Raw genomic sequence first — 144,179 nt, forward strand, 5'->3', positions numbered from 1 at the left:
TCACGATCTCGCGGTTCGTGAGTTCGAGCCCCGCGTCAGGCTCTGGGCTGATGGCTCGGAGCCTGGAGCCTGTTTCCGATTCTGTGTCTCCCTCTCTCTCTGCCCCTCCCCCGTTCATGCTCTGTCTCTCTCTGTCCCAAAAATAAATAAAAAACGTTGAAAAAAAATTAAAAAAAAATAAAATGGATTTATCTGTGGGAATATTAAGATATTAGCCCACACATCGGCTTATGTAAGATGTTATTTAAGTCAGATTTACTGTCTGAAATGATTATATTTCTTATGGTGTGTCAAGTTAGAATTTTTAAATATTCTATATTCTAGTCTTCTACATCTGATAAAAGATGTCTGGATAATAATTGAATCTCAAATGCTTCAGAAGTGTTTAAGATATAATATTACAGATAGTTCTAAGGCTAAAACTATCTCCTAACGTTTACATACTAAATTGTTAAAGGTATGACACATTTCACTCATCTTTATAAGAAAAAATGCTACTGATAAACTCAGATAGTGTGTGAACTAAATTGAAAAGACAGCAGATTCATAGTATAAGCTGCCAAGAACAAGGTTTTCCAGGATGGCGATAGACATCTCCACCACCAATTTAAACTGGAAACCAGTCAGGGAAAGGGAATGCAGCCACAGGAGTCAATCATTGAGGTAGAGGGAAGGAATAAAGACCAGCTCAGAGCTGCCAGTGAGCTGTGCTATGGACCCCTCTGGTCCCTGCCGTGTGCTAAATGGAGGTGGGCCAAATGGTGAGCTCCTCCAAGGCTGCCGTGGTTACACGGAGAATACGTCTAGACTTGTGCAAACACATCAGTATTGGTAGACTATTTTTGAGTTGTTATTTCCTTCCATCAGCTCTGTTATTTACTTCCATAGAGTTTTTATTCTTTTGATCTCATTACAAGCCTTTTTAAAATCGTACTAGGAGGATTTGAGGTAGCAACCTTGAATGAAGCTTTTGTAGGAGCCACAGTGGGGGAAGACCCAGGATTTCTTACTTGAGTCTTGAATAGAAGTAACAGCATCAGAAAGCATGTGGAGATGACCGAGTTCAGTGGACTAAGACTCTCGTGAAGGTATTGGGAAGAGAATACGTGACCTGATGGCTTGAGTAAGGATGTCATAGAAGCCACAGAGAGCCTATCCCTAGACCGTGAAAAAGCACCCTGGATAGCAAAATAGGATAATTCAAAGGAAGTCTTATTTACTTGTGTTTTGAGAAAAATCCTTACCATATATGTACGCATTGATTGCATTCTAATGATTGTATTACAGATGAATAAAATATGATCTCTATTTGAAGTTCATATTGTAGACACAAACCCTAAAACTCCACACACTTGTCACGTCAAATTTGGAGTATTTGTCGTGCACACAGCACAAAACTTCATTCTTTCAAAGTCTGTTATTGAAATTTGTGCATTTTTTTTTCAAAGCGCTGTGTCAGTCTCCACCTTAATTTATGTCAAGTTTCAGTTTTCCTCACTCCAGTTCATTCGTGTGAGGAGAATCCACATCCTACATGTGTTTTTCTCTATTTTACTCATTTTCATATCAAATGAATTAAATCCAAAATATCCTGATTTTTTTGGTAGGGCTTAATTATCAGTCAGATTTAGCACATGTTACTTTCTTCAGGTACAATAATGGAAGGGTGGTACAGAGAAAAAATAGTTTTCGGTCACTTCTGTTTCCCAGAATGACACTTAAACATTACCCTCCACTATAAATACTATACTTCGAAAGTAATTTAAGTAAATTAACATATTCAGAGGAAATTGAAAAGATTTGTAAGAAAGTTTAAAATGTTCCCATATGAGGAATAAATGAAGGAATCAGACAGTAAACTGAAAAAAAAAAAGGAATTCCCAAGGTGAATTCTTTCTTTTCTTTCGTAAAAGAAAGCACCAAATATATAAAAACATATTTATCTTTCTGTCTTTTCTTCATGGTTCCAACATAACAATATCTGTGAGACAAACTGTTAAACTTCACTGTGACAGAGTTAGTCACCTAATTTCATAATTGCCTTTGACAGTTTGCACATAAATCTGTAGTACTGGATTTTTGTATTTATTTGACCGTGTGTGTGTGTGTATGATCCATTATGATGAATTATGACTTTACTGAGGTTGGGAACTTCATCTTGCACAGATATATAAAAGAATCAGTGCTGGAGATTGATATGGCATCCTCCTCCTTGTCTTCCAGACCATCATTATCATAATCGTCAACATCATTATCATCATCATTATCATAAACACTAATAACACACTCCTTGTATGATGGGTACGTGGTAGTCCTTCACATGCAGCACCTCGGAAGCTTATACAATCCTGCAAGGAAACACCACTATGACTATAAAGACATTGAGCTTAGGTATGTTTAATCTAAGTTCCCAAAAGCTACATAACCATAGTGAGTATAGGGCAGTGACAAAGTCCAGGGTTAAGTAAAGTCCAACCCAAATTTGGTCTACAAAGCCGGATGGTCAGTAAGGGTATATTATTAAAAACTAATGAGTGAAATATTTAATAGATTTAAAAAATGCACATTGTTTCAATTGTGTGCTTTGGGGCACCTGGGTGACTCAGTCAGTTAGACATCCAACTCCGGATTTTGGCTCAGGTCATGATCTCACAGTTCATGAGTTCGAGCCCTGCATCAGGCTCTGCACTGACAACGCAGAGCTTGCTTGGGATTCTCTCTCTCCTCTCTCTCTGACCCTCCTCTGTTCCCTCTCTCTCTCCCTCCACCTTTGTCTCTCTCTGTCTTCAAATAAATAAAACTTAAAAAAAAAATGTGTGCTTTAACCAATGAGACTTGCACTCAATGATGATATATTATCACCACTATTTCCTTCTTTATGATTTCTCTTATCCCTTATGTGAATCTGTGTACTTCATTTCTCTATATTGCCCTTCCATTTGTGTTGATGTTGGTAATATATTCCTCCTTTTTATACAACCTCAATATAAATGAATTGAACACATGTAGAACCAATAAATTTGCTGATTTAATATTTTCAAACTACTAGAGTTAACTTGCACTTCCTCCAAAGACCTAGCTGTATGCAGGACTTAATATATGTAGGTTTAGAACACAAAACGTGGCAACAGAGTGACTTTTCCTGGATATGTCATGGCACACCTTTCTTCTTTGTCTCTTTCTGTCCATTTTAGAGTCAAACGTGTGCTGAAATTATAAATCTTTTGTAATTACAAATTATATATATGTGTCTCTCTCCTTCCCCTCCTCTCAATGTCTAGACAGATAAGAAAGTTCAAATACTTTGCCTAAATTAACTCAGATGGATTACTGAGATATAGTCTGTGTTCCCAAAGATCCTCAAGGCTACATTTTTTTCTTTACATTATAGTATGTTAAGAGTTTATAAACAGACAATAAAAATTGACCATTTCATGGTTCTCATTATTCACAGAAAACATTATTTTGTTTAATTCTAAATCCTATTAATTTTTACTCAGTTGTTGGTCTTTAAGACAGCCCTGCGGGGTATGTACTAACCTTATTTATTCTCCTTTCAAGCCAATATTCTCCTCAACTTATGAAATCTATGAATTTTTAGCATGTTATCAATATCAACAAGATAAGGAACATTTTTTTCCATATCTCTGTTCTTCAACTTTGTCACTGTCTTTGTAAGACATTCCTTGGAACGATTATACAAATAAATTTAGGAGAATTTTGTTTTGTTTTGTTTTATATGTTGAAGATAAGCTTCAAAATTTCATGTGTATTTAATAAGATTAGAATAAAAAACAATGGCAGACACCTTGTTTTAGTCATAGTTATAAACCATTGCTTCTATCTTAATGTGAGGATAATTTCATATGGGATTTGTCTCTTTCAAATATTAGGTCCAACTTTTTTTTTTTTCCTCTCTGGATAACACACAGCATTTATATTTTTATTTCCTAGGAGAGATATAATGAAAAGTCAAAAAAAAATACGGTCTTATTTGAACAATAAGTACACACTGTGCCAGCTGGGACCGTCTGCAGGGAGACAAAGTGGGTCAGCCTATTGTCCCATCAGCGCCTCTGTTCTCCAGCAAACCCACCTGGCTCGCCAGCCATGGAAACAGACTAGATGGGCTTTTGGTAACAAACTCCATTACTAGACAGACAACTGTTCCTTTCTGAGGCCTTGTTAAGTTTTAGTTTCAAATGTAATATCACCGCCTTCAGCAAACCTCTTTTAGAGGACTCTTTCGCTGATGAGATACTTAATCAGGGGGCAGGATTGTACAGTGGGGAGATAATGGGATCTAGAATTAGGCGGGCTTGGTTGTAAGTCCTGATTGGTACACTTATATTCTCAGGGTAGCTACCACGCTAATTTACAACCGTCGTCACTTAATGAATGGTAGGCATCTGGCGTGCACTCTGTAAAGGCTTGACATGAATTACCTCATGTATTTTATATACATAATGCAATAAAAGCTGTAGTATCTCTCCCATTTTACACGTGAAACAAACAAACGGAAAACTGAGTGGTTGATACGATTGTCCAAAAACCAATTGCTCTCAAAGACCTAAGGAGGGATTTAAACTCTGACACCCAGACTCTAGTTTCATCTTTAATAGAAATACCATTAGCATATATACAACTTCACTGGTTTAACCGAAGCACAAACAAAAATTGGCTTGCCACGATTGCGTGGACAGCTAGATACATGGATAAATACATAGATGGATGTGATTTAAACATTTTACATCTTTCTTTCCCTTAAGATAATTTAGAACTAATAGTAAAGCCCATGACAAAAGTATTATCTCCATTGAAATAACCTTATCTTGTGACCTTCATAAAAATAGTAGTTAATTTCAGTTCAATTAGACCCTTTTATCAGTATTACAAATTAAGACATATATTAATCAACTATAAGAGAATATTTGAAAACATTTTTCAAGGGGCATCTATTCTACATCTTTATATCAAAATGATAAAATAATAATCAAGCCAATGAAAATTATAAAATATTTTCTAATCTCTAACATAATAAAGTAGACAATAAAATATTCACAGAAGTGAAAGAGAAATATCCATAGAAGTCTGAAATTCAAAACTTAGTTTGCTAGACTATACTGCTGGATTGGCCTATAAGCATAGTTCCTGATGGTAAAAAGGCTAATTCAAGTTCCATGTCTCATGAAATTAATCAACATATTCATATTCCAAAAAGTTATACCAGGAATGATGTTAGCTGTTCATAATTTTATGAGAATACTTATTAGTGATTCTTAGGAAATCAGTTTTCCATTGAAACAATATCCTGTTTAAATTTTCATGAACAAATTTGTATCTATTGAAATAGTTCCAGTCTTTAAAAAAAGTTATGATTTTTACTTGCAGTTGGATTTGTATTTTGAAAATGCATGCTGATTGATATTATTAAGATTCATCATTCCGGAACTCTTTTCAAAATAAGTATGTTCAACTACAATTCTATATAATTTTTGGCTGGGTAACAAATTTATGTCATTGAGTTTTTTTCCAAATTTATACTATTATGTGCTTGGCTTCATTGCTGACATTTTTGGCAATGGAAATGATTATTCTTCCTTTAGTATTTTATGAAAAAGTGAAAATAATTGTCTTCATTTTTGTGCTCAAAGTATGATGCAGATTTATTTCCTAAAAGCACCTGACTTGCTTTTATCTATGGAATAGCTCTAGGAGGAGAATGGAGAATTGAGATAAATATTTTTGACTAAAATGACAAAGAGTCCATGTACCTGAAATTTCAAATTATTAGAAGCTTTGTTTTTTCTGACTATGCATAATACTACCAATTATATAATTATTTGCCTTTATAAAATGCCTTCTCATTTTTATAGTTTATGCAAAATATAACTCATGAATTATGTTTTAAAACATAAATACTACTTAAATCCTTGAGAGCAGGTGGTTTAATATTCTCATTCATCACATTTTATAAATCTTTTATTGTGAGTTACATAACTTCTTCTTTAAGTTCTCAAGACCAATGAATGGTTCATTAGTTAATTTAATATATATTTATGATTTATATATTTAAAAGTAATTTACATGATGATATAATTTATGAAGAACACTAATAGGTTTAATAATACAATAATATGGCCCTGATATTCTAAGGTCTCCACTCGTTTACTAATATTTTGATGGTAAAAGAAAAAAAAAAGGCAGATAACAATTTATCTGTATAGCAATTGGCCTTAGCAAACACAGTCTCTTAAAAATGTTTCATCATAATTTTGATTGCCGTAACCACCTGAAAGTATTATTGTTAATTCCATCTTCTTAAGTGTCTGTTTTCCTTGAGCTCTTCCCTTGCTCAAATGTCTTAATTCAGTAGATTTTCATGTCTATGACACTGGTTTACAAGGTGTTCTTGTAGGGCCAGAGACATCCTAGCACTTTACTTGGGTATGGGTCTAAAGACCAACCCTCTCTAGATACATTTAAATACCTATGCCAGAAAGAATGTCTCTTTCTGCTAAGACAAATCAATTGGAGATAAATCAACTATTAGAAAAATATTTAGAGATTCATGATATAAGAAAAGAGCTAAGGAAAGATGAAATTTGAAAACATTTTGAACCTATACACACATTGTCTGTGCAGAGGAATGGGATACAGCTTCAGTAATATAGATAAATTCTAGAAATATATTTAAAGTAGAATGGCCACTGTGTGTGATGCTAAAACCAGATGTGATTTTCCTAAATCTGAAGGCTCCTGTAAACCCTTTGCTGAATTTTAGTTATTCAGCAAATTGCCAAGGTTAGGTAACTTGGACAGCTCCAGTTGATGATTATTGTCGCTTTAGTGAATTAGTATCATTCAACAGATGTCTCTGTCATCTGGAGGGCTCTAGCTTTCCTTTCATTTCCAGATGCTCTCCTCATCCCCCATCTATTCTTTGGTTCCAGCGACTCAGCATAAATATTACCTCACACAGAGGCTACCTTAACTACATTGGCTCCCTAGAATTAGATTCTGTTTCCATGTGTCACTTACTTATTGGTATAGATTGTATTCTTTGCCCCCGTTAAAGTGCCTTATTGAAATCAGACTCATTTTAACTTGCTTTGGTCATTGAAATAGGAATGGAAATGACACATATCAGATTTAAGAGCTACTTCTGATTTTTATCTCTGGTTTTTCCCCCTTATGCATTGTTGCTGGCAACATTTCAGATAAGATTTGCTGCTTTAGCCTAGGTCCTGGAACAAAGGATACGTGGGAGCAAAACCGTAGCTTCCCCACAGTGACATATGATATGAGTGAATTAAACTGTTAGGGCTATAACCCTCTGAGATTCTAGGACTGTTACAGCAATGTAATTTAACTAAAGCTGAATGACATCCGTTGTCTCAATTTATTAATTCTCACTGGATTTTTATTGCTACAAAGAAACCCACACCATTTAACCCATAATTTTAGCTGTACTTTGTTTGTGATTGTTGAGTTTTATGTACTATTTGTCACAACAATGTGATTTGTTTTATATATTCAACATTAAGTCTAGGTGAACCATGTGATACTCCAAAGGTCACCAAATTACAATTTTATAGAGCTGGGACTTGAATCTAAATCTTGGTAATGCTAACATTGTGAGATTTGCTCTGTCATACATATAGAAGATGTTCAAGTGTTAATTGAATGAAGGAATGAAGGAATTAACAAAAGAATGAGTGATTATATCATTTAAAGACTATTGCACTAGAAACACAGAAAAGAAGAATGTACTACCTGTATTCCTAATTACAATTAAATACCTTGGGACGCCTGGATGGCTGAGTTGGTTAAGCGCAACTCCTGATTTCAGCTCAGGTCATGATATCACGGTTTATGGACATGGTTCACACTGACAGCAAGGGGACTGCTTGGGATTCTCTCTCTCTTCTTTTTGCCCCTCTCCTGCTCATGCATGCTTTCTCTCTCTCAAAATAAATAAGTTAATAAAAATTAAAAAAAAATAAATTCCTCATAATCTATGAGGGGGCAGACAGAACATAAAATTGCATTTACAATAAAATTCTCGGAGGACAATGATAGGAATATGAGCAGCGTTCTAAGGGAAACCTGTTCCAATGGCTAGATGATTTCACACATTATCTCATTTTTTTTAGTCTTCCCAATAATTTCAAGGAGCCAGGTATACACCACTTTTCCTTAGGAGTTCAAAATGATAAATGTTTTGTTTGCTAGTAATTTTTTTTAAAGAGTTCAGCTGTAAATATGTCCAAATCTAAATTTAATTTACTGAAGGAAATCATGTTCAGTTTTTCACTACATATAGCCTGCTAGAGTCCTTTGATGAATAGATTCTGAGGTTTGGGTAATTCAAAATGTTTTATATACTCAATTCATTTTTCCATGGTAACTTTCAACATAGTCTCAGGCACACTGGGCGAACTGCTTTGTTCTCTGCCCTGGCAACTTGCATTCTGAGTCAATTCAAGGTGAAGGCCAGCCACGAACACGAGTCTACTCCAAATAGATGAAAAAGTACTTTGCAAATGGTTGAGTGTTATTCTAAAGTCACTTTGTATTTTTATTAGTCTTGGTCTGAGAGCCCAGAATTATGAACAAGTCATGATATGGTAGAAGGCAGAGTAGAATAAAACAGATTTGCCTCTCTTACAAGATCTAACCAGTCCCAGTTATTTAGATTCTTAAATCTCAGTTAGCCATCATAATTTTAAGGGCAAAATATGACAAAGACATAGTGTTCTTCTGTATTTTTATGTACCTTAATGGAATTATGTTAATATTAAATAGTATTTTTTTATAAATGTGGTATAAAAACTATGCTCTTATTTGCATACATAATGAAATTTCACTAACGTAGCCAATAGAATAATTTATCGTGTCCTTAATTTATTTCAGTGAGTGAATGACAACCTTGTCCCCTTAGGACAACTCAAGTAGCAAATTGATGGTGTGCAATGCATTTCATGGATCAAGAGATAGTATGAGTCATATAACCACTACTGTCAGGAAACCTTCCCTGGAGAGTTAATTTATATTCACTGCACCAATGTTCCTATTGCTTTGAGTTGGCAAGAGTAGACTTACATTTTTTTCCTCCAATATATTCTCCCTCCGTGAATTCAAAGTCAAAACTGTTCCTAAGTATGTGCAGATATTTGTTCCTGAAAAGGTTCATTTAGAAAAAAAAAATGGTAGCAGGCAATACAAATTCAATAAAATTAAAATATTGTTTCTATATTTGAAGTTACGCCATTTCAAGTCAACAATACATTGGGAACTTATTGGATTTTTTAGAAAAGGACTATCTCTTAAAACGATAGATTACATAAATTCAAGTAATTTTTTCAGGTTTATAAATTACTCCTAGGAAATAAAATATATGCTTTTTTGAAAAGACACTAACTGTTAAAGTTTTCTATTAGGCTGCAAAGGATGTTTGCTAACTTGAATACGAATTGCAATGCTTGTACAAGAGCCTGGTATTATTAGTAATCATCTCTCATATTTACATAAAACTTTATAAAGATCTTATCCCTATATTACTTGAGTTCACCTTAACTGAAACTTTGTGTATGGGTACGTGTTAAACATGTATTTCAACATGAAGTGAACTCTTCTTTTTTCATAAAGAGAAAACTATTGGTCTGTTTGTCTAGTTTCTCAGAGTTTGAAAATGATCTCACTATTAATTCCTGGTCTATTTTCAGGAGTCTCAGTTCATTTATTTGATTTTCCAATACATAAAAACTGTGGGAAATAGGAAATAATAATGGCAATAATAATAATAACAATATGATGTTTGGGGCACCTGGGTGGCTCAGTAGGTTAAGCATCCAACTCTTGGTTCCAGCTGAGGCCATGATTTCTTGGTTTTGTGAGTTCAAACCCCACATCGGGCTCTGCGAGGGCAGCACAGAGCCTGTTTGGGATTCTCTATCTCCCTCTTTCTCTCTCTCTCTCTCTGTCTCTCTGCCCCTCCCCAACTCGTGCTGTCTCTGTCTCTCTCAAAATAAATAAATAAACTTAAAAAAATAATATGATGTTTACTACAGGTGCAATGTTAAGAAGTACTATACATATTAAAAATGTGTGAGATACAGCTAAGTACCGTTATTTATCCATTCAATGAATGAGGACTCTGAAACTAGGAGGTCACAAACTGTTCAAATCTCATAGCTAACAAAAGCAGAAATGCGATTAGAATTCCTTTCCTCCTATCACTATATGATAAAATTGTTACATGCTTCTCTGTAAATTAATAAAAATGAAAAGAAAAAAAATAAAATGATAATCAAGATATCCTAAAAACCCCACAGTATATTTGTTAGAGGCATTTTCTTTTAGGATAGCTAAGGAGCACATTAGATTTTTCCTGAAATCAGGATGTTTATACTTGAGATCATCATTCTTAGTCAGTTCTTTTGACTTCTGTACAATCTAGGACTCGTTCCTTATCAGATTTAAATGGCTTTAATGGGCCTACTGTGGCAGTGTTACAATCTTAATGGTGTTAAGAGTTCAGGGAGAGCTTTCCAGGCAAGTTAGACTGGGCTCAATTATTCATAAAGCTTTTCAAGGAAAAACATTAAGTTTAAATGACTTCAAAGAAACAAATATTTTATGGAAGTTAGTATTTCTTGTGTTTATAATATTTTGTCAGAATATTGTAGAGAAGAGATCTTCCTATGCAATTAATAGTTTAGTTCACCTATAACTAGATTGCTTTCTGGAGCGTAAAGCAAAACCAAGGCGATAAAAACATAAGAGACTGACGTGCCATTCGGGTTATACAAATATTAAAAGTCCCAAGAATATTTTTTTCAACGAATTACTGGTTTCTTATGATAAAAACAATACCTACTGCAAAGAATTTAGAAATGTTAGAAAGGTAGAATAAATTATTCAAAATGTCAGTCCTGAAATACAAATAGTTATGAACACATGGTTGGTTGCCTCCAGTTTTTGTCCTTGCCATTTAAACAAAATGGTTAGTATAAAATAAATAATAATCTGTCTTATATTTTTCATTGTGAGTTTTAATACCAGCGTCTCCTACTTTATTAAATGTTGTTTTAAAAATATATCGATGGTTTCATGCTAGTGTATTCCATGGATAAAGTATCATATATTTACTACAGTTTCTTACTATTGGACATTTCAGTTGTTCTCAAACAACTGTACCCTTAAAATTTTGTTTATTTTTATTTTCTAATATTTTACAGTCCACTTCTGAAGCTAAAATCTATGCACTTTTCAGCCTCCTGATTCATAGTAGAAAATAGCTCTCCCGAAAGGTGGCATTTATTTACAAATAACATTAATCTTTTAAGTAATACTATCCATATTACATAAAACCTTTTAACTCCTGGCAACCTTCTGAGAGATATAACCTTCTTCCTTTCAGCCAATCCAACACCAACCTACAAAATCTATGACCTCCATTAACTTTAGTATTGCTTATCCAGATCTGGATTTTACCGTGTTCTCACTTGCACAGCCATGAACATATACTCCTCACAATCAGATGGAAGATGATTAGCCTGATTGTTGTCATTAGAGAAACTGAGGTTCTGAGTTTAACTTTTCCTAAGCTCGCATGGTAGTATATAGAGGTAAAACTGTATTGATGACTTTGCCCAGCCCCCCTCTCCCCCATGATATTTGGGCTGTCTCAAACTGCATCTTCCAACAACTATGGTTCACATACAAAGACTACTGAAAATGTATTCCTGTGTGGCTCTGTATCATTCTTGTTAAGAATACCATTTGTCACCACTCTGTTGGTAATCTCATCCAGTCCCCTGTAATGAGACGCAAAAGCATCTAAACAGTCTCTACTCCCTAGCCTTTCTTATAAACCTCATAACTGTTATATCTTAATTAGCCTACCTACTTTGATATATCTTATAGTCATTTTAAACTTCATGTGTCCAAAACCAAATACCTGATCTTCTGTTAAGAAACCTCTTTTTCTTCTCTTCTTTATTTTAGTTAATAACTATTTTATCCTTTTGGCTGTTCGGGCCAAAAGCTAGTCAAGAGCTTTTGACTCTTTTTTTTCCCTCCACACTGAATAGCCAATTTATCACTCAATTATGTCGGCATTATCTTCAAAATATATCCATAATCCAGCCTTCCATCCTATCATCCTGGTCCAAAACTCCATTGGTTCTTACACAGATTTCTACCCCTGAGCGGTATTTCTTTATTGAGCTATCGTTAGTGTATTCTCAGTAGTCTGAGTGATTTTTATAAAAAAGAAGAAAACATTCTGTGGCACAAAACCTTATAGGACTTCTGGGAAGTCTATGCGTGACCATAAACGCTGACTCTTCTTACCCGTCCTCTCTCCTGTGACTCATCCTCATCATCTTGTGTTAAAGCCAAATGGGCCTCTTTTCTCTTTTCATATAAAGAGCATGAGACTTTCAAGGGATCTGAGTAAATATCTAAAGTGTTCTCTTCCCTTTATTCTCCAATTGCCCTTTTTTATTTCCTTCAAAGAACATGTAAGTCTGTGTAATTACCATGTTTATTCATTCATCTGTTCACTTTTCTATCCACCTTGGACAGCCAAGATTAAGTCCAAGTGTGTGGCATTTTTCCTTATTAGTATAAGGTAAAGGGAGGGCAGTGCAGTCAGCAGGCTTCCATAACAGTTAGAATTCTGATCCACCTCTCTAATCCAAATGATCTCCAATCCTCAAATTTAGGCACGTGCAAAAGCCAATGGGAGAAGTTGAGGTAATATGAGTCTTTTGATTTATATTCATTTTCAGTGGCCATAAGTGCCGGAAAAATTATATACAGGTGTACTTAGGTTCAGTTTTACTTATTTATACAAACTATGGAATTAGATTTCTACCGGGCACTTCCATCGAACATTTTACAATGCTACCTTCTCAAGGGGCTGTTTTAGGTCATCCTTATCATGCCATTTTATTATTAGGAAATTATATATATATACATACACATACACATACATTCATACACACATTCTTTTCCCATAATGACTTGCTGATGTTTGGCAAGTTTAATCAGACCTACCTGTTATTAAACTGCTCCTACTTTTTGTTTTGTTTTGGAGCAGAGACTTGTTTTTCTTAGGTTTCTTTCACTGATATCTACCCGTTTATATAGTACTGCAAGAATATTAGTTTCCCTGACCTATATTCCTAACTAAAATGTAAGTTGAAATGACATATATTTGTCTGTGTGGTTCACTGATTTATTGCCAATGTATAACACATTATCTGGCACATTGTAGGTACTCGTTAATTTCATCTATTCAACAAATATTTAGTGAATGTCGACTCTGTGACAGGAACTGCCTCAGGTTTTGGGGACACAACGGTCAGTAAACCAGAAAAAGCAGTTTCACATAATGGACCTTAAGTTCTGGTAGGGGAGATGGAAAACAAGCAAAAATAAAAATAAAATAAAAATAAAGATATGACACATTAGATTATGAGACATGCTAAGGGGAAAAACATAGCAGGAATGAGCATAAAGAATGTTGGAGGAGGGGTTCAATTTCAAATAAGGTCTTATTTTCCCTGAGAAAGTGAAGCGTAAGTAAAGACCTGAAAAGTAAAGACCTTGAACAAGCCAAAACAAACTTGGGGTGGGCTGGGGTGAGAAGGAAATGTGGCAAGAGAAGATGAAAACAAGAGGTCCAGCCAGATATCCAAGAGCAGATATCCCTCTTGCATGCTTCTGTCTCCGGTAATCTTGTTGGCCTCCTGCATCTGTCAACTGCCCGTGTAGCACAATTGATAAATGCCTCCCCTTTTTTCTTCCTTAAGCCCCTACAATCCCACCCGTAAAAGAAGGTCAGAGCTAGGGTTCAGGACTCAGCCTCTGGAGATGAATCCGCTGGGTCGGGACTGGTACAGAATTAACAGTCTTTTCTGATTCCCCGAGTGAGTGTCGCTTGTCTCTTCCTGGGCACCTAGCATTTGCTGTAACAGGGGAGAGTACAGCAAATGTACTGAGTATGGCGGATGTGCACAATCCATACCCAAGAAGTGGATATGACCGGGTGTATTCTAAGATTAGCAATGAGGCACTAAGGCTGGGGCATACATAGTTAGCAAGGAACGGAGCAGGGAGTGTCATTTACAAAATTTGGCTTTTATTCTAGAAGTGATGGGAAACCGTTGGAGAGTTTGAGCAGGGATAACAGGACTGGACTACATATACATTTGCATTGACTGGATAAATAGATCAAATCACATAATTTCAACTGCATAATAAAGGACTAGTTAAGGATAATTGATTAATAACAAACCAGCACTAGAACCTAAGTCTGATTCCCATTGTGATCCTTATGCCACTTTGACTAGTATTTTCCTTTATCTTCTTTTAATACACACCACATCCCCAAATCTCCAGGGACAAAACAAATTAATTTATATTTTATTGTTGTATAAATGTCACATGCTTTCAAAGCATGAGCATTTACAGACAGAGATTTTATCTTTTAAAAATATCTCAATGTCTTCTTCAAGTAAATAATCTTCCTAAATATTGCTATTTGCCCTTTAAAAATAGATTTACTTTTATGTAAGAAAGATTTCAGAAATATGTACAGTATGAATAAGAAGACAGTGTAATAGAATTCAAAGCAAGGACAATTCTCTTTCTTAAGGCTGCCAGAAAACCCCAGTCCATGTTAGGCTACAAAACTAGCCTTTGGAGACTAAGAATTATTGACCCCTATTTCTGAGAAGTAGCATTTAATTGGACTCTCCTTACTAACTCCATTTCCTGGAATGAACAGAGGCCCTTGTCCTCAGCTCTAAACCATTGAACATTATCAAAATGAAATGTTATTACTTAGGCACCTCTTGCAAGCATTCTGTTCGCCTTTATTGGTGCTGTAGTTCATATTTAAATCTTTTTATCTGTCATTTTCATTTCTCGGACAGGGCAATCTAATGTGTTTGCTCTTAACTCTACAAGCAGCATAAAGGAAGTTTAGTAAGCAGTAAAACTATATTTGCCAAGGAAGATAGTGGATGAGGATGTTGAGTCGTATTCGCATGCACTATGCATGCCAGGACATATGGTTGAGAAGATAAAAGTAAATTCTATTGTACCTTAATCATTAAATCCCACATTTGTCACTGAGCACACAGGGCAAAATGCACTGAAAACCCTTGGGTCATTGCAAATGGAAGGATTCCTAAAACCATAATTCTACCTTTTTGAACAATATAATCATGAGTTTTAGCATCTCTTTAAGTGGATTTATAAACCAAGGTCTTTTCAGTCTGGTCTACTTGCTTTCCTGATTACCAACTGATGTGGCCTGAATATTTGTTTTCCTCTCAATTCGTATGTTGAAAACCTAATCCCTAAGGTGATAGTATCAGGAAATGGGGTCTTTCAGAAGTAATTATATGATGAGGGTCGATACCTTAATGATGGAATTGGTGCTCCTGTGAAAGAGACTCCAGAGTGCTCCTTGCCCTTTCTGAACCGTGAGGACATAAGATGGTGGTCTATGAGCCAGGAAGTTGGCTCTTACCAGACAATAAATCTGCCAGGACCTTGATCTTGAACTTCCTAGCTTTCACAACCATGAGAACTAAATGTCTGTTGTCTCGTATCAACTTTTTGTTCATTTATTCAATCATTCTTTCATTCAAAAGTGTTTATAGAACACGATCATATAATCATTAGGATATTGAATTGATTATACTACATATATTCCTTATTTTGTTAATGTGTAAATTGTTTGGGTGTTCAAATTTTAAACCAAACTTATATATTATCTTTTTGCTTTTTTGATCATCTCTGTTTGCCTGTATGCATTCTGTTTTATTAACTACCCTCCTAATTCTACACTGCCGTTATTATTTTAACATAATTCTAAACTTGATTTGTGAATGTTTAAGATTTTTGCACCTATCTTCTTTAAGGATACTGACAGTTAATTACTTTTTTTTTTCTTTTTTGTATTTTCCCCAGAAAGATTATGGCAGCTTCCCAAAAAGAGATACAGCATATACATTCTTTTTATTTTTTCTGGAATTGTTTATGTAATATTAGAATTGTTTTTCTCTTTTTATGTTTGGTAAAATTTTGAATTGGAGTTTTTTTCATAGAATATTTGTATTTCTTTATTTCTTTACTTGTTTATTTATTTAAAGTATTTTTTTAAGTTTATTTATTTATTTATTTATTTATTTATTTAGAGAGAGAAAGCACACAAGCAGGAGAGGGGAAGAGAGAAGGAAAGACAGAATCCCAAGCAGGCTCAGCACCATCAGTGGAGAGCCTGATGTGGGGCTCAAACTCACCAAACTTGATTTCATGACCTGAGCAGAAATAGGGTCAGATGCCTAATCAACAGTGCCACCCACATCCCTAGAATGCTTTTAACTTAAGGTTAAACTACTCTATAAGATCTACATATGTTGAATTTGAATGTCACTATATATGTCAGACTTGGTAAATGTAATTTGTCTATTTCATTTAAAGATTTCAAAATTGTTGTCATAAGCATTTAAAAATATATTTTATTTTATTTTCAATGTCTAAAACATCTTAGATGATGCTGTCTATTGTATTCCTGGTATTGAGTTTTAAAAGTTTTCTTTATTTTCTTTGATCAGTTTTGTGAGAACTCTTTCAGCCTCTTGGTTCTCTCATCTGGAAAGTGAGGTAAAATAGTAATCATTTCATGGGAATGGTACCATGATTAAATATTATTTCACATGGAAACACCAAAGTTCTGGAACTTACCAAGTTTTCAGTATAGGTTAGCTGATGACTACTATTCTGTTATTATTAATTCTTCATATTTTTATAATCTTACTAGGACCTGCTACAGGGTAAGACAAAGACCACACATTAAAAGAATGCAGACAGGTGACTGGGTGGCTCAGTTGGTTGAGAGTCTGACTCTTGATTTTGGCTCAGGTCACGATCCCAGGGACATGGGATTGAACCCTGTGTAGTGCTCTGTGCTGAGTATGGAGCCTGCTTAAGATTCTTTCACCCGCCCTCTCTGTCTGTGTCTTTCCCCTTCCCCATCCTCTCTCTCACATTCACATCCATCCCTCTCTCACATTCACACCCTTTCTCCCTAGGGTGGGGAAAAAACACAAAAAACACAAAAAAACAAAACACAAAATGTTGGTTGCAAATCAGAAAGAAGGTGTAGACAATTCACAGGAGCTCCAGTGCCTTAGACAGTTGTTTGTTAGAAAGCTCTTCAGCTACTGGACAACTATTCCATATTGAGCCCAAAGTAACTGAGATGAGGCAGCAGAGTTTTGATGAGCCGAAGGGGTACAAAACCCCACTGTAGGCAGTTAGTGATGAAGAGTATCTGCCTTCCCTCTACCTCTTTCCTACTACAGAGAGGTAGGGAGCAGAAAATGCTTCGGTGGTCTAGTCGGTTAAGGGTCTGACTCTTGATTTAAGCTCAGGTCATGATCTCACGGGCGCGAGATTGAGCCTCACATCAGGCTCCACAAGTATGCATGCTCTCTCTCCCTTAGATAAATAAATAAATAAATAATAAAATAATATAAAGTAAAATAAATATAATTTAGTCTCATAACCCACCCAAATACAGAGAACAGGACTCTTGCCCTTAATAAAAAGTAAGTAAAGAGTTATAGAATCTGATTAAGACTTACTGTATGCGAAATGTATATTTCTAATATAATACGTATGTTAGCTGTGCAATTAATTAGATAGCTAAATAGATGATAAATAGATACAGATAAGTACACACAAATAATACACATTTACACATACATATTTGGGGAGGTTAGGGCAATTGCATGAGCAGAAGGGATAAATGTATTAATGTTGGTTATTGTACCTAAACCTTAAAATAATAATGAAGGATTATCATCATTCAATTTCAAAATGGGTGTTTCTGTCTTCTAAGTAGTGATTGAAATTCCAAGTATCTTCCATATAATAGCTCCCCCAGATCCTAGAAAACAATTTTTTCTTCTGGTTACTAAATACTGATTTTATTCATCTATATTAAAAACACCTTGGTGTCAATCCAAGTCTAATGCAATCATGGCCTTCAGCTCAAAGTCCTAAATTACCATGTGGCAGAGGGACCTTTCCTCTTCTAAATGTTTATATCCTAAAATTACTGAATTCTATTTCTTTTTTTTTTTTTTTTTTCTGTTTGCAAATTTTCTAATTCTGGTCTGCGTACATAGATTTCTTGTAATACCTGTCGAAAAGTAAAAGTAAAAGCCAATGGCCGCTAACTAACTACCTCTCTTAGAGCTATATGTTCTGTGTAGCATCTTCCAAGTCATGGCAGTTAACAGTTTTAATAAATATTGTTATCACTGCATATAACGGTTTTCCATCTCTTGAGTCTCCAATATATTTCCTTGCTGTCTTCTACTCTATTACAAAGCCAAGATCACCTATGTTAGAAGTAATTTTTATAGCCTCACATTGCCTATTTCTGTATTAAAGTGGCATCAGAGCAGTAAAACATAAGCCCTGTAATCTCTGTGGCTTAAGTCAATAGAAGTGCATTTTCTACTCACCTAAAGAGCCAAAGAGTGTTTCTGGTCAGTAGGTTACTTTCTTCTGAGCAGTGATTCAGGATCTTTGGTTACTCTCCTATCAAGTCCCTGTACTTTCATAGGTATAGTGATTTTCTGAGAAAGAGCAGGTGAGAGGAAACTATACATGGGAAGTAACTGGCCATACTAGATGTAGTACACATTACTTCCACTCACATTCCATTGGCTAGAACTCAGTGGTGGGACCATTCAGCTCCAGGACCATATTTAAAAATAAAGGAGGGTGCTGAGAAGAGCAGATTCGTTATTTGTGCAAGGCAAAGACAAGGCATCTTTAGTGAACCACTGGCTGGTCCCTTCCACAATAAGCTAATAAGTCCTAGACATTTATTTTGACAAGTATAAGTTTATCCTGATATCACCTAGAATGTAATACCTATAAAGGAAGGAATCATACCTGACTTTTACATCATTATAATCCTCGCATTTGGCTTAGGCTATAAATGTGATAAAAACCATTTAATTAATGATAATCCAGTAGGTAGTTGGAAATAGATTTTTTAAAATAGCCCTTAGTGAGGAAACTTAAGAAAAATGGTTATTATTTGAAGTAATTGCCTGAGAGGAAGAGGGTGAGTACTAAGGCTTTGTGAAAATATACAAGTTCATGAGACTAAAGCCATCATTAAGAGTATGGTGATAGATCACTGATATGGAATTAAGAATTTATCTATATTGGGGCGCCTGGGTGGCGCAGTCGGTTAAGCGTCCGACTTCAGCCAGGTCACGATCTCGCGGTCCGTGAGTTCGAGCCCCGCGTCGGGCTCTGGGCTGATGGCTCAGAGCCTGGAGTGTGTTTCCGATTCTGTGTCTCCCTCTCTCTCTGTCCCTCCCCCGTTCATGCTCTGTCTCTCTCTGTCCCAAAAATAAACGTTGAAAAAAAAAAATTAAAAAAAAAAAAAAAAAAAGAATTTATCTATATTAGGAGAGATGTTCATAAGAAGAGGGGAGGAGGGGAATGAACAGTAATCAATGTTAAAGGAAACCACAATCAATGTATTTACTTCCACATAGAGTTCTGTGTGCATACTAAAAACTAATCACACTCATGATTCATTCATTTTACTTATTTTCATTGTTTTACATACTTTCTTCCAATACATTATTAACATCTTCAAAAGTTATGACAGTCCTTTACTCTCTCTCTTTCTCTAAAAATAAATAAATTAAAAAAAGGGGGTGCTTGGGTGGTTCACTCGGTTGAGCATCTGACTCTTGATTTCAGCTCAGGTCATAATCTCACTTTTTGTGATTTTGAGCCCTGCATCAGTCTCCTTGCATTGATGGTGCAGAGCCTGCTTAGGATTCTCTCTCTCTCCCTCTCTCTCTCTGCCTTTCTCCTGCTCATTCTCTCTCTTTCTCTCTTCCTCTCTCTCTGGCTCTCTCCTGCTCGTGCTCTCTCTCTCTCTCTCTTTCCCTCTCTCTCTCTCCCTTTCAAAATAAGTAAATAAACTTAAAAAAATATGACAATCCTTTAAAAACATCACCGCCTCATAATGGCTATTTCAGATCTTCGTATATAGTGTATATCTAGGGAACAATTTAAATTGAGTGAGGGTTTTTAAAATATCTCTTTAAAATGGAAAAGAAATTTAATGCAAATGTAGAATTCACATTTTGTGGGAACCAATACTTAAAGGATGAGCAAGTATTAGTTTAATTGCCGTTAATGCTATAATTTTATCACATTTTGGAGAAAGCAATTTTTAAATACTAAAAGATGAAAAATAACTGACATGATACAACACGAACTTGACATTTTTCCACATTCCAAGGTTCAGAAAATAAGTCTCACTGGGAAGCACAAAAGACAACACATGGCATACTGTAAAGCATGACAATGAACAAGGATATTATAACGCACTGATTAAGCATCAGTCCCCTTATTAACGTGAGAGGGAGCAGTAATTTCAGAGCCTTAGGAATGTTTATCACAGGGAGAGTTTGGTGTGACATTTTTGTCATATATATTTTAGTGCTTCTTGGCAGAAAACACATTGTTTTATATAGCAAATTCTTTAGAAGATGACTTCAACTTGAGGTGAAATGAAAAATGTACCTGGAGTTCATAATGTCGGCCATGTAATTAGTTCCCTGCTTCTGGCATTGTAGGATGTGAAATTATGGCTCCTATATCCGCTGAATCAGCCTTTCTAGCCCAATCTTAGTATTATTATTACTAATCCTTTTCTCTTTCCTTGGCGGGTCACAGTCCCATGAGGCTTCTCAATCAAGAGTCTCAATAAAAGGCTGAACAGCTCCATATGGCTGTGCGGTGGTGAATATAGAATGGGCTATTGGTAAGAACATTCAGGGAGAGGAACACTAATAGATTCTATGCCTTCAAAGGTATAATTTCAAGTGATAATTAGAAGGAACTACAAGAGAGAGTATGGAAACACATTCTATTTGCAATCTCTCCTAAAATAGAAAAATATCATCCAGGTTTTTGGGGAAAGGAAATAAAACACCAAAAATCATCTTGACTTTATTTGCATCTTAATATCAAAATCTTGCCAGCAACTAAAATCAGGTTCTTAATATAGATGTTTCAAAAGTCAAAACCAAAAATTGTTCTAATAGTGTTAAGTTTTATTGCACCCTGTCCCAGTGAAAAGTTTATAGCTATGAAATCAAACAGACGTAGGTTTGAATTTTGTTACTTACTTGGCACATAAACATGAACAAAATCCTTGCTATTTATATCTTTACTTTTCTTACCTGTAAAATAGAAGTGTAATAAATAATTTGCAGTATTTTAAATTAATATAATATTTATACTACTCAGGATGTTTAGCGGCTAAACATTTTGGAACTAGAGTTTTTTTTTTGGAGATTTTAAAATTCAAATGGGACTGGAAATTATTCAGTAAATCTTAGATGCCATAAGATATGTTTTTATCATTTGTGAATGAGACGGTTTCTTGTCAGCTCCTTTGCTCCTAAGAACACCTAATAGGAATCTCTTTTTGCGGGCAGTGATCCCTGCATTGAGTGTTTGCATTTTGATCCACACATTTGAAATGACTATTTGATACAGACCCAATTTCTTGAATCTTAGTAGGAAAAAAAAAAAAAAAGTTCAAGTTTGAAATCCTCCAGTTCTCTTAATTGTAATTAGGAAAAGGAGGTGTTTGAAGAGACAATCTTTTAAAATTTGCCTAAAACAAGCTAAATGAAAGAAGAAATAAATTATGAAACCACCATGACAAAAAGAACCAAAAAAAAAGGCAAAAAAAAAAACCTACCGACCCCACAGTAAATATGTACATGCAGCATATCTCAATGCATATTAATAAGCTAGAACGGTATCTTTAAAAAATCTAAACCAATATTTTTGAGTTATATCCATCCCTGCAAATTTCTGGGTTTGTTTGTTTGTTTGTTTGTTTTTGATTTTGTTTTGTTTTTTTATTGTTTATGTTGTTGTTCTTCTTCTAACCCAAGTCTTTCTTGTAAACACACATCTGCTTTTTTTCTTTTCTCTAATTTTAGTGTATCTGTTCAATTTTGTCTTCTTAATTTATTAAGGGGAACCACCTTTTTCTCATTTGTACTAAGTCACTAATGGTGTGATACGGGTCGAAAAGATCACTTGAATGATTTTCTAGAATCTCATGCTTTAGATAAGCCAGTATATTTTTCTGCATTAAAAAAGTATGTATGTATTACCATGATTTTTCCTATGGTCCTAAGTTCGATGGTGAGATTAGAAATACAAATCTAGAAGAAGAAAAAAAGTTGGGGCCCCTGGGTGGCTCAGTTGGTTAAGCCTCTGACTTCGGCTCAAGTCATGATCTCACAGCTTGTGAGTTCATGACCCATGTCAGGCTCTGTGCTGAGAGCTCAGAGCCTGGAACCTGCTTTGGATATTTTGTCTCCCTCTTTCTCTGCCCCTCTCCCACTCACACTCTGTCTCTCTCGCTCAAAAATAAATAAACGTTAACAAAAGTAAATGAAGGAAGGAAAAAAAAAGTTGTCTTAACATAAATATATGCCAAATACGTGGCAATGTTCATATAAAATTGTACTATTGGCAGGTAGGAAGAAAGTAGATGGTTAAACAGGAGTTTTGCATTTTTAGTCTTGCAAAGAGAACCTCTCTCTGGCCAAAAAATATCGGACCCTGACTGTATTTATAATTTTAAGTGACATTCAGAAATATTTGGATAGTGTCTCTCAATGTTTCACCAAAATATCAAAAGAAAAAAAAATGATGGAAATTAAAAAAACATCTTTATTATAAACATTAGTGTGTAACCCATCACCAGTTTAATTTTGAAGAAATTGAGAAAAATGTATAAGGAGATAAAATGAGCTACACCTGTAGTACACTTCCCTCACCAAACAAAATAGTTCCTCCTGCATTGTAGACTGTATAATAATATTCAGACCTTATTCCATTGTCTAGCTCATCTTTTGAAATACAGTTTTTCTTTTGCTTATATGAAAATGCTTTTATTTTTTATTTTTTTTTAATTTTTTTTTCAACGTTTATTTATTTTTGGGACAGAGAGAGACAGAGCATGAACGGGGGAGGGGCAGAGAGAGGGAGACACAGAATCGGAAACAGGCTCCAGGCTCTGAGCCATCAGCCCAGAGCCTGACGTGGGGCTCGAACTCACAGACCGCGAGATCGTGACCTGGCTGAAGTCGGACGCTTAACCGACTGCGCCACCCAGGCGCCCCTGAAAATGCTTTTAAAATGAACAGAATTCTGATTCTTCTTCCTATTTTAATTCAAGTCTTTTCCCCCGATACTATTCTATACTTATTGGAGACTACTGGCAAACACGAACCATCTCAAAAAATAATAAAAAATCCTGATGAGGGAGCATAAGGCAAGCTGAGGGCAATAGCAGGCTAATAGCACCCACCCCACCCCACCCTCACCCCAGGTGGGATATGTGTGATACTCCTCAGACACTCCTGGCTGCCCAAAGACAGGGGAAAGGAAAGAAAGAAAATGGTTGACTGATAGAGATCACAGTCATGGAGGACAGGAGTCTCCTTCAGATAACAGATAGTTTAGTAAACTGCAAGGAAAAGGCAATCTTATCTATAGCCTAATCTCCAGAAAGCTATAGACTCCATTTCCTGGAGCCCTAATATCACCCTTGTCAAGATGTAAGGGGGTTTAAGTGCTTGGCATGGTGGTGTGAAAAACTAAGGCAAATGAAAACTTAAATCCCCTTACTGCCCACAGCCCATTGACAAAAGTCCTTGAAACAGCCAGAGTGACCTCCCTCTAGGAGCTCACCTGCTTTGATGATGACACTTTTCTAGGGAGTCTTGGCTTAACATTATCCTGACCCCCAGGAACCTATAAGTCTACTTTAACATACAAAAATTCCTTTGGAAACTTCCAGTTCACCCAAGATATATGCTGGCCATCATACTCCAAGCTTATGGCCCTTTGATATACATCTGAAGGGTCTCGTGACTGAAGTTTTACTAAATGGTAATAAATGAAATTTTCCTACAACAGCTAGCTCCTCAAGTCCTGGAAATCTTGCTTCCAAAATTCCTTAGAGACTTATACTGTCCCTAGCCCTCTCCCCAACCTGAGGTTATATAATCAGTTATCCGTCACAACCCCACAGTGCAGCTGTGCAGTTTCTACCCATGGTTCCTGTCCCCATGCTTGAATAAAATCATCTTTTTGCACCAAAGATGTCTTCAAGAATTCTTTCTTGGCTGTTGGCTCTGAATCCCCATCACCCCCAAACCCCATCAAACTTTTCGAAAAGGCAAAGCTGAGTTTATAAGACTTAGTGAAGGAAGGGAGAACTATCTTGACATTTTTAGTCATGTTTCATAACAGAGAAATTAGGGAAGGATGTTTGTTGCATTTTTGAGCCAGGGTAGTCTTACAAATTGGGGAATTAGTTGAGCAACAAGACAGTTTATGACATAATAGTTTTGGATTAGTCATTTCAGTGAGTCAAAGGTCTTGAACTGAACCATCATGACCTAGCTATTAGTACTGAGAAGAAGGCTATTTTAGTTATTTCACTATTTTAACTTCTACAAGCAGTATTATCTGGGGATTTAGCTCAGTTGTTTTTTTCTCGGTCCTGTATTGTTTAGCATGTAAACAGGAAAACTCATTTGGTCCTTGTTTTAGTCTGTTTGGATTGCTAAAATAGAATACCATAAACTGGGTACCTTCTAAACAAGAAACATTTATTTTGCATAGTTCAGCAGGCTGGGAAGTTCAAGACAATGGCTTCCACAGATTTTGGGTCTGGTGAGAACCCACTTCCTAGATGGCTTTTCAAATATGTCTTTGGTTGAATAACCGAGAACCAAAGAAATGGAATAATTTCTGTAAGCAAAATGTTTTATAGAGTGAGAATTGGGGGAAACATTTATTCAGGGTTGTTTTGTTTTGAAAGGTGAGTGAACGTCTACCCAGTTAGCTCATTATGATGGTTAATTTTAAGTGTCAGCTTGACTGGGCTATGGGGTGGGAGGCCAAGATATTTTGTTTAAACTCAGGGTGTGTCTGTGAGGGTGTTTCTGGATGAGATTAACATGTGAATCAATACACTGTACTCCCCTACCTGGGTAGACCTCATCCCATCCCCAGAAGGACAGAATAAAACAAAAAGGCTAAATAAGGGAGAATTCAACCTCTGCCTGATTGTATTTGTGTTCTGACATCAGTCTTTTCCTGCCTTCAAACTCAAATTCAGACTAAAACTTAACACCATTGGTTCTTCTGTTTCTCAGATATTTGGACTCAGACTGGAAATATATCATTAATTCATTTGGGTCTCCAGTTTTTCAACTGCTGATCTTGGGACTTCCTAGCCTCCATAATTGCATGAACCAATTCCTAATAGTAGATCTCTCTCTCTCTCTCTCTCTCTCTCTCTCTCTGTTTAGACAGACAGATATAGACAGGTGTAGAAGTTAATAAGATGTCCGTATATCTATCTCTATCTCTATCTCTATCTCTATCTCTATATCTATATCTATATCTATATCTATCTATATCTATATCTATATCTATCTATATATATGATACCTTATATCTATAGTTTGCTCTATATAACCTATTGGTTCTATTTTTCTGGAGAACCTAGACTAATATAAATTTGGTTCCAAAAATGGGGTGAAATCTGTTTTAGTCAGCTTAGGCTTCCATAAACACACACACACACACACACACACACACACACACACACACATACACACACACACACACACACAAGCAAACAAATTAAACTCCCATAGAGTGAGTAGCTTAAATGACAGAAATTTGTTTCTCTCAATTCTGGAAGCTGGGAAGTCCAAGATCAAGGTATTGACAGATTCAATTCCAGGTGATGACTCTCTTCAGTGACTTACAGAAAGCCATCTTTCTGAGTACTTTGTGCTCACATAAAAGAGGGAAGGAGGAAGAGACAGAGAGACCTTCTTCTTCTTCTTCTTCTTCTTCTTCTTCTTCTTCTTCTTCTTCTTCTTCTTCTTAATGCTTCTTCTTGAGAGAGAGACAGAGCATGAGCAGAGGAGGAGCAGAGAGAGAGAGGGAGACACAGAATCTGAAGCAGGTTCTGAGCTCTCAGCACAGATTCCGAGGGGCTCAAACCTATGAGATCATGAGATAATGACCTAAGCCAAAGTCAGATGCCTAATCAACTGAGCCACCCAGGGGCCCCTGTGTTTCTTCCCATCATGAGGGCTCCACCTTCATGATCTCATCTAAAGTTAATTACCTCTGAGAGACCTCATCTCCAAATACCATCACACTGAGAAATAGGGCTTCAACATAGAATTTGGGAAGGACACAATTACATCTATAGCACTCATATAAGGAACTTTATAGTATGTATACTAAATATATATAGAAGTTATATAGAAAGTAAAGACACAAAATATTTTCATAGTGTCTGAAGAAAGTCAATTAAGCAGACATGCTTCATTTAAATCTAAAAGCTACATTACCTGGTTGACTCAGTTGATTAAGTGTCCAACTCTTGATTTCAGCTCAGGTCGTGATCTCCTGGTCATGAGATAGAGCCCCATGTTGGGCTCTGCACTGACAGTGCAGAACCTGCTTGGGATCCTCTCTCTCCCTCTCTCTCTGCCGTCCCCCACTCACATTCTGTCTCTCTCAAAATCAATAAATAAACATTAAAAAATTTATATATATATATATATATATATATATATATATATATACCTGAAAGCTATGAGAAAGAAAGATCTCCTCTTATCTCATAGGCACTCTGGTCTCTTCACCTCCTCTCCTTTTACCTTTTCCATCACCTTCTTCCTCAACATCATTTTCTTTTCTTTTCTGTGACAGCTTGCATATGACTCCCAAGAGATTTAATCCATGAAAAATATTTTTGACTTGTTTAATTACCAGAGGAATGAAATTGATTTCTCAAATTAATCTTTGACATCCAAGCTACAAGTTTTAAGTAGCTAGGCATCCCTCAGACAGAATGCATTTAGATTTAGTGGCATCCTTAGTCAAATCACCAGTGGTTGTGGATATGAAGTCAGATATGCCACTTAGACAAAAGAATATAAGATCTAAGAAATTAATAATATATATGCCTCATATAAGGTGCACATTAACTTTCCTTCTAGTTGTAGATGTGAGAATAAATTCTAATAGCAGAAGATTATAGATTTCAAAGTTCTTGGCAGTGCTCAGGGCCAGGGCCACACAAGGCATGAGCAAACTACAAAAACGGAGTCAAAACCTTCAAAAGAGTTGAATTCCTATCTAGTAAGTTCTTACATTTCTTAGATGCAATCCTGTCAAATTAACTCATTTCACAACTGAAGTAGCAGACCAGAGATATAAAGTGACTTAAAGTGTAACAACAAAGTAGTGAATAAAATGAGATTAAAATCGAGGTCAAAAGGATCAGAGATAATAAATCTCATTCTAGTACACCATACGTGATGCTTAACATGTTTCTAACCAAAGCACATATATGTGTGTAGTCACTTGCATGTTAATGATATATATATGTGTGTGTATATATATATATATATATATGCATATATATATATATATATATATATATATATATATATAAAAGATTCAGATGGATTAGGGATTTAAATGTTAAAAAAATTCAAACTAAACAAAATTTAGAAACTTATCCTGTAATTGGGAGAGTGTTCTACTCATAGAAATATTGGAACCATTTATGATTTGATGAATTAAACCATATTTTAAAGCTTTTAGGTAATAAAATAAAATAAATATAAATAAGAATTCAGAAATATTTAAATAAATATAACAAAAGTAATTGGGGAAAAAAAGAGTTTGTAAATAGTTGCAGAAGGGAAGGTTAATAATTACACAAGAATTGCAGGGGCACCTGGGTGGCTCAGTTGGTTAAGTGTCCGACCTGGCTCAGGTCACGATTTCATAATTTATGAGATTTAGCCCTGGGTCGGGCTCTGTGCTGACAGCTAGGAGCCTAGAATCTGCTTCAGATTCTGTGTCTCCCTCTTTCTCTGCAGCTCCCTGGCTTCCACTCTGTCTATTTCTCTCTTTCTCTCAAAAGTAAATAAACATTTAAAAATTAAAAAAAAAATGATTCTACAAAATTCTGATAATAACAACAACAACAGAAGCATACAAACACCATTTTTAAAACTGGGCAAATGGGGTTTCCTGGTTGGTTCTGTCGGTTAAACATCTGACTTCGGCTCAGGTCTTTATCTCATGGTTAGGGAGTTCAAGCCCTACACTGGGATCTCTGTTGTTAACGCATATCTTGCTTCAGATCCCTGTGTCCCCCTCTTTCTCTTCCCCTCCCTCAATGGTTTTCTCTCTCTCTCTCTCTCAAAAATAAACTTAAAAAAATAAAAATAAATAAAAACTGGGCAAATGATATTACTATTCAATTGTCATAGAATGTCAAATGGTCAGTAACCATATGAAAAAGTGTTCTCAGTTGATAATATTTTTGGAAAAGCCAAAAAATGATATCAAAAAATGACTCATCAGATTGGCACAAAATATATTCAAAATATTCGGTATTGAAAACATCACAACTTCATCATTTCTTTCCAATAACAAGTACTATTCTGATTTTTAACAAGAAGTGTTTGGTCTTTTGCCTGTATTTAATCTTCATATAAATGAAGCCTTCTTTTTTGTATACTTATTTTGCTAAATATTGTTAACTAAATGTATTCATGTTGGTGCATGTGCTATATATTCTTTTGAATTTTTTAATTCTATTTTAATTATTGACCTATTTTAATAATGCTAGTTATTTGGGTTACTTCCAATTTTTTGTTCTAAGTATAATTGCTATAAACTTTCTTATACTTGTCTTTTTGTGCAAAAATGCATAGATTTCTGCTGGACGTATTCATGTGAATGAATCCATGAGTCATAGATCATGCATATATTGAGTTTTAATGTTTTCTAAAGTAATTGTAACAATTTTCACTCTCAAGAACTGCATATGAATTACCTTAATGTGTCATCATGTCCTTTCCAACACTTGAAATTTAAAAAATAATTAGCAATTCTGTTATGTATGTGAGGGTACTTAATTTTCATTTTAATTAACATTTTACTGATTACTAGAGAAACTGATCATGGTTTCATAATTTATTGTTCATTTGGTTAGATTCTCTTATAAAAATGCTTGATCAAGTCTCTTAGTGAACTTTCTATTGAATTGCCTTCTTATCTGTTCTATGTATTTATATCCCTATCTACCTACTTACCTACCAATCTATATATTTCTATGTTTATATATATAGATATATAGATATAGTGTTTAATATTCTTGCATTTTATTTTTCTTGTATGTGTATTTGCATTGTATCTTTAAATACTTGTATTTACTTATATTTGACTCTCTACAATAAGTTGTTTAATGAGTAGAAGTTTGTATTTGTAAAGTGTCACAACCCCAATGGATCCTTCGGTCCACTTTCCCTTACTTGGAAGCAAAGCATGCCTGCAGCCTAACTCTAGCCAAGACAAGGAATCATGTTACAGGAAAGTTGCAGCAGGAAGAGGTAACAGTCATAATCTGTTTTCATGAAAATGGCTTAATTTGCAAACTTTACAAAGTGATATGACCATATGAAATATTGCTAGTGCCTTTCTCATGACTTGGAGTGGGTTCATATGAAGGGTCTTGATGTTTGTGCTCATTAGTTCCTGATTAATCTGTCTCTTCTACACAATGAATGTATTTTGTTATTGTCTGTCGCCTCTAACAAAGTATACTCCAGAGGAGGATAAATATTCACTTTCTTTTTTCTACCATTGCATCCTCAAAGTCTAGAACAGTATCAGGCACAGAAGAAGCCTTCTTAAATGTTGGTTGGAAGAATAAGGAAATGTAATAAACAAGAAAAATATGTACCAAAAACAGAACCCGATGGAGGCAGAAATTAACAACATGAAGGATTTTATATCTAAGATTGATCAAGGAGAAACTGGTTACACTTTAAGGTTTTTGATAATTTTATTTTTATTTATTAAAGATATTTATTTCATTATTTTTCTCCTCAGTAAAAATGAGTGAATATCTCTGAAAGCTAAGCTCTTTTTTAATGCCATATTTCATTTTTCAATTCTTTGTCCCACAACCTAGAAGCTATGATATCCTGATTCTCCATCTCTTCCACTGGTAAAATATTTTAAGAATACCTGAAATCTTTTACAGGGCATTGCAATGGAAATTAAAAGACTTGCTTATAAGCAAGTATATCTTAAAAAGTTGCAATAAGTGCCTGGTATATGTTGAGTCTTCAATACATGGTGTTTAATTGGATATGTTAACTGGACAAATGGGCCAAATACATTCAAGTGGAGATAGATGCTCATCTCAAAATAAAGTTTAAAGTCAATGGTAGAGTTTAAAGCTCTTCCATCTGAAATACTATTGCAAGAAGATTTTCCTTAAGGATATTAAGAAAAGAAGAGGAAAAAAAGTAAGGTAACTTCAGGTTTGATAATTTATTTCCTGAAGCAGCCAGAAATAAAATACCACAAGTTAATTTAATACACTCTCTGATCTATTTTCAGGCAGCTAGAGTCAGGTCACAAGAGAGTGAGGCAGAAAGAGAAAAAATCATTCAGACCAACTTGTCTTTCTGTCCGAGGGATGGATTTGAGGAAATCAGCTGAGCATAGTTTTCTTCTTGTAATCCTTTGGAGAAGAAATGGGAATGAAAAAAGGCAGGGATTGTGTAATGGGGGTTTTATTGCAACATGGTACTTGCCCTAACTGCAAATTAAGTACCATTTGGAGCTGACATATTGCCCTATTGATCCAGAAGTGGGGGGAAAATCATATGCTTCATGGGAAAATAAATTATGGATTTAAACTATCAGAAATGAATATTGTTCAGGCATTCAGTTTCAAATAATGCTAACTCTTTAGGAGTTGTCTTTATGGGGAGGAATAAACATTTCTATAATGAATTCAATAGTTTTTATTGAATTCATTTAAATAACAATGTGATTTACTTTAAAAGCTCTCCTGAATAAAGTTGAGATACGCTTTCTTATTGAGATGATATTTCTTATACCTAGCGCATGGATTTGTCAATATCTTCTTTTTAGATTCCAGAAAGATGCTGTTAATAGGCAAGATATTAGCATAAAAATAGAGACTACATGAAAGACTATAATGACCAGATAAACTGTTTTACAGCAAAACTACACGCAGAGCCTTTTATGAACCTATCTCTGACCCTCAGTTAACTTCCTATAGTACCCATGATTATTCTGAAACATTGAGTATGATAATATTTTGTTTTGTTTTGTTTTAAAATATGTTTTTAATAATCAAAGAACTATATATGTCTTTGAATCACTCATTAATAAAATAATATTTAACAAATATTTGTTGAATGGCAATCTACTGCATATCTTTTCCACTTCATTCATTCATTCAACATATAATTTTTAAATGTCTACCACTTTCAAGCTTTGGTCTAGGACCCCAGTTCTACGCATGTTATACTGTTTTATTCTATCTTCTGCGTCTCTTAGCCTTACTTCCCACCCTCATTCTTTTGTCTCTCCTTTCTTCATTTTACCTACCTTTTCCACAACTCAAATTCATACTTTAGTTAAGTTTGAGTTGCAGAAAAATCTAACAACGGAGACCTTAAATGTGCACACTGATTGAGTCTAGCTTTTCTATTTTGTATCTTTGGGTACTTTGAGTTTCCACAGATATTCTCAGATCTTATTATTTTCCTCAATAAACTGAAGTTTTAAAAAATTACAGCCTAGCATTGGTATGTTGAGCTACAGGAGAACAGAAGCTGAGTAAATGTTATAAAATTTGTCTCTTTTGTTTTCCAGGCTTCTACAGCCATGCAGACCACAGTATGATTTAATATGTCAACAGATTACTGTGTCATGCTCTTTTATTGATGGACAATGGGGCATGGGGAAAAAAATGACCTCCATTCCAATGTCTATATCACTATGTTATCTCCTAACCATGGAGTAGGCCTGTGCCTAATTATCCAGGTCTTTATTTTGAGCCAGATTTTCTCCAAGACAATTAATTTTCACATGAAAGCTGACAGAGCTGTGGGAATGACAGTCTCAGAAGGATATCTAAGGGCAGTATACATAAAAAATAATTTCACTTCCTTTTTATAAGAGAGTTTCACTTGGAAAGTTTCCTTATTCAGAAATACTTTCTTAAAACCCAGAATGTTTAGCCTAGGAGGAAACAATTTTTAACTCCGGAGAAGTGTTTAGTTGGCATTAAACAATTTGAAGAACAAAGATCTTTGGCTTAATGTCAACTAAATAAATACACATTCTTGCTAGATCATTCTCTGTCCCAAAATTTCATATACGTTTTTCTCATCCTTGAGGTCACCCAACTAATCATGACCTCAGGAACAAGGAACTCAGAGAGCAGAAGGCAGTCACCATTTCTGTTGTCATTGCCTGTCTTTTTTCTTCCCTTCTAGGATCCTGATTGTTGCAGGAAAAGAAGGAAATAGAATCTGAGCCCCGTTTCTTTTGGGACCAGAGTTGGCTTCATTTCTTTTGCTTGCTTTGATTTTCCAAGGCTCACTCTCAGTTATTTTAGGGTCTCTGTAAGGTTACGCTATTATAAAATCCAGATATTTTTAAAAGGCAAAACAGGTCTTTGTCTCCCACTAGTCATCGCTGTGATGCTTTATGTGTAAATTTCATTGCAGACAGCAGTTCTATTGGACACATGTCCAGTTTGGATGTAAGTATTTTTGTCTTCAATGGGAGACACTACACCAAGTTCTCAGCCTCCAGAGGTGGCATCATGGATTTCCACTATTTCAGGGGCCTGCAGAAATCTAATCTTTCTTCCTGGCCTTCAGGAACAACTGAAATTTATCCTCCAAAATTTCTGCCAGTAAGCACCTTGTACCCATCCCTCTTTACAAACAAGCATCTGAAGATCTAGCACTTCTCCTTCCCAGCATAATTCCCTTCAAAGAGCCTAGAATTCACTATCTAGGAACAACAGTGTCCTGAGGCAAAGGAACTAAGGTGTATGAGGACAAAAAAAGCTGCCCTTCATTTTGTCTTTCTCTAGTGTATCCAGGATGGAAATACAACTTTTTAGCAGATTTTACCATTTTCTCAATATATTGGATTCATACAAAGTTGTTTGCAGTTCAGCTTAGTGCTATCCCTACTTACTGACAAGGGAACATAAGACAAGCTGAGGGCAGTGCAAGCTAACAATCCCCCAACCCATCTGCCCCCCTACCACCGCACAAGTGGGATATGTGTGATACCTTGGCTGCCCAAGAACAAAGGAAAGGACAGAAAACAAATGGGTAAACTGATAGAGTCTCCATCAGTTTACAAACATTTTAGGAATTTTACAAGAAAAGGGCAATCTTATCAATAGCCTAATCTCTAAGAACTCCCTAATATCTTAATGATAATGCTTTGCTAGAGGAAAAACAACCTTAGGTTGACAATAAGTAGGCTTCCAGTAATCTGTGAGTCTTTAGCATATGGAAAGCCCTTTAAGAAACTTCTTGACTTTGTCTCTCCCAATTCCATAGTATATAACCAGTCACTCTTTACAACCCCAGGATAACTCTTTCTGCCCAAGGATCCTGTCCCAGTGCTTTAATAAAATCACTTTTTTTTTTTTTTTTTTTTTTTTGCACCAAAAATGTCTCAACAATTCTTTCTTGGCCTTCAGCTCTGGACCCCCATGACTCCAAAACCCCATCACTTACCACTTTCAGCATTACTTATCATTTAAATGCTTATCATTACCATTAATAGAATGTCTGCTCTGTACCCACCTGACTAAGCACTTTTTATTATGTATTTTAATCTTCATAACAACTCTATGAAATAAATATGATTATTATTTTCATTTCAAAGATAAACTAAAAAGAAGGGATTTTTAGTAGTTTATCTAAGATTACATAACTAACAATTGATGGAGATGGGAACCTGTGCCCTTGTCCATTGAACTAGACTGCATTACTTTACCCTAATTTTTATCAACTTGTTGAGTTTTGAACTAAATTCTGAATCAAAGAACAAGACAAATCACACTCATTGTTGAACTTTCGAATGAATATGCATATTCATTTTGTTACTGAATCATGACTGAAACACCCAGTGCAACAGTCCAAGCCAGACACAGACTATATACTTCCTAAATTAATAGAGCTAGAACAAGCAACATCCTATTAAACCAACCTTATTTGGACTGTTCCTTTGCAAACAAGTCTTAAGAGAAAGATGATTCTTAGCTGTATTCACAGCAACATGATGCTCTAGGAACTTGCTGATTTTAAAGCCAATTGGGGGGTGGGGGTAGGGGGGCAAGAGAATCACAAAAGTAGGTTGTTCATCCCTCCTTACCTGGGAGCCTACCTTGTTGTCCCCTGTTATAACCAGAAATGCAAGTTCATTAAACCCCTTCTTATTTTTGTTTCCTTCGATATAAGGATTTATGAAAAGTTTTAAAACCTTTGGACACCAACTCAGAAGGCTTTCATGTAAACGTTCTATTATCAAGCTTCCCAGCTGCATATTAAAACCTTTGGGTCCACAGAGGTGTATTTGTACTCCAGCTGCACTAAGTAACATCACTGGCAAATTTTGAGGTTTAATTAAAGAATACTTATCATAGCTGCATGGCACGGGAATGTTGCATGACAAAACCCTGGTGTTGTGAAATTAATTACATCACCGTAGTGGACTCTGTGCATGTGGAAAACTTGAACCCACAGAAACAACTCATTAATCTTCACAAGCTTTTCTAAGTGAGGAGAATTATTTTGTGTGGGTGCGTTCACAACAAGCCTTCAAGAGGTAAGCCCTGAGGGATTTTTTTCTTCCTTATAACAATTGTTTATGTTGCAGAAATGAAACCTAAGAAATACTAAATGTTAACAAATGCAAATAATTTTGGTAAGCGCCATTTTTTAAATCCTTGCAAAAAGCTCTTTTAAACAGTCTTAGGGATAACTTTTAGCTACTATTCGACACTTACTATGCACCTTCACACACTGAGTCTTACTTATCGTTTTTAATAGCAAAACATTTCTAATGTTTGCTGCCAGTATCCCTATTTTGTAGATGGAGAAACTTAAAGCATATATTGGTCAAGCAACTACTTAAAGTTACTAAATTGGTCATGGTGAGTCAGATTATGAATCCAACCTCCATTCATTAAAACCCACTGCCTACATTATGAAGCAAAGTCAACAAGCAAACAAACCAGCAAAGTTTTCAAAAAAGACATGATGCAAGAGAAACTTGATGAAGTATTAATGAGTAGAGATTTAAAATGCTTGTGTTTCAGGGCACCTGGATGGCTCGGTCAGTTGAGCATCTGACTTTGGTTCTGGTCATGATTTCATGGTTCATGGGTTCAAGCCCCACGTTGGGCTCTGTGCTGACAGCTCAGAACCTAGAACCTGCTTCGGATTCTGTGTCTCCCTCTCTCTCTGCACGCCCTCCCCTTGCTTGCTCTCTCTCAAAAATAAATAAACCTAAAATAAAATAAAAATAAAATGCTTGTGTTTCAAGTGATTGGCTTACGGTTGAAATTATTTCATATTTATTCCCTTGAAAATCCTCAGTAATATTTACTTTAGACTATAGACATAACAAAATCACATTTATTGAAAAAGTTATGCACTGGGAATATATAATTCAAGTTTGAGGATTCTTTTAAGTAATAATATTATGTCACGAAAGCGGTGAGCCAGTATATTTTGGCAATGAGTTATGCTTTTTCACTAGCATATTGAATTACGGGAGTTTAAACGCAATGGGATCCTCACGTCCGCACAATTTTGAAGACACTGCTACTTGCTGGAGTCAGTATCGTCAATTTATACCTAATATTCACAGCTGATGGATATTTGCCTCTCATCTTCTTTGTGCTCAGCATTTCCTTTAGTTACACTATATAGAATAGTTACCGTATTCCCCACTATTGATCTTAAAACCTTACTCTTTCGGACAAAAAGTTATTATGGTAGCCCACGACTTACAGTCGGTGTTGACATGCATCAGGCTTGCCCCAGGGTGTCCTCAGGAATTGTCTGATTTGTCAGTGTCTATACCTTACCTGTTATCAAATATCCATACTACTACTTCTGCTTTTATTTGTAATAAATTAGAAAATACTATGCATGCAATCAAGACTCTCCATGACAGCATCCTCTCTAGACCTCTATCATAACATATAACATACTGTTAGAAACTTTGGGTGTACTTTTTACCCTCCCATAATGCTTTGAGCTCTTTGAGAACAGCTAAAGTGTCTCATCAATGTTGTGTTCTTAGAGACGTACACAGGGCTTGTCATACCACACGTATTCCTTCAATTAGAAATTAAACTCCACAAAATTTAAGTCTCCTATAACCTGGGCTATACAGATAATGATAATTCCAATTCCATATTTTTCTGAAAGCCAGCATTTTCAAAGAAGATTACAATATTTCTTAGTGGTAGTCTGCCATTATTTATATTTATTTTTTATGCAAATGTGTTTTGAGAATATTACAAGCTTAAGGGAAAGTTCATCTTAAGAAATATCAGCCTGATGATCAGTTTCCAACCAGCGATGGCCCGTTAGTATGCTCTAATAAATGTTTACAAAGAGACTGCCATTGATCCCAAATTCTAATCTGTCCTTTACCATTCATTTCTATTGTTTTTTTTTTCCTTTTCTTTGGTCAATTATAGTTCCAATAAACATTTCACTTATAACTTGTCAGAATCCCATTCTACTTATGGAATTTATACATGAGAATATAGAATCCTAAAGGATAGGGCCTTTGTCTTCTTCATTGCTGCATGACTGAGCGTTTAAGGAACACACAGCACGTGTAAAATACTCAATTTAGTGCAGACTGTTTGGTCTTTTACTAGGTTTTTGCATTAAGATATTTCTGATATTCCCAACAAAACAGTAACTTATTTCAAAAATTCAAATTTCGTCATTCTGGTCAGGAAGGTTGTTCTATACTTCCTACAGCTACTGTTCACTTCCTTTGTGACCTTATGCCATTTTGAGACTGACATCCTTCAACGTCACACTACTGGACCTCTTTTTTCCCAAACATGGGCATAGATAACTTTTTCAAACCTGTTTCCTAGATACAAACAACCTCAAGTTGCTACAAGCCTTTGAAATTGCCTTTTTAGTCTTTGCACCTTAAATACAATTTATTGAGTTGTTTCTGTGTGTTTACTCAGGACAGGGCATACAACCTTTATAATAAGAACTCGACACTTTTAAAATTGCTGATTCATTAAATATACTGCTCTTGCACCATGGAACTAACGTGTACCACAAAAATACCAAGCCATAGTGAAGCCAAAAGTAATTAAATTTCATGTGTGTATGTTGTGTGACCATATACTATGACGATGCCTCTTGAGTTGGAGGACTAATCTCCCTAGAATTCTTTCTCTTGACGCTTAAGGTACTTCAAAATGTCCTGACGAAAAAGAAACAGAATTTGCATAGCTGATGTAGCACTGCTTGCTTGGACCTATCACGGATGATTTGAAGCTAGAAGCTTGGTACACATGCATAGCATTTAGTAGTTCAAAGTACAGGTTGAGAGCCAGGCAAAGAACACAGAAACGGGGGCACATATTTGTTCATTTCTCATGTCTAAAAGGCTGTACGTGAAGAAACAAGGTTTTCAATGTAGCAGAATCATTGCCACAAACCGGGGAAGATAAGCCTACAAAGTGCAAATTCAAACTGCAGCACCCTGCCCCATCATCATCAGGATGGTACCTTTCCTGAATCCCTTCAGAAATGTGTGTCTGTCTCCAAGGTGGACTCTACCAGCCTGGCCAGCATCTTCCTTGCTGGGGTCAAATTGCAACAGCCGACATCCAGAGTCCCACTTTTGCTAAGCCCCTACGTTTTATTGAAACGTGTCTATTTTTTGTGGCCCATGCATTTGCTTCAGGTCCATGGTCAAACAGACAGCAGCCCATAAGTAATGGTTTTGTAATTAGTAGCAAGTTGGCAAGATCAGACTCCATGCAATTTTAGTTGTAGTGCCACATGCCAGAGCCTCGGAACTTAAAAATAATAATCGTATTGTATGACACAGAAACCTGCAGAATACACAGATCAAAGATGCTTAAAGACTGTACTCACTATGGGACCAATAATTCCTAAGTTACCTGTCCTGGCAACAACAGAAAGAAGCTTCAATCCTTCCATCTATATATTATCCCTTCAATTATTTGTAACAATTCACAACTAATGTAACAGATGTTAGGACAAAACTTGATTCAATTAACAGCATGCCCTTCCTTGTTTTGAATAATAACAATTCACTATAGCCACACTTTCAGTTTGTGGAGGAAACTTTATTCATTATAAGGGAAAGGGAATATAAGGAATTAAACAATTTTAGTAAACATACAGAGGGAGAGAGATAGAGAAGAGCCAAGAAGCCTTAATACATCAAATCGGGCAGTTACATCCAACCTTCTGGCTGGGGAAACCCAGCAGTGAATAGCAGGCTGGAGTCCCCATTGAGGCTCCTAGGCAGACTGTCCTCCCCTCAGGTGACACTTTGAACTAGTTATTCTCACCAGGAAAATATATATACTACCCTTGTGTTAGTCATGAAGTTTGCCTAAGTGCACTCCCAAGCCAGTTGGTTTTTCTGTTTCTCTTAGGGAATCACACAATCTTGGGAACCTGGGCCTCTGCATATTCCTCTTTCCTTCCCCATCCATTGTAGAGGGCCAGCCAGGTCTGGCTCAAGGAGGTGAGGCAAGTTAATTCCTGTTGGCATCAGGAACAGAGAGGCCAGTTCTGATCCCAAGGCTAGATATGCAGTACAAGCCAACTAAGCTCCCTATGGTTTTGTATGTGCAACTCTGGGCAGAAATGCATGACAAGTCACATAAACGACTTCTATACAAAACATTCCTTCTAAATTCTTAACCAAATGAGAGATAAGCAGAAGCCAAGCTGACAAATCTCCAAATATCACCTTTGTTTATCTACAGACTTATCAAAGATTCAACAAATTTGGTGACTAAGCGTGAGAAAGAGTTACTTACTTTGAAAGGGTGAGAGATGAAAATTCCAGGAACAAGTTTCACAAGTAATTAAAACAGGAGACCAGAAGAATCACAGAAGGAACCTACAAAAAAAAAGAAACCAAGGCCCAGAAAAATCGAAGCACTTTCCATGTTATTGCTTTAAGAAACCTAGTGATTGCTTATTTGTATCATTTTATATAGAACTATTTTGCTTTTTTAAATTTTGTTTTCCACAAGGACACAGAAAATCATTTCATTTTAATTATTTAAGGAAAGCTTAGCACCGTCCACTAGATACTAATGAAATTTAGTCATATGTCGCAGGCATTTAGATATTTTAAGGATTTCAGAAGAACCTGTTTTTAGGGGAGGGTGGGTTGATGGGTTTATCTTTTTCTTCTTGAATAATAGCTAAGTCCTATTTCAACATGTCAAGGATAGTTTTCCATTTCACTGAATGATCTACTCTTTCTTATAGTTTCATGTAATTTTATTTTATAGACATACCATATATTTTATCTAAATTATCTGGTGTATATTTTTGGATGTATACAAAAACAAAGACAGGGGGAGAAAAAAGATGAGCAGGTAATTTACCATAGAAGAAATACAAATGTTAACACATGTGAGATAATATACAACCTACCTAGAATTGAACAAAATATAAATTAAAACAATGAATATTATTTTCACTTATTTGAACAACTATTTTTTAAAGCCATAAAATCCATTGTTAAGAAGAAGAGGAAAATATGTGTTCTCATAAGCTGATGCTAGCAATATCAAATTTTATGACCTTTCTGGAGGGTAGGGTTGTGAATTTTGTGATGCATATCAAAAACGTTGAGATATACACAGCATTCATCAGCCTACTACATAATCCCTCAACAAATATGTGTTACTACACAATGACTATATAATAAATGTAAAAAACGATATTATTACTGCCCTAATGGATTTCAAAGTCCTATGTAAAAAGAGCATGCACATACATAACTATGAAAGTCTTAGAAAGTATTTTCACAAGAGGAGACACTTACGGCAAAGTCTCCAGTCTAGAAAAGAGCTTCCATTTCTTATGAAAATTTTAAAACAAAACAAAACAGAGTGATTGTCAACAGCTTAGCTACGTGGAAAATGAAACACGAGCTCAGAAAAAGAGGTGAAAGTGAAAGCAAGTACAGTTTAAGGTGAAAAGTTTGGATTTTATTCTAAATGCTGTGCGTAGCTGAGGTCTTTCTTCTACTGGCCTCTTCTTGACTCTGAGTTATGACTGCCTCCTTCTAGGAATGAAAATAGTCTCTGACTTTGCTAAGGATCACTGACAGACACTGGCCTTTCCATATTAGATCCCATGACAGGAAGATCATGCAGGAATTTTCTGCTTTATTCCTGCCCATATAGCAAATTCTCTGTTGAAGTCATGGTCAGACCACAATGTACCAACAGCCATTTCCATCTAGTACCTGTTTGCATTGAATCTTGGGAGATTTATTTTCTCTTTCGAATTCATGTAGAGAGAAAAACTGAAGTGTACGCAAATAGATGATTCTGAACAGATCGAAACAAGTCTGCAACATATCCGATTTATGATGTTCTGGTCTGGCACTCATGGAGGTACATCACTGAGGATGCCCTTTGTGAGAATCTTCTACTCCCTTCAAAAGGTCTCCAGCTCGTGCACTGTTAGATCTGCCATAGCCCACATGTCAAAATCATGCCCAGTCTGCTTCCGGCAGATGACTGAGAGCCATGGGTGTACTACGGTGTGAGCAATCCTGCCAAAAGTGGGACCCATCTCATGAGTTATCTTGGCTCTGCAGTCCCATCAGCCTGGATGAGACTTCCTCAGAGCTGCCCTGCAGACCAAGGCTTCTCCTCCACAATCTCCCTTATTTCCCATGATCCTTTCACAGGGAGCAGACCTGACTTGGAAAACTCCCTGTCTAAATCTGCTCCTTTTCCCCTTTTGCCTTCACTGGCATTTTCCCCCAAGAAGTAGTTTGCCAAGTACTTTCTTCTTGGCATCTGCTTCTCAGAGGACCCAAACAGAAAACCTAGCTAACTTCTAGTGTAGACAATAATATCCAAGGTAAATGCTAAAAACAAGAGCGAGTCAGTCTTTCCTGGTTTTTTGACTACTCATGTTACCACAGATGTTCACATGTGCATATAACATGTTTTCCAATTAAATCTCATCACATTTACTTAAGGTAAATAGAATTTAAATATTCTTTTTTTCAACGTTTATTTATTTTTGGGACAGAGAGAGACAGAGCATGAACAGGGGAGGGGCAGAGAGAGAGGGAGACACAGAATCGGAAACAGGCTCCAGGCTCTGAGCCATCAGCCCAGAGCCCGACGCGGGGCTCGAACTCACGGACCGCGAGATCGTGACCTGGCTGAAGTCTGACGCTTAACCGACTGCGCCACCCAGGCGCCCCAATTTAAATATTCTTAATCCTAACTCTCCTAACTCTCATTCTTTCCTCTTCTCAACTGTACATATGGAAACTATGAGTGAAAGTTGGGAGAGTTTATGTTAGCCAAACAGCTATCATTTTTATAATTAAGGAAATACACTCATTTCTGCTAATTGATACACCTTTCTGACCATGCATGTACTTTACAAATCTATGCTACCCTTTTTATGTTGAGCCAATCGTTTCCTTTTTATTTGCCGATATGCATGCAGCCAGGTATTTCTTTGATCCTTTGTATATTAACTAAAATACTCTTCAGTAAAAGCTGAACTATATAGTCCCAGAATATCACAGAGTTGGTGATCTCTAATATAATGGCCATTTTACATTTGTTCCAAACAATCAGAATGTTAGCAAATTGGAATGAAACAGATTTGTTGTGTAAAGAACCTATTTATTATATAAACAAAAGAGCATTTTTGTTATTATTAGGGCTCTGCATGTACCACTCAAGCTCAATTGTCCAAAGAGTAAGACCCAAAGAGTCCAAAAGCGATGCCACTTGAACAAATAATTATTAATCCACTTTCATGTGCCAGCACCTTTTGTGGGAAGTGTGGGAGTGAGAAAGTAATCAAAGCTGTAGTCAAAGCTACTTACAATATGATAGTGAACATGTAAAGAAAAGAATAGGGTGTAATAAAAGCAATTATTGAATTTAAAAATCACCTTTGAAGCCCAGATTAAAGATCATTTGAGGATACTAGGGAAAGTTTCCCAGAATGCTATGAAAAATATAGTTGCAGTCAAGTGGACTAATTCACACTGCAAGGTATGAGGGAGAAATGAAAAAAACCAGAAAATGCCCTGATAAAGGTTAGACAATTCTCTAGTAAGGGGTGGGAAAGAATAACTATAAAATGGCGTGTCAACTTGTGAGGAGTAAAAATTGGTAATTGTTTTGAGCGTTAGATCCCAGAATTTGTCCAATCCTTCCCTGACTTCGTTTTATGATATAGTTATAGCCCATGAAGATTAAGTGACTTTCCCAGGTCATATAGTCTGTGTAAGGTTACGTTGATAATGGGACGTGTTTCTCCCATTTTATCCTGGGGCTTTTTCTATCATTACCACGTGTAAGGGCCTAAAATGGCACTGTGTTTGCAAGTTATCGTTTCCATAAGGATAATTTGTATGGCCTTGGAATAACATAGAGTGTATTCTTGGTTTATCAGATGAGCATCTAGAATTCAACGATAGATATTCCAAAACGAAACAATTCAGCTCCTTCTCATTGGGTAATATACAAGCTTTGCTCCTCCTTTAGCATTGCCTTTTCTCATTTCCCTGTTTGACTTGTCACTTGAGTTGATCCTCAATATTCCCCGGAGAAGCTAGGCATGAGAGAGGAGTCCATGTGCCACGATGTCTGTAAATCCAGATGCTAAAATATATAAAATTCCAATGTAAAAAAAAAGAGGGAGAGGCACCAAAATTAAGGACAGAAAAAAAACATAAAAAGGTGATTTTTCATGTCCTTCCAAATGATGTTCCCTTCATCTTCAGTTTACTCAGTGCAGTCACAATGGAAAGGGGATATAACTGAGAGAGTCAATTTGGCTTCTAAAATCTTTGTGAAATTTTCTAACTTTGAGTGGAATTTTGCATGATTCATACCACATTGGGAAGGTAGTGTAGCAATGAAATTTCCCAACTTTCCGCCTTCAATAGTTATTGTCGTTATTTAAGCTATCCCTGGGGTCACAGAAGCTTCTGTGCCTGTTTCCCAGAATATATAATGCATTGGATTGAAAAAAACGGAGTCACTTTTCTCTCTCTCCCTCTATAAATTGATAGGAAAAAAGCAGAGAGGAGCAATCTGGGAATAGGGATAAGAATATAAAGTAAGTTTTGCTAACTTTTAGCCAAGTACTCCAGCACTGGTCAAAATGAGTCATCTGAGCATTTGAAACAAATTGGTAACCTAGCTAATAGGTCATCTGTTTAAGATATAATTTATCTGACTTCAAGGTAGGACTTTTTAGCTTATTTCTTTAATGCTCTTTAAGGTTTGAACACACATTTTTGAAAGACTGAGTTATGTAAAAAATATTTAATGTGCATTATTAAAAAGAATTGGATAGTTTTTGTAGAGAAATTCATTGTGGAATTTTATAACTGAGAATTCTACTTCATCCTACTGGCCTGTGTTCTTTTAAATTACAGATGCATTCTACATACAAGGAGAGTCATCATAATTTGTCTGTTTGACCAAGGAGTAAGCACTGAAAGAATATAGCTATCACTGGCCAACAGCACAGTCTTCAATGATGCAAATAAATATCTTTTTTTAAAGTTTTTATTTAAATTCCAGTTAGCTAACATATAGTGTAATATATTTTCAGGTGTACAATATAGTGATTCAACACTTCTATACAATACCCAGTGCTCATCACAAGTGCCCTCCTTGATCCCCATCACCTATTTCACCCTTCCCCCACCCCCACCTTCTCCCCTCTTATAACCATCAGTTTGTTCTATAGTTAAGAGTCTATTTCTGGGGGCGCCTGGGTGGCTCCGTCGATTAAGCTTCAGCTTAAGACTTAAGACTTTGGCCCAGGTCGTGATCTCACTGTTCATGAGTTGAAACCCCACATCGGGCTCTGTGCTGACAGCTTGGAGCCTGGAGGCTGCTTCGGATTCTGTGTCTGCCTCTCTCTCTGCCCCTCCCCTGCTCTCACTCTCTCTCTCAAAATAAATAAATAAACATTAAAAAGAAATTTAAAAAGATTCTATTTCTTAGTTTGCCTCTCTCTCTCTCTCTCTCTCTCTCTTTTTCCCCTTCCCCTATGTTCATCTGTTTTGTTTCTTAAATTCCACATATAAGTAAAATTATGTGGTATTTTTTTTCCTGACTGACTTACTCCACTTAGCATATTACTCTGTCCACGTAGCTCCACCCATGTTGTTGCAAATGGCAAGATCTCTTTTCATTCATGGCTGAGTAATACTCTATTTTTATAAATAAAAACTACAATGAGATATCACCTCACATATGTCAAAATGGCCCAAATCAACAATGCAAGAAATAACAGGTGTTGGTAAGGATATGGAGAAGGGAGAACCCTCTTGCACTGTTGGTGGGTATGCAAACTGGTGCAGCCACTCTGAAAAAACAGCATGAAGATTCTTCAAAAAGTGAAAAATAGAGGGGTTCCTGGTGGATCAGTCAGTTAAGCATCCGGCTCTTGATTTCGGCTCAGGTCATGATCTCCCAGTGTGTGGGTTCAGGCCTCACCTTGGGCTTTGCACTAACAGTGTGGAGCTTGCTTGGAATATTCTCTCTCTCTCTCTCTGCCCCTCCCCTGCTTGCAATTTCTCTCTCTCAAAAATAAGTAAACACTAAAAAAAACCTTAAAAATAGAACTACCGTATGATACAACAATTGTACTCTTAGATATTTCCCCAGAGAATACAAAAATACCAACTGAAAAATATTTATTCTTGCACCTTGATGTTTATAGTAACATCATCGTATAATAGCCAAATTATGGAAACAATCCAAGTGTCCAACAACTACATAGCTTAGTTTTTCCTTTTTCATTTTGACATATAATAAATATCTATATCTACATCACTTATGAATAGACATTAGTAGATTTAAATTCAAAAGATACGTCAGTCCAGTTACTACTGCAATTTTTGTTACAACATAAAATACTGAATTCTTACATTCATGTCATAGACATAATGAAATGGTAATAAAAGGGTATCTTCAGAGATTTGGCAATCCATTAAGCCTCTCAAAATTTTAATATCAATATCTGAAAACAGTAATAATGGTACAAACATAGGAGGGTTAATCTACTGAGTGATTGGATACAGTGTAATTCTTTTATTTCCCCATTAACCAATCCAGTCGCAGTCAATTATGACAAGAGTGGAATTTGCTTTTAGCAGCCATACTCCTATAGGAAGAGACATGCCCTGATACTAAAAGTTAGTAACCTTGCTGCTATACGGCTTTATAGTTGGCAAGGCACAATTTAACAAAAGTGATTTCTTCTGATCCTTTTAATAGCAGTATGTTTTAGCGATGAGCAAACGGAGTTAGCTGTTGGTAGAACCAGGATGTAAACTTGTGTATTCTGAATCTGTGACCAGTATTATTTTCACTATAGCATGATGAAGGAAATAGAAATAAGTTGTGATGACAAATAGAAAGAAGATATATAGATTCACCGGGGCGTCTGGGTGGCTCAGTAGGTTGAGCGTCCAGCTTTGGCTCCGGTCATGATCTCACAGTTGGTGAGTTCCAGCCACATTGCTTTTATGCTAACAGCTCAGAGCCTGGAGCCTGTTTCAGATTCTGTGTGTGTGTGTGTGTGTGTGTGTGTGTGTGTGTGTGTGTGTCTGACCCTTCCCTGCTCACACTATGTGTCTCTGTCTCTCTCAAAAATAAATAAACATTAAAAACTTTTAAAAATATATATATAGATTCACCAAACATAATTTAAATCATGAAAAAAATTATGACCACAGAACAAAAAGGAAGTGCCAATTAGAAAAGATATATAAAATCTGATTTTGAGGTCCAGAAGAGAATGCCTACTTCAATCCATAAAGCTTATAAAATAATCACTAGAAGTTCACGTTGAGTAGATTAAAAATTTTACTGATTCCACATCAAGATTCATATCTCATTGCCAGCACAGAAGAAAACATGAATGTAGGCATTTATAAGTGCAGCATTAAAAGAAAGAAAAATAATTCAACAATTATTGACTATCTACCAAGTCCTATGAACTAGAAATTTACATACAAATATTCATTTCATCTATAGCTTCTGAAAAGCAATTTTTAAAACAGTTACCCTATCTGGTCATCCATTATCATTCCCAACTTTTTGTTGAATAATATCGTGAGGATTATTTTCATAAAGGTACTATGCATGCTTGGAATGAATATATACTCTGCAGTCCTTGGGTGTAATGCTCCCTTAACATATAATCAGTACTTTAGCATTGTCACTTGTGTTGTTTATATTGTTTTTACTTTACTGCTTTACCTTTCGTCAAACACTCAGAGAATTGTTGTGGATTCTTTTATTTCTCCTTGCAGTTTTTTCAATATTTGCTTTAAATGTAATCTAATTTTATCAGGATAGTTATATCTTTCTCATGAACGGAATGCTATAATTTTGTAGTATATATCACTCTAAGAATGCTTTCTGCCTTAAGATTTAACATATCCTAGATTTTTTTAATTACTTTTGACTTATTTTTCCATTCTTTTCCTTTCACTTATATTTTTTCCTTAGCTATTTTAAGGGTGTGTCTTGTATAAACACGTTTTACTACTTAATAAAGTGTAACAAACTTGGTTCTAACTGATGAATTTAGTACAGTTACATTTAATGGAATTACTACTATATTATATTTACATCTCCCTATAATTTTTCTTTGAATTTTCCATTTGTCCCACTTGGTCTATGTTTATTTTTCTTTATTTTATTTATTGTTGATGAACTTAGAACTTTTAAAAGTTTTATTGAATTAATATATACATACAGAGAACTTCATATAATAATTGCAGAGCTTGATGTATTAACACAAAACAAATCTAGGTAATAAAAATCTCTGTCAAAAATAGAGAACTACTAGCAGCTTGAAGAACCTAGTAGTGTCTCTTTATAATCTCTTACCTCTCTTTCCTCCTTCTACAAAGATAACCACCGTACTGACTTCTGAGACTTTTATAAATTAAACTTGTCTGTGTTTGAATCATGGAGCAGGTACTCTTTTTGTCTGCTAAATATTGCTTTTACAACTTATTTTTATACTTGTGTAAAATTGTAATTAGCTTAGTGTCAGTGTTTGATGGAATCTAGTTATAATGTACTAGAATTTTTATCCCTACGAATGTTTATGGGTTTTTTTAGTTTACGTTTCTTGGTAAATATAAACCCTGAATATATTTATAACATTCTTGTACATGGTTTCTGCTGCATAAATACATGAATTATCTAGGGTAGTGGTTCTTAACCAAGGGTGAAGCCACCTCCCAGGGGACACTTGGCAATGTCTGGTAACACTTATGTATGTGACAACTCGAGAGGGTGGTTACTACCAGATTGTAGTGGGTAGAAGATAAGGATGTGGAAAAACATCCTCCAGTCACAAGATAGCCTCCCCAAACAAAAACTACTCTGCTCAAACTGTCAATCATTACATGGTTGAGAAATCTGCTTAAGAGGGAATACTTACGAAGTATTGTGATCTAGATTAAGTCATCATACTTTACTCCTTTAGTTTGCCCTGATATTATTATATTTTGCATTTTTAGAAAAAGTTGCATCAGGGTTGATTTCCATTTAAAATAAATGGCTGGAAATTTTATTAGGATTTCACTGCACCCATAAATTGGTTTGTAAAAACTAGCTTTCTTTATATATTTTTTAAGATGTTTATTTATGTATGTTGAGAGAGAGAGAGAGACCATGAGTGGGGGAGACAGAAAGAGAGGGAGAGAGAACACCACACAGGTTCTGCCAGTGCCCCATAAAAAATAGACATCTTTAGAGGTGCCTGAATGGCTCAGTCAGTTAAGCATTGGACTGTTGGTTTTGGCTCAGGCCATGATCTCAGGGTTCATGGGATAGAGCATTGAGCTGACACACCCAGAGCCTGCCTGGGGTATCCTTTCTTCCTATCTCTCTGCTCCTCTGATTCTCTCTCTGTCTCTCTCTCTCAAATAAATAAATACACTTAAAAAAATAAAAGTTTTATATATTATTTTTTACTGTAGAATTTTCATTTGCTCCCTGTTCTTTTTATTGATCTTATTTCTGTGTCAAAGTTTTCATTCTTGCCTTTTAATATTTTGAAGTCATTTGAAGGGATACTTTTTTGTTACCCATGGTTTTTCTTTGTGGTTATGCCTTTTGTCTCCTCTTATGCTTGGTTAGTTTTTCTACTGGGTTATGGTCACTGTGAATATAAAATTGTTGAGATAATTTGAGGTTCTGTATGATGTTATCTCCCTTAGAAGTTTAATTAAATTTGCTTTTGCCAGACTGGTAGCCTAAGGGCAATAATCACGTTAATCAAGTAAAGGATTAAGTATTTGAATTGGAGGGTTAGTCCCTGTGAGGACTGATCTGTTTCTAGCTTTCCCTCACTCTCCATGTCTAGGCCTTCTGAGACCAATTTAAATTTTGAGCTGTTACAGGGGATTTTCTCCATAACTGGATTAGTACCTCAATTTTTGTTTTCCCAATCCTGTAAGGAAAATATTCTGTGAATTTCCATATATTGTAAACACTTATTAAGTGGTTAGCTCTTATTAGAGCTTGTGTTAATATTAGTACCAGCCACTTCACAAGTACTTGTGGCTTACTCCTCCCTAATTAGATAAATTCTATGACTTTGGCTGCGAGACTCTCTCCAGGCCCAGTTGAAGTTAAGACTGTGCTCGCAGATACATTATGTTCTCTGGAAAAGACTATCTCAATAACTGATAGGACTGACTCTGCGTTTGACAGACATCACAGATTTCAACTTTGAAAGGCTTGGGGGAGCAGGATCTGACAAGTGGGATGGGATGGAAGTCAGCTCTTTAACATTTTAAATGTACATAGTTATGTAAATGCACATAGTTATGTGTTAAAAAGCAACATTTTCTCTATTGAGTTCTCAGTGTTCAGAATAGAAACCAGAGCAAATTAAAATTATGTAATGAAGCAAAGATGTTTTTCTCAGCCAGGAAATCATTTGCCTTGTTTTCTTCCCCCATGATGATTCACATCAGAAGAAAAGATGTAAAACTGCTAATATGAAATTAGCCAATTAGAAACAGAATGTTGGAATCCATCAGTTTATGTGTTTCTTCCAGTTGCCTTCCTATTTGTTTTTTTTTTTTTTAATATTTTGGCATAGAAAAAGCTGTCATTTTCCTCCACTTGATTCAGTGTTATATTATCTCTCAAAAAATGGATAAAGCCAAATGTTGTCTCCTACCTACATCCTAAAAAAAAAAATAAAAAAAAAAAAAAGCCAGTGGTAAAACCTTCTTTGTTCTAGTGATGATATATTTCCTTTGCATCTTTCCTATCTGCCATTTGAAGCAAATTTATTTTTCTTTATGATTTTTATAATGGTGGGTAGTCCAATTCTGCTAGTTATCCATGATTGCAGACTTTAAGAGAAGAAATTTTATATCTTAAAGTTTCCAATTTAAATGTTTTCAGACCTTCGAGGTCTACATGCTTATATTGATATCATTTTGGTCACATGGACCCATTTGGTATCATATGCTCATGTTGGTGTTGAGTTGCTTCATTTTCTGTATACAAAGATGTCACTTTGCCCCGAAGTATTTATTACTTCCTACCAGTAGTTACTCCTTCATATCAGGGTTGAATCAGTTCTCCTAATTCAAGTTCTTCAAACTAATGAAATGGTAATGTGGTGCTTATACAAAGGAGATATATACGGCATCTTGACACAAATATTCCATGTCTGTCATAGTCTACCATTTGGACTACTGGTGTTGTAGTCATCTCTTTCTATGATACATCCTACGGTACACTGAAACTCACACTCCTCTTTAGAGTATTCTCAATTCTATGTAACTGTTGTCCCATATATATCCTAAATTCAGTTTCACATTGCTAACTGGTTTCTACATTGTCCATTTGGATGAGTGATTGCTACCTCAAGATTACATAATAATTCAAAGTCATCATATTTCCCCCACCCCATCTCCAACCAATTCAACTTTTTAAATTTTTCTGTTTCTGGCAATTCTACCAACTTAACTGAATAATTAAAGTCAATAAACCTTATTGTACATAGATATGTTTGAGGCACAAACCAATCTCAAAAGAATGTATTATCTGTGTCTCATGATGCAGGATGCAATTTTAAGTTACAGACTCAGCTTTTTCTCTAATTGATGGGCCTGGAAAATAAAAACATGCAATTCTTATTCTCCAGATGATCTCTGGAATGTAGAACCTCCGATTTATCTTGTCACTGGATACATGGTCTTTGAAAAATACATTATTTTCAAAGAGTGTTTATGATGCCCATGAAAATGCTTGGGGTTCTTAAGATACAGTCATAATTAACCAGGCACACTGGCAATATTCATAAGTGAATAGAGTCCCAGCTACCAGACAAAAGTTGACCATGCTCTTTACTCACCAGTGATTGTAATGGTATACAAGAGTTGCAATGTGCTCTTAGATACATAACGAAATTTCCTTTTCTTAGTCAGGTACAGTGCTGTATTTAATACAGCCAGTACTACAGTCACTGACCAAACAAGATTTAATAGAATTGTCAGTATCAGATAATTCATAATTTTTCCTCTTCATCGTGGCGTCACTTTCTGAATCCACTTGGAAATTACTTACGAGTTTGTACTCTTACGATGAACTTTATTTGTTTCACATATATTAAACACCGAGTGAATTCTTACTACCTACAAAGCTTCTGCTGCCAAGTGAAGTTTCTTTCAATTAGCACATCTGAATGTAAATGTGAAACATACTGAAAATTTAACAAATGATTCAGGGATGATATCGAAATCATGAATTATTTCACCTCTAGCACATTCTGAAGAGATGCTATAAACTGGATTTGAAATCTAGGTCTCTTTTGAGATGTAAATCCAATCACAAAAATATGAAATAAGAACCACTTTTCCTCTTTGAGGGTTTAATACAGTGTGTTGTCCTGTCAAAAGAACACACTTGGAAGAAGAAATGACTAAATTTATATGCTAAAGGGAATTTCACAGTTTGTTTCTCTAAGTTTCAAATACTTCAACTTCCTTTTTTTTTCTTTTTTTTCTGTTTTTTTTTCTTTTTTTTCCTATTGGTGATCACAATCAGTGCAAAGCGCCAACAATAGTAAAGGCATTTGCACTGCTGCAAATTTTTAAGTGGAAACTCTTGCCAACAAACACCAGCTGTACTGTGATCTTTTACTGCTGTCTCATTTCGCTATTCAACAGCTTCTTTCTCCCTTTCTATCATAGCTTGGAAATATGTGGTGAGAATTGCAGATCTCAACACATACCAGAGAGTGTTTTAAAAATCATACAGTTGCCATGATAAAGAAATTTTCGATAAGCAACAACAGAGAAGAAAAACAAGTGCTGGCAGCATCAGTTTAATTACTTCCATATTCAAAGCACAAGCAGGGATTCTATTTGGATCTAATCTGTTCGAACAATGATCACTTCTGCCAGACGTTATTAAATGGTTGTGCAAGCTAACCAGCTCCATAAGATGTCGCTGCAGAGCTAAGTCCTCAAAGCACTCATAAATAGACCAAATAAATCTTAAAAGAATTTTGATAAGTTAAAAAAAAAAAATCAAGCTTTCTGAGAATTTTAATAAGCGATTGACTTTAAGACCCTTATTATAGAAACAACACAACTAATTTCCTTCTACTGATGCCTTATTTGGTTTTTTCACTTAATGTTTAGACATTTATTTTCCAATGGACAAGGGAAAACTTGCGTTTGCTTACTATGAAACAAGAGTATTTGTTCATTCATTATTTGGAATTATTTCATGTTAAATGAACCATATAATTTACAGTGAGACTTGAATTCTGTTATCACTTCAATCATCCAAGATTTCATTTCATTTCAAAAATTCCAAAGGGAAGAGAGGGCAAACAAACCATTAAAACTGTGGAAATCCAATGTGTCTGACTTACTTGACTGTCCTCAAGCAATATGATCGTGCATACTGACTAAAAGAAATGTAAAAACCACAGGCAGAGCACATAGAATCTTCACTTCCAAGTTCAAAAGGTTTATGCTCTGGCATTCTCGAAAACCTAGTCCAGATCTTCTGACTGTGAGTCTCCTCAGCCTATGAGTTCTCGTTATACTTTAAGATATTTTGGGCTCTATCATTTCACATTTTCTCGCTAGTATCTTAGCTGTCTATGTGGTTGGCTTCGGTTACTCAAGCTTCTTGAGATTGGACATCCTGCCTTCTTCCTTCTTGTCTAATAAAATGAACACTGCTTAAGCAGCAAAACAAAAACAAGTCTTACGCGTGCAGTAGCCTTACAGTTCAGATTTTTGTATCCTTACTAATCCCTGCAAAAGTGAGAGTCTGTTTTAGAACCATCTCCACTGTATCACTTAGAATTTGTTCCTAAAGTTACACAGAGACATGACTCAAATCTGATGATTCAAATTATAGGCATCGTTCTATCCATGGAGAACTCTCATTGCACATAGGAGGCACTGAATAAAGTTTTCTCTTTTTCGGGATTCATAGCCATCACAAACAGCCCTTTCCTAAGAATGTATGAATCTTATTTTTTGACACTTTGCTTACTCTCTGCTGAACTATAGAATACTTCTTCTCATCATCCTATTTTGGGCTGCAAACAGCCTACTTTTGGGAATTTCATAAATAAGCTTTCATAGGTTCTCCTCTATTGACTCTTCAAGGTTGTTTGACATCACCTCTAGTCATCAGGATTCCTGGTTGGAAATCAAAGAAATATTCTCTATCTTAAGCAAAAATGGAATTCACCAAAGGAACGTCAGGAAGATCACAGGAAGATGAAGCTGTCCTGGGTGAAAAGAGCCACAGAAGAGCCAGGTAGAGCAAGAGTCTTGTCAGGATACTGGAACATCTACACTGCCTTTCACTGCCATCTCTGGAGTCTGCCATTCCTCGGGACTGCCAGGCTCAGCAGTCACCCCAAATAATCTCTCAAGGACCCTCGGCTTTTCAGTAGTCTCTAAAAATGTCATGCCTTGAGTGGCAACATAGGCTTGGTTATGCTTAGGTAACTTGAGAGACTGAATGGAAAAGCCAACTCAATTTTCCATAAATGATGACGAGATAAGCCTGAGCTTCTGTTGCTGTGACACATACTTCCCAAAGTCCCCTACTGATTAGATACAAGGAAAAAGCAAAATAAGGGATCACTTGCTCTAAGAGGGTGAACAAATGAAATAGAATTTTTGGTGACTGTGTGGCTCTCAGGCTAAATCTCCTGCTAATGGAGCAACTAGATATGGTGAATAAACACTAAATCAGACTTAAGAATATCTGTTACATAGAATGTCTTCTATAGAAAGTGTCCATTGCGGCATAGACATAAAAGTCCATACTGGAATCCATAAAGGTTAGAAGTGACATGGCCCTCCCCTCTTAGATTTTGGGAGCCATTACAAGTTTTCACACCCCAGATCTCTTGTCAAAGCTACTATTCGTGTGACTGTGCTCAAACTAGTTTCTACAAGGCAGGGGTGAAAACGATATTATTCCCTTTAAAGGGTGTCTGCCTACACCTCAAACATCTGTATATTGATGAATGAGGCACGGAGCCGTAACGTGAAAGTGGGATAAGAACAGGAATTCAAAATTAATTTTACCTCTTCAAATTCTTCTTGTACTTTATGCAGTTTGATCATTTGACTTCGATTTCTGCAGACATTATCTTTCACAGTACTTGACCTTTATTTGTAGATAAACTGCTTGTAAATATTTTCAAGTTATTGGGAGACTTCTGCTGGGAAAATGTATTATATTCCTACATAAATTATAGTGAGTATATAAATATTTAATGAGTTCTGAAGATTGAGATCTTCCAGAAGCACACGTTGGGGACTATGTGGGGCATTGTTACCACTTGCTAAAGCTTCCGATTAAGAAATCCTTCCTTTGCCAGTGGGATTCAAAATAGTTGGTCTTTGGGGCGCCTGGGTGGCTCGGTCGGTTGAGCATCCGACTTCGGCTCAGGGCAGGATCTTGTGGTCCGTGGGTTCGAGACCCGCCTCCGGCTCTGTGCTCACAGTTTGGAACTTGGAGCCTGTTTCAGATTCTGTGTCTCCCTCTCTCTCTGCCTCTCCCCCGCTGGTCCTCTCTCTCTCTCTCTCTCAGTAAATAAATAAATAAACTTAAAAAAATTAGTTGGTCTCCTTACTCCAGTTTTAACCAACTTCATCTGTCCCTCCATAGATTGGACAAAGATCGCTCAAAGAATAGAAATCATTTTAAGTGATTTATCTGGTCTTCAATTTTCTCACTGGAAGACCTGCATGCAGAAAAACACTTCCAGGTCGCAGCGTTTCTAAGTTGTTGCTATATATATTACTACGGAGGAAGAGAAAAATAATCATCTCACCAGTAAATAGAGGTAACGCACAAATTCATTAGGTATTACATTTTTGCCTTTTATTTAAAGGCCTTAAAATTACTCGTTGATCTTCGATTGTACAGCTCTTCTTCCTCTAAGAGAAAGGGGAGTATATGTTCCCTTCTTAAAAAGACTGGAGGGACTAATAATGTTACATTGTGTTCTCCTAAAGCAAAGGTAGAGTCATCTTAAAAAAATTTTTTTTCAAGATAAGAAATGATAGCTTAATGTTTCTTTATTCAGGATATTCACATTTCTACATTCCTTTTCCCACTACATGCATCATCCTTGTCACAAAATATAAGCTTGGCAAACTGGCTTTTTTCATATTATATTTCCTTTCAAATGAAAGAAAAAAATGTCATAGACAGTTGATATAAAATATTAAGAAAAAAATGGCCTTCTAATTGCAGGGGAGAATAGCAAAACTAGCAAATATATGAGTTGAAATTATTAGTGCATGAAGCAGAGAGGTGATGCTGATCGGTTGACCGACCTCCAATTTCACACCGCCACAGTACATTCTTTGGTAAATTTAATGGAAGAAAGAACCAACCAACCAGAAGCAATCTAACATAGTGAAACACACGTCCGTTTAATAGATGTTGGTTCCTTAGAAAATGCTAATAACAATGCCACGTGTTGAGTTTTTGCAGAGTCAGGAGTTAACATGATTATTTTCCTGTTGGTCACCACATGCTGCCCTTGCCATCGTCCTTGGTTCCTGCAGAAATAAAATGCCGAAGGGTTACCACATGCTGACAGACAGAGCATGCCAAATTATACACTGCATCACACCATATGCCAAAACACCGGTTAGGACACCGCAGCCCTGCCAAAAAAAAAAAAAAAAAAAAAAAAAGTCTTCTGATTTTGAGGACTTTAGAGAAGACAAGTATTTTCTGATCTATCATCTGGAATTATTTTTGTGAAACTGATGATAAAATACAAATGACACGGTGTGAGTGCCAGTGGAATCCTAATTAGAAGAAACATCCAAAAGCCCAGCCCTGAAAAGCTCGCTAAGTTTGACGGGAGAGAGTCTGGATTCAGCTAGTGGCATTTGTTCTACTCTCATTTTTAATTAGCATCAAGGAGTTTAATTAGAAGTATAGCATATGAGAATCACAGGGAATGCAACAGCTAGAAGGGACCAAAGACTTCTCTGGTGCAGCTGCTTCATTTTTCCCAATAAGTCAGGGGCCATGTGGGGAAAAGAGGAGACGTAGGGCACAGCAAATGCAGAGTCCAGACGGAAACATGCATGCTTGTTGGCCTGCTCGAAAAATGCACACACACGTATAACACATCCATGAAACATGTATCCCACCCCCCCCCCACACCCCCCCGCCCAGGATTGTATTCTTCTTACGGATTGTGGTGAGATCACTACTGAGAAAGGAAATCACACAAATGACAAAGATCTTTATTAGTGTGTTTTGCTTTCTGTGTTTTCTCAGAACCCCTCCATAAATATGATGCACCAAAGCCAACTGATTCTCATTTATTTATTCAACAAATATTTCTGGCCAACATTTATGCACCAGACTCTTACTGGGTAGGAAATAAGAAATTCAGGAGGGAAGAGAATGAGAATCTTCTGCACCATAGAAATAACTTTGAAACTTATAACACGTCTAGGTATCTTATTACATGTTTTACTTTAAGTCTTATATCAGTTAAATTCAGTTCTATATCATGATATCAAGTTCCCCCCCCCAAAACTCCTGATGTGATAGTGTCAATGGGCCAATATGCTCTTAAGCAAAGAGCACTAACCCAGGAATCAAGAGTTCTGTATTCTAGTCCTTGCTCTGCCTGAACATTAGCTAAGGAAAAAAGAAAAAAAAAAACAAAAAAGTCAAATCTCTTAATATCAGTTTATTTGTCTAGAAAGTGAAATTGAATTGCACAATTTTAAGTCTCTTAAATCTCCAATATTTACTGTTTTTATGAATCTATTCATACCTAAATGAAGCAGGGCAGCCAAAGTGATATGGAAATGTAAGAGGTTTAAGGCAAGACTCCTTGATATGACTTATTAGGATTTTCAGGTTCAAATCTTTTGCCTAACAACTTCCTCTGCCCACATTTCTGGTCCTTTGAGAGTATCTGCTGAATAGTGTGCTCAGGAATATTTTTGGTTCAATTTCAGGTTTTGAATCCCATCTATTAAATTAAGTGATGTCTTGGATGAGAAGGTATCTAATAGAATTGCTTTCATATGAATTTTTCAAATGGTAAACTCAATGAATTTGCCAGGTGGTCTTTAAACGAGGTGGAAAGAAGTAAAACTGGAAAGCAATTCCTCATGTATTTCTCATATTTCTAACTGATAAAGTAAAACCAAAGATGAAACTGTCTTCTGTACTAAAAAGAAAGGAGTCAATTCAACAGAATTTATTGATATCCTGCCATGTCACTCTACTTCAACCTTGTGGTACTCAACATGGCACTCTACTCAACATTATGGTAGAGACAACCATTGTTAAGACCTATGTGGTAGAGACAATGATTGTTGCTATCCATATACAGTTACTATATTTCAGACACTGTGCTCATTATATGTATTAACTTATTTAATTCATGCAATCTTATGAGTCCATGATGCTTTCAGCAGATGGACGTGAAGCAGCAAGGAGTCATGAAAGAAATAGCTTTTCATTTTTTTTAAGTTTATTTATTTATCTTGAGAGAGAGAGCCTGGGCACAGGTGCCCACGAGCTGGAGAGGGGCAAAGTGAGAGACAGAGAGAGAGACAGAATCCCAAGTAGACTCCATGCTGTCAGCACAGAGCCCAACACTTGGCTCGATATCACAAATGGAACCATGAGAGCGTGAGCTAAATCAAAACCAAGAGTCAGATGCTTAACCAACTGAGACATCCAGGTGCCCCAGAAATAGCCTTTCAAACATCAGATATTTTGAGACATTCTACTCAGTTCATTTGATTCTGGTGTAAGCAATTCCCTGGAAATAGAGTGGATGGTTTTTTTGTAGTATTTAGAGACAAATACTGTATTAGTAAGTCAATCAATATGTTCTGTGTACAAACGAAGCCATAGCCTGAATATGCTGAATAGGTTACCTCAAATGTTCAATCTCTAATAGTTTTTGAAGCTATTATGTTAATTTCGTGTTATGGTTTTGGTTTGGGAGTAAAAAATGGTATCAAGAGAAAATGTATTTATATTAATGATGAAAATAAATAAAAGTTGGAAGCATTCTTGTTTTTGTTGAAAGGACTGTACAAAGTTTGTTGGATTTATGACAACAAAGAAAGGAAATATACGAAAAACGCCTGATGTTTGTTACCATTAGGACATTTCGAGTTTAAAGAGTAAGAAAACAGGGGTGCCTGGGTGGCTCAGTCGGTTAAGTGACCTACTCTTGACTTCAGCTCGGGTCATGATCTCACGGTTCATGAGTTTGAGCCCCTTGTAAGGCTCTCTGCTGACATTGCAGACCCTGCTCGGGATTCTGTCTCTCTCTCTCTTTGCCCGTCCCCCACTTGTGCTCTGTCTCTCTGTCTCAAAATAAATAACAGTAAGCTTGAAAAAAAAAAAAAAAGAGTAGGAAAGCTGTTTAGAAACATGAAAATAATCCAGGAAAAATACTACTGAGTAAAAGACTATAATAGAGACATTGAGAAAAACATTATGCTCAGGAACAATGCTTAAGTGACCCATATTTTGTTTTTTGTTTTAAGAAGTACAACCTTAAGAGTTCCATAACTTAAGCTGCCTGCATTTAATTTAAAAGCCTTATGGAAAAATCAATTAGCATTCATTAAAAGCTGAGTTAACATTACAAAATTTGTGGGATAGCTGATTGAAGAATCTGCCACATGAAGAGCACAAAGAAGGAAGCAGAGGATTTTCTCCACCAAAAACCAATGTAATATGGGGGCATAAATATGACAAGAAGAGGGTAAAAACATAAAGAACTGTAAGGATGCAAAGGTAAAGAAAATATATTATGGAGCCAGCAATTTTGAAAGCTAGAAATAAGGGAGATATATGAAATTCTAAATTATTATGTAACAGAAAATTTCAAAAAAATTTTAATGTTTTTTTTTTTAATTTTTGAGAGAGAGAGAGAGAGAGAGAGAGAGAGAAAGAGAGAGAGAGAGACTGTAAGCAGGGGAGGGGCAGAGAGTGGGAGACACAGAATCCGAAGCAGTCTCCAGGCTCCGAACTGTCAGCACAGAGCCGGATGCAGGGCACGAACCCACAAACTGTGAGATCGTGACCTGAGCTGACGTCGGACATTTAACCAACTGAGCCACCCAGGTGCCCCTCAAAATGTTTTTTAATACTAAAACTCAATCTCATCTCTAAAATTATTCTGAACACCGTACAGGTGTAAATAAATTTTATTAAACAATAAGAAAGTAGGTAAATTAAGTTGTCATCAGAGCTTTTGGTTGTCAATTTTTTTCTGAGCCTACAAAGAAATAACTAGGATGATTATTTTGTTTCTCATGAAAATGGGAAATTGGGGGGTACCTGAGTGGCTCAGTTGGTTGAGCGTTCGACTTCAGCTCATGTCATGATCTTGCAGTTTACGGGTTGGAGCCTTACATCTGGCTTGCTGCTGTCAGCACAGAGCCAACTTTGGATCCTCTATTCTCCCCTCCCTTCCCCTCCGCCCACTGGGCTTGCTCTTTCTCTCTCAAAAATAAATAAACATTAAAAAAATTAAAAATGGAAAGTTGGTTAAAACTATTAATTATTGAGAATGCGTATGTATCAACCAGCTTAGGCTGCCGTAACAAAATACCATAGACTGAGTGGCTTAAACTCAAACATTTACTTCTCACAGTTCTGCAGGCTGGAAAATCAAGATCAAGGTGCTGGTAAATTTGGTTTCTGATGAGAGTGCTCTTCCTAGTGTATAGACAGCAGCTTTCTTGCTACGTCTCCACGTGGCAAAGAGAGTGAGCTCTGGCGTCTCTTCTTTTTACAAGGGCACCAGCCCTATTGGATTAGGGTCCCACCTTATGACCTCATTTAAACCCTTCCTCATAGATATTTTATGATTCCAAATATAGACAAATTCAGGGGGTATTTCTTTAACATATGAATTTTGAAGGGACACAATTCATTCCACCGCAACACAGAAATGTGCAATTGGTTCAGGTGCCTGGATGTCATGTGCCTCATGCTTTCTTCTTCCAGTTTTGCCATTAAGTCTTTTGGTACATGAGAAACACCGGAAGCATTTCATTTCACTTGAAAAACGAGCTATCGAAAGCAAGAATATGCAGGAGAAAAACCAAGCTTGCCAGTTCAATTGTTTTCAACCTGATTTTAAAATCTGTCAATGTTTATTTTTCAATATGAAAAAGAAAATAAGACAGCCAAAAAACATTATTTTCTATTTTATCCTAAAGGGAATGGTGAAAGTAGATCATCATGCTTCATGGTGAGATAAGAGCATGGTCTAATACGGCCCAGATAATAAAACATTCTGGTGGCAGCAGAACCTATGGAAATGCTGCTTCAGTATCATAATATAAAATAAAATGACTTTGCCCATAAATGGAATATCTAATCTTGTTTAACGTAGACAAAATTTGACCCAAACTAGTCAGACAATTTTAAATAAAGCAAGCCATACCACTCGTAAAAAGGTTCTCTGGGATCACCTTAGCTCAGAGAAAAAAAAAAAAATTAATGCACGCAGAAATCTAGAGGACATACCTATTTGAATATGCAGGGGAGAAATTTAAATTATTCACCAATTCCAACCGACTCACCACATCTTCTCTGGATTAATTTAAGTTTCAAATATGTCCATCCCAGTTTCTACTCTAGCTCTCTTAAAACCAGTTGTCAAAATAGCTGTCGGAGTGATCTATTAAAAATGGAAATCAGGTCACATGCCTCTTCTGCTCTAACCTTTCCAGTGACTTCTCATAAAATGCAAACTGTTGAACCTGATTTGTAAAACCCTACATGAACTGGTGTCTGCCTATTTCCATGTGCTCATGTCTTGTCATTCTTCCTTACCCACTATGCTCAGAAGGCCACACTGGACTTAGTGTCCTTGAATTCATCAAACTCATTTGGATTACACTCTTGGCTCAAGGACATTTGCAATGGATTTCCCATTAAAAAGAAAAAAAAAAGTCTCCTTTCTTCTTTCTGTCTTTAACTGATGACTTATCAGGCACATCTCAGCATAAATGTCATCTTTCATAGAGGCATTTCCTGACCACCAAATCTGAAGTATCAATTAGACATCTTTATGCGATTGTACTATCTTAATTATCTGTGTAGAGGTTAGCACTTTCAGAAGGGTTATTTGTGTATTTATTATCTGTACTTGTCCACTTTGCTGTGGTAACAAACAATCTCAAATAATAATTGCTTGTAATAAACGTTATTTTTCCACATCGTATTACATGTATGCTGCTGGAGGCTACAGTTACGTTCCACATTTAGTCTCTGTGCCAGTCTACGTTTAGGGTATAGGTTTGTTTCACAAGTTATTACATTCCAGGCCTTAAATTAAAATCATTCTTCTTGTGCAAATATATGTATTCCTGTAACAGAAGGAGAGACTTGTGACATTTAAAACTTCGGCTTGGACATGCTGCATACCATGTCTCCTCACATTCCATTGTCCAGAACAAGTCATGAGCAAGACCAAAATCAATGAGATTAGAGTATACGTGCATTATATATTTTTTTGTTCCTCTCATGAGGGTGAGGGACAAGTCTCATGACAACAACTGGGAATGTATAATCCTCTTAAAAGGAAGAAAAGAATGAAAAAGTACAAACAATAATACAATCTACAATATAATGTTTTAGCCACTTGAACAGGGCCTTTTTTCTCTTGGTCATTGCTCTAATTCCTAAACCCAGCAGTATCTGACATCCATATTTGTTTAATAAATACACATCTGGGTAATAAATTATGAGTGAATACATGAATAGTCATGTCTTTCCATCATCCTCTGGTCCATCAACGCTTCATTCCATTGCCAGTTGGCTAGGGATCTATTAGTGGTTTCACGTTCTGCCTCATTGATAGAGAATCTTTTCCCCCATCTAGAGGGTTAATGAGTATCAGGAGCAGATTCTAGGATAAAGACATCAGCTAACCTTGTTGTCATTTTATTGTACTTTAAATGACAACTACATGGGGCGCCTGGGTGGCGCAGTCGGTTAAGTGTCCGACTTCAGCCAGGTCACGATCTCGCGGTCTGGGAGTTCGAGCCCCGCATCGGGCTCTGGGCTGATGGCTCAGAGCCTGGAGCCTGTTTCCGATTCTGTGTTTCCCTCTCTCTCTGCCCCTCCCCCGTTCATGCTCTGTCTCTCTCTGTTCCAAAAATAAATAAACGTTGAAAAAAAAAAAAAATTTAAATGACAACTACAATGTGTTAAGCCATTATATATAGATGGGCATTAAAAATCTACTCTCTATTTTTCCCCCATTAACTGGACAATCAGGATGACATTGACAGTCATGAATTACTAAGTTCTTACCATACGTCAGTCACTGTGCTAAGCAATTTTCATATGTTGTCTTTCATGTTGCCTTTATAACAATTGTTTGAGATGTATTATTCCCATTTGAAAGAAAAGTAAACCAAGTAAGCTAATTGTACACAACTGATAATATGAAACAGGGCTGGGATTTAAACACAGATCTGATTAACTGAAAAAAACCCATCTTCGCTAATATTAACTACTTACCCCTAGGAAAAACTTAGTTTACGAAGCAAAAAGTAAAGGATATATTTTGCAAAGATGCTGATTATTTTTAAACAAAGAAAATAATGACTATCTAACATTGACAAGAATTAAGAATTCATTTCTAACATTTCCCTGTCATAGACAGCTGGACTTATTCATGAATATAGGCCCTGCTTATATAATTATGCTTAAAAACTACCCTGGGCCAACCAAGTTATAATCTATCATTTGTCAGGTCTTATGGCTTCAAGAAAACCTAACTGCCTCTGAATTATACATATTTAATTAGCTGTAAATTTAAGAACCAAACACACACACACACACACAATAAAGCAAGAAGAAACTAAAGAAGAAAAAGATGAATACAAAGTATCCCAAAGAAATTTTCAAATATCACTTCAACATAGCAAAAACAAGGAAAAAATATGAATGTTTTTATTTGCTGCCTGGAAATAGGATGTAGTCTGGCTCAAAAATGATTTACTATTTAGCTTGGATAAAAATGAAAATCAATTTCTTTAGATAAGTTGTAAAAGAGTTTATATCGTAAACCAGAATGTCCTCAAATTTTTATTTTACACGTTTGAACAGAGACAGGCACACAACTTTTCTTGTGATTTCTAGGTGGCTTAGCTGTATTAAATTAAATTCCTGATTTCTCATTTCAGCAAGTTCTTTGTAATGTGAATTAATAGGAAAAGCAAAGAGTTCCCCTAAATCTTCTCTCTTGTGTTGAAATTCATATTGAAAGCAAAAGTTTTGCTGTCTAGATTAATGCGGGTCTCCTGAGAAGAAATCATGGATATACGAGTTACTGGGCATGTGATTAGTAATGGGAGTGGACCACTTTTGTTTGAACTATTAGATATCCAAGTAAAAAATATTCTGATTCTGTCCAAGGGAAAGAATTCCATGGTGCAGGTGTGTGTGTGTGTGTGTGTGTGTGTGTGCTTCCTGTTGTATATTGCTTTGTAATGATTTCAAATCTAATGGTTTATGACATTAGGCAAGTTGTTTTGGTTTAAGGGTGAATTTTAGAGGCCGTGTCAGGATGATATCAGCAGAACTGTTATGGCACCGGGTGCTTATCAGTAGGAACATGTAGTTACTATGATGTAGTGGGCATTTAAAGGTTAAACATTAAGAATTTCTGAGGACTTGCTGACAGTATTCAGTCAGAGTGAGGCTACATTTTGCTGATTTAAATAGCTCTCGGAAGCGCTTGAGACACTTGCACTTGCTGTGGCCAGTTTACTTTTGGTGGACAGTGGTGTTAAACCGTGCAGCAGTCTCAGGAAGAGAAGGGATATCTGTTCCTGCCTCGGTGAGGCTACACGTTGTAGAGAGGGGTGCAATCTGTATCATGGCCTCCGGAACAAGAACCTGTAGAGCGAGCCACCTTGCCTGCCATCACCCATGCCATTGTTCACTAGCGACACACCCTAGCAGTGAGGGACCTAAGCACCAGCAGCTGATACTCAGCTTTTCTTTTTTTAAATATCTATTTATTTATTTTGAGGAGAGAGAAAGAGGGAGAGAGAGAGAGAGAGAGCACATGACTGTGAGATCATGACCTGAGCAGAAATCAAGAGTCTGATGCTTAATTGACTGAGCTACCCAGGTGCCCCTATTTATTGGCTTATTAAGAGACTTTATCCTGATGCTGTTGGCTTGTAAAACATTATAAATTATAATTCCCACAGTGAACCTGGCAAAGACACATCTCAGTCTTGAGTATAATTTACCCTGAACAAAACACCCCCTTTATACTTCAGAAGTAACAATCACATGGTAATTTTCTGCTGATCTGGATGTTTAAGAATTTCATCTCAATTTTTCAACTATTTTTTATTTGCCTATGTTTGTAAGCAAATTGGCACAAAATTCTTCCAAAAAATGTTAGTATGCATCTTTTAAAAGTAATTTTTTTTTTTTTCTAAATTGGGCTTTAGTCACATATACATGGACAACTATTAAGAACGGGAGAAGAGGAAAACATTTTTAAGTCCCTGTTATAGAACTGGGTGCTTTTGCATATTCTACATCATTTAATCTTCAAAAAAATCCTCTTGGGTAGGTATTTTTAGCTTCATTTTTTGCAGATGAAGAAAACGAGGCTCAAAGAAGTGGTGCTATGGGAATACAATAACACTAGTCTAATCAGTCTCCGCATTTCCTCTTGATGAGTATTTTGATGGCCTTAGGAGAAATGAGTTGGTAACTTGCTTTTAGCCCTTGCTCCAAATCATCCGTGCCATAGCAACACAGCTTACTACAAGGTGATCATAGATAGCAAAATTGCGTCTGTTTGATGTTGCAGAGCAAATAAATTTCCTAACCCCCCGAGATGATAGTGAAAATATTTTAGCTTCCTTTTAACAAAAAAAATATGGTTTATAAGTATGACAAGAAACAAATGAGTAAGTAATAGTTATCTCAGAGTATTTAAATCAATTGGAAATACGTTAGATTTTTGGAGAATATGTAACAGCAGTAACAGAAATGTGCATCAGCTCTTAAGAGCATTTACCTGTTTATAGCAGTCTTAGTAGAAGGTAATGCTTGGATTAAAATAAGAGATTGAGCAAGACTTTGAAGTCTTATGAAGCCAGGCATGCCAAGGCCCTGGCATGTAAATGTGCTGTGGACAGAAGCAAGGAAGAGACTGCTTATCAGAAGGATCTTTTCACTTATGAAAACAAAGTAAGACATTCTATTCTTCTATCTCCAGAAATGCAGTATGTGGGAAAGCTACAAATGTTTTTGTTTTTGTTTTTCAGTTTTCCCAGGCCTTCCAAATAATAGCAGCCTTAGTGATATCCCATTAAAATTGGGCTTTTGGGTTTTTAAGCACGGGCTATTCCTATACAACGAGCAACTGTTCTAACACAAAAGAGGGGCATGTTGGGATCTTAGGATTGTCGTATAGGCAAATATCATGCAAAATATATTAATCTGGTAAGACTAGCTAGACTCATATTCCAAAGTTCAATGTCAATATGAGAGGAATAGCCTCATGCTATACTGTTCGGGACTCAAAGACCTTTGATGACAATCATTTGAAAAATACTCAACTTATTTTCTATAACTTAGTTCATTTGCCTCTTTTTTGAAGTACATGCAGTTTTGTTTCTACTGAAGTTCACTTTCAATACCACTTTCATTCATTCATTCACTGGGGACTTGTGAACTGTGACAGGGGAAAGTTCTTAATTTATTAATAAGTAAATTAATTAAAATATAAATGTATGTGCTATAAGTGCAGATGAGAGACAGAAATCATATGCTCTCTGAGTGTAGAAAGAGAAAGCATTGCCAAAGTGGGTGATTAAGAATGGCAACAGCAAGAACGTGGTATTTAGACTGAAATAAAAAGAGGTAAGATTTATACATGTAAAGCTGGCAGCTGAGGATCATGGAATAGTGATATCCAGTTAACAAACGAGAGAGAGAGGAAGAGAGAGAAAACCAAGGAGAGGCTCAAGATCATACATGTTAAGAGGGTAGGAATAAGAAAAAAAGAATTTGCAAAAGAGAAATAAAGGAATAGTAAAATGGCAATATTTATTGTCAGTTGAACTGACGTTTTAAAGAGAAAGTTTGAAGGGAAAGGTGATACGAATTGTAATTACTAGAGTGAAATGAAGAGAAATCTGGCAAGTTAAGGATGAAGAAAGCCTTTGACGTTCATTGATCAATGGAAATTGAGAAAACAGCTTTAGTGAAGTGGGAGAAGAAAGAAACCTTACCGCAAGAGGTTCAGAATAAGTCCACGGTGAACCTGTAGAGTCAATAAATAAAGGTTTCACCTTTGAAAAATGTGGCCATGAAGTGAAGGATTGGTATAAGGCGGAAGCTTTAGACTAATAACTTGAGTGGTAGTAAAAGTATGGATTGAAGAGACTATGTTTTTTGTTTTTTGTTTTTTTTTAAATTTTTTTTTTCAACGTTTATTTATTTTTGGGACAGAGAGAGACAGAGCATGAACGGGGGAGGGGCAGAGAGAGAGGGAGACACAGAATCGGAAACAGGCTCCAGGCTCTGAGCCATCAGCCCAGAGCCCGACGCGGGGCTCGAACTCCCGGACCGCGAGATCGTGACCTGGCTGAAGTCGGACGCTTAACCGACTGCGCCACCCAGGCGCCCCGAGACTATGTTTTTTTGAGTCGAGAAGACGCGTGAAAAAATTAGTCTTTGTTGAGTAAGGAACCACTACGGTGGGATACATAAAGATAGATTATATAAGAAAACAACAACAACAACAACAACAACAGCAACATTTAAAGTCCAAGGAAAAGCTTGGTTTTCCTGTAGTGGGAAAAGTTTTTCAGGTGAGAGAGAGATTAAAAACACTGCTGTAAAGTAGTGATGAGGCAGCTAATATTTTCCTAAGAACTTCTAATTTTATATATTGGCTAATTTTGTAACTTTCCCGGAGAATAGAAGGTCACGTGACGAACACGGAGGCACCAGGTGCCTGCTGCGATGGATCTGAGGGACAGCACATCGACTTGAAGGAAAAAGACAGGTGTTACTAAGCAGGGATTTCTATAGCAGAGCTGTTCTGAATGATGCAAAGGTACAAAATAGACCAATTGAGGAATGCTATAAAATGAGGAAAATCGCACCGCTGAGATGGTTGAGAAATCAAGATACAGCCTGTTGTCAATAAGGGTTGTCAGAGTGGCTGAGGATGATGAAATGGAAGTGGTAAAAAAGGAACCTGTGAGTCGGGTGACAAAATCCTTTTTAAAAAAATGTTAGAGTGTGTCCTTAAATAGCTGATTCATAAAGTTTGGTGTGCTTTATAATCATTCTAGGAAATATTTAAACATCGGGCCATACCCTTGCAGATTAAAAGTTATCAGGTTTCAGGGACAACTTGACCACTTATATTTTGATAGTCTCTTCCAATATTTAGTAGTCTAAATATTGAGATCATTATCTTAAATACATATATATATACACATATATACATATATGCATAGAATAAATGATGAGGAAAGAAATGTTGAAAAAAGTGCAAATAATAGACAAAAAGTTAAAGTTTGTAGAAAGATTCCCATTGCTTTTCTTTTTATTTTTTTAATTTTTTTTGTTTTTTTATTGTTTTATTATTATTTTTTTATTTTGAGAAAGAGAGACAGAGAGTGAGCAGGTGAGGCACAGAGAGATAGGGAGACACAGAATCTGAAGCAGGCTCCAGGCTCCAAGGTGTCAGAACAGAGTCCAACACGGGGCTCAAATCATGAACCGTGAGATTGTGACCTGAGCCGAAGTCAGAAGTTCAACCGAATGAACCACCAAGGCGCCCCTTCAATTTGAGCAATTCTAAATGCATATCTCATCAAGTCAAAAATGCACCTGATAGGTGCCTAGTATGTGCTCAAAAGGCACCAAATGCTGTAGAATGGAATTAGTGATTTATAATCCTTTCCCTCAGAAAGGTGAAGATGTCGTGAATATTTAAGTGAACAAAATTAAAAGAATAGAAGACCCAGGTAATGGGGACACTGGCCACTGATTTCTGAAGTCTCACTCATGTGATTCTGGACACAGTGTGCTCTGAATTCTCTTAAAACACATAAAACCAATGCTGTGTAGTTCTTTGGAGTGGTCCAATTAACTTAACATGTAGGTTCTTTCAAATTGGAAAATCATTCTAGGAGGACTAATTGACAATACCTCTTAACATCCTAATAAATAGAGACCTTACCTAAATTTTAACATCTACAATTTTAGGATATTGCTTAACTACATATAATGATATGTAAAATGCTCGAAAGATGTCTTTAGGGACGCCTGGGTGGCTCAGTCAGTTAAGCACCCAACTCTTGGTTTTGGCTCAGGTCATGGTCTCACAGTTGGTGAGATCAGCACATCTGTGCTGACAGTGCAGAGCCTGCTTGGGATTCTCTTTTTCCTTCTCTCTCTGCCCCTCCCCTGCCCACTCTCTGTCCTTCTCAAAATAAATAAGTAAACTTAAAAAATTGTTTTAAAAGAATATATTTATTTATGCATAGGAAAGAGAAATTAAAAGATGGGAAATAAGTCTGATGTGTTAAAAACTTCAGTGATGCCTCTTAACCATTTTTGCTATACTATCTAGGCACTTTTACCTTTATGATCTGATTCCTCCATTAACAAATATTTAAAATTATATTTTACTATGATATTGGTATAAAGACAATATTATATATTAAAATATTTTCTTTGACTTAAAATTTCAGTTTCTTTGGATCTTAAAAGAACTTAGAGGGACTGCTGGGTGGCTCAGTCAGTTGACCCTCTGACTCCTGTTAGGTCATGATCTCTCGGTTTGTGGGTTCAAGCCCCACGTTGGGCTCTATGCTGACAGTGCAGAGACTGCCTGGGATTCTCTCCCTCCATCTCTCTCTGCCCCTCCCCCACTTGGTTTTCTCTCTCAAAAGTAAATAATCTTAATTTTTTAATGTTTATTTATTTTTGAGAGAAAGAGACAGAGTGTGAGTGGGGCAGGGGCAGAGGGAGAGGGAGATACAGAATCCGAAGCAGGCTCCAGGCTCTGAGCTGTTAGCACAGATCCCGATGTGGGACTCGAACCCACAAACTGTGAGATCATGACCTGGCTGAAGTCAGATGCTTAACCAACTGAGCCATCCAGGTGCTCCCCCCTCCCCAGTGCTTCTTAAAAGCAAGGAAAGGGAAAAGTTTCCGAAGGGCCATGCAGCGTCCTAAAATATGGCCTCATCCTTACATTTGGAGTAGCCCTGTATGGGTGTGATAGCTGAGGTTTTCCATCACCTGTATATAGTTCATTAAATCTCACTGCAAATTAAATTTCTCAGGGGCAGGGGTTGAATATTACTTATTCTTATTTCAATTCTTAGAAAATTGCAGACTATCAACAAACATTAGTTTAGGGGAACTGCAGCCACCCATAGTGACTTCAACCAGACGTTGGTTGTGAATTGTGATTATTAGAGGAGTTAGGTCACTTATCTTGCTGCATTTAAAAGCAAAATCCTAAATTTTATTTTAGTAAGAGAATTCCTATTCAAAGTCACTACTGATTTCTTGTAATGAGGAAAGCAAAGCAATGGATGATGAATGTTTTTTGTATCTGTAAAATATCTAGAAGAGTCTGTTAGTTCACACCTTTAAAAAGAACATCCACTTAGGGTTCTTAAAATTATTTTTAATGTTTATTTTCGAGAGAGAGAGAGACAAAGCGTGAACAGAGGAGGGGCAGAGAGAGAGGGAGACACAGAATCCAAAGCAGGATCCAGGCCCTGAGCTGTCAGCATAGAGACCGAGGCAGGGCTCAAATCCATGGACCTTGAGATCATAACCTGAGCTGGAATTGGACGCTTAACCAGCTGAGCCACCCAGGTATCCCTATCTATTAATGGTTCTTGAATGACTTACTCAATATTAGTAAAATACCTCAAGTTGAGATATTATTATGAGGCTTTTGCTTAAATAAAGGTTGCTTCATGAAGAAGGAATGGATATTTCTGAGATTTTGTAATAAATGATTGTTTTTTAGGTTGAGCAGAAAAGAGGAAATATGCTGAACATTTTAGGATGTGGCAAAGCCCTGACTCTCAGATCTCAGAAGAAGCTGCTGGCAGTAGGTAAGGAGAGGGATGGGAAGGAGCAGGTATCAGAGTGAAAGTTCTAGGGACAGGAATGGACACTTAACTTTAAGAAGCAGTGATGTCTGGCCTCCAATTTTGTAACTTTCTTTTCGATGTTGTAAATTCCCTACATAGTATATGTATATATTTCCTCAAGTAGTTTTGAGTTACCAATGTCTTAGGGAATAAAGGAAAAGGTTGTGTCCATTTTCACAGGTAAAGGATGGACAAAATAACCACAAAAGCATGGCTGGATATAAAGGAAATGACTAGAATTAATGAAGAACCATTTGAGACAAAAATTCAGAGGAAGATGTGACAAGTAACCACTAAGACATATAAGCACTCCCTAGGGGTTCTCAGAATTATTCTGCGGGAAGGATCCTGATGTCACAGACTGGGACTTTATTTAATTTAGATATTAAGGGAAACGGTATGCAGAAACTTTGGGATGTGGAATCGCATTATTTAAATGCTACCTGAAATTACCACATAGACAATTTACAGAAATTCAAACACTGTAAATATCAAAATGAAGAAATCCAAGCACTACATGTAGTAAGCCAAACACAGTTCTAATGTGGAGGTTCATCTGACATTTTACTCATCCTCTACTTTTATTTTCCCCCAGTGGGTAACTTCCTAGAGATTATCTTCTATGACATGACATCTCTCTTCTCACACTGATTCCCCTCCTGTGGCAGAATCCCTACAAGGGTACCATCAGAAGAGTTTTAGAATTTCAGTGTAGTGACCAAAACAGATTAAAATATACATTAAAAAACACACTTCTATTTTAAACATTTCTTAATTGGGATAATGCGCTTCTGTGGCAAGCTACTAAAGTATACTTACTGTGTAATAAAATGACTAATTAATCCTGAAAAATGTGTTAGGATGTAATTGTGAAGTTTTAGCAACTTAAATAAGCTTCTCAGATAACTTGTTCTAATGGGGGAAATATCCCAGAAGAAGATACTATTAGTCATTAGGTGATAGGATTACATAGTTAAAATCATCTACTTATGTAGCTATGATTCTATCAACCTTTGTGTCTGCATGTATGTACGTGAATGGTCAAGCTAAATTATTTGGGTTTTTACCCAAATAATTTACCATTCAAAAATGGCATGCAGTGACTATTTGTAATTTTGCCAATACTGATGTTATTAAAAACACTAGAAACACTTGGAAAGTTATGCACTTTTTTCTATTTATATTTCAACCTACACCCATGAATATATATATGGGTATATATATAATTTTAAAAGTTTTTTCTCAAAAAAGTAAAAATAGACCTACCCTATGACACAGCAATAGCACTGCTAGGAATTTACCCAAGGGATACAGGAGTGCTGATGCATAGGGGCACTTGTACCCTAATGTTTATAGCAGCACTCTCAACAATAGCCAAATTATGGAAAGAGCCTAAATGTCCATCAACTGACGAATGGATAAAGAAATTGTGGTTTATATACACAATGGAGTGCTACGTGGCAATGAGAAAGAATGAAATATGGCCTTTTGTAGCAACGTGGATGGAACTGGAGAGTGTTATGCTAAGTGAAATAAGTCATACAGAGAAAGACAGATACCATATGTTTTCACTCTTATGTGGATCCTGAGAAACTTAACAGAAGACCATGGGGGAGGGGAAGGGGAAAAAAAAAGATAAGGGAGCCAAACTGTAAGAGACTCTTAAAAACTGAGAACAGGGGCGCCTGGGTGGCGCAGTCGGTTAAGCGTCCGACTTCAGCCAGGTCACGATCTCGCGGTCTGTGAGTTCGAGCCCCGCGTCAGGCTCTGGGCTGATGGCTCAGAGCCTGGAGCCTGTTTCCGATTCTGTGTCTCCCTCTCTCTCTGACCCTCCCCTGTTCATGCTCTGTCTCTCTCTGTCCCAAAACTAAATAAACGTTGAAAAAAAAAAAATTTAAAAAAAAAAAAAAAACAAAAAACAAAAAACAAAAAAAACTGAGAACAAACTGAGGGTTGATGGGGGTGGGAGGGAGGGGAAAGTGGGTGATGGGTATTGAGGAGGGCACCTGTCGGGATGAGCACTGGGTGTTGTATGGAAACCAATTTGACAATAAATTTCATATTTAAAAATAAATAAATAAATAAATAAATAAATAAATAAATAAATGAATAGTTTTTCTTTCTAGAATTTCTGTATGGGATATAGCCTTCCTGTGCTATTTTCTTTGTTTTATTTTATTTTATTTTATTTTATTTTATTTTATTTTATTTTATTTTATATTTTTAGAGAGAGAGAGTTGGGAGAAAGTTGCAGGGGATGAAAGAGAGAAGGGAGAGAGAAAGAGAGAATCTTTTTTTTTTTTTTTTCAACGTTTATTTATTTTTGGGACAGAGAGAGACAGAGCATGAACAGGCGAGAGGCAGAGAGAGAGGGAGACACAGAATCAGAAACAGGCTCCAGGCTCTGAGCCATCAGCCCAGAGCCCGACGCGGGGCTCGAACTCACGGACCGCGAGATCGTGACCTGGCTGAAGTCGGACGCTTAACCGACTGGCCACCCAGGCGCCCCGAGAAAGAGAGAATCTTAAGCAGACTCCACGCTCAGTTTGGTGCCTGACACAGGGCTACATCCCACGACCCTGGGATCATGATCTGAGCTGAAATCAAGAATTGGATGCTCAACCGACTGACCCAGCCAGGCACCCCACCCTGTGCCATTTTCTAAACTCTGGAGACTCATTTGGATTTGTCTCACCTGTCTGACATTACTGTGACTCCAGCATCTATTCAGCCTTCTCCCCATCCTCTCCCCACCCCCATAGGGCAAAGTTTTTTTGTTTTTTTTTTGTTTTTTTTTTTGTTTTTTTTACATTTGTTGTTTCTTAAATGTTTCTTTATTTTTGAGAGAGAGAGACAGAGCACGAAGGGGGCAGAGAGAGAGAGAGGGAGGCACAGAATCTGAAGCAGGCTCCAGGCTCTGAGCTGTTAGCACAGAGCCTGATGCAGGGCTCAAACTCACAGACTGTGAGATCATGACCTGAGTCAAATTCGAATGCTTAACTGAGCCACCCAGATGCCCCAAAAGCTGAAATTTTTTTTTATTTTAGGCTAATTTTTAAAAAGTAGAAATATAACTAAGGAGGGAACTAAGCAACATCAAGAAATTAAAATACACTAATGCTGCTTTGTATACATGCTCAATTTTTTATGACTGGACTCAAATGACTGGCCCTACAGAATTTTGTTTTAATGTGATCAATCATCTATTGTTAAATTTGTAATATTTCTCCCTATTTTGGCATCCAGTTACCATGAGTTACCCTTTGGATTCCTCAAATTCAGTTTTACTCATCAAATTTTGCTTGCCCTAGTGTGTTAATCCTTTAGTGCTTATTGATGTTACACTGATACAACAATCAAGTAATAAACTTATAACTTCTCCTGTATGTAATTGGGTATTTCAAAATACAATTGAGTCACATACACCTACATTGTTCATTTATTCATTTAAGGATTAATTCAAATGTACTAATTTAACGCCTATTGTGTGCCAAGATTTGCATTGTATTTAAGGGCACCAAAACCAAATTCCTCTACTCTACATAATGGGAACTTCAAGAATGCAGTCATGAAATCCCAGTTAGAGTGTATAAATAGAGAGCTGTCTTTTCATCTCCTTGTCTCAGTTTTGCACCAAGATACTAAGATTTTATATTCTGACCACCTGAACTATAACTTTCATAGTATATTGTCAACACTAAAAGTCACCTGCTGGTCTACGTGCCTTCTGTGGAAATATAATATTGAGGTTTCCTGTTGGGCCAAGATATTTTTATATATTATGTATCTAGGTAGTTATATTTGTAGCCCCTCTGCCTGATTCTTGTAGCCCTTTGGCTAATTCATTTAAGACACAAAATGCTAAAATTGCATTCTTTGTGGGACATAAAATGCCTACTCCAGACTCATAATCAGAACAGATCCAGCAGACTTCTAAAAATGATATGAAGTATATTTGGATGAAATTACTGCCTCCATGGCACATCGTTATGACAATATGTTTGTGGGGTTTTGTTTTCTGTTTTTTCCTACCTTTAGTTTTTGGATTCATCTATGACAACAATAAGCCTAAACAACAACAAACTTCTTAATAACCACTAAGGAACTAAATAACTAGATCAATATCTCTGACAATGTGGTCTTGTACCTACAAAATTTATACACACATATGGATTCAGGGAAGATAATTTTATTCAATATTGTTCCCATAAAATACCCAGAATTCCATCACTAGGCATTTATTAACTCTATTTTTAAATTGATAAAAATGTGTAATCGTTTTGGCCAGTAACCTCTCTCACCTGTGTCATGTGAATGCCAACTTGAAAGAAGCATAAGAGGGGCGCCTGGGTGGCGCAGTCGGTTAAGCGGCCGACTTCGGCCAGGTCACTATCTTGCGGTCCGTGAGTTCGAGCCCCGCGTCGGGCTCTGGGCTGATGGCTCAGAGCCTGGAGCCTGTTTCCGATTCTGTGTCTCCCTCTCTCTCTGCCCCTCCCCCGTTCATGCTCTGTCTCTCTCTGTCCCAAAAATAAATAAAAAACGTTGAAAAAAAAAATTAAAAAAAAAAAAAAAAAGAAAGAAGCATAAGAAAGCATTTTATTGGGGACTCTGAAAAAGATGGTACATTATAACCTACTAAAAAAGAAAGCACCAAAATAATTCTCTGAACTTTTTTATTATAAGGGAAATATTGTGATGACATGTGAATTATTTCTAACGCTTGTTTATATATACATGTGGAAATGAGAAGGGAGAAATTTGGAAATTAATCTGTTTGGGTTTTTTTTAGGTAGCTAATTCTAATTTCATCTTCAAAATGTACTTTGGAACATGATTCAATTTGTTTATCTGAAGGAATAAGTTAACTAGCTAGCTATATCTATACCACATATCATATTTCTACTTTATTTTGTTTTCCCCATTTAAAAGTGGCACAATTGGGGCGCCTGGGTGGCGCAGTCGGTTAAGCGTCCGACTTCAGCCAGGTCACGATCTCGCGGTCCGTGAGTTCGAGCCCCGCGTCGGGCTCTGGGCTGATGGCTCAGAGCCTGGAGCCTGTTTCTGATTCTGTGTCTCCCTCTCTCTCTGCCCCTCCCCTGTTCATGCTCTGTCTCTCTCTCTATCCCAAAAATAAATAAAAAACCTTGAAAAAATAAAAAAAAATTTAAAAAAAAGTGGCACAATTATTTTAGAAAAAAATACTAAAAAAATTTAACAAGAGAACTTTGATAAAGTTCTACTGAGAAGAAAACATGAACTTTGCCAGTGATAATTTCACTGCAGTCCTTTATCTGTTCATTTTTATGCAGTTTAAGATAACCACATATATCTATATTTTTATGTTCAGATAATTTTCCCTCCAATCATGTAAGCTACTAGCTTATAAAAATAATTTTGATGGCAATATACCCTATTACATGAGAAAAATATAATTTACTTAATATCCAAATCATAATGGGGTTTCATATGTAAACTATCTCAGAGATGAGTAAATTATTTAATGATTAAACCCACTGTTTTAATTATGAATATGTTAATATAAGACATGTACTCAAAATAAAAAAAATATGAATTCCTCAGGTAAGTATTTGAACCTAAATCTCCAATGAAAGCCAAAACAAAAAGATATTTAGAAATAATGTATTTTATATGCTTTAATCCAATCAGGTAATAATTGTGTTAACTAACACTATAGGTATTAGAATATTGTTATAAATTAATATCCAAACAAATCGTTGGTTTAGTGTAGTATATACAACATGTCTCTGTAATGGGGTTAACCAAAACAAAGATCCAAAAGTTCTAGCCACTTTGATTGGGCACGTGAAGTTGAAATAATAGAACTTTACCTCACTGTGCTTCAATCACTTTCGGTTAAATAGGCATAACAGTAATGATGCTTGCTGTCAACACCTCACCCCCCACCAGCACCAAAAAAAAAAAAAAAAAAAAATACATAGAGATTTTGCCCTACATGCAAGCTACCTGGTTTTGTTTGGTCATTTTTTTCGTGGATCCTGGTAGAAAACACGAGTGTCCTGTGTTAAAGTCAAAGTCTGCTTCATTACTCATAGCAATAGATGGATTATTAACACTTGTGCTGGTTCTCTGAGACCTAATTCCCACAGAACTATGCAAAGATGGCTTGATGACACTTGTCCAGTGTCTTGTATTATGAAAGAGGACCGTGCTTTTAGGTAATTTGAATCTTTTATAAGCATTTGCTTCTTTTGCCCTGGAAGGAGATGCTATTTTTATTATCCTGGACAGTAAGCGTCCCCATCTCATGCTCTGGAGGAAGGCACTATATCTTTCAAAGCTACACTCCTCAAATATCCTTAAAAGTTAATTCAGAACGAAGGACAGTGCATCCCTTTAAGATAAGCACAAAAATAATGGACCCATAGAACACTACCTCTCAATGTTCACCTAGTAGGTTTTCGATGTATATATTCACACATTCATGTATGTGTGTATATACAGTCATTTTTATATTTCATGTATATAAAGCATACAGTGACCTATTACCATTTATTATTATCCAATTCAGCATTCTCTGATTTTCTCTGTAGTACAAAGCATTCTAAAAGGTGTTGAACATAAAATATCAAAAGTTCATTCAAAGAGGGACACCTGGGTGGCTCAGTCGGTTAAGCGTCTGACTGCAGCTCAGGTCACTATCTCCTGGTTTGTGAGTTCGAGCCCCGCGGCGGGCTCTGGGTTGACAGCTTGGAGCCTAGAGCCTGCTTCAGATTCTGTATCTCCTTCTCTCTCTGCCCCATCCCCCATTTGTGCTCTGTCTCTCTCTATCAAAAATAAATAAATGTAAAAAAAAAAAAAATTAAAGTTCATTCAAAGAAATTGCATACTCAGGCTTTAGACAAATAACTACATAAACAGTTTTGAGTATATATTTTCAAAGGTAATGACCTAGGCTATGGTGGCCTATGGAAACCACTTATTTAATTTTAGATCTGAAACATGAGTGGAGCTAGGCAGCTGGCTTTGGGAACAGAGAACATTCTTAGCATAGAGATCAAAAGTTTCTAAAATGGAAAAGAACATGGCAGTCTCGAGAAATAAAAGCAAACAGATATGGTTTGCATATAGAAACCTGGAAAAAAGAGGTAGAGTATGAGGCAGGAGAATGGATTAGCTCACATCAGGCGAAAACTTTTTGGTCATGCTAGTATTTTGGTATTGCTTCTATGGGCAATGTAGTGGTATCAGCAAAATAAGGCATATTTCTCCTACCATGTCAAACAATCAAGACTGCAACTCATATTTATTCACTCAATCACTATTCTTCATTCTGTACAGAAACCTGAGTGCAGAACAAACCCTGGCTGCTTCGCTCCTTGGTAGATTCAACCAAGTTGAAGTAATTGTGTTCTCTATGGGTAATGTAAAAGCAATATTCAGACAAGTTTAAACCCAAGAAAATCAGAGAGAAGGAAGGAACTACAAAGTGTTGATTATTTCCGGGGCGCCTGGGTGGCTCAGTCGGTTAAGCGTCCGACTTCGCTCAGGTCATGATCTCGCGGTCCGTGAGTTCGAGCCCCGCGTCGGGCCCTGTGCTGACAGCTCGGAGCCTGTAGCCTGTTTCAGATTCTGTGTTTCCCTCTCTCTGCCCCGCCCCCGTTCATGCTCTGTCTCTCTCTGTCTCAAAAATCAATAAACGTTAAAAAAAAAAAAAATTAAAAAAAAAAGTGTTGATTATTTCCTGGGATTACATATGAATTTTGTCATTAAAAGAAAAAAAATGGATGTGGGGAGCCTGGGTGGCTCAGTCCCTTGAATGTCTGACTTTGGCTCAGATCACGATCTCTCAGTTGACAAGTTCAAGCCCCGTGTTGGGCTCTGTGCTTCAGCTCAGAGCCTGGAGCTTGCTTTGGATTCTGTATCTCCCTCACTCTCTTCCCCCCCTCCCCACCCCCGGTCATGCTCTGTCTCTCTCTGTCTCAAAAATAAACACTAAAAAAAATTTTTTTTTAAATGGATGTTACAAAGTTTTCTATGTGGAGTTAGTAAATTTTTGCAGAAATAAGGACAAAGGCTCTGTTTTGGTGAAATACACACATGAGTAAAATGAGTTTTATCAACTACGTTGTTCTTTCTAACCTCAAATTGAGAAATTAAAGGGCTATATAAATTGCAAACAGCCTGTCCGAGCAAGTTCAGCATTGAATTAGGGCTTTGAAACATTTGCTGCCTGGAGTAGGCTGTTTTGAACTTGTTTCAAAGTCTCTAGAGGCCGAGGAAATTTTATTATGTAAATTTAGGCCCACAGAATCTAAGTCCTTCCATACCCTCATTACTCTAGAGTAAGGGGGTGTAGAAGACGAATATATGCTTTTAATAAGCAGATAGATGTACTATAATCTTAATAGAGAGAATGAAGATCATATGTAATCTCACTGAGGTGAAATTTGGGCTTTTTCATATACCGTAAGTCACTTTAAGAGCAGAGAGATTAGGTTATCATTATCTAAATTCACAGAAACGTGATTTTAAAAACATTATTCATACTTGATCTCTTCCCTCAGCTATAGTACATATCTCATGAATACTAGCCAGCTATTTTCTATAGACTTCTGCTACCTTAACCAAGACTGTTGTGATGATTACAAAAAGATAAGAGATAACTAGAAACCCATGATGAAATTTTAAAATATTGAGAATACGTTGTGGCTAAAATCTTCCCAAACAAAGAATTTGGTGGTGTCAATACTGTTAGAAAAATATACAACAAGAAAACTGTTCGATGCAAAATGTTAAATAATAAAAGTGGAGAAAAGCAGCCCGCTAGCCATATTGTAACAAAATGAAGCTGATAATTAAAACAAAACAAAACAAAACAAAACAGAACTTTCCAGAGTTTACTCATGTTGGAGACCTTGTATCCATATCCATGCTGCCTATGATCTCAGGAAATTCTCTGCAAAACGAGAAACTTTACAACATGTAGGTACAATATCCTGAACTAGGGGCATCTGGGTGGCTCAGTTGGTTAAGCATCCAACGTTAGATTGTGCTCAGGTCATAATCCCAGGGTAATAGGATCGAGCACCATGGTAGGCTCAACGCTGAGCATGGAGCCTGCTCAAGATTCTCTCTCTCTATGGGGCGCCTGGGTGGCTCAGTTAAGTATCTGACACTTGGCTTTGGCTCAGGTTGTCATCTCATGGGTCCTGAGTTCAAGCCATGTGTCAGGCTCTGTGCTGACAGCAGGGATCCTGCTTGGGATCCACTCTCCCTCTCTCTGCACCTCCCCTGCTCACTCTCCCTCTCTCCCAAAACAAATAAATAAACTTAAAAAAAATTTCCTGAACCACATCCTATGGTTTACATGCTAACATTTTTATAGTATTGCAGAATATAATGTTGCAAAAACCAATCTTATGACAATTGACGTGTCAATAAGTCAGATACATATAATTGGTCTATAAAAGTACTAACAAAGAATTATAATTATTCATTCATTAGATAGTTATAGAGTTCTACTATTATGCTCAGCTCTAGAGGTATACAAAAATAAATGTCATGAAGTCTACCTTCAAAAAAGTTGTTAATAGGAAGGTAACATGCATAAACAAATAACCATGAAATCTAAATGAGAAAATGGCTATGTTCGGGATACTTCACTCACTTTTGTTAGTACTATGTCCTACATCAGGGCAGAAATCAGAATCATTCTTAGTAGCACATAATTAAGGTATATTTTTAAGATAAGGCTGATTAATGTTACCAGGCTATAACTTCACATGCATCAAAAATATCAATTATCTTCTCGTTTTATTTGAGCCCTTTCAAATGATATTGTAACATGTTGCACTATACTTCCCATCTCTTCTATCCAGTTAGAGGAAACTATATAAAGTGTCTCTAACCCTTTCCAAAGTTCCATTTTCAGTCATTATTTCCACTGTAGTAAGCAGATTTTTAAGATAGCCCCCAAGATTAGTGGCCCCTTGTATACTTCCTTTCCTTTGGGTATATGCAGAATCTGTGCCTATGATGAAATATCATTCCTGTGATTTAGTTATTTACTAGTCTGTTGACTTTAAGTCATTTAAAAGAGAGATGATCTGCATGGGCCAGACTTAATCAGGTAAGCCCTTTTGAAAAAGGACTGGGTCCTTTCTGAAGTCAGACGTTTCCAAAGTTGGAGAGGGGCCATCAAAGGGGTTATAGCACAAAGAACTGCAAGCAGCTTCCAGATGCTGAAGGTGGCCCCGGGCCAATAGTTAGCAAGTCAACCCAGGCTCTAGGCCTATAATTAAAGAAGCTAAAATTTTCCAACAGCTAAGTGAGCTTAAAAGAGTACCTGGACCTCTAAAAAGAAATACGGCCCAACTGAAAACCTGACTGCAGCTTTGTGAGACCCAGAGCAGAGAGTCTGTCCAGGCTTCTGCCCAATAAAAACGGTGAAATAATAAAGATTGCTTCAATTTGCTGAGATTGTGGTCATTTGGTATATAGCTGTGTAAACAACAAAACCTGTTCCCTGCCCTAAAATCAAAAGGTGAAGCCACAGTTTGGCCCCTATTCCTAAAGCAGCTCCTTCAAACTGCCGGAAACTAGACCTTCTTAGCTCATCTCTCCCTTGATGATCCCTTTGTCAGTGTCCCCAAGCTGATTTTGTTTGTTCTGCAGACCAATGTTCCTTAAGATCTCAGTTGAGAAGCTAAGTGTTAACCACTCTCTCTAAGGGCCACAAATGTCCTAATTTGCCCCACATTTTGATGGTCTTCAAGAGCTTTCTCCCTCGAGAATCAGTCAAGCTCTTCCCAGGAGGCTATGTGGCTCCCATAACATGGCAGCTGAGACTTGTTATCACTGCCAGAAGGTCTTCATGGCAGCAAGGCGTCTATTTGTATTTTTGTATTTTTGTTGTGCTCCTTGCATGTTGCTTGTGATTGTATAGCCCTGTTTAAACTTGCTGTGTAGTTTCATCTCTAACATTTTGAGAGTCACTCACTTAAGTATTGGTCTCTCACAATATATTATTAATGCTTTTATTTGTTGTTCTATGTTCTTTTTTTTAAATTAAAAAAAATTCATGTTTATTTATTTTTGAGACAGAGAGAGACAGAGCATGAGCTGAGGAGGGAAGAGAGAGAGAGCAGGAGACACAGAAACCAACAGGCTCTAGGCTCTGAGCTGTCAGCATAGAGCCCGATGCGGGGCTCAAACTCACAAACTAAGAGATCATGACCCGAGCTGAAGTCGGACACCCAACCAATTGAGCCACGCAGGCGCCCCTGTTCTGTGTTCTTTTTATTGCTACTGTTTTTTTGCTGCACTAGTGACAAATCCAGGCCTACATTTTCTCTTTACAGAATCTTAATTTAGGAAGCAGAACTTAAGGAACTGAGAGTACGAAACAAGAGGAAGGAGAAGACGTAGGAAAAAAATTCCAATCTTTCACTTATTTCTCATCAAATATTTTAAAAGGTCTAATCCAAGCTCCTTCCAAAAAACAGAGTCCTTTTTTCTAAGGACATCCTCCCCCCAGCCAGCCACACTGGGTTCTCCAAAGCCAGGACTCTACTCCAACTATGTGATTCTTACCCAAGTGCCTCTTTCTCTTCTCCCTCAGGTATCTCACAGCTTTTGTTGAGAAGTCTAGATCTTGCTAGATCTTTTTCTTCTTAAGACTGGTCTTTCCAGTCTTATCTCTTTCTGTTCAATTTTAGGCAGAATTCTGTGTCCCAGAATTACAGCAATCTGATATTTTTCTCAAAAGGAGAGTGGGGCGTGTATGCAGAGAGATTTCTTTGGCAAAACGGTGATGTGTTTTTGCTTGTTTGTTTCTACCCATAGAGGAGTAGAGATTGTTAATAAACTACTCAGGTTTTCTTTTAACTCTCCCGTCTGGGTAAATTGACTTAAAAATTCAAATTTGACATTTACAAATGTAGATTTTAAAAAAAAAATGTCAAAAAAACAGTATGTAGCTCGAAGGATTCAGGTTTTGAGTCAATGTCTCTGATACGTTCTTCAACACGGTGGGGCTGTCAGTAATGTTTTCATTCAGAAAGTGAGCAAAGTATCTCCCTTTGAATTAGATTTTCACACTGTAATGCTTAGAAACATGAATATATGGACTGTGCCCTCTAGGATATTGGTTGAGAGCCAGTTACCAGGAGGGACCACAGAGGAATTCTGGCTTGTTATTACATCCTTATTTAGGTAACCCGATTTACCACGGGTTTCTCCAGAATTCTGAAACTACCAGAGACCTCCCTAACCTGACTTCAGTTGTGAGGTTTTAGTTTGTATTCTCCATGAAATTATGTTGATAGGACCAATCGGAGCTTAGAATCTATAGAAGAGAGGAAAAGAAAGAAGATATCCCCAGAACTTATGTACAGCATGGTGATGATAATTACTATATTTGCAAGTTGTTAAGAGGGTATATCTTAAAAGTGCATACCATACACACAAAAAAGTGCCTATGTGGGTTGACAAATCTGTTAACCAAACTGATTATGATAGTCATTTTGCAATTGACACATAGATCAGTATGTTGTACACTTTAAACTTATACAATATTATATGTCAGTTATATCTCAGGAAAGCTGGGAACAAAACAAAACAAAACAATAGCATGCAGAATGTTAATCAGCACAAATGGGAAGGATTTACTTTTTTCTTATTGTCTTCTAAAGGGTTTAACTAGTGAAAACAGATATCAGATTCTGCATTTATAATAAAATACATGTTCGTAGATAGGAGGAAATATAACACCCATGATATTGGTCAAAAAAGAAAAAAAAGAAAATGAAATACCAAAAAGATTGGTCTAATTGTATACAAGGCAATCTAAATATTTTAAATGATGTTTTGTTGTGTTTAAGGCATTGACATTTATACATACAGGTAGATGCATATATGTGTTTTTAATGTGTGATCTATACATATATGTATACATATTTTATGTGTGTGTGATATTGCTCGGTCTATGCAAATTACACACAGGATGGCAAGATACTGTTTACAAAACAAGTAAGCCTGCTGGGTTTAATCACCACAAACAATAAGTCTCTCTGAACCTGCTGCTAGCATTGGGTGTCCTTTATTAGTGGATATATAAAGACCCCTTTGAATTTTTAAAATCCATTGCTGCTGCTTTCCTTACAAGTGTTGTTACAGCAGTATTCTGACTTGACCTACATTCTCCAGATTCCTTTAATATTGTGACGTTCCCTTTCTTACTACTAAAAAAATGCATCTGGGCAATGGAGTTGGTAGATTAGCAATTGCTTTTTCTTCCTAGGACTATGGCCAAATCCATGTTTTCCTTAAGCATCCCATTCTGGGCAACACCTCTATGTCTGGGTGAAATAAATCTGCTAGCCTGCATTTCTCCTCAATTAGGTAGCTACATCCCACAAAGTGACCCGCTACTGGCTAGTGCACTGGGACACTCTAATCTTCTCCCTTCACTAGAAACCATAACTTTCCTCAGGACTGATAGACTTTCAAAGAAAGTATATTTGCGTATGTGACAGAGACAGTGAGGGGACAGGTCTTTCACTCCTTGTATACAAACAAACTAGTCTGTGAAAAATGTATCAGTCAGAATGTTTATTTATGAATTCCAATCTCACTTTTCTCATAGTTCAAATTTATTGTTTTTAATTTTTTTTAACGTTTATTTATTTTTGGGACAGAGAGAGACAGAGCATGAACAGGGGAGGGGCAGAGAGAGGGGGAGACACAGAATCGGAAACAGGCTCCAGGCTCTGAGCCATCAGCCCAGAGCCTGACGCGGGGCTCGAACTCACGGACCGCGAGATCGTGATCTGGCTGAAGTCGGATGCTTAACCGACTGCGCCACCCAGGCGCCCCTTCAAATTTATTGTTTTTAATAGACTTATGATTTTATTTCTTGTGTAGTGATGGTACAGTGGCAACGATTGGTGTGTGTGTGTGTGTGTCTGAAATAAAACTCTTTCATTCACTATTCAGTGTTTTCAACATTGCCCACAAATCAAAAGCAACCTGTGTTTGCAGCAGTAATCACTATTTCTAGAATCTGGCTCTGTTTGTGTGACTGCCTCTTCATTTTGGGCTCTATCCAGTTCTTTCGTTAAAAAGTCTTCTTGTTTGGATTATCCTTCCATAAATAGATATACTTGCATCCTGTTTCCTAACCTACATATGTCTAATTTTTACTCAGTAGTGAGTCTCTTAAGAAGTCTTTTTCTTTCTTCCTGTCTTTAGCTGTTCCATTTCAGATCACTACAACCAAGAACCCACAAATCAGATAGTTGCCAGGTCTCTGTAAAGAGGCAGCCAAGAATATGAAGAGCAAATTAGTAGCCAGAAAAACCTGGATATATTTTCACTGCCGGATATTTCTCAGACTTGGGAAAGTTACTTTTATCAACTTGCCTCATTGATCTCATTCATAAAGTAGGCACGGTGAATGCCTATCTTGTTTCAATTATGACATTATGAAAAGAAAATACATAATAAAAAGTTATAAATGGGAAGCATAATACAGCTAGAAAAAAGCTAGACAGTAGTAGAAGGCAAAGACCTTAGAATTATAGTGAGAAGACCTATAGAGAATTTGGAGCCCATTCTCTAGAGGTCTGTTGTATTTTTGCACCTTTTTGAACAGAAACGATGACTCCATTTATACAAGAGAATCTTTCTAAGGATGTATATATAGCAAACAACCCTAGAAGATAGAGTATCTCCTTTTGAGAAAATAACAGGTTTGTTTAATGTCCAGTATAATAGAGATGTCTCCTTGTGGGAAAATCAGGCTTACTGCCCATTATAAAATATTTGGCTCCCCTAAGATTGAGGCTTCTCTCCTATAACACAGTACATTGAAAGAATACGTGTCATCTGGCCCTCTTCATGTCACTGTGGAAATTGGAACTCTGCAAAACTGCTGATACTCTGGCTACTGCTAGTGCTCTAAGTAATCCTTTTTTTTTTCTCTGACCCAGGAGTCTCCAGACTTCCGCCAGCATCTATGAAAGTGTGGCAGGCCTACTTAATAGCTGGTAAGCAGTTAAACTTCCAAACATTCAGCTCTTGGCTGACCGACCAGAAGGCCTAACCTCAACTGCAGTATTTATGATGACAATTAAAACAACCCACTTAAAATGATCAGATTTCAGGTTTTTCATATTATGGTACAGGGAACTTAGCCTAAAACTTTCTTTTTTAAAAAAGTTTTTTAAATATTGTATTTATTTTTGAGAGAGACAGACAGAGTAGCAGTGGGGAAGGGGCAGAGAGAGGGGGAGACACAGAGTCTGAAGCAGGCTCCATGTTCTGAGCTATCTGCACATAGCCTGATGCAGGGCTCAGACTTGTGAACCGCAAGATATGACCTGAGCCAAAGTTAGATGCTTAACCGACTGAGCCACCTAGGCACCCTTAGCCTAATACTTTCTAAATTACATCAAGCATTAAAGACCATGGTCCCAGAAATGGAATGGCTGACAAATGGGGGAAGAGATAAAAAAAAAAATGGATTTGTATTTATTGAACTTTATTTTCGATGGAGTAGTTGCAGTATCATTTGGTACCTATGTGACCTAGGGAAGTAGGTCAGTATGTTAATAGTAATATTAATGCTAACATTAAAGATTTCTAATTTAATATCTCATACAGTTTATTATAAGAGCAAGATTCAGACTTAATCATATCACATATTTATTCATAAGATGGCACACAGAGTCACAAAAAGTATATTATGCATTTTATAACTTCCCTGAACTCTGCTTTTTTTTTTTTGTTCTAATAGCACCTTGCATGAAAGTATTTCCAAAAAATTGCAAAGATATTTTAGTGGCACGATTCATCCTATAACATGATCAAGTTCAGATAGCAACGATGCTCAGAGTAGAAGGTGAAACAGAAGGAAGAAACTGAAAGAACAGATGATACCAATAAGAAAAATAGCAAAATGGCATATCTAAATCCAAGCCTATCAATACATTATTTAAACACCACAATAAGGCCAAGATTATGATATGAATAAAATGCCAGCTCCCAACTATGCATTGCCAAAAAGAAAACCACTTTAAATATAAAAGCAGAAATAAGTTAAAAGTAAAAGTGCATCAGTCTAACACAAATCAAAAGAAAGCTCAATTACTTATATAAAAGTCAAGGTAGATTTCAAAGCAAAGAATAATACTAGGAATAAAGAAAGTTGCTTCATAGTGATAAAGGGATAGAAAGTCAAGAAACCTCATCAAGAGGACTTAGCGATCCTAGATGCTTAGGTGGCTAACAACAGAGCTTCAAAATGCATTAAGTAAAAATTGTAAAACTGAAAGCAGACATAAACAAATCTCTAATTATTATTGAAGACTTACACACTCTTCTCAGTAATTAGTATCACACATAAACAGAAAATCAGTTAGGATATGGCATCCCAAAACAGTGCTATCAGCAAAGACCCAATTATGATATTTATAGGACTCTCCACTCAATAGCAGCAGAATATACATTCTCTTCACATGAACATAAAACATTTTCCGAGGTAGACTATATTTTGGCCCATACAATAGGTCTCCATAACATCTAAAAGTATTCAACTAATAGAAAGTATGTTATCAGATCACAGTATGTCGATTCTCTGTAAACTGATTTATAGATGCAATGCAGTCTCAATCAAAATCCCAGCAGTCTTTGTGGAAAATAACAGCTAAATTGGTTCTGAAATTTTTATGGAAATACAAAGGAGCTGGAACCATCAAAAAAGGTCAAAAAGGGAAAAGATAGTTGGAAGACTTGTACCCTTTAACTTCAAGACTTATATAACTACAGCAATGAAAGAAGTGTGCTGTTGGTGTAAAGATAATCAAAAATATCAATGGAATAGAAAAGAGAGCGCAGAAATAGACCCACACTCATATGATAAATTGATTTTTGACAGAGGTATCGAGTAATTCAATAGGAAATACATAATCTTTCAAAAAGTGGTGCCAGAATCTTTGAATAGTCACACAGACAAAATGAATTTTAGCCCTTCCTTCACACAGTATAAAATATTAATTTAAATGATTAATAGATCTAAATATAAAAGCTAAAGTGTATTTCTAAATTCTAAAAAGATTTTTTAGTGTAAAATCTTCGTGACCTTAAGTTTGGCAAAGACTTCCTAAGTAGATACCAAAAGCACAAACTCTAAAACAATAAAAAATTAATAATAATAACGATTCATTGGATTTCCTAAAAGTTAAAACTTTTTCTTTTAAAAGGAAAACACTATTAAGTAAAAGAAAATCTCAGCTACAGATTGGGAAAAAAGTAATTTCAAAACACACATCTGGCAGATTTTTTTTTTAAATCTAGACTACTGTAGCAAACTCACAAGTGATAGTAAGACCAACGACCCAATTTAAAATAGCCAAAGATTTGAATGATAATCTCACCAAAACTGAGGGTGACAAAATAGGTGAAGGTAGTCAAAAGTACAAACATCCGGTTCTAAGGTAAGTAGGTCCTGCGGATGTAATATACAACATGATGACTCTAGTTAGAAATACTGCATTACAGATTTGAAAGTCCATAAGAGTAAATCTTTTAAAGTTCTCATCACAAACAACAACAACAACAACAACCAAAAAAAACACCCTGTAACTGTGTGTTGTGATAAATGTTAACTGAACTTACAATAAACGTTACTGAACATTAAGTAAAAATTGATAAAACTGAAAGTAGACAAATAAATCTCCAATTATAACTGAAGACTTACACACTCTTTTCAGTAACTAATATTGCAAGAAAACAGAAAATCAGTTATATTTAGATATATAAATGCATATATAAATATTTTATATTTATTTTATATTTATATTCATATATAATTTTTATTTATAAAATATTTATATATGCATTTATATAATATATAATATATAATATATTACATATATAATATACATTCATATAAAATATAAATATGTATTATATATAAATATTATAAATTATATAAATATTTTATGTAAATATTATCCATCGTGATTACATATATAATATATAAACATAAGACAATAATATATATAATCACAATGTTGTATACCTAAAACGAATACAATGTTATGTCAACTGTATCTCAATATTTAAAAAAATAAAAAAATAAAAGCTTAAAAAAATCTATATAGTCAGCAAACAAAGACAAGAAAATGTATGCTATATTATTAGTTATTAAGGAATGCAAATTAAAGCCACATTGAATTTCTACTACACATTTAATATCTTGACTAAAATTTTAAAAATTGAACATATCAAGTGTTAGAAAGCATTTGGAATAACTGAAAACCTCATATGCTGCTAGCAGGAATATAAAATGGTACATTTGTAAACCTTTGGCAATTTCTTAAAAAGTTAAACACACTCCTGCCTTAATATCTAGAATGTCTAGCAGGTTTTATCCAAGAGAAATAAAAGCATATGTCCATAAAAAGTGTTTCGCATAATGCTCTTAGCATATTTGCAATAGTCTTAAAATGGGGGGGGATAAACAAAGACACAGCATCTATCAACAGATAAAGGAATAACTAAATTTTGTTATATTCATACTGTAGAATATTATTTAACAATAAACAGAATGAACTATTGATATATGCAATGAACACAGATTAACTTCAAAATAACTATACAGTGAAAGAAGACATACAAAGAAATGCTATATGATTCTATTTTTATGAAATTCTAGAATATTCAAAATGATCTACAGTGACAGAAGAAGATGAGTGATTATCTGGGGACGAGGATGTGTGAAGGAAGTGGGAAAATACTGAGAGGGGCTGGAGGAAGTGATTACAAAGTGGCATCAGTGATGCTAATGAGGTACATTTATGCCAGTGATGTACAAGTTCATTATCATCATTGTACACTTTACATTGTATGCTTTCAATATATACAATTTGTTGCAGCCAATTATATCTAAAGCTGTACCAAAGGGGAAAAATTATGTCTGTGGACATAAATTCTTGTCAGAATCAAGTATATCACACTCTGAAGTATATTGACTCCTGGGCTATCTAGATTCTCTTATACTGCTCATTCAAGAATGAAAGGAACTTATACATTGTTGGTGGGAATGTCAGTTGGTACAGCTACTATGGAAAACAGTACGGAGGTTCCTCAAAAAATTAAAAATAGAAATATTGGGGTTCCTGGGTGTCTCAGTCGGTGAAGCATCTGACTCTTGATTTCAGCCCAGGTCATGATCTCATAGTTCACGATTTCAAGCCCTGCATCAGACTTTGCACTGACAGCATGGAGACTGCTTGGAATTCTGTTTCCCTCTCTGCCCCACTCATGCTCATGTGTTCCCTCTCTTGCGCTCTGTCTCAATAAATAAATAAATAAATAAACATTAAAAAACTAGAAATATCATTTCATCCAATAATTCCACTACTGGGTATTTATAACCCCCCCCAAAAAAAAACCCACCAAAACCCTAACTAGAAAATATATATGCTCCTTGGGGTGCCTGGGTGGCTCAGTCGGTTGAGCATCTGACTTTGGCTCAGGTCATGATCTCGTGATTTGTGAGTTTGAGCCCTGCATCGGGGTCTGTGCTGACAGACAGCTCAGAGTCTGGAGCCTGCTTCAGATTCTGTGTCTCCCTCACTCTCTCTGCCCTGCCCCGACCATGCTGTCTCTCTCTCTCTCTCTCTCTCTCAAAAATAAATAAACATTAAAAAATTTGAAAAAAGAAAAAATTATATGCACCCTTATAATTCTTGCAGCATTATTTACAATAGCCAAGATAGAGAAGTAACCTAAGTGCTCATCAGTAGAAGAACAGATAAGGAAGATGTGGAACACACACACACACACACACACACACACACACACACACACACAGAGGAATATTACACTGCCATAAAAAGGATGAGTTCCTGTCATTTGCAACAACATGGATGGATCTAAAAAGTATTATGCTAAGTGAAATAAGTCAGACTGAAAAAGACAAATACCATACGATTTCACTCATATGTGGAATCCAAGCAAATGAATAATCAAACAAAAAACAGACACAGACCAATGAATACAGTGAACAAACTGATAGTTGCCAGAGGAAAGGGAAGTAGGGAGATGGGCAAAATGACTGAAGGGGAGTGAGAGATGATAGTTTCCAGTTATGGAATAATTAAGTCATAGGAATAAAAGGCACAGCATAAGGAATATAGCCAATGGCATTGTAATGTCATTGTATAGTGACAGATGGTAGGTATACTTGGGGTGAGCACAACATAATGTAAAACTTGTGGAATCATTATGTTGTACACCTGAAACTAATTTGACATTGTGTAGCATCTATACTCAAAAAAACCCGCATATATATATATACAGAGAGAGAGACAGAGAGAGAGAGACAGAGAGAGAGATAACAATAAATTGCAGTGCATGATCCCAAAGTAGAACATGGATTGGGAGAAAAAAAAATGTTGTAAAAAACATCTTTAGGATAAGTGGAAAAATTTTAATATGGCCTGGATAATAATCTTGTACTACTAATTTTTTTTTAAAAAAACGTGAAGTATGTCCAATGTCATTCACGTAAGTTAACGGACGCTCTAGGGCCGTCTTGAGATCAAGAGAGCTGAAGCATTTGTAGAATTTTTGAGCCATCTCTAAAGTATGGTATTCAAATTAGAAGCTTTCAATTGATATCTGACCACCCCTTGGATAAGTATTCTCTCTTGGAAAAACTAAACAGCCCTACTTTACAGATTAAAATTAGCAGGCACACACGGATGTGTGAGCACACACACTTATATGTATATATCCATATACAATAAATTATAAACAAAAAGATCACTCATTACCTAACTTATTTTAGCCTTGCTTTTCACCTCAATAAAAGCAATGATATCATTTACATTGCTTTGAAGATCAAGAGACATAATGTACATAAAGGAAAAAGCACGAATCATAGTAAGTATGCAGTACTTATTTAATGTAGACTAAACTTCTTTACTATAGCAAAGAAAAATCGTCTCATGGAATATCCTCTTGCTGACTTTGCCAGTTCTAGGAGTTTCAGCAGTTGTCAAGGGATTGCTTCTGTAACTTCAACGGGGACTATTCATAATCAGGACAGGTATGAAAGTCTTTTGTCCCCAACTACCATTCTCCTTTTCTCTGACTTGACAGAGAGAGAGGACCGCTTCTATTATACTATGTTCAAAAGGAGATAATAGAGGCCATTTATTTTTACGGCCTAGTGGTTTTCAGCCTGACTGAATATTAGAATCAAATGAGGACTTTTTAAAATGCCTCTAACTGTCCCCATCTTAGACCGTAGAATCTCCGAGGGTGTGGTCCAAGGATCAGGCTTTCAAAAAGCATCCTGGGCATTCTAATGTCTAGAAAAGAGTGAGAATGATCAAGTCACACAGTTTCTTAAGAACTTTACTACTTTACTAAGTTAGTACTCCAGAAACTCCATGAAATTAGAAATTTATTCCAGATATATATGTGTATATATATATATACATGTAGAAGATATATACACACACACCTTTACCTAGAATAGCAAAGATACATGCATAGATGCCTACATTGTAAAGAGAACTTAGTCAAATAAAAAGTGAGATTTTTAAATGAGATTTTGAGTCACTCTTTCCTGCCAGTAAATATTTTCCTGACATGTTCTTTCACTTTTGACTGTCTGCAAACTACCTATGTATTATAAAGAGTTGACATAGCCCATCTGATCACTTTTTGACTGTGTGCTTTAAAGCATTTATTAAATTTATTAAGCTGTGCTTACTGTGAGTACATCAAACCCCAAACTAAAATTAAATCAAGATGAATCAAACCTGGGGACTGGTAGCAGATGCTAGCCACCCCACTTAATTGTCTAACAGCATATGCAAAGAGACCATCTCCAAGGCAACTGAGACATAGAACCACACAAAGATTTGATTTTGTTGATCGAAGTCAACACCTTGAATTGCACAATGAAGGAAAAAAAATAAAAAAGAAGCCATTCCACAGAATAGGCTAGCGTCGGTTAGTGTGAAATACAGTAATCAAGACGTGTAGAAATTACCATGGTGTGCTGAGGCTTAAAGCTCAGATTAATGCTGGGGCTTGTGCTATTGATAAACAGACTGACCCCTACCCAGGATGGCAAAAATACATAGATATAGATGTGTATGATATACATATAGATATTCTTTTATATATATACATATACATATATATGTATATATAATATATATACGTGTGTGTGTATATATATATATATATATATATATGAGACAATTCTGCTATTTAAAGTATCTACATAGAATTTTGGTCTAAAGACATTGTCCATTGTTCACTGGTTGTGAAGATATGTACTCTCAGTCTCAGCGAGGTGAATGCTCTCAAAAGTTAGGAGCACTATGAATTTCCCTTATAAAGAGGTAAAAACAAGCAGAGTACTATTTAAAAACAAATTGCCAGTCACAACATAAGAGGAAGACAAAGTCCAGTTCATTATACAATGGAGCACTGCAAATGAAAGGATATACTGAGACACGATCATTACTTCACTCTGCAAAGAAGAATGATTTACTTAAAATCCAACCTTTCAGGATTCCTCTCTATAAGAGATTGTCTTTAAACATGTAGTCTGCAACTTGGCTATAATATCCTGTACTTTATCATCGCCCGTTAGAGGCTGATGCAAACCACTTAAAAGTCTAGTTCCTTGAAATTCACAACCGTGTATTGCGCTCTTGATCCCGAGAGTTAATTTGGATTGGTTTCAGCTAGTGGTGCCTGAGTGGCACAGCTGGTTAAGTGTCTCACTCGATATCAGCTCAGGTCATGATTTCATAGTTCCTGTGATTAAGCACCACGTCAGGCTCTGCACTGATAGTATGGACCCTGCTTGAGATTCTCTCTCTCTCCACCTCTGTCCCTCTCTCTCTGCCCCCCACCCCAAAATAAATAAATAAACTGTAAAAAACATTAATGAATTGGTTTCAGCTACTTAATTCTCTCCTGGCCTAAGCTGGCCTCATTTATTCATCTGTGGTCAGCTTTTGGTCAGCTAAATAGATCTGTTTCCGGAGGTTGACTGAATGATGGCTGAGTAACAGGGGCCACTGGGCCACATGCCCTCTCTCATACAACAATCTAATATGGTCTCATTTACGTGACAAAATGTTCCAAAAGCATCAGGTACAAATGCTTTCCAAGTTGACCCAGGCTCCTACTTGCCAGTTTCCTTATGGCTGAGGCCAGTCACATGACCAGTACAGATTCATGGGGTGGAGGAGACTCCATTTCTTTCTTTTTTTTTTTAATTTAATTTTTTATTTTTTTTAAATTTACATCCAAATTAGTTAGCATATAGTTAAACAATGATTTCAGGAGTAGATTCCTTAATGCCCCTCACCCATTTAGCCCACCCCCCCTCCCACAATCCTTCGAGTAACCCTCAGTTTGTTCTCCATATTTATGAGTCTCTTCTGTTTCATCCCCCTCCCTGTTTTTATATTATTTTTGTTTCCCTTCCCTTATGTTAATCTGTTTTGTCTCTTAAAGTCTTCATATGAGTGAAGTCATATGATTTGTGAGACTCCATTTCTTTTTTTTTAATTTTTAAAAAAAATTTTTTTTAACGTTTATTTATTTTTGAGACAGACAGAGACAGAGCGTGAACGGGGGAGGGTCACAGAGAGAGGGAGACACAGAATCCGAAACAGGCTCCAGGCTCTGAGCTGTCAGCACAAAGCCCAACGTGGGGCTTGAACCCACGGACCGTGAGATCATGACCTGAGCCGAAGTCGGACGCTTAACTGACCAAGCCACCCAGGCTCCCCTGTGAGACTCCATTTCTTAACGAAAGAAAAATTGTGATCATTTTGCAGTCTCTCCTATCTTTCCTCTGGCAATAACCATTCACATTATTTCCAAGTGCAAATTATTTTATCTCCCGAGACTCAAAATTCCCATTCAGGCTTGGAGTCTAGGATCAAATGACACATTTCAAGTCCTGTTGCAGTGCTCTTCATCTAAGAAAACCTATGTACTTCCCACAGTCTAAGTATATTAAATATCTCTCTCATCCCTGATAATCCTGCGCTTATATTTATTTTTCATTGCCCATGGTCGATTTTTTGTTATCTGAGTTTTCCTTCTGGAATGAGTGCAAGACCAGGGTCAGTATTTCATATATGTCTGCATATACGATCCTAATCATTACTTTCATATGGGCATGTTCTATAAACATTTTTTTGAATTCCAAATGAAGAAATGATTGAATAAATGAATGACAAAGTTCATAGCCTGATGATGGAAGAAGGTATTCTTTATATAATCTGAACTAGGCTATTTTTTGCAAGACTAATCTAAAGTTGAGTTTTATGGATTCACAAAGAGGCAAAAGTTCAACATGACAGTATCCAAATGAATCTCTAATAAGTGAGTATCATGTCATTTTTCAACCTTGGCTGTCACTGCCTGATAACTCAGAAATTATACATAAACTCATAGGCATAAGAGGAAAGAATTGGGTCAATTCAGAAAATATCAAAGGTCCAACTTGCAACTTCTGATTTCTAAAGGTTTTCTATCGTCTTGATGTTATCTATCAGATCATTTTGGCCATTTGGTTTTATACAAAGTGTAAACAAATACATACGAGTAACAGTAAATCTTTTTATCTTTACACCTCTGATATTTGAAATCAGTAGAGTCCAAAAGACTTAGGTTTATTTAAAATATAAAAAAGAGATTACGAACTTAAAAACAACTCTATATAGGTATTTTTATTGTAGAGCATTGATGGGCTTTGTTTTGTGCATCAATTTATATTTATTATTGCTACCAATGCTTTTACTGTATAAAGGCATCTTTATAAGTGGGCATATTTGTATTTCTCTATGTTTTTTATTTCTGCATTCTTATATTATTTTGGTATTTCTATGGTGACATACAGGACTGTATATACATCTGCATAATAGAATTAAAGTATCTTTGTATACACTGTGTGTAAACTTGTTTCTTGTATATGCACGGGCTTGTCAAGGGATTGGGAGAGGTTCAGAAGATGACCTTATATGAGCACGTCAAAATTATATGGCTATAGTGTAGTTTGTAGCATAGGTCTACTTATGTGAGGAACATATATGTGGATGTACCTATAGACCCTCTATATCTGCCCTTAAGGCAACTATTTAGCTCAGTTAAGACATCTGGCTACTGGAAATTTTTCAATTGTATTTATTTTAAAATTTAATTTAATTTATTTTATTTATTTTTTTTTTAATTTTTTTTTTCAACGTTTATTTATTTTTGGGACAGAGAGAGACAGAGCATGAACGGGGGAGGGGCAGAGAGAGAGAGGGAGACACAGAATCGGAAACAGGCTCCAGGTTCTGAGCCATCAGCCCAGAGCCCGACGCGGGGCTCGAACTCACGGACCGCAAGATCGTGACCTGGCTGAAGTCGGACGCTTAACCGACTGCGCCACCCAGGCACCCCTATTTTTAAAAGTATTAAGATAACTAGTGGAAAAAAAAATTCTGGAGTCCATCAGATTAGTGTTCTAATGGTTGCTTTACCATTTCTCAGTAGCCTTGAGTGAACTATTTACCAGATGTCAGTGAATTAGCACCACACATAAAATAGTTTTGTTAGGTGGTTTCTAAATGCATACCTGCAGTGAATACTGGAACTACCACTAACTGTATATGCGACTTTGGACAAATTATATCCCTGAACTTCTATTTTTTTTCATTTGTGCAATGTCTATACTAATACCTACTGACTCCAGTGTGTGACAATAACATAAAATTATGTAAGGATTGCATGAAATGCATTAGCTTAAAGTAGGGCACAGTGTTTGGCATGTAAATGATGCTGAATAAATCTAAATAAGTACACTTCTTGTAAAGAGTAGTATAAAAGAGAGAATGTATATAAGGTTACAGTATTACTTTATTTGTATTGTTTGTACCAATACAAACAATATCCATTTTTGTACTGTTCTAATCATAATTCATTTTTGTACTGTTCAGATTTTGTATTCTACCAATTATTTTTGTTTGAACCAATACAAACAAAAGTCTACTATGGAATACCAGGAAATAAGAGATAAGTCTTTTCAAAATAGTCATCTTCAAAATTCATTAAAGAGATTTTTATTTTAATTTAACATGCACAGAGTGGTACATGTGTTCCCATTGATGAACCTACATTGACGCACACTAATATTATTTTTTTCATTTTTAAGTTTTGGATTTCTTCACACTTAACAAGATAAGTCCTTTCCATTTTCCCCCCTTATTTGCCAAGACTAGCTTCTCCACTACGGAAGATAAACATTAAGGCACTCAGGATATTTACATTGATGAATTATCAGTTAATATTTCTTAAGTTTCATTAAAAATTCTGTGTGTCAAAACAGCTAATTCGGAAACATAGATATTGACAGAGATGTATGATTTGTTGGTATAAGACAGAAGCATATTGGATTAATTCCCAATTGGTAGCATACTTTGACCTTCTTCCTGGTATTTTTCAAACTCATTTGGGAAGATAGTCTAAGCACTTTTTCCCACTTCATATATAGTCTCCTTTTTCTGGTTCCATTTTAATTAGCCAGCTAGATTTTTTTAAGTGGATAATTTATACATCAAACTCTCATGGACTGTTTACCCTACTCTGTTGTACTTTCCCATCTCCTTTAATGTACTCTCACAACAACTGGATTTTATTCATCATAGTAAGTACTATTTCTTTTCTTATTTATTTATTTATTTATTTATTTATTTATTTGTTTGTTTGTTTATTTATTTATTTATTTTTTGAGGGGGGGAGAGAGAGAGAGAGAGAGAGAGAGAGAGAGAGAGAATCCCAAGCAGGTTCCACACTGTCAGCACAGGGCCCAATGCTCCTCATGGGATTTGAAAGGCGCCATGCAACAAGGAATGTTAGCAGCCAGTAGAGGCTAAGAGACAGCAATAAACAAACAAACAAACAAACAAACAAACAAACAAAACCTCCGTTCTTTTTTTAAGACAAGGTTGCTGAATTTGACCAGCGGCCTAAATGAGCATGGAAACAAATTTTTCCAGTATATCTAGTTAAGAACCTAGCCTGATTGAAACCTTGATCTCAACCTTGTGATGCCCTTAGGGGGAGAACCTGGTTGAGCCCATGTAAGCTTTTGACCTATATAACTGTGAGATAACAAACATATGTTGGTTTAAGCTGCTAGTTTCTGGTAATCTGTTGCCTAACAATACAAAACAAATACAGTCTAATTCAATCATTTTCAAGATTTTTGGAGCAGACCCTACTTTCCAAATGAAATCTTTGTAGAAAGACAGTATATAAACCTTCTATAAATAGAACTTCTCAGATTAAAAAGGAGGCATATTCTACATGTCATCAAGGGCCCTCACTTTATCCCATATAGCGCCATCACTGAACCTCAGAAATCTTCAGAAGTCCAGGAGAATCCTCGACCACTAAAGTGAGTATTATTTGAGTCTGGAATACCAGAGCCAAAGAGTAAGGAGTTTCACATTAAGTTTCTTCCTCTGTTCCTGATATAGGATACAAATAACTCTCAATTAGCCTCCTGGATTTATCAAAGTCTAGATGCACAGCTTTTACCTATATCTTTAAAAAAACTTCCTACATCCAAATTCTGGAAAGAGCCCTGTGTACTTGTTGAACTAAACAGAAAATAGCCTACTGCTAGCTCTAAACTTCCTTTGGGCTCAAATTGAAGGAAAACATAAGAGAAAGCATGTGATGGCATATATCCCATTCCAGTGATTTCTTGCCAGCTGCAGAGCATGCAAAAATAAAAATCTTCCCACACACTTCCCGAAAGCAATGGACCTTTTTATGAGTGAATTTCATCGTTAAGAACAAAACAAAACAAAATACTGAACAGCTATGCTGTAGCAGAGAAATCAACTCTTTGAACAAAGGATCCTCAAGAAAACAAATAGATTTCTTGAGAAAGCAACCAATTGTGAAAACTTAAAATTCTTTTCAATTGAAACACTGTGACATGCCTTCTAAATGATATTCTGAGGAATGTCTGAAAAGGATCATCTATTTTTACACAAATTACTGGGTCAGTTATTAGCTTTTGACGTTTATTGGCAAATAGTCTCTATGCTGAATTTGTACATGCAGAATTTCTGTTTCCACGCACAACGTACTATTCTATTTCCTTTTCACTGAAAGGTATTTGTCGAGCTTTTAAAACAGAAGTTCTTGGCAACAGATAATCAACTGAATATATTTTGGGGGATACTTTTCCTGTATGATAGAACATTGCGGCTGAGCAAAACACAGGGCTTGCTTGGACAGAGGTATGGCTGGTACCTCTGTATGAATGTTTGTTCAGACTGTTTTTTGTTTGTTCATTTTTGTTTTTGTTTTTAGGTATTCCTAGTAGAGCTTCAAGCAGCGACTACTCATTTGTTTGGGATGTTTTTAATAAGATCCATGTGAGTAATAACGCTTCTAAATACATGATCTTTCTGTATGCTGTTAACAATATTTGAAGTAGATTAAATACCGTATACTCATTTTGCTTGGTTTGGAAATACTAGGACAAAAAGCAAATGAACAAAAACCTTAAATAAATAAAAAAGACTGAGTATCCGGCCTAGTGCATTCTTCTGGGTTATCTGGTTCTATGTTTCTGTTATTGTCTTTGAATTCTACAACTCTAAGCTTTTGGGGAAACACACACACACACACACACACACACACACACACACACACAAAACAAACAAAAAAAACAACTGACAGCAATGTCAATGGTGCCACACAAATGAGTTTTATCCAGTGAATGTAGTTGATCTTTGCCCTGTGGATGTTGACCAGTTTTGCATCTAATTTGCAAATTCATTTTACCATTCCTGATTGCTTAACACATGTGTGATTTGAATTCTCCTTTGAATCAGTTGTAGTGTCTTATTGGTTTCTTCATTAATTAATATGTTCATGTCTCTTCTGTTGTTGCATAGCATTACCACAAACATAGCACAAAAACACGAATGAATTATTGCACAGTTTCTGCGCGTCAGCAGTCTGGGCATGGCTTAACTGGGTCCTCAGGTAATCACGATATGGCTCAGGTTGTGATCTTATCTAAGGCCCAGGGTCTTGTTGCAAGTTCCCTGGGTCACTTGCAGAGCTCAGTTTCTTGTAATTATAGGACTGAGACCCCCCAGCTCCTACAGACCTCGTGCTGCTCCCTGTCATGTGGCCCTCTCCACAACATGGCAGTTTGCTCCTTCAAGGCCAACTGGGAAAGGTCTTTGCTGCTTCTACTCCCTCTAATTTCCTCCATCCTAGTACTTGAGGTCTGCTTTTAAGAGGGTTCATCTAGTTAGGTCAGGCCTACCCAGAATGTGGAAGTCAGAGTGAAGAGTTATAACATGCACCAGAGCTCCAGAAAGAGAAAATAAAAAGACATTCTATTAAGAGGTAATGGCTGTGGGGCACCTGGGTGGCTCAGTCAGCTGAGCATCTGACTCTTGATTTTGGCTCAGGTCATGATCCCAGGGTCATGGAATTGAGTCTCACGTTAGGCTCCATGGACCCTGCTTAGGATTCTCATTCTCTCTCTGTCTCTCTCTCTCTCTCCCTTTGCTCCTCTCCCGCACTTGTGCTTTCTCTCCCTCTCTAAAAAAGAAAAAAAAAGAGGTAATGGTTGAAAATTCTCCAAGGCTGTTGAATGCACCAATGCTCAGGTCCAGTAAATTCCAAGTGAGACAAAAGGAAAAACATATTTTTTCACATAATATTCCATATGGTAAAACTTAGGAACTCAAAAGAATATAAGATGGTTTGAAATTCAGCCAACAAAATATAAATTAACTACCACAAATAGATTTCAAAGTAACTTCTCTATATAAACAATGGAAGTCAGAAAACAGTGGAATAAAATCTTTAAGAGTCAAAAGTAATTTCTGGCAAACTAACTTTACACCAAGCAAAATTATCCTTTAAAATGAAGGTGAAATATGGGGGCACCTGGGTGGCTCAGTTGGTTAAGGGTCCATCTCTTGATTTCTGCTCAGGTCATGATGTCAGTTTGAGAGATAGAGCACTGTGTCAGGCTCTGGGCTTTCAGCACAGAGTCTGCTTGAGATTCTCTTTCTCTCTCTCTCTCTCTCTCTCTCTCTCTGCCCCACCCTGCTCATGTGCACATGCACTCTCTCTCTTTCTCAAAAGTAAGTAAATAAACATTAAAAAAATTTTAAAGTGAAAGTGAAATAAACACATTTTCAGACAAACATTAGCCAAAAAAAGTTAACCTCAACTAATGGTGACTAACAACAGTTCTAAAGGAGGTATTTCAAGAAAAAGGAAAATGACTCCCTAGAGTAGACTGAATTACAAAAAACATAAATGTATAAAAATAATAATAATTGGACAAATCTAAGCCATTGGAAATACAAAATTATAAAATGCTTAATTTAGAGTGATTTGGTATAAATAAACTAGAATTAATATACTGAACAGTGAAAGAATATATGCAGGGTAAGTCTTAATAGAAGTCAAGCATTCCAAAATGTTTTGTTATTAGGGAGGGAGGTAAAGATACTAAATAGCTTTAGAATTTAAGTGTGCTTCATAAAGTAGCAAGAGTAATAACAGTCAAGATAGGCATGGTATACATGTAAATATTTTTATTCAATACAAACATTTATTAAAAGCCCCCTGTTTGCCAATACTGTAAGAATTCTCAACAAATGAAAATTAGAATGACATTCTGCCCTCGAATTATCCAGATGAATGGAGACAGAAACACTAATTACAGTGTACTCAATCCCTTAATATAATAGAAGTATAAGATATTTGATATTGCTTAGCCCGGCAGTTTTCTCCAAGAGGAATGCAACTGGTGTTTGGGGTGGGATGATTCTTCTTTGAATTCTTTAGACGTTGTTCCTTAGACATTGTGGAGTTTAGCCCTGCAACTGCACTTTTTCGATCATTATGGCATTCATCTGAACTGAAGAAGTCCCATTCTGTATTTCCAAATGCCTCCCGAGAGAGTGGGACCACCCTCTTTGAGAACACTGTTACTAGACAGTGTCTACTGATGTCATCAAACCCTTTAGTAGCAGGTCTGTGAAAGCAAAGGATCCAGGAACTCACTTAGGTCTAGCTACATTTTCATGTATTCATGTAAGACTATACTGTTTATGGGCATTTTAGTTAAAAGGCAAAGAGTAGGTGTGCCTGGGTGATTCAGTTGATGAAGTGGTTAAGTGTCTGACTCTTGATTTCTGCTCAGGTCATGATCTCAGAGTTCATGTGATCAAACACCACATTGGACTCCAAGCTGACAGTATGGAGTTGCTTGGGATGCTCTCTCTGTCTCTGTCTCTGTCTCTCTCCCTCTCCCTCTCTAAATAAATAAATAAATAAATAAATAAATAAATAAATAAATGGCAAAGAGTATTACTAAGATATCTGTAAGTCAATTTAAAATATTGCAGCATAGGCAGCATGACATTACCTACTTACTAATGATTTACATTTAAAATAAATTCTAGGTACAGTCATTTGCATTCATCAGGAATTCACACAAATATGGTGGGTTATCCTTCTTATCAGAAAGTCGTTGTTACTGAGGTAGGTACGAGAAGAGCTGCAGTTACCTTTAGCTCCTGTTAACACAAGAGGCTTTGCTGAATAACAAAGTGGGTTGTCACAGTGCAACAGTGGACTGGCTGAAATATTTTAGAGACACTTCCAATCCTGGCAGAGGAGGAATGCTCTGCATAGCAAACTGACCTATGCTAACCAGGTCATGCCTAATGCAAGTACTGGAAAATTTTGAAAAAGGCTACATTTAGCTATTCCACTGCCACTTGCCTCCCAAGCCACTGTATATATAACTTCTAAACAAGTATGGGGCGGGGGGAATGAGATGACAAAACAGAATGTTAAAGTGTCAGCTCAGCCTAAAAGATGCCAAGAAAGGAATTAAAAGTGGACAAATAGAAAGCAAGTAATAAGGTAGTAGAAATAAATGTAAATGGGGGCGCCTGGGTGGCGCAGTCGGTTAAGCGTCCGACTTCAGCCAGGTCACGATCTCACGGTCCGTGAGTTCAAGCCCCGCGTCGGGCTCTGGGCTGATGGCTCAGAGCCTGGAGCCTGTTTCCGATTCTGTGTCTCCCTCTCTCTCTGCCCCTCGCCCGTTCATGCTCTGTCTCTCTCTGTCCCAAAAATAAATAAACGTTGAAAAAAAAAAAAAAAGAAATAAATGTAAATGGATGTAAATGTAAATGCTCTGGGTAAAAGAAAATGTTCACAATTCCGGTTTAAAGACATCCTAGTTCCATGAAATATATCTGAAAAAGGAAGTGGAAAGTCAAAAGATGTTTAAAATAAATAAATAAATAAATAAATAAATAAATAAATAAATAAGATTTGTGGAGGAACTGCTTAAAACATAATAATGGTTCATATTATTATCTGATGTCACAATTAATTTTTTTTATGTTTACTTATTTTTGACAGAGAGAGAGACAGGACATGAATGGGGGGGAGGGGCAGAGAGAGAGGGAGACACAGAATCTGAAACAGGCTCCAGTCTCTGGGCTGTCAGCACAGAGCCGGATGCAGGGCTCGAACTCACAGACAGCAAGATCATGACCTGAGCCGAAGTCAGACGCTTAACCGACTGAGCCACCCAGGCACCCCTGATATCATAATTAAAAAGAAAAACATTATCAGAAATTAATGATATCACTACCTAGTGATTAAAAAGTTCAATTTACCAGGAAGTTACCATTTTAAACATGTATGTACCTAATAGTGTAGCTTCAAAATATGTAAAAATAAATAAATAAACAAACAAACAGAGAAGAAATTGACAAATCTGTTACTAGAGAGATTTTATCACACCTCCCATGTTGATCTTATCTTACGACATAAAGCATGTCTTAATAAATCTCAAAGAAATGAAATAAAATCAACATGACCCTTGTATACATCCTACCTTCCCGCACTCCAACCATTCTCCGGGGTTTGGGGTGAGGCGAACAATGTTCATTATCAGTAATATATAAATTCAGGTAGATAAAAAGGAGGAGAGGAGATGGTGGGTGAGCTATCTATTGCTTTGTGACACTCTGAAACTATGTCAAACTAATTATTTTGGTACATGAACCTCTCATAGTTCATCTCTGCTTTCCACTCTGGCCTCCACTGTAACCACTCCTTCTTGATGTTTCCTTGCTCTAGTCTTGTGATTTACTTGGAGTTCACAAGTATGCACCATATGTTTTAAAGTTTATCTCATCTTCTGGAATCTTTCTCTCTTTTGAAATCCATTTCAAACATCGTATTTTATGGAAAAAATTTCCTGAAACTTTTCTGAAAATTTATTTAACTTCTCACCTGAGTTCCTCAGCTGCTTGGTGCATTCTTTTTCTATTATAATATTCCAGTTGTTTGTTTATTTTCCCACTTCTGTAGTGGGAGGAAAAAATACCTGATAAATGATCTTACAGAACAGGGACCGAGATGGTATCTTTCAAAACAAATCAACTCTTTCTTCAACTCCCATAGAACATGGTACCAACCACCTAATTCAAAATCACCAACCTTATCAAACCTTTCTTTTTACTCTGTTATATTTTTAATATGTAAAGTTTTATCATTGCGCTGTTCTAAAGTAGCTTTTCTCAAATGGGGGTAAATTTTCCCTCTTTGGATATTTGGCAATGTTTGAATACCTTTTTGGTTGTCACAACTGGAAGGATACTACCAGTATCTAAGGAGTAGAGGCCAGGGATGTAGCTAAACATTGTATAATGGGGGCACCTGGGTGGCTCAGTCGGTTGAGCCTCCGATTTCCACTCAGGTCATGATCTCGTGGTCCGTGAGTTTGAGCCCCGCATCAGGCTCTGTGCTGACAGCTCAGAGCCGGGAGCCTGCTTCGGATTCTGGGTCTCCCTCTCTCTCTGCCCCTCCCCTGCTCATGCTCTGTCTCTCTCTGTCAAAAATAAAATAAACATTAATTTTTTTAAACATTGTATAGTGGATAAGAGAACTCTCTACAAAAAATTATTATAGAGCCCAAAATGTCAGTCAATAGTGCCACTGTTGAGACACCCTTTTCTAGAGTGAAGGATATGCCTCCCTAAAGGCAGTATCCATATCTATATGTCTAAATAGAATATCTAAATCAATTTCTTTGAATGATTAAATGCATTTCATTTTTTTCATTATATGCTATTTTTATATAGTTGTATAAATAAAAGTTCCATTTTCTTTTTCAAAGGACACTAAAACATAATTTTCTCTAGAATATTGCATCTTTAATTTTCTAGATGTGTGTGGACCTGTATATATTCCACTGATTTTCACCTAATTTTAGTGCATTCCTTTTATAAAGGCTAAAATTTATTTTTAAAAGTTAATTTGGAAATTAGCATCCAAGATGACTTCATTTGTTTCAAAACAGAAAAAAAAAATACTTAAGGTGTCTTTCAGAGATTTTTTATAACATCACGTGAATGAAAATTAATTAGTACTTTGTTCCTACACCAGCCTTTCTTTTGTAAGCTCTAAGTAGATACCATTTCTTCTACTAACCATGTAAAACAAATGAGACACAGTCTATTCCCAGTTTAGAAACAATAGAATGACAAAATAGAACACTCTTCCTCATTATCTACACCTGCATATATTTCCCTTTTTTTTAAGCTTTCTACATATATTACTGGCGGTGACACATGCAATGCAGAAATGCTATGATGAAATTTAATAAGTTAAGAAAAACAAAAGTGAGAGAAAGATTAGGTTTTGCCTTATCCTTCTGTGATTTATGAGTCCTATTTATAAAAGAACTTGCAGATTTCCTGCAGCCCACAAAGCAGCAGACGTTCAAGCTTTATGTATCTGAATGACATAGTGGTCATTTATACTACGAGGTAACATCCAATATTAATTTGCTTTTAACAAGATCACTTACTATGTATGAAATTCAGCAGATATATCCCTACTTTGTGAAAAGTGCAGTCACATAAGGGAAATAGACAAGTAAGCCGGCGATAAGTATACACTATGGTGAATGCAACAGAAAGACACCGAAAGGTTTGGAAGGTTTTATAGATATCCTGCCCAGTAGCCACAGACTCCTTATTCCTTGTTATTAGAGTCTGGCTTCTGTTCAGGAATTGAGGGACCATGTGCTGGGAGAAAGTGGTCCCCTCCCCAGTTCCTGGAAGGAATGTCGATGAAGCAAAGCCTATAATAAACACCCTTTACCCTTTTGCAAGTGACTGGCTCAGGTATAATCAGGTGACATAACTGTGGCTACTGAGATAAATATAAAATTTGTTTTTGGGAACCTGGATAAAACTTTTTCCTGATTAAAAAAAATACGGGGGGAAGGGAGAAGGTCTCTTTCCTTTCTGCCAAGCGGGTTATGCTAGAGTGTGATAAGGAACCACAGCAGCATTTGCAAACATTAGGGCATCAGCCTGAATTTGAAAGTCAAAATGCAGAGGGAGGTGAGCCACAGAGATCCTGGCTCACGATGAGCTGGCTCTGCCTTACACGGGATTTCTTTTATCAACTTTTCTTTTCAAACTAATTGTAACAGTATTTTCTCTTCCTTACTGAGGAAAGCATCTTAACTGATAAAGACACCTAAGCAAAGCCCACAGAGATCAAGTAAGGCTTCTCAAAGTAAATACCATCTGCTTACACCATGAAACCATTTGCAGATCCTGTTTAAGTTTCTTGTTCCCTGACCACTATCTGTGGCAGAGATTCAGTAATCGGACGTGAATAAAGCACACATATTAGGGGTAGAGTGCAATGTTATAACCTAGGGATTCTTTTTTCAAAATCAGAGACTCTACAGTATTGAAGTTTTGGAACCCAGAAGAACCAAGAGAAATACTAAATAACCACTCCATATGTATAATCACTCACTTAAAAGTCATTATTAAAATAATAATAATAAGAGTAGGGGCATCTGGGTGGCTCAGTCAGTTAAGCGTCTGACTTCGGCTCAGGTCATGATCTCATGGTCCATGAGTTCTAGCCCCGCATCGGGCTCTGTGCTGACAGCTCAGAGCCTGGAGCCTGCTTCAGATTCTGTGTCTCCCTCTCTCTCTCTGCCCCTCCCCTGCTCACACTCTGTTTGTCTGTCTGTCTCTCTCTCACAAATAAATAAACATGTACAAAAATTAAAATTAAAAAAATAAGAGTAAACATCCAAAGATATTGAATTTCTCAAGATAGACAATAAAAATTGCTAAATCACAAAGGTCATAAACATAATTACAAGAGACTTTACAGCTACTGCAAAGTGGTAATATTAGTAGCCCTAATATTCCATAACTGTGACATGAAGCGTCTAATAACATAGATAGATTAGATAGATATAACAAATAACTAATAGATATAGATTAGATGTAGGCGATAGAAATAGATATAGATGGTATAGGTATAGATATAGAAATAGAAATAGATATAGACATAGACATAGACATAGACATAGACATAGACATAGACATAGACATAGACATAGGTATAGATTAGATATAGATATAACTAAACTTTTGGGTACTGCCTAAAATGCACCTGCAATGGATTGTATAACTTTATTTCCTGAAACTCTCCTAGCCATGAGGTGAGACTAGAAGATGCCAAAAGATTGTGTGCAATGAAAGAGATTTAGATATAGTCGTACCAAGTATACTTGCGAAAATTACTCCAACGATTTACCCACCCTTTCTTTTACCCTAGCAAGGGACTATTTCATATTTCTTTTTGTAAGAATATTTGAAGGCAGAAAAAATAATACATCTTCGTCCTTCCTTGTACCTGCTCTTACAGCCTGACAGTATATGCATTGGGCTACTTTTACCAACCCAGATGTTGTTACTCCTTGACCAACTAGTCTTTGTATTATACCTGTGGGGTCTAACTCCAGTTCCCAGCAAACCTGAAGTGACTAATGGCGGATGTTGTCCATTGATATTGTCACCAGTGTGCACAATTGATACATTGATAAAATAAGCATATATTTTGCCATCCAAATCAGGACCCTTCTATGAGTGACATAGAAACTGTTCGTAATTTAACTGGAATAAGTGACATTGCCTAGGACTCTCCAAGGTCCTTCTTTACTATCTGGGAAAGAAGCATCTATCACAAGGCCTTAGATAGTGCTGTCCTTTGACGTCACTCTTTTTCAGTAAAAACACATATATTTTCATAACTGTATTCTGAAGTATTCAGCAAAATATATTTTAAATGCTAAATAGTTTTAGAAAATGAACTAATATATATGTAATAAATTTTATTGGCAGTTGGCATTTGAAAAGGTCAAGGTTGATTGGAGTTCCTAGGAAAGCTTTGTGGCAGAAATGGAATTTTAAATAATCCTTGTAGAATTCGTTGGGCTGGAAGGGTGGGAGAAGGATCAATGATGGTGTGGAAACAATGTGAAGGGAGGGAAAAGGAATATTATCAGTATTATACTAATCAATTCAAACTGACTATTAATATGCATCACCTCCATAAAGTGGTAACCATTTAGTGATTTACAATGTACACAAGCCTTTATGTCTGCCATTTGATATTTATTCAAATGGATTTAACTCTATCAATTCTTTTGGGTAGATGGGGAAGTTATAATCATTCTCATAATCATATTTAAAGAAATGGGGGAGGATGATAAAGTATGTATCTAAAGTGACAGAAATTTAGTAACGTAGGCAAAAAAGAAAAAAAGATGTTTTATGATGGTAAATCTAGTGTTCCTTATACTTTGAAGCATTTCTTCTCTAATAATCGGAAGATAGTGCAATAATTATCTCTGCATGGCTGAGGAAAAAAAAGTGGAAATAATTCCACAGTTGCTATAAGACTGAAAAAGAAAAATGTAAAAAACATGGAAAGAAACCATGGAGGAGTCAGGAATAGAGCTGGGTGTGAGCCAGAGAGCAGCTTTTAAAAGTACAGGAGCCAAAAGGTAGGCCCTAATGTTCCATAATTGTGACATTAAGCTTCTAATAACAAATATATATACATATATATGCATATGTATATACATATATGTCCAACACTTTTTGTGTGTGTATGCGTGTGTGTGTATATATATATATATATGTATATATATATATATATGCATACGCATACACAAAAGGTGTTGGGTATAGAGAGTAAGAATATATTCAATTGTCAATTTAAATGAAGAACAATTGAGAATACTGCTATTTAATGTGGAAAATATCGTGGTCTAGTGGACCAAAGTCTAGACTGGGCTCTACTCCCAATTCAGTATTGAATCTGGCAGACCTTAAACAGATTGCAGAAGACTAGGAATTGAAAAGGCTTTTCTGGCTACTTGCCTACTTCTTTCTTCCATAGCCCTTGGTCTTTAACTGGATCTTGGAAAAACTGAAAATCTGCTCTCTAACGTTATTAATCTCCCTTGAAAAAGTCTTGCAACACAAAGAATACGGATGGGAAAAGAGTCAAAAACTTCCTACAGAACGAATACAAGCACGTATAGGAAGGAGAAAGGCATATCAGCGAGTGGCTGTTATTAGTTTATAATTGAGAATAGCAAACTCTCTGCTGAATTTGTTAAAATGTAATGATAGGTTGCACTTGATTACGTGCCCTCATCCTTACTGGTTAGCTCATGATTGGACAGCACAAATCTCTTATTTTCAAATGCACAAGGAAATGATGATATTCCTTGCATGAGCAATTTTGTGCTTCATTGCTCTTAATTGCGTGCTTAAGCTTCACTCTTTGAAAGGCTGCAAAGTCTTAGAAAAAAAGGAGGTCAATATGTGAAATCTTGCAAAAATACAAAAAATCTGAAGAAGAGGAAAAAAGATATACTGCTTGAAGGAGAAACTCATTTAAAAACACAGTCTATGCATTGAAATTAAGTACAAGCCTCGTCTATACGGGATTCAAAAGAATTTCACTACACAAAAAGAGTAGTTGAAATAAGTAACAAACTGCCAAAATCAACAATAAAAGCAAAGTGGTATACATCAGCTCAAGAGGGGACTGAATCAATTTTAAAAAAGAAAGAAACCAGGGCCACTGCCTTGATTTTTATGGCAGGAAAAATACTAAATCATCTTCTCCAGGTTATCACTGAATTTAAACTCTTCCTTACTATAGCTAATATAATTTATAATCATTTATTATATCATTTAATTTATTATATATACTAAATAAAACTATAGCCTTCCTTTTACCTAATCTAAGTTCTCTGCGGGCAGAGACCCTGATTAATTTTTCATTGTTCTATCCTATACCTATGATTATGCTTAGCAAAGAGCAGATCCTATGCTGTTAGTTATTAAATGAATTATTGAAGAACTAACGGACAGACTAGCTTACAACAACAAGGACCGCTATTACTGTTCCAACAATGTCAAATACAGAGCACTATGGCACAAGACAAAACTTAGTCTCTTTTTGTTTTGTTTTGTTTTGTTTTTTAATTCTTGGGGGGGGTGCGTGGGGAGGGGCAGTGAGAAAGAGGGAGACATAGAATCTAAAGCAGGTGCCAGGCTCCCAGCTGTCAGCACAGAGCCCCGTTCAGGGCTGGAACTCCCCAGGGCTGGTACTAACCAAACCAGGGGATCATGACCTGAGCCAAAGTTCAACACTTAACCGACTGAGCCACCCAAAAGCCTCAGCCAATCTTATTCTTGGAACCGTGATCTCTTTTATTTCTGGTGTGTCAGTTCTTGTTTACTTCTGCCCTCCATGTTTCTACAATAGTCACTCATTTATAACTTTCTTTTCATTTCTAAAAGAATTGAGGGTGGTACTTTTTATTTTTGTCTTCAATGCTTGCTGCCGTATTTCTTCTGTGAGTGGACGGAATAGACAGGCCGGCATTAGGTACCATGCTTCTACTGGAAGTATTTCTTAGGCTGTGCGATGCTCTCATTGCCTGACAGATTTAATGATCATTCATAAGTTCCTTATTTGCTACCTACTTGAGCACTAGGGAGAAAAGAACTCAGTAAATCCTAGGGGAGTCTTTTTAAATCAGACCATAATAAAGATCTATAAAGGCACGTGTTGCCTGGATTCCTCTCATAGAATTCATTTTTAAAGTGATTTCAAAATGAGGTTGGTTTTATTTCACACTAATTAATTTCCAATTCTTTTTTTTTTTTCATTGTATATGCTTCCAGTTTTAATGAATCTAAATAGTAGGGAACTGCCTATATTTCGTTGTAATATTTCCCAGTATAAATTCTATTACTCAATTTATTAACAATAAGCTCCTCTTTACAGTGGAGAAAATTGTAGTCTGTGTTTGAGGTTGGGGTTGGGGTTGCATTTGGGGTTGGGTTATTTTGTTAAGGTATAAATTTTAGCAGTATTATGATTTTAGATACATGTTTGACTCTTCAGAAAAATGGACACTTTGTTTCCCTCCCTTCTCTCTCTGCCTAAGACTTGAACAGCCTCCTTTTTTTCTTTTCTTTTTTTTTTTTTTTAGACTTAAATTGTCTACATTTGATTACACCACTGAAAAATCAGTTCTGTGAATATAATCCTTTCATGGTACTAACCACATTGGAAAATAAAATAATAAAAATAAACAAAAACTTAGTCACCCTTCTTTTTACTTCTTTTTATGAACACATTTCCCAGAAATAACAGCAGAGTAATTCTGGAAACCCAAAGACAGAAAGAATATCTCAATCACTTGTCCCTATAATATTTGTGTCACAGTTTGAATGGACAGTTGCAGTTCCTTTTTATTACAAACCAAACAAATTTGTTATACTACTTTGTTTTAGTGCTAAAACTTTTAGCAGAAAATTAACAGTGAAGGTCTTCAGGGAACCTAAATTCTAAACTTGTTCACCAATTAAGTTACTGATATGCTCCTGGATAATCTCTTAGAGATACTATAATTACCCCCCAAACCAAGAGACACTATATACACTGTATGTCAGCCAACCTGACAATATTAAATACACACACACACACACACACACACACACACACACACACACACAAAGAATTAAGCAAATACTTTAATCACTAATGCAACAAAAGGATAATCATATTTTTGACATGAGGTAAAATTACGTATATAAGCCAATGATCCTTTGATGCACACCAAAAAAACACATAGACGTCCAATAAATTAAACTGTGTCATACATAGATTTTATAGTGTTCCTTTTACTAACGGAATCTTAGTGTCACTCATTGTAGGTTAATGTTTATTCCAGGCTTCAATATGCTAAAGAATCAAACCCTCAAATAAACTCTCCAGTGCTTGGACCAACATATTAAATACCAAATCCTGGATTAGAACTACTATTTTAATGGTAATTACTCATATTTGGGGTGCCTGGGTGGCTCAGTCAGTTGAGCATCTGACTTCTACTCAGGTCATGATCTCGCGGTTCCTGAGTTCGAGCCCCGCGTCGGGCTCTGCGCTGACAGCTCAGAGCCTGGAGTCTGCTTTGGATTCTGTGTCTCTCCATCTCTCAGCCCTTCCCCTGTTCACGCTCTGTGTCTCTCTCTCAATAATAAATAAACGTTAAAAAAATAGTAATTACTCATGTTTTATTTCTCTTCATTATACTTATAGTGCTTCCATGCTAAGTAGCTCTTCTATGCTATAAGGTTCCAAATATTTAGAGAAGACAGGGATTTCAGAGAGGATTAATTTAAAGTTTTTTGTGTTTTTTCTGTTGCCCTTCCCCCCCACAATCCATTCTCAAAGCTCTGCCCTTGATTGTTTGACAACTATTAATGGCATCACCTGGATTCCTTTAAGGGCAGGCTTCTAGTTGGGTTTCATTAATGAGAGAGAGGTCAGGTTTTTCCTCCTCCAATCCAGGCTTGTTTCAGCTGTGGTTCTAACAGTGGCTGTGTGCTTCTATGATTATCCTTCATTGACGGAACATTCCTTCCACTATCGCCAGTTTTAAGAAAACTCAGCCCCCCCTTGTCACTTTCCTAAAGTCTGCTCCCACATTTAAGATCTCTTCACTGAAATCCTTTCTATAGAACCATGTGAATGGACAAGAGCAGATGGAATTCTGGATACAGATTGATCATATATTAGTTGAACCCGTGGATGATATCCTTGCTGGGGAAAGTGAAACAGTGATAATAATTACCATTGTTTGTGGCTACCTGGCTACATAATTTGCAGCCCTTAATGAAAATACCAACCCCCTTGTTTAAAATTCATTAACAATTTCAAGATAATAATAACAGAGCACTGGGGCACCTGGGTGGCTCAGTCAGTTAAGCATCCGACTTCAGCTCAGGTCATGATCCCACGGTTCGTGGGTTCGAGGCCCGCATCGGGCTCTGTGCTGACAGCTCAGAGCCTGGAGCCTACTTTGGATTCTGTGTCTGCCTCTCTCTCTCTGCCCCTCCCCTGTTCACGTTCTGTCTCTCAATAATAAAGGTTTAAAAATTTTAAAAAAATAACAGAGCATTAAAACAGGTGTTGAGCCCTAGTAAGTACAAAGCTCTATGGAACTACACAGGCTGCAAGCCTTTGAAACTGACTCCAGGTGGGTACACTGGAGTGGAATACAAATGGAGAGCAAATACTCTTGTGATCAAATGCTGATTCAATCAAGTATGATCAACATGAAAATTTTACTGATTGCAAAACTATAGTGTAGAAGGTCTGTCTCTGTGCTGGAGAAATTTCCATAATAATAATAATAATAGTAATAATCCAGTAATTTAAGGGCCTTTAATTCTCAATTGCAGATAAAGGTGGGAAAGCAGAAAGCTTCCGTGATAGTCTTAAAACAATCTCATATGTCACAACTGCAAGAAAAGCATGCCAAAGATTTGGCTCTAAATTGAACTGTGTTAGGTTAAGAGTTTCAAGGCCAGTAAGAGATATCCAAGTCTCTTAGGCTTGGGCTAGAATGCTGGTTGGGAATAATGGGATTTGAAGACTTGATTTGGGGGCATTTTTGTAGATACAAACAAAATTGGGAATCTTTCCCCAAAATATTTTTGAAATCTGTTTCTAAAAGAAAAAGTTCTTCTTCCATTCTCTTTTATAAAAAATTCATTTCCTTTTATAAAAATCCATTATAAAATCTATTAATGATTTGACCCGGGGCAGTTGCTTGCAAGGGGTGCTTATTGTTTTAAAGATACTCCCCCAATATCTATCAGTGCCTCTGGACCCAAAACGCTGGACTAAGAAATTCGGTGTCTACATAAGGAGATAGTCTATGTACCAAATAAAACAGCAAGATTTTACCACCTCTAAGTGTATTAAATCTAACAGGACCAATTTATCAAAACAATGGTTTTAATCCAGTGTTAACTCTTAATATTTTGGCTGAAGCACTTGTGAGTGTACTTAAGAGTTTGACTCCTTAGCATGTTGAAGTCTGGGGTAAACAATATCATTCAGCCAAAAAAGCTAAGATTATAGACTTCTTGGAATGCTATACAGGAAAGAATCTGAAGGCTTAGTGAGACGGGCACATCGGAACAAATCTGAGTGTCCCCCGAATTAAGAAATCTGTTTTTGTCTGGAAAGCCAGAATTCATGAAAAGATCTGTGAATGTTCTCTGTAAGATGGAGATGAAAATGGTCAACGATATCATGGGCTTGCTCTGATTGAAATAGTAATAATTGCATCTCTGAATGGTAGAGGTCATTTGGCAGGGCGTCATGAACAGAAATCAGGTGGTTGTAATTACCCAATAAGCCTCATTGACCTAGTTTTAATCAGATTATTTCAACCAACTAGGCTCCACAATGGAACCTAATTGATCATAAGATCCCTAGCAATGAAAGAAATGGACAACTTATTAATGTGCTATTTTATATTTACAAGTAGGAAGCTATGTCTGGCGGGCAGAAACCCAACTTCAGGCTTCATAGAAAGGATTCAAATCTTCTCATGCAATATTAAGATATAAACCAGTTCATAGACATGGAAAATAAATATTGAGGAAGGGAGAGGATTCCCTTTTAGGACAGATATCCACAGATATATACATTAACATTTCCTCCAAACTCTATCCAGAAGAATTTGGGGCCATTTATAAACTGATTAGCTACTGGAAAACTGGAAATACAAAGATCCCTAAGATTATTAAATACTCGATTTGAATAGAGACTGTGACCCATCATTTAGAGTGGAACTGACAGAGGTCATATGGTAGATGGTCCAGTTGCCCCTCCTGTGGTTAAAGCCTGGCTTCCTGAGTGTGTAGTTAAAAGACACACACTGAATCACTAGCAAGATCCCTATAACCCTTGTTAACATGGAAAAGACCAAATAGAAGTCATCGGAAAATACTTCACTTTATACCCTATCACCAACAAAACAGTAAGTGAAAATAAAATCAATACCACTTTTAATAGGAAAATGCAGTTGTATTGCTATTTCACATTTTAAAAATGTGAAAGGTCAGGGTTGGTTGGTAATCTTTTCCTTTTGGCTGAGGAATGGTCAATAGATCTTAGAAAGTAACTGTGTATTATCATAAACTTGGTAAGATAGTACTACCCATCACTGAAGGTCAAGGTGTTATATCTTTATGGAAAAAATTAGCACATTTCCTGATACCGCACATGAAGCAACTTATCTGGGAAATGTTCTTTGCTTGTTTGCTTCTGTTTTCCAGTCCATTTTGTAAGAAACATTGAAAACAGTTCTTCTTCAGCAAGCAGGGATGGTTTTATACTTTATTCAAAGCTATGTCAAATCTGCTATTGTCATAATGTAATCTGCAGGGACCTTTGTTACCTTGTACAGGAAAAGCAAGTACCCTAGATATCTTAATGAGACACACACGGATTCTGAAGAATGGGAAATTAATCCATACAACTTTAGATGAAAGCGTTAGTATTAACTTTTCTAGGAGCCCAGTGGTCTCACAGGTTGTTCTTTCCAAAGGAAAACAGATTGTTCCCCTTTGCTCCAGGCATCACAAATAAAGAGGCTTGATGGGTATCTTTGGATTTTCTATGTAACATACAACATGTTTAGATTCACTCTCTGACCTACTTATCAGGTAAGCCATGAGGATGCTAGTTTCGAATAAAGATGAGGAAGGAAAGGCTCTGCATCAGGTCCAGTCTATGATTCAAGCTGTTTTGCCCTTGCACTTCTAGCAGACAGAATGCTACTTGAAGAATCTATGGCAGATAAGGATGTTCCCTGAAGCCCCACTGGGAAAATCACAGTACCTACTTGTAGACTGTTGGAGCTAAGCCACGTCCTTTTCTGCCAATAACTATCTTTATCTAGAAGCATATCAGGACCTATAACTCCTGTGGTAGAAATTCAATGCTTAATCTAGGACACCAAGTACATTAATATTTGCACTGCCCATCACACACTAGGTGGTATATGATACATCAAATCATTAAATTGTGCTTATGCCACAGGATTTTATTAGTAAAATGAAACAGGGTATTTGACACCAGGCTCAAGCAGCTAAAAAAATCGTGATGAAGATTCATAAGTAGGCACCTCAGACTACTATAGTAATTAGTTCTGATATTTTGCGGTCTCCTTTTAAATCAATTCTTAACAGTTTTCTTTCTCTTCCTTTCTTTCTTTCTTTCTTTCTTTCTTTCTTTCTTTCTTTCTTTAATTTGAGAGAAAGAGAGAGAGAGAGAGAGAGAGAGAGCAGGGGAGTGGGTAGGGTAGGAGAATCTTAAGCAGTCTCTACTCTCAGTGAAGAGCCTGATGTAGGGAATGATCCCACAATCCTGGGATCATGACCTGAATCGAAATCAGGAGTTGGACGCTCAACTGACCGAACCACCCAGGAATCCCAATAGCTTTCTTTAAACAGAAAAAGGATAAAGCATGGCATTACAGATGCTTCTACATGGTATACTGAATGACAGTAGTGAAGCACATTTTCTCAGAAGATAAAACGTAAACACAGGACATCTTGTTTTTCACTTTGTAAGTTAGATGCTTGAGGAATGGATTAGTACTACCTCCTGGGTAATGGTTGACAGAGTTGTGTAGCCATTCAGTGACTTATTTAGAACAAGTAGAATAAATAGAATAAACTTAACAGATTGGCAACAATGAGGTCTGAAAAATAAGTATGTAGATGAACTTCTTGGAATAGGCAACAGAAGAGGTCTTCCAATCTAAATAATCAGTTAGACAAGAGGAACAATTCTCTGTACGCTAATCATTTTTACTCGTCTACTCGGGTGTTTGCTCAGTGAACCCACGTACAAAGAAGCCATAACAATAGGGTTAGAGAATAAGATTTCATCACAATGCGTTTCTTTTTTTTAAATTTTTTTTAATGTTTATTTATTTTTGAGACAGAGAGAGACAGAGCATGAATGGGGGAGAGTCAGAGAGAAGGAGACACAGAATCTGAAAGAGGCTCCAGGCTCTGAGCTGTCAGCACAGGGCCAGAGGCGGGGCTCGAACTCATGGACCGGGAGATCATGACCTGAGCCGAAGTCGGATGCTTAACCGACTGAGCCACCCAGGCGCCCCCATCACAATGTGTTTCAACCTAACTCAAATTGACCTGACTAGCCACCCTTGCTGAGTACCAAACTTGTAAATAGCAGAAAACGATACTGAGTTCTTGATTTTGCACGACTCCCAGATAGAACTGTTAACCAGCTTGGTAAGAAATGATTACAAGATAACCCTTTATTCACTGAAGAGGCAGATGTTTATCCTCTTGAGCATAACTAATCTAAGTATGTTTTTTCTTTCCAAGACTCAAACAATTCTGCTAGCGTCATCATTTATTTACTTATTAATTGTTTCATTCATTACCACGTTAACCCTATACAACACTGCCTCTGATAAGGGAACTCATTTCACCATGATATTATTAGGAAATGGGTCCATACCCAGGCAACTGGTCTTACTATGTACCCTATACCCAGTAGCAGCCAACCTGATAGAACAGTGAAATGGCCTCTTGAAAGTTCGGTTATGAAACCAGATGGGAGACATTTTGAGAGGTTGGAGTGTTAACCAATAGAATATGGTATTATCTTAAACTAGCAGCCAACACATGACACTTGTTCCATAGTCAGAGTTGAGGGCAATGGGTATTAGGAAATGAAGGTAGGAATGGCCCCAATTATAAATACTTACCTATTTATGTTTATATTTTTGTTTTTGTTTTTGTTTGTTTGTTTGTTTTGGCTGCTTCAACCATGACTTAGTGAGTTTGGAAGCTTCCACTTTCCAAAGGAGAAAAGCTTCCACCAGCTAACATATCTTTAATTTTATTAAACTGATTGCTGAAACTTTCCACTGGATACACTGGGCTTCTCATGGATCAAAAATGTAAACATGGGAGTTACTTTTCTGTCTAGAGTGATTGATTTTTGTCTTAGTCAGCTTGGGCTGCTGTATAACAAAATACCAGAGATGGAGTGGCTTAAATAACAAATATTTATTTCTCACAGTTCTGGAGGCTGTAAATTCTGAGCTCAGAGTTCCAGTAAGACTGAACTTTTGTGGATTGTTGTCTTCCTTGCTTACAGAGAACCCCCTTTTTGCGGTGTGCTCACATGGCTAAGAGAGAGCTCTAGTTCCTTCATCCATGTATATGGGCTCCAAATATTCAGTCCACAACAGTCTTGGTTCCCAAGAGAAAATTACATTGCTGCTATACAAGGGGTGCAAAGTGACTCAATTAAGAGGATCGTATGGAAACAAAGATTTGTTACCCATTGAAGTAAAGGACCAGTCAAGCCAAAATGCTGCCAGACGATAAGGTGAATATCAAATGATGGAAATGCCTTGTTTTATGCAAGTCTGGGTTTTTTGACTCATAAGTTTAAGGCATACAAGTCTGGATTTTTAAAGAAGTATGTCACCCAAAACAAAATACTGCAATGAAACGAATGCAGAAACATATAGGAGAATCTAGTTGTCTTCAGTTAAGTAAGACATTAGTCTATTTGCACAAATGTAAACTGGCAGGATTCCTTTCAATTCGATTTTTATTTTTGAGAATAAGTTTTTTTTTTAAATCAAAATATGTAACATGAAATGAGCTTATTTTTATTTCAAATTAATCAATAGATATTTTAAGAATTAAGCAATTTTATGTATCTTTTTAATTTTTTTTCATTTATTTATTTTTGAGAGACAGAGAGATGGAGCACAAGTGGGGAGGGTCAGAGAGAGAGGAAGACACAGAATCCGAAGCAGGCTGCAGGCTCCGAGCTGTAAGCACAGAGACCGACATAGGACCCGAACTCAACAAACCGCAAGATCATGACCTGAGCCGAAGTTGGACACCTAACCAACTGAGCCACCCAGGCGCCCCAAGAATTAATCAATTTTAATTTTAATACAATAAATAGTGATAAATTTAATCCACATAAGCAAAAACTGCTCATATTCCTCAACCTTGTAAAGTGTGTGGGGTAGGTGTTTTTGTTGTTGTTGTTGTTTTGTGTTTTTTTTTTTAATGCTTAAAGTATTTATTTTTAAAATATGTGAAGGAGGTCCTTAGGGAAAACACTTTGAGAACTGCTAAATAAAAAAAAATGAATATAATTTTGTTTCCTGACAAAATCCTCATTATGTAAGTATTTCCTACCCCTGGAATTTTTGAAATATATTTTTTAAAAATCCTTTACATTTTATAGGGTAATCACACATACACAAAAATAAAATGTAATCTTAGCAGTGTTACAATAGATGTGAGACTAAAAGACTAACTTCGTTCAGAAAAAATCCTCAGAGTAAGAGTTTAGAGTCAGTTTGCAAAGTGAATGATAGTGCCTTTTTCTCCAAAGTTGGGATCATAGGGATACCACTAATATTAGTATCTATTAACTTTATTTCCATTTTATAATAAGGATGGCAGTAGAAAAAACATTGTGTCACAGCCACCAAGAGGTCAACAGTAAATATGTCAGAGTTTTAGGAGGAGAAAGAGGTAAAAGATACGAAGGACATTTCGTGATAACAGAAACCTTTTTTTCAGGTGATGAAAATAATTTATATTCATCACCATTAATAGGAGTTATTACACATATTATACAGAAGAGAAGATTGTAGTTAAAAGAAGTAAGTTGCAAGCTCAAGGTCCAACACCAAGTGAATAATGGAGCCAGGAGTGAAAAACAATTAGATCCACGTCCAAGGTCTCTCCTTTTATCTTTACATTACACAATAATTTTGTCCTAACACATTAAAATTGCTTTGTTCACCCCTGGCATATACAATGTATATTTGAACATTCAAATTTTAATCTCTTTATTTCAATTCTATTCTACATGTATTGCAAAGAATGTGGATGGTGCATTAGTGTTAAATTTGTGTTAACGTGCACTGTGAACCTAAGCGAATGGAAAAATCAATAAATGCTAGTGACAACTACATACACACTCTATAAGGCTAGATCAGGCAATATTTACACCATGCCAACCACACTGTGAGGGGAAAATCTAAGCTAATATATATGACTGAGTGCTTAGGGAACATGAAACAGATTATAGATTTTTTTTTTTTTTTTTAATTTTTTTTTTTCAACGTTTTTAATTTATTTTTGGGACAGAGAGAGACAGAGCATGAACGGGGGTGGGGCAGAGAGAGAGGGAGACACAGAATCGGAAACAGGCTCCAGGCTCTGAGCCATCAGCCCAGAGCCTGACGCGGGGCTCGAACTCACGCACCGCGAGATCGTGACCTGGCTGAAGTCGGACGCTTAACCGACTGCGCCACCCAGGCGCCCCTACAGATTATAGATTTTTAAAAAGGATTTTGACTTCCACGAACATTCAGTGGGCTATCACGGGGCACGTGGCTAATAATAAAAGGCACATTCTTGCATTAGTGTTAATAGGGTTGGACTGGATAGAGGTAAGAACCATAGTAGAAACGTAGACCCCCAGCTTTCCTAAAGGTCTTATGAAACTACTTTTAAATTCTGTATTTCAGGAATCCCTTCCCAAAATAGCCTTTCTCCATCTGCCTCCTGTCACTAATGCTTGGCACAAGTAAAAGAGCAGCGTCTTACACAATCATCCTGGGTACGAGAACGCATAGGTTTGGAAGAGAGACTTTGGAACTCGGGGTGTCTGGATTATACAAAGCTGTGCCGCTTACAAACTGAGTGACTGGGCAACTTACTTCAACCATCTGTGTCTCAGTGTCCTTGTGGGTTGAAACAGGCATAGTAACGGTTTCGGTCTCATAGCTTTTATCTTATTGATGACAAATTAAATGACCCTGAGACAAGTTTAAAGGGCTTAAATTTTCATAGTAGCATGGATTCATTGTGGCAGACACTTTTCTGGGAGCAAGGTTTGCTCAGAGAAAATACAAGAGTCAGAAGTGGAAACTTTTATTTCTGAAGTAAGGAGAGAGGATAGGAACGTACAGCACAGAATGAGTCCTGAAGAATAAAAGGGATTCGAAACTGCATACCTACCTCCGTCCTACCTCCATGCATACATCCACACATGGTTAATCAGCCGTTGCCCAACAAGCAACCACACAACTTCAGTGGCATGCAGTCGTACGTATTTATTTCTTGCACATTTATCGAGTTTAGACGGTCTTGATAGGGCCTTCTTGGGTTTTTCTACTTAGTTAGTTGGACTCTATCTTGTACCTGCAAATAAGCTGCGGTCCAGTTATTGTCTGGATTTGACTGGGATACCATATCTGGAACACCAACATGGTTGCCTGCTCCTATGGCCAGATACCTAGCTGCAGTACACACTTTTCACGGTGATGTGCAAGAGAGGAAGCCCGATTTCCCAAGCGCTAGGTCGCCTCACATCTGCTAAGCCTGTCATTGGCCAAAGCAGATGTGGTACTTTGAATAGTGGTCCCTAAAAACAGATGTCCACATTTCAGAACGGGTGAGTGTGAAGGTATTTGGTAAAAAGGTTTTGCAGATGTAACTGTTCAAAGAACTCAAGATGAGATCACTCCGGCTTGTTGTGGCTGGTGAGCCCTAAATCTAGAGACAAGTGTACTCAGAGAGAAGAGGGACAGACACAGACGAAGAGGAGTAAGCCCTGTGAAGATAGAGGCAGAGACTGGAATGCTTGAAGCCATTACCAACCGGAAGAGGCAAGGAAATGTTCTTCCGAGAGGCTCTGGGAGCAGTTGTAACCCTGCTGACAACCTTGATTTTGGACTTCTGCCATCCAGAACTTGACAGAATGAATGTCTGTTGTGTTAGTCCACCAAATTTGTGGCAGTCGTTCTGACAGCCCTATCAAATTTACATAACAGGTAACACGGTTGAACTTAGATTCAAGTAGTTAGCAAAGTAAGCACTGTTCACAGTGAACAGGCCCTGTAACATTGAATGGAAAAGGGCTGAATACAGACAGGTTTGAAGAACTAAGGTAAATGCACCACATCTGCCAGCACTCAGACTCTACTCTCAGGAAAATGAAGAAGCTTTATGACACTTTTGTTTTCTAAGTTCTATGAGACATTAAAAATAACTCACTGCCATGTACTCAGATGCTATATCACTTGATGCTACTTCGATTCATTACACGTCTAGTATAAGACTCAGAGAGGCCCCCTATGATCTCTGCTTCCTAGTGATCAAATGTTTATTTTAATCTTCTTTCTTCAAATGTAGGTGGGATCTGTGACTTGTTTCTAACCAACAGAATATGGCACAGGTCATGGGACTCCCACGACTCTGTTATCTAGAAGATTTCATTTTGCCAGTAGACTTGCTCTAGAGATTTCTCCCTTGCTGGCTTTGAAGACATATGCATCCATTTTAGGAAGCTCACACAGCAAGTTGCTAATGGAAGCCTCCAGGCCCTGAGAGAGGTCTCTACCTATCAGCCAGCAAGAGGCCAAGGAAGTTCTGTAGACACGTGGAAGTGAATTCTGCCAACAACCCAAGTAAGCTTGGAAATGGATTCTTCCCAGTTGAGGCTCCAGACGAGAACACTGTTTGATGAGGACACACATTGCAGCCTTATGATATCTAGAGCAGAGGGTCCAGCTAAGCTGAGCTGAGATTCCTAACTCATGGAAACAATGAGATAATGAATGTGTGCTATTTTAAGTTGCTAAGATTATAATGATGTATTAAGCAGCAATAAACAAATAATATAATATGAAAAGGGACATTTTCATACCCCATTAATCATAAATTAATCTCAATATTTAGGAAATGAATCCAACATAAGCCACAGTTCTAAGATTTCTTTGTTTCTAAATCTGGCACAGGAATTTAAATAAAAGGGACAGTGATGAATTTTGAGCATGCTCAGCAAAGGAGTATTATGGTACAACAGTGGAAAACTGCATCCTGTGAAAAGAGGAGATTTATTTAGGGTAGTGAACAAAACAGGTGGAGAAAAATATTAACTCTCTTCATAAATCTAGAGATTTTTTTTCAGATGGAAGTGGGTAGTGGATTCATTTTGTACTGCTCTGGAGAGCAAAGCCATGACTAATGAATTGAGATCATAAAAATACAATGAACTTTCTAAGGTAAATAAATGTAGACAATTAGAGAATAGGCTATGAGGTAGAATGGTGAGTTTTTTTGTTCCTGGAGAAATTTACGCAAAGATTGAATGATGAGAGATACATAGATAGATAGATAGATAGATAGATAGATGATGGGTGTATAAATGGATGGGGAGACGGATAGTTGGATAGATGGAGATATAATGTAAACAGAGTGATACTTGGAGAGACGGAGGAGAGCGGTGTGGATAAATGAACAGATATAGCTATAATTAGAAATTATAAATTGACAGAAATTAGAGATGATAGATACATAGATGATAGATACATAGATGGACAGATAGCTAGCTAGCTAACTAGATACAGATAGATAGATTCATGACGCATACATGAAGTATATTGTCTACGTTTTTCTCAACCCTCTTCTTCCTTGACTCCTAAAAAATTTCAAGTGTTTTCTTTCCTACTGATATCTTGCCTGGGGGATGAAAATACTGTAAGCAGTGTAAACTTCTTTGCTAAAAGCGTTAGAAATACGCTATGTACCATGAGCAAAGGGGAGTGATAGCCTATTTATCAATCAATCCCATTCCCCTCAGTGGTTGATATATTTCTTTTCTAGACTAATTTGTTTGTTGGATGGTGAGTGAATTACAAGCAGCACACGTTGGAATGCTTACTCTATCAAAACAGAAGTCAGCTGCTTTCTACAGCAATGGCTCATGCCAGCTGGCTAAAGAATGGCATTGGCTCCAGCTGTGTTTTCAAGCTACACATTTCATGTTTTACAGTCCAATCAGATGCACTGGCACTGAATGCAATGGGTCCAGAAAATACAAGAGAGGCTGAAATGAATAGGAAGAGGATAATGCTATGTAGTGAAATAAATTCTAGTCAGGATTCGAGTTAATCGGACACATTACACACAAATATTCACAGTTAATAATGTGAAAGCATTATTTCAGTTTCTATAAAGTCTTTCATGTGCAGATTTTACTTAAATATACATATATTATATACATTCATGAATAAGTTGTACAAGTTAGAAAAATGTATGAAGAGATGTCAGCTTTGGATTTGTCTCATTTGCATTTTAGCAAATTATCCTTGTATTTCTTTAGCACTTAAATAATCCATTCAAATTTTAATTTTGTTTAATGTTATAAAAACAGAGTGACTTTTGGATTTCGAGTTAGTAACTGTTAATATAAAGTGTCTATGTCGATCAAATCTCAACCCTCTGAATACTCTAACGTTTTCATGCATCTTTTCAACTATTGAGCACCTACTATGTGCCAGGAACTAGACTAAACATATTATAGAAGATGAACATGTTATAACCGTTACTTTTAGGAAATCACAAACTGAAAGGAGACACAGGAATAAATATTAATGATACATGGTAGGTGCTGGGATACAGGCTTTTCACTATATGGCAAAGCCTCAAAGGAAGGGAATAGGCAATTCTCTTTTGAGACTGGCAGTGTTGTTTAGAGAAAATAGTTTTACTGTGTCCTCTAGCGTGGGTAGGAATGACTAGGAAGAGAAAAGGAGAATGGCAGGAGGAGTTGCCAGGCCAGGGAGGCAACATGATGAATATTTAAAGGTCATGGTCATTTGGAGGAAGAGTGAGTAAAATGGTATATCTTCTTGCCCAGGGAGATCTTTTGATGCAGTTCAGAACGAATTGGAGAGAGGTGGAATATGAATGGGAAAGAGGAGAGAAAACAAAAAGGGATGAAATGAAAGAAAAAAAAAGGACATGTAAGTATGCTAAACTAGAAGGTGGCAAAACAAAATGAAGAGAACGAAAAGGGAAGGGGGAAGGGGAACTGCCAGATGTACAGATGTGAAAAACATCATTCATCACTTTCACATAGTATTTTCTGCAACTAAGATAAAAGAACTATATAGTCATATGTTTTGGGCTGTACCTATGTTTTAATGTTTTTTTGTTTCAAAAATTAAAACTGAACCATGACGAAAATGACACCTAGTAATGTAATTTCTAAAGGGTTAATTTCATGGTATCCCTCTTCGTGTTCTAAGATTTTTAAGGGAATTTTTAACAGCTCTATTATTTATTGCTTATATTCATCCACCCATGCATTTACTCGATGATCACATAATTCATCTATTTATTCAAAGAGGTTTTATGAGCCTCTTTGAATCTAGGAAGAATGTCAGATGTTAGGGATGGGACAGTGAAAAGAATGGTCCAAGTTCTTGCCTTCTAATGAAACTGCCTTTTCTAACTAAAATGATATCAGACTTAATACGAAAGTGCATATTAGAACACAAAATTTCAAATCATTTTGCTTGCCATTTAGAATTGTCATCACTTCTTGTAATTACTTTCATGGACACTGGCTCTTACTTCACCTCTGGAGAGTTCTGATTTGGCTATAATGATCATGTTTCATTTTTCTGAATGCAAATTCAGATATTTGTATAAGGTGGTTTTGAACGTTTATTCTCTTTGTGATGTATTTTAGGCCACCTTGCCAAGGCCTTTAATTGAATAGAATTGTTATCCCTATATTTATCTAGTTATAATAATCAGTACCCTTAATTTTTACGCCAACTTTTCTCCATAAGCTGCCACAGGAGGGTCATGGCAATTGAAAAGCTACAAAGAGGTGGGAATAATTATCGTGACCAACTTGTCATCAGAACAAATTCTATTAATCCTCAGAGATAGTCCTGGCAATTCCGCCACATTTCTTTCCCACTGGGAGGGTAATGCTCTTCATCCTTTTTTCCTGCTTTCTCTAATTGCCGCCCCACATTTACTGTTGTGACTGCATTATTGGCCGGTGACCTGATAGTTTTCTCCCGGCTGCCAAATGGTTAGCAAACCACAAGCAGGCTGCTTCCTTTTCTGGAGGCAAAATTACCATACACAAACATCCGACTCAGGATAAGTAAATTACCTTGGTCAATTGATTTACAATTTATCTGGGGCAAGGTTTTGATAGAGATATTCAAAGGGAAGTCAAATTGATAATACTGACAGAAAGCCCAGAATTCACTGCTTCTGCCAAGAGCAGCCACACTTCACACTCCACCAGGCAGGTTAACTCAGCCTTTTGGCTTATTGGATTTTTCCATTTCCAACAGTTTCATTTATGCTTTGGGCCTTAAATAACCTTCTTCTTAAGGCCCCATGTCCCCAGTAGAGCACAGCTTTGTGTATAAGAGAACAGCAGCTCCATAGTCTCCTGGGTGTGATTTGGAATCATATTATCCAGTCCCTTCCTTTGATTCCTCCTATTCTCCAGTAGGTGGTAGACAAGCAGTACTGTGACTACTTATTTAAGCTGCCAGAAAATGTGGGAATAGGAACCAGGGTATTTTTCCCCAGGCCAGGAATAGATCAGAATGCATTAGGTTGTTTGCTGCTTTCTTCCTTGTTCTGGTCATCAGATCCTCTTTAAAAAGAAATGTATCAAGTCACATGCTTGTAAAGCATTACAAATGCTGGTGCAGTAGTATTATTCTAAACTAAACTAAATAAAATAAAAATAATGAAAGGACAATATAAATAGTTTTCTTGTAGGTGGACTTTTTGGTTGTGAAAAATTTGGTATTTTGAGAAAGTAAAGCAAAAGATAAACGATGCTATATACCAGACTGCAGACCAGGTCCTTCTTCATATAGTATCTTTATTCAGTGTAGTTAACAACACGTGACAGACAGAAAATTGTTACTAAATTTACTTTAAATTTATCTTCTACATTTTCTCGCTAGGGTTTGAGAGTGAGGGTGGAGGGCTGGGGACAGAAAAAAGAGAAGGAAAAGAGAAGGAGAAAGGTAGGACATGACATATTTGGGAATGTGATCATGGACTGTCCTTAAAGTGTAAACTTTGGGGTATTACAACGGAGTATGGAACTTCCAAATTGTCCAGGTGACAGATCTTTTTCTCATGGGAATGTAATATGGTAACATTTTTCTTATTAAGAAGAATCAAACAGGGGTGCCTGGGTGGTTCAGTTGGCTAAGTGCCTCACTTTTGATCTTGGCTCAGGTCATGATATCACAGTCCATGAGATTGAGCCCTGCATGGGGTTCTGTGCTGATAGCACAGAGCCTGCATGAGATTCTTCCTCTCCCTCACTCTCTGCCCCTCCCCTTCTCTCTCTGCCCCTCCCCCTCCCATGCTCTCTCTCTCTCTGTTTGTCTCTCTCTCTCGCTCTCAAAATAAATAAATAAACTTAAAAAAAAAGAGAAGAATCAAATCAAATAATTACCTTTTTGGTTAACATACTACAATGAAAAACCCTTGCTTGATATTGTTTGTTAAATCATCATGTAACTTTCAATTACTTGAGGATATAAAGAATTAAGTGTCTAAAAAGTAGAAGTCAAAGCTTTAAATACTATGCAAAAATAGAAGTTTGAAAACTCTGTAAGTGTTCCCTTACATTGTGCTTTCTCTATAATCAGTGTTAACTAAAAAGTATGGTTCCTTCTTGACAGAAGAATAATCATTATTATTTTATGTATGTATGTATGTATGTATGTATGTATGTATGTATTTATTTATTTATTTTAGAGAGAGAGAATCCCAAGCAGGCTCCATGGCTCCAACTCACGAAACTGTGAGATCATGACCTGAGCCAAGATCAAAAGTGAGGCACTTAACCAACTGAACCACCCAGGGACCCCCAGAATAATAACTATCGAAAGCAAAAGAGAAACCCAAAAATTGGCTTGGCTATGGTCATGCTCTGACTTCATTGTGTAAGTGTGCCATCAGTTCCAAATCTTCAACTCCACAGTCCTCATGTCACTTACTTGATTCCCGTCTACTTCTTTGTATCCAAATTCAACCCCCCTGGTTGCCTATATCCTTAAACCCTATTTTTGCATATGGTTCCATTCCCCAGTTTAAACATCTAGACTTTATTCTTGGCCTTGCAGGGCTTATAAGTTCTCTTGAAATTATGCACTTAATGATGCCCTACTGTCAATTGTATTCACTTTATTTCTGTCCATGCTCTGTGACAAAATTGGACCTTGCTCGTCCTTAGCATCTCATCTTACTTTTTCTCTTGATTTTTAACTGATATTCTGGAATGTGATCTGACTTCATCTTCAGGGTTTGTGGTACCTCAAAAGCAAATTTGAGTGTACCAATCACTTGTTTATGTTCGCTATTCTGTGTCCACACTATTAATTCCATCTTTAAAATACACACTCCCAATCCTCAGCTTCCCCAGTATGACTTTAAATCCACGATCCATATGGCACATGTCAGGGCATAGAAATGAGAAAATAATCTTGCTTGAATTTAATTTTGGCAAATCAGATTTGAGACAGTAAGATTTCGAGACAGAGAATTTCCTTAAGATGTGCCTGACATTTAGTAAAAGCAAGGTATTCTTTAATAGCTTAGTGTCCATTTATCCTTCTTGTTCCAATGGACATTTAAGGTTTTCATCTTGACAGAGAGAAGAAAACTAATGCAGATGATTCAGAAGCAATGGCATCTGTGACAACAGGATTACAGGTGGTAATGTTGAATTTACTGAGATTTGTAATCATGGAAAACCTGCCAGTCAAGGAAACTCTCCCTCATTTTGTTCTTGGACATGGCTTGCTATTAAAAAAACAAAACAAAACAAAACAAACAAATAAAAACACTCTTTTCCATATGACTCAGCTAAAAGTCACAGATGTCCCCTTTGCTTATCTATGACAAAACCAGACATAGACCTACAAATTCATAACTATCATCTCGTAAATGAATAGCTGAACTGCTTTTCTCCCACTAATTAATCAGAACTAAATGCTTATCACCTGACTTTAGTCAATATCCTCTACCATCTCCTACTCCTGAATTTGACCTATCCTCTGCCTGACCCACTGTAACAACCCTTCCATAATGGACCCTCTCAAAAACAGGCAGGTTTCCAGATTAGCTTCAATGACCTTACCATTCAATCATGCCATCCTTGCTCATACCATTTCCCTAAATTTGGTTTCATAATCTTCAGTGACCTTTTTTATGAAACAGAAGATCTTTCTGTCTAATCTTTGCAATGCCAGCAGATCTCTTCATCAGAATATTCTCCCTATTGCAACAGACTCTCTCCCATAGTGTAAAAGTTCCTGTCACCTATTTTGCAATAGGCCTTTTGAATACAATAAAGTCTTTCTTTATATACAGAGTTTTTTGTTTTTGTTTTTTTTTAATAGTTCCTGGTGCTATGACTTGGATCAAAATTGAACCACACCTATGGATTCCCACCATCCCTACATAGGTTATGGTGCCTTGTGGGTCTTTTGAACTCCCTTGCTCCTAGGCAATTCAAGGATCCTTCAGTGAGTTCAATTCTCAAACCAGTTTTCCAGACATCTTTTTGTTTGAAATATGGCAAGAAATTACTTTTATTTTTTTCAGACAAAGAGACTATTCTTTTTTTGCTCCTTCTCTGTGGACGCTTCTGTATATCCTAGGTTCCCCACATCTGGAGATCATACAGGTTATTCCCTCTTTTCCTTTGACCCAGAGATTCCCTAGCAAAAGTTTTTTTTTTTTTTTTGTTTTTTTTTTTTTTGTTTTTTTTTTTTCTCTTTGGTTTAACTAGCTGTTAATCCCATAGGTAACTCTCACTCTCATTTTCCCTCTTCTCCTGGTGACTGTGTGCTTTGCTATTATACCACTAATTCATTCTAATACCTCTGATAATGGTACTATTGTCCATCTTTTCTGCAGTTCCCTTGAATCTTAATATCTGACCCTTTTCAATGCCTCTGCCTACTCCATCCCTTTATCCACCTTTGCTGGATGGTTCTTTTCCCACTCTAGCCCCTCAATTCCCTATAGTCATTTCAGTTTAACTCCCCTTCCTCTATTAGTGGCTCTCAACAGGCTTAAGGATCCCAACAGCAACCATTAGAACAAATAGGCTAAATGTTTTACCCACTCAAAAGGACTTTGGAGACCCCAGGATGTCCCCCTAGTTTCTCCTCAGTCCTTGACTTGAAATTTAGTCTACATTCTCCATAAGATTATACATCATGATGAATTAACTCTTAGAGGTTTCCTCCACAATTATTGGTGGGGAGCAAAATCAACGTGTCCCATTTCCAGAAACATTCCTCATAAAAATGCGGAAGTGGGGGAAAGATAGGGGTCAGATCTTTTATATAAACCGGTAAACTTTTTATTTTTGTGTTTATTCCTAAAACATAGTTAAAATTTTAGAGTTGAAGCTATAAGTTGTTATTTTTGTCTGTCTGTATGTGTATGTATGCCTGCTTCAGATTCTGTGTCTCCCTCTCTGCCCTTCCCTCACTCTCACTCTGTCTCTCAAAAATTAAAGGGTTTTTTTTTTTTTTTTTTTTTTTTAAAGACAGGGGAAAAAAAGGAATTTATTTATTTATTTATTTATTTATTTATTTATTTATTTATGTGTGAGAGAGAGAGAGAGCAGGGGAGGGGCAGAGAGAGAGAGAGGGAGAGAGAGAAAATCCCAAGCAGGCTCTGTGTTGTCAATGTGGAGCCCAATGAGGGGCTCAATTCCACAAAGTGTGAGATCATGACCTGAGCTTAAATCCACAGTTGGGGGCTTAACTGACTGAGCCACCCAGATGCCCAAGAAAATTTATTTTAATAGTAAGTACATTTTATAGTATGTTAGCTTGCATAAAGTTTTCAAGAATTTTTTTTTAGTAATTTAAAACCTGAGACTTGTGTTAAATTAAGTATACACAGTATGCAATATATTTTTGTTAAGAAAAAAAAGGTAATTTTTCATGAAGTAAAATAACTATTTTATTCCAGAATGAGAAAGAGAAACTTTAGAAAAATACTTAAATTGATATGGAAATTTGTGGAAATTTTTCAGAAAGAGGATTTTACTTGCCATGGTCACCATTGGCTAAGGTTTGATGGGTTTACTTGTAATATTTCTAAATGAGACTTAGCATAAAATATTGTACTCATAACAAAAGTAGAGTTTGGTTTTCTCTTCATTACAATGACAAAAATGTTTTTGACTACTGGTCTCCACTTAGGAAGAGTTTGTAAAAGACACTTCTTTACATTTTTAGTTATCTGCCTTGAAGGCAAAGATTCTGCACCTAATAGAAAAAAGAGATTTTCACACACTCGTGTCTTTGAGATTTCTAGAGGATCCTTGGAAAATCACAAAAGGTTTGTTCTTTCAGTTTGTGAAAAAGAGAGGTATTAAAATAACTTTATTTGATATGTCATGAGATGCATAGGAAGTGTTGCCATATCAGAAGAAATACTTCACCTTCCATTGGTTAAATATTTACCTATAGATTTAGGTAAAACATCATTAATATAAGTATTTCAGAAATTGAATAAAGTTCCTAGAGCTCTAACACAATCCTTGCTATCCATAATATTTTTAATTATCAGAGTCCTAATGATGATTTGCCTAATATTAAATAACAGTATAGCATTATCAGTCATAAGTACATTTATTTTTCAAAATGTACCATGCCACAGAAACAAATTTCCTTGTCAATTGGCTTATTTTTGTACTGAACTTTTATCAGTCATTTTAAATCATTAGTAATATACAGATAGTTTTATTTTGTTTTACTCTAATATGTCCAAGATTGTGGTTACAATCAGCCACAATCCAGAATTCAGTAAAAAAGGACTTTGTCAGAGATCCATGGTAAAGACTGTGCCAGGTATTTGTGAGCACAGTTTCTGATGTCACTGCTTAAATAATTGTAAGACCCTACCACTGAATGAAGTCAGGGTTCCGAGAATTCTAATTGAGAACCTGATGGATTCATTAGACTGCTAACCCAAGATGGTTGAAACAAGAATTAATTGCACAGGACTGAAAGATCTGATGAAGGATGATAATGGGTTTCATTTGGAATACTGCTGACACTTTAATGGCCAATTTTTTTGAAATAAGGAACCTCTTTCTCTTTTCTCTGAAGCTACCTATAACTCATAACAATTTAATATACTGTGCTTTTGTAAATGGAAATGAAACATTTATGTTTTTTCTCCCTGCTTGATCCCCTCCAGAATTTGTAATCTCTTATATTCTTATCTACATGGGTTCAAGAAGAATCTGGCCTCCTGGTTAACAGAACATATTGGAAACATTGGTTATATAACCAAGGCTTTGAGTTCAATGTCATACTTAAGAAGGATAGTTGACTCAGATATGACTAGACACTTCTAAAAAACTATGGTTGCCTTCATGGAGCCAATGCTTATAAAGCCCTCTTGGGAAAACTGGCTCAGTCCTAGGTTGGAGTGTTCACAACCTTACAGATGAAAAGGAAAGTTACTTCTTAGCAAATTCAGGAACCTTAAAAAATTTTGAGGTCATTGTGAAGAAAGTAATTTACCCAAATTGATTGGTACCACAGGTTAAATCTTAGGATGAGTTTTTGGCTTGGCTTCCTAGCTTCAAGAGACTTTTAAAACTTGAATCTGAGATCCTTATTGAAACATCTAGCAAAACAAATTTATAGAGGCCTATGTATTAAATTACCATTCTTGCTGTACTTATCTAAATAATCAGGTTGAATCCTAATGAGATCAGCCTTGTTTTATTATCAAGAATAACCTTTCTTTGGCATTATCTTTGATCTAAAAGGGGGTGACTATACGGAGAAATTTTGTTTCAGTGAAAAACTATAGCACACTCTAGTGGATTACCAGATTCTGGCCCTATTCACTGTCTTGGAGCTATTTTGCCCCTCTTTGTCATGTGCAAGGAAATGATAGATATGAAAAACATTTTGTTACCTATGCATAAATTGGATCAAAATCTGTGATCTTGCACCCAGTGTCAATCTTTGACAAAAAGTCAATTCTTCCAGTTTCTTTCAGTATCTGACTATCATCCTTCGAACACATATATATGTATTTTTTCTCCTTCTCTTCTTACTGACACTGAGAACTAAAATCTGACTACCTGAATCTTTACGGGAACTTCAGGTTGCCTGTAGGTTGACTTTTCTCCCATATCTGAAGAAGTTCTGTGATATAAAGCTCAAAGACTTGATATATACCTCAGAGGACTCATCACTGAGGCCAGTCATGCATGGGCTGGACTTCTCCATAACTGCTGCTGGGCCACTGAGGAATCTGGCAAAATGTTTAGGTCATTCATGCCCTTACATGAGAGGTAACTATGGCTCTGGAAAACATCACCAAGAGCAACCTCAGCTTTAACAACTCAACAAGCATACTGCAAAATGGAAAGATTTTTAGTTCATGGACTTCTTAAACTTTCATTTTCCTACATCGCTGTGTAGTTGATATGTCTTTGGTTTTGCACTAGTGGTTGGTTTGAATAGAGAAGCCATATCAAAAATGTATTTCTTCAAATTCTAGAATCACCATCAAGGCTGTAAGATACCCACCGAATAAACAATACACAGAAATTTTAGAGAAACACCTACCAGTATCTCCCATTTTCCTCTGAGTATGTGTTCATTGACTTATGTAAAATTTAATTTTAATAAGTTAAACTCCTGTTTTGATGTGACTACACTGTATCAGAAGCTGCTTTTGTTGATCAAGAGTGGTGGGTTCACAGCTGCAACCTCTAAACTCTCCTGTTTTACCTTACCTCCTAAGAATTCAGAACTTCTATTGAGCATTAATTCATACCCCCTTATCTAGCCCAGCCACTCCATTCAATAATCTGATACTATATAACAAATATGGAAACAAAGGTATTCTTTTTTTTTTTTTTAATTTTTTTTTCAACGTTTATTTATTTATTTTTGGGACAGAGAGAGACAGAGCATGAACGGGGGAGGGGCAGAGAGAGAGGGAGACACAGAATCGGAAACAGGCTCCAGGCTCTGAGCCATCAGCCCAGAGCCTGACGCGGGGCTCGAACTCACGGACCGCGAGATCGTGACCTGGATGAAGTCGGCCGCTTAACCGACTGCGCCACCCAGGCGCCCCAGAAACAAAGGTATTCTTATTAGCACACATAATTTTTTCATTGTTATTTTTTTTTTCATTATAGACAAAATTCCTATATTGGTGCTACTTTGGGCTCTACAATAAACTACTTTAAAAAAGGTTGTAATTGTCAGACTCTTTTGAGTAAGTCAAGAGCCCCCAGAATAAGAACTAGGTAAAGGCTATATTTTTCCTTTTGTCTACCTGACTAGGAATTGACATGCTGCATTGAAAATAAAACCTTGACTAAACCCTATTAAAGTGACAAATATTAATGAGCAACTAAGCACAAAACAACTGTTTCATTTTTTGATGTAAGCTTAGGGAAGTCCCTGCTCTCTGCTCATAAGTACTGTGACAAGCAATTTTCATAAGGGTGCAGTTCTGGGGCACCAAGCCAAATGAAACTCAGGACTTAGAACACCACTCAGAAGACTACTACTTTGTTGCTAAATTCTTATATCCTGTCTGTAAACTGGAACCTGGATCATTTTTCTAATAAATCCTATAGAAATACAGTTTCATGCATGGAAAATAGTCTTTAACATCTCCTATGCCATTTAGCAAATCCTGAGATACAAATACAGATTCTGATATTTAAAATGTTGCCTATCTATCCGGGACTAAGACACTTGATTAGGTTTATCAAGAACTATATAAATATTCTTGGATTGTATCCTGAATAGGATGCTTCAAATGCTGATTTCCGTAGTGTGTGGAATGCAATGAATTTATTCAGAATTATTTTAAAGATACCCAGACACTGGAAAAATAACAAGCCCAAGGAAGTTAAAGAGTTGACAGATGACCCAAATGCCATAAAATTATCCTAGCAGTCATGAAGGCGTAGATTCAGAGTATATCTAGAAAAACATTTTACCTATATTTTTAATTGATTGAGTTGGTTTTAGTCAAAAATCTAGGGATTTTTCCAATATATAAGTTAAATATTCTGTTTCTCAGACCTTGTTTGTACCTAGAGGGGCAGAGGTAGAGGGAGACGGAGAATCCCAACCAGCCTCCACACTGTAAGCACAGAGCCCAAAACAGGGCTCGATCTCAGGAAACATGAGATTATGATTTGAGCCAAATCAAGAATCAGACACTCAATGAACTAAGTCACTCAAGCCCCTGAGCCTTTAAGAGTTCTTACTGTTCTTTTGCAAACTATTACCCATTTTAAGAAAAAAAACCAAAAACATAATGTCAACATCTCATGATTTCTGAGGAATTAAATTTTCAACTTTAGAGGTTTATTTTATCTTATTTAAGCATTTAACTTACCCCATATTTTTTAAATTTTTTTTACCACTTATATTTCATATTCACAAGTTATTATATTATTTCAAAATGTTATATGTTTGTTCTCACTGGGTTTATGAATAAATATTAAAGATATTTTGTTAATTAAGTGAGGTGAAAGTTAGTTTCTATTTCTATAAAATAAAAACCTTGTTTTAATTTTGTGTATGTTATTTCATATTTTATTATTCTATTGCAAGGATTAAGAAAAAAACTACAATAGCTATCTTGAATATAGAGATGTTAATTATTCTAAAGTGTCAAAATTGCTATGAAATTTTCAAAATATTTTGTGCTAAAAGAATAGCAAATGCTATAATTTGAAGCTAGGGGGAATAATGTACATGAACACTGCTTATTTCTAAGTAAACATGATTAAAACAAATTTATGAATATTTTAACATTTGTAATGCAATGATGTTTTGATCTGTGAGCATATGTTGAACACACAAAAAACCTTCAGCACTTGATAAGGCAAATGTTTTCCTGCGAGACAATAGTTTTTCTTTTTCTATATGCATTATTTATTATCAGATAAGTAAGATCAGCATGCTTTGAAGGGGCTCATCATAAAGTGTCAAGGCACTAGGTAACAAATCAATGGCTGTTTAAATGATTGTTTTTCCCTGAAGAACAATATATTTTGGGCTGAAGACCTAACTTTATTATGCCTCAGTACATACTGAGTGAAAAATACTATTTCCGTCATTAATGTGTTTATAAAAGCTTTTTGTTGTCTGCACTGAAAAGTCATTCGGTTGAATTTTTTTCTCATGATATATTGTCTGGCAGTAAAAGCTAATGCACTCAGTAGCATTTGTAGACTTTCAAATTTTAACTAAATTTTTAAAGAGGAATACGTCTAACTATATTATTAATTATTATGGATTATCATACATCAATCAGAAATGGATATGAATTCAATTTTTTAAACTAAGCATACCAATCTCTCCTCATACATATTTTACACCGCTCAAGGAGAGATTTCAATAGTTTAATTTCCCCACAATGATCACTGCTACTTGAGATTTTCAAGCTCTGCTGAGTTTTCCTGTCTATTATTTTGTTTCTATAAAGATATTTCTAGAGAGAATAAATGAACAACTACTATTTGAACTATTGTTGATGTCATATATGATTCTGTAATATAAATAATGTAAACTTTTAAAACTTTTTAGTGTAAGTATTATTAAATAGTATTATTATATAATATTATACTATTATACTATTATATAATAGTATATAGTATTAAATAGTATTATTAAATAGTATTATTTATAAACACTCAAATATATATACTCTTTTTAGTCATTTGTAGCTATATACTCATCTACTTTAAAATATTTCAATATATATATATTATTTATATATATACTGTATACAATTACACATTAATGTCCATGTTATCTTTAAAGTATTCCCCAGAAGCTATTAAAGTTTTCTGAAACCTTACAAGTAATCCACACAAAGATAGAAGTTACTAAAGTTTCTGATTTTTATTTTTAATTGGAAAGATTATGTAGCATATTAAACAACATATATAAAAGATCAGATACATAATATTAAATATTACATCTCAAAGATATTTTCAGTCTTCCTAAGTTGAAGTCATGTAACGAACCGTGCAATAATCGAGACTAACCCTTCTTAATTGTGCCATATTCACACACACTTCTTTGTGGTAGGGTTTCACGACCACAGTATCTTAGTCTCTCATCGGGTGCTTCGGTCACGTGCTTGGTATAGATGTTTTCTCAAACCACGAAGCCTTAGGAAAGGGAAAAGCACACATCTGTAGCGGAAGCAAGTGTCATGGAGCATGTGGTTAATCACTGATATGAATTGTGCCTTTGCTGCCTCTGGTACCTACCCCTATCTTGCTTTAAGTGTTACGGATGTGCAAATTAGAAAGCCCCAAAATACTGGCACTGAAACCATGCCCTAAGGATATGGGCAGCTCTACCCAGTTGGCAATGAAAAAGGTGTTGTGACCAGAACTGGAACTAAAATTCATCTACTGTCTACAGGTGAGATGTAATTAAAGTTTCAATCATTCTTTTTCAGTAGTTGTTCTTAATAATCTCTAAGACTGTTATTTGATTTCTACACACTTAACCTGAGCACATTATGTCTGGAAACAGGGAGCTACGGCCACTGTATTTTCCCAATTAGTTTGGAAATTCTGACTGCAACGAGCTGATCTAATGTTGCTTTTATAGCACTCCCTTCAATCTACATATCATAATTTCCAAAGAATATTATTTTAATTCATGTTTGGTTTGCCTAATATCTTTTTGCCATACTCTTGTGTTTTATTATAGATTTCCCTGTATTACCCATGTTAAGGATGCATTGGTTTTGATACACATCATCTTCTATTATATTAAAGGCTCAAATTTACCAATTATATTATTTGGGGAAGACCAAAAAACTTCTCCCATCGCAAACCAGAGAGTACAAACCCAACAAAAACATCAAAAAGCTACGTATTTTCAGTTTAATCTTCATATTGTAGTTCATTTTCTAAATTTTAAAAATTTGAGACATATTTTTATGTTGCATTTTTTCAGGTATTTGAGCGCAGTAATAAGTACAAATATATATTTTTAGGATTCTTGTAGGATGATTAAGTGTCATCAGATGGATAATGAAAAGCTACATAATTTATTCTGCATGGCATTTGAAAATTTATGGTTTTTTTAAATGATTGAAATAAATAAATTCTGGAAAGAAGAATAATCTTTGCAACAATCTTTATCCATTAGAAATCATGAAAATCATTGAAAACTAAAAAAAATCTTGTGAATGAGTCAGATCTGTAGTTGAAGATTCAAGAATCATCACACATTTATTTATATAAAAAAATCTCACCTCTAACATTTTATGAAAAGGTAGAAAAACATTTAAAAAGATGATATGCATTTAGCATATAATATTTGTGAGGCAGTATTCTAAATATTGCATATATTACCTTATTTTATCTTCACAAAAATTCCATAAGTCAAGCATCTTAAGTGACAATTTACACTTTAAAAACTGAGTTTCTGGAATGCTAAACACCATTTTCAGGGTTACTCAGAAACTAGTGAAGATAGAATGTTTTACCCACGTTCAGAAATCATCTAACTTGTAATTAACTAAGATATATACACTTTATCTCACAATTAGATTATAAACTAAAATTTTTAGCATGTGATCTTACGCAATTTCCCCTCTGAAGTACATAAGGAGGCGACTGGATGGCTCAGTCAATTAAGTGGACAACTTCAGCTCAGGTCATGATCCACAGTTCTTGGGTTCAAGTCCCACATCAGACTCTGTGCTGAAAGAGCCTGGAGCTTGCTTCGCATTCTGTGTCTCCCTCCCTTTCATTCCTCCCCCCCCCCCCCCACTGTGGTCTCTCTCTCTCTCTCTCAAAAATAAACATTAAAAAATTAAAAAAAAATAAAGTACATCAAGAATGATCAAAGTGTTAGGCAGATAATTGGTACTTCAAATAATAAATAAAAAAAAAAAATACATTGTGCTTACTGAAAATTTCCAGGGTACGAACTTCATGAAGGCAAGGACTTTTGTTTTGTTTTGCTTTCCCTGTGTTTTTCATATCCATTAAATAAAACTAAGTGCATATTAGGTACTTGATATACATTTTTTTTCAAGAATGAGTAAGGCCTAAATTCGAAGGACTCATTTGGAAACATCATTTTAAGTTTTTGAATCATTGACTTCTCCAAGTTTAAGAATTAAAATAACAAATATTACATATATCCACAGTTTGAGATATAGTCACACACTTAATCTCATTTATTCCTCACTAAGTATGTGAGAGCAAATACAAGATCAGCATTAAAGGGAAAAAGCTCAGTTTCAGAAAAGTAAAGTGAATTTCCTATGTCTCTTACACATAACACAACTGCACTCAACATAGTCTTGTGTGTCAAAATGTCACTATTAGCATCTTTCTTAAACTCAAAAGTTTAAATATTGTATTATTCAATTATACACTGAATATCTCCACTTCTGTCTAAAATATATTGGACTATAGGATGCCTGGGTGGCTCAGTTGGTTGAGCTTCTGGCTCTTGATTTCAGTTCAGGTCATGATCTCGAAGTTTGTGAGTTTGAGCCCCGCATCTGACTGCATGCTGACAGTGAGAATATTTCTTGGGAGTCTCCCTTTCTCTCTCTCTCTCTGCCCCTCCCCTGCTTGTGAACTCTCTCTCTCAAAATAAATAAATAAATAAATAAATAAATAAATAAATAAATAAATAAAATACATTGGACTGTTCTGCTAATTTCTTTTTTTTGCAACTTGAATACCTTGATTAATCTCTAAAACTTCAAATATAGAGCCTGTTGATCACACATAAAAACTGAACATTGACCAGTGTGTATTTGTCAAGAAGTATTTCCTAACTTTGTGGGTTTTTATTTCTTAGGCCACCTCAAAACAAAGTTTTGTTTCTTTATTTCCAATCCTAGAAGTTAACATATTCCAATCGCATAAGGGGCATTAAAGTTATGTAAATAAAACTTAATATGTATGTGTGTGTTCTATAGATGTATATAATATATATGTAGGTATAGATGTAGATATAGATGTAAAACACATATGTAACATATATGTACAAACATATAATATATGTGTATATATATAATTTTATAATATTATATATTATATAATTATATAATATAATTATTATATATATATAATTATTATTTATATAACAATATAATATAATTATTATATATATATAATTATATGTTTGCTATACTTACATGTTCAAATTTAGAGGAATAATTGAGACAACAATGTTGCTTATGATATACTTCTCCCTTCCTTATTTTTAATAAAGTGATCCTGAGATCTTAAAGTAAAGGATTCTTAACCCCTCTATAATCAAAGAAAGGCAATTCATCAATCTAAAGACACCATTGCATTCTAAATCCTGAATATGATGGCCTAAAGAGGTATGGTGTCATTTGCTTAAGACCAAGTTTTTTAAAGCCAGGGAGACAAGGGCCCAAATTCTTTCATCCTCTTGATGTCTGTGGGTACATGAAAGCCTTTGATGTCTCTGAGTATCATTTTATTATCAAAAGTAAAATAGGCCTATGAATTCTCATTATTCAGGTTTGTTATATATTTTAAAACATCTGAGTGTTTCATTTGGAATTGGAGCTGAAAGTCTTGATTTATCATTTAGAGTATTCTTTGTATCAGATATACTTTGGTTAATTTTTTCACTTCTCTTTATCCATTATCAAGTTATTGTATCTCAGCTTCAACTTCACACTTTAATACCAGCTCTGTAATAAAGACTGGAATTTCTTTAAGAATTTCTCTTTGAAACTGAGCACAGTGTTAAACTTTGATGGTTGAAGGCACCGGAAAAACAACACAAAAAGAAGTAGGCTTCTCCTGCAGGTTCCACCTGCTGCATGATCAATCAGCAGCATGGATCTGAGGACATATGGTGGTGCTCAGCTCCAGCCATGGTCTCTCATCAGTCTCAAAAACAAAAACAAAAAGAAAAAAAACAAAAACAAACAAACAAAAAAAACCAACCTGACTCACACTGATCACCACCTTTCTATGGTTCTCTCCACAAGAACACATGGCTCTCTCGATCTCCTCTCCATAGTGAATCTCCTGTCCACTTGACTCTCTACATGGCTACGTCCCTGGAATTCTGTGTCCTAAAGTCCTTCCAATGTAGACACAGCAAACTTCAAACCATCACCTGCAAAGACACACAGAGTCTCTCTTCATACCCCACCCATGGCAGGAGCTCACCTGCACTCCAAAGGATTATTTCTTGTTCCTCGCCATCGGTGGGCTACAAAACACCCTAGTTGATGAGGTGTGAACACTGGTCTTTTGAAAGGCCCCTTCCTTCCAAGTTGTACCTTTAGGGTACACTCCCTCATCCCTGGGCAATTCTCTTAGAGAGTTATCTTTATTTCTAATTACCCTCCTATCAAAACTTAGTAATTCTTCACATTAAAACATTTCCTTTTAAGTCACTGATGACTTAAGTTCTGTGACTTGATTTGAACCAGACTAATACGATTATTCTTCAGATTTAACCACTTTTGCAACCCTCAGTTTTATTGCCTGTGACATGGGATGCTAAGGGATGAGATGCAGTCTCATTTATCTTTGCATTTATCTTTCCCCTAATTGTTATTTAGGATTCATATAATTTTCATATTTCTCTTGCTCACTAATGCTAACCCTAATAAAAAAAATTCAAACATGTCCAAAATGTTGAATCAGAAATCTACCAGAAAGCATGCAGGATTCATAAGTAAGTGGTGCAAGTCAATATACGCTGCCTTCTCTCTGTCTCTGTCTCTATGTCTCTCTCTTTCACACACACACACATACACACACAAATTAACTTTCTAAGACCAAATTAAAGAAGGTCACATTGTTAGTCTTATTTTTTTCTCATTTCTGCGGATGGTTTTGCTATTTTTATAGAGAGATGTTTATTAAGCTCATGGCTAGGTTTGGAATGAGACTGAACTAGAAAGCAGATATACTATGCAAATCCTGATTTATATAAACTTTATGACAGATTATGTGAAGTATACTAATTTACGTTATTCTTAGTCAAGATATTATTTTTCAAACCAGGCTATATATATATGTGTGTGTGTATATATATATATATATATATATATATATATATATACATATATATATACATATATATATATACATATATATATATATGTGTATATATATATATATATAATGTGAACAGGAACTTGTCTGAAATATAGTAAGTGCTCAGTAAATAATAGCTGTCATTACTACTACTAAGTTATGTCATTTTCTTTTTGGGTTTATTTATATGTTTTATTCTTACATCCCATTCATTGTTGCTGGCTGTTTTTAATCCAAAACTTAGAGAGGATGTTCTTGTAATTCAAGTCACATAAACCAAAGAATCAATAATAATTAATAATGTATTTAAATAATAACATTAGTTTCCTACTACCGCTATAGTAGGTTACCACAAACTTAAAGACTTAAAGCAATACAAATTTATCATTTTATGGTTTTATAAGTTAGAAGTCCAACTTGGGTCTTACTGAGCTAAAATAAAGTTGTTGACAGGGACTTATTTCTATCTGAATACTCTAGATGAGAATCTTTCCCCTTGTGGTTCACAGTTTCTGCAGTCTACATTGCTTGGCTGTGACCCTTTGCCCAACTGGGGAAGATTCTTCACTTTTAAAGACTCATAGGAGCAGACTAACCTATCCAGATAATCCAGGATAATCTTCACATCTCAAATTCAGTCCCTTTAATCCAATCTGCATACTCACCGGTTCTGTGGTTAGGGCATGGACATCTTCGGGTGCCATTGTTCTGTGTACTACAGAAACCCGTAACTAATTTTTAAAGTATGTTTTTTGGATACTAGAAATCTTAGTTGAGTTTTGATTGCATATCGTATTAACTTTAAATTTTTTTAATGTGTATTTATTTTTGATTGAGAAAGAGACAGAGCGAGAGCAGGGGAGGATGAGAGAGAAAGGGAGACAAAATCCAAGGCAGTCTCCACGCTCTGCAGAGCCCGACATGGGGCTTGAACTCACAAACTGTGAGACCATGACCTGAGCCGAAGTCAGCAGCTCAACCGACTGAGCTTCCCAGGTGCCCCTCATATTCATCTTATTTTTTTAAATCCCAAACTCCATTTCAGCACATTTTTCTTAAAAAAACTGGCTGTTTAATTTCAGTCTGTTACTGTATAGAACAACAACAAGGCATCAATAAAAAACAAGTTTCTGAACAAAGTATCTACATTTTTAAAAATTTAGATATTATTTCCTCTTCATGGTCAACTCTGTTTCCTTGATACAGATCCTCATTTTCTTGCATTGTTTCAGGAAAAAATAAATAAATAAAGACAGCCTATTCTGCCTACTCTCTGTTTTTGTCTGCTTTCATCTTGTTCTCAAGTCAGTTCTTCCTCCATTGTGTTAGTAGCTACTTTCCTCTAATCAAATAGATTATCATGCTATGTTTTAAAATTTTTGATCCCATCTCTGGGTGTACTGGTCGAAATGAAAAGCTCATATTCATTAACATTACAAACAAGGTATTATTTCAAAATCTTTTCAAAATTTCCTGTCCAGACTCATCTGTAAACATTGTCATCTCATATACTTTCAGTCTTTACATTCCTCACCTTTTTTTCTTTTCTTTTTTTCTTTTCTTTTCTTTTCTTTTCTTTTCTTTCTTTTCTTTTCTTTTCTTTCTTTTCCTTTCTTTCTTTTCCTTTCTCTTCTCTTCTATTCTTTTTTTTTTTTTTTTTTTTTTAATTTTCAGGCTCTCATGTGCCTTTCCAGTATAACGTCAACAAATTTTCCTCACCAACTCAGATGAAGTTCAAATATTTTTTTTGGTAAAGTTCACTCCATTACTTTGAGCAGAAATAACTACTCTCTTTTGTAAGCCTATAGTAGTTTACTCATACTTTTTCACATTATCAGATTCACATTGCTATTACCTGTTTATTTGTCTGTCTTCTATCTGGAAAGTGATTCCAGGTAGAATTCCTTAAATTAGAGACATGTTTCCTACAGGTATCTGTATCTGCTATCTTTTTGCTTGTTTAAAAAATATTATTAAATAACTAGCTACAAGAATAGGCTAAGAATTCACATAGGACTGAATAACAAGGCAAAATGTATTTAATATATGATATATGGAAAGATTATATTTTACCTAAGAACAAAACATAGCATTTTTCTTTAGCATATATTTAGAAGAATTTATGAGCTCAAGTAGTTTTAAGTGTAGACCAACATTGATGAGAAACAAAAAAAATTAGAAAAAAAAACTATGTCAATTTCCATATTAGCAGGTATGTCTTTTTCCTTGACATGAATATGATATCTGTCTATATATATATATATATATATATATATATATATATAAAACTCAAGAATAAATACAAAAAAGTTAAAGAATCATATAATCCCTTTTGTCTCTATGTAAAAAAAAATAGGTGAATAGGTACTTTATATATAGTATGTGCTTTATAGTCAGTTAAATGTTACAAATGAATTCTGTTTTACCAACAGTCATCAATATGACTTCAACAGCATCACTATATAACATATTTCGGGGTTATTGCTAATAACCACTAATCACTAATTTATATGTCACAGATAATTAGCATACATTCGCTCATTAGAAAAGATATAACTTCAGGATAAATTTAGTGCCTTCGCACAGAGAAGCATGACTCCTAAGCAAGTAAAATTATTCCAAATATGACAGCAAAGCTCTTTTCACTTCTCTGTTGAAAGTAAAAATTTGCTGATTTGAATTTGTCTTTTCACTACAGGAAG

At 36.2% G+C, this 144,179-nt stretch overlaps 1 long non-coding RNA gene across 2 annotated transcripts; it reads left to right on the forward strand.

The window, feature by feature from the left end:
* Nucleotides 1-34,850: 34,850 nt before the first annotated feature.
* LOC147582056 (uncharacterized) lies at nt 34,851-118,539 on the forward strand. Of its 2 annotated transcripts, XR_015249832.1 has the most exons (4): nt 34,851-34,917; nt 69,990-70,077; nt 85,089-85,145; nt 118,241-118,539. It is a non-coding gene; the product is annotated as an uncharacterized LOC147582056 (long non-coding RNA). The 2 variants fall into 2 exon arrangements; XR_015249833.1 differs by lacking the exon at nt 85,089-85,145.
* The last annotated feature ends 25,640 nt before the right edge of the window (nt 118,540-144,179 follow it).

The sequence above is a fragment of the Puma concolor genome, chromosome B1 (assembly GCF_028749965.1).
Source record: "Puma concolor isolate L17-30 chromosome B1, mPumCon1.1.hap2, whole genome shotgun sequence".
In the NCBI taxonomy this organism is placed as follows: Eukaryota; Metazoa; Chordata; class Mammalia; order Carnivora; family Felidae; genus Puma; species Puma concolor.